The sequence below is a fragment of the Anolis carolinensis genome, unplaced genomic scaffold (assembly GCF_035594765.1).
Source record: "Anolis carolinensis isolate JA03-04 unplaced genomic scaffold, rAnoCar3.1.pri scaffold_10, whole genome shotgun sequence".
In the NCBI taxonomy this organism is placed as follows: domain Eukaryota; kingdom Metazoa; phylum Chordata; class Lepidosauria; order Squamata; family Dactyloidae; genus Anolis; species Anolis carolinensis.
This window is the reverse complement of record NW_026943821.1, coordinates 10,168,089-10,289,984: the sequence shown is the minus strand read 5'-3', so window position 1 is coordinate 10,289,984 and position 121,896 is coordinate 10,168,089. Positions and strand designations below refer to the sequence as shown.

The window sequence follows — 121,896 nt, the reverse complement described above, 5'->3', positions numbered from 1 at the left end:
GACTCATGCAACTGATATGCAACATAGAAGATGACCACAAGATGGTGCCATTGAACTGCTTTTGGAGGCTTTGATGACAAATTAGTGGGATTCTTTCTACAGTTCAGAATCCTGATTTCTTAAGAATTCTGGAAGCTATAGCAACCTTGTCTTAATTTCCACAAAATCTGATGCAGAGTAAGATTGGTAAGGAGCAGAAAATGGACTACGTATATTACTCTCCCTCCATCCCGGCAAACTGAAATGAGAAAATACCCCCTTTGCTTTAGCTTTTTATTGTCTGCTGTGATCTTGCTCAGGAATCAAATCCAAGTAATTTGGGATAAAAAAAAAATCTTTGACAAATATTTTTGAGCTGCTAAATGTAGGTGCCAGCCAGCAGGTGAATCCTTTGGAGAAGCATTTCCTTCTATCATTCAGGTTGGAGGGTGAATACAGGGAAACTATAGACATATGCATACAGTATACAGGGGTGCAAAACATGATGCAAAACTTATGTGCCTTTTCAAGATTTGGACACAAGTAGACTGGCTTGGAGAAGAGTCAGGAACTATCAGCATCTTTGGGCTTCTCGGGTCCAATGGTAGCTTTTGGATGTCCTGAGGTGCCTGGCAGTGAAATACGGAGACTAGGGGTTCCCGCCCAGAGTTAGCGAGGGAGGACCCGGAACTGGAATGGACGGGGGACGTTGCCCAGGCCTGTGCATTGCGGTGTCAGGTCGATCTCTGCAGGAGCAACCAGTGGTTGAAGTGAGAAGTGTTGGAGGATGGTAGTAAGGAAGAGGAAGATCTCCATCCGGGCCAAGCCTGCTCCCAGGCAGATCCGTTTTCCTGCAGGAGAAAGGCAGAGGATGTATGAAAGAATCCATGTAAACAATTTCAAACATTAACAAAATCTGGTTCCAGTATTTAAAAAAACACCAGAATCAAGTCAATTAATAATGAACACTCAGAAACAGGAAAACTCCAAACAGCTAGTTAACACCTCCCAAACAGGATTCCTCCAGGCAATAGAGGCCAGGCTACCTCTATGCAGATTACTGACTTTGCAGCTTCATGGCTAGTCAATGCTATTCAAGCTTCCTAATTGCAACATTCACACTTGTCTTAAATAGACGAGAGTTCTTTCTCCCACCCTGGACATTCCACAGGCGTATATACACTCCATTTGCCTCACTTCCAACAGACCTGTGAAGATGCCAGACACAGATGCAGGTGAAATGTCAGGAGATAATGCTACAGGAACATGTCCATACAGCATGAAAAATTCACAGTAGCCCAATAGTAGTAGTAGTAGTAATACAACAACAACAACAACAACAACAATCATCATCATCATCATCATCATCATCTGCCTTTCCTTCTGGTTCGAGGGGGGTCACAACATAGCTAAAAACACATAATCATTGCAAACATTCTATAAAATACACATATTAAAATGTATTTCTGCAAATAACATATTAAAATACACAGAACAAAGATTAAAACACAACCAAAATGAATGCTAAAAACTGGCTCTATTCATGGTACTGTCCCCAAACCCTTAACTTTCCATACCTGGAGCAAAAGGCATGAATGCGTCAGTATTTTTGAATGTGCTTTTCTCATCCAAGAAATGGTCTGGGTTGAAGGACATTGGATCTTTGAACTGTGTGGGGTCGTAGTGCACCGAACTCAGCAGGGGGATGACATTGGTACCCTGTGGAAAGGAATTATATAATAATAATAATAATAATAATAATAATAATAATAATAATAATAATAACATCATCTCCAGACTGTGTTATCACCCATCAGAGATGGGGGGGGGGGGGGGTGGAGTGGCAATGCTCGCACGGGATAATTTATCTCTGAGGGCGGCTCCCACTCCGAACATTTCTGGTATTGAAAGTGTCGGCCTTGTGTGGGATTCACAGGAGAGTATAGCCTTTCTACTGGTGTACCGTGCGCCTAATGCACCAGTGGACAGCCTATCACAGCTGCTGGAGGTTGTGTCGGAGTGGGCCTGGAGGTTCCCCAGGCTTATCGTTTTGGGGGATTTCAATATGCATGCTGATGCAGGCTCCTTTTCCTCAGCAGCTGAAGACCTGGTATTGACCATGGCGACACTAGGACTCTCACTTTATAATACGGGGCCTACACATCAGGCTGGTCACACACTAGATTTGATCTTCGGAGTTTGAATCCAAGTGACACTAACCTCTGTTCTGGAGATTCCATGGTCGGACCACTGCACCCTAGGAATCTGTATAGAGCATACCACCCCACCCAGTCTGGGCGCCGAACCTATCTGGGTTCGCCCGAAGAGACTTATGGAACCGGTCAGGTTCCTGAATGCTCTGAAGGCCATGGAACCTGTCAGCGACTCACTAGAGGTGCAAGTGGATACATGGAACACCATATTATCCAATGCACTCGATGAGATCGCCCCTAGATGCCCTCTCCGACCCCGCAAGAATCGGTCTCCTTGGTTTACTGAGGAGCTCTGTGTGATGAAACGGGAGAAGAGACGGCTAGAGGTCGTGTGGCGGGAACGCCGTGACGAGGAATCGAAATCAGCTTATAAGAATTTCAGAGAGTCTTATGAGCAGGCTATCACTGAGGCAAAAAATTCTTATTATGCTTCCTTGATAGCGTCTGCGAGCTCACACCCAGCACAATTATTCAAGATTATTAGATTGCTGACAACAATTCCTTCTGTCCAAAACAATAATGAGCTGGCCCCTTCTGCTGAGGTTTTCCAGAGCTATTTCGCAGACAAGGTCTCGCTGCTCTGCCGGGAACTCCCTGCCACGATTGATACAGTAATTGAACTTGAGACCCCATGGCCACTCGCTGGGCCCATCCTGAACCGGTTTACCTCTCTGGATGCGGAGGCTGTCGATAGGATCATGACTGCAATTAGGCCGACCACCTGCTCCCTCAATCAATGTCTCTCCTGGCTAATAAAATCTTGCCTGGAGTGATTACGTGAACCTCTGTTGAATATAATAAATAGCTCCTTTGAGCAAGGAGTTTTTCCAGAGGGTTTAAAAGAGGCGATGGTATCTCCGCTGCTGAAGAAACCAGACTTAGATTGTTCGGTTCCCTCTAGCTACCGCCCAGTCTCAAATCTTCTGTTTCTGGGCAAGGTGGTTGAGAGGGCAGCAGTGGAACAGTTACAGCAGTTCCTCAATGACACAGCCGGACTTGATCCCTTCCAGTCCGGCTTCCGTAGGGGGCACGGGACGGAGACTGTGCTAGTTGCCATCACAGATCAGCTTCACTGCCAAAGGGATCAAGGCGGATCAGCGCTGCTCGTGTTATTGGATCTCACAGCAGCATTTGATACGGTCAATCACAATCTATTGACCCACCACCTAGCCATGACGGGGGTTAGGGGGATTCCCCTTAAATGGTGTCCTCCTTCCTCCAGAATCAGGGACAGCAGGTGGTGAGGGGAGGGATGGTTTCCACGTGGTTTCCGCTAACTTGTGGGGGCCCACAGGGAGCTATTCTCTCTCCTCTATTATTTAACATCTATATGCGACCACTTGCCCGACTGGTGCGGAGCTTTGGGCTCGAGTGCCACCAGTACGCTGATGACACTCAGCTCATTCTGAGGATGGAGGTCCGGCTGGACTCCACACCCAATAGTTTCCATCAGTGCCTTGAGGCCGTTACTGGATGGTTGCGTGCCAGCAGGTTGAGGGTGAATCCAGCAAAGACGGAGATCCTTTGGCTGGGCCGTCCGGGTGGGAGGGAGATCCAGCTGTTTACCCTGGATGGTGAGACACTATGTCCGTTATCTTCGGTAAAAAGTCTTGGTGTCTTATTGGACCCTCTGCTCACAATGGAGGCCCAGGTCTCTGCTGTGAGCAGATCTGCATTTTTCCATCTATGTCAGGCTAGGCGACTGGCTCCCTACCTATCTTAAGAATGACCTGGCTACGGTGATCCAGGTGACGGTCATCTTGAGGCTCGACTACTGTAATGCCCTCTACATTGGCCTTCCTCTGTCAGTGATCCGGAAACTGAAGCTGGTGCCGGGGTGCCGGCGAGGTGGCATATCACCCCAATTCTACAACAGCTTCACTCGCTACCGATTGAGTACTGGATTACTTTCAAGATACTGGTTCTAACCTTTAAGGCCTTACATGGTTTGGGGCCGGCGTACCTGAGGGCCCGCTTATCCCCCTACCAACCCCAGAGATTACTTTGGTCTGCAGACCAAAATTTGCTTGAAGTCCCTAACATACGGACTTATCATTTGTCTTCTACTAGGCAGAGAGCCTTCTCGATTGTAGCCTCTTATTTATGGAATGCCTTGCCAGTTGAAACTCAAACTATCCAAGACCTACTTGCCTTTTGGAAAGCCTGCAAAACCTTTCTCTTCCGACAAGCTTTCGATGGGTGAAAAACCCGAGGCTATGTCTGTTCTTATTGTTATTTTAAAGCTAATTGTATTGTTTTAATCTATTTCTGTAAACCACTCCGAGCCAAATTAGGAGTAGCGGTATACAAGTCTAATAAATAAATAAATAAATAAATAAATAAATAATGGCTCAAGGTGGGAGGAGTGGGAAACACCATTTAAACACATCATCATAAAATATCTCTATCTCTCTAATCTATCTAATCTATCTATTCTAATCTAATTAATCTAAATCTAAATCTAAATCTAAATCTAAATCTAAATCTAAATCTAAATCCATAATAAAAGCTAAAACCCATATGTGTGTATGTGGCACAGGTGTCTGTTCACACAGATAGCCTCCGGCCTCCACAAACAGGCTATATTTCCCAGGTCTGAGAACCCAGCAAGTCACCCTGCCAATGTCCTCCCCAAACACTATGGCCCACCACCCAAGGAATGCTTTCATTTGGGGACCATTTCGTCCTAGATTTTGCTTTTTCCTCCACCACTGGCAGGCATCCCAGGGCTCTCCATTGGTGTGAAATTTGCATGGCCCCGCCTACTGCCCTTTCCTTTCAAATCTGTCTGCATAACAAACAGAGCAGAACTGAGCTGCAACTATATTTACTCGAGGACTTTGGGGGATTGACTGCATATGGTGAAAGTTGTAGTTCACCCCGCATCAAGTCAGACCACTGTGACTCCTACTGGGGAATTTAGAGGAGTTGTAGTTCATCTATACCCAGAACTCTATGAACTCAAAGAATGATGGGTCTGGACCACACTTGCCATGCATCCCCGATATGCCCAGATTTGAATACTGGTGGGTTTGGAGGGGAATTGGCCTGGACATTTGGGAAGAGTAGGTACTGGGATTTATAGTTCACTTGCATTGAATGAGCACTTCGAACCCTACCGATCATGGACCAAGACCACACTTGGCACACAGAGCCCCCCATAACCAATAGAACATATTGGATAACTTTGGGGAAAAGGGAGTTATAGTTCACCTGCATCCAGAGAAACAGTGACCCCCCACCGACAATGAACAAGGGACCACACTTCGCATAGAGAAGCCTCATGTCCAACTGAACATACTGTAGGTGTTTTTGGGAATGGGCCTTTATTTTGGGAGTTGTAGTTCACCTGCATCCAAAGACCATTAAACCCAGCCAATGATGGATCTGGACCAAACTTGGCACACAGACTGAACATTGTCTGCTGTGGATACTGACAGTTGTTTTGGGGCAATTGCCTCAGGACTCTGGGAATTATAGTAGTTCACCCCCATCCAGAGAGCACTACGGCCAGGCGATGACCAGCCAACGACAGATCTGGACCACACTTGGTACATAGCCCCCCAAATGGCCAACTTTTCATACTGGCAGGGTTTGGGGAGGATTGACCCATGATTCTGTGAATTGTACTTCACCCACTCCAAACAGAATACGTAACACTGAAAGACAAATAAAACCATTCTCAAATGACCCGGGCACTGCCGGGTCCCCAAGCTAGTATATAAAAGTGAATGTTTGTATGCGGCTGTGTATGCGGGTATGTACGTATGCGAGTATGTGGCAGCTTTCTGATTGGCCGCCACTTTCACAGGCCACTGTGATCGCCAGGAATGACGGACCTGGCCCAAACTTGATACACTTAACCCCCATGATGCACTTTCCATCCTGGTGCCATTTGGGGGAGGATGGAACGCCGATGATGGGATTTGTAGTACTTTCAATAGCTTCTACTCTCACAGATGACTGCGATGCCCACCAGTGACGGAACTAGACCAAACTTGGCACACAGAACCCCAATGACCCGCTTTACGTCCTGGTGTAGATTGGGGGAGGACATACCTAGGATGATGGGACTTGCAGTACCTTCACTCACTTCCTCAGACCACTGCAATTGACACGAATTACAGAATTGGACCACACTTGGCACACATATCCCAAATGACATGCTTTACATGATGCAGCACTTTGGGGGAGAATGGACCAAGGATTATGGGATTTGCAATATTTTCAAACACATTGTCTCCGACAGATCACTGTTACTCTAACTAATGATGGATCAAGACCAAACTTCACACACATACCCCCCATGACCCACTTTACGACCTGGAGCCATTTTGGGAATGATGGACCAAGAATTATGGGATTTGCAGTACTTTCAAACATTTTGTCTCCGACAGACTGTTACTATAACTAAGAACGGATCAGGATCAACGTTAGCACCCCCACCAATGTCTGATTAACAACAAACTTGACACATACAATCCCCATGAACTGCTCTACATCCTGGCACTGTTTGGAGTGGGATGGACCATGGATGATGGGGCTTGCATATGTGAGTTGTAGTTCACCTCCACCCACTGAACCCCGCTGACCTTGGACCTAGACTAAACTTGGAACACAGGCAAACAATGCCTTTCCCAAATAACCCGGGCACTGCCGGGTCCCCAAGCTAGCATATAATAATAGTCAGTGTTCGTATGCGGTGGACAGCAGTGTATGCGGTGGTGGACAGCGGTGTATGTGGCAGCTTTCTGATTGGCCGCCACTATCATAGGCCACTGTGACCACCAGGAACGACGGACCTGGCCCAAACTTGACACGCTTCACCCCCATGACGCACTTTACGTCCTGGTGCCATTTGCGAGACGATGGACCATGGGTGATGGTATTTATAGTACTTTCAATCGCTACGACTCCCACAGGCCACTGTGACGCCCACCACTGACGGAAATTGACCAAACTTGGAACACAGAACCCCCGTGACCCCCTTTACGTCCTAAGGGAAATTGGGGAGGATGGACCAAGGATGATGGGACTTCCAGTACCTTCACTCACTTCTTGAGACCACTGCTACTGCCATGAATCACAGAACTGAACCAAACTTGACACACTTATCCCAAATGACACACTTTATATGCTGCAGCACTTTGGGAGAGGATGGACCAAGGATTATGGGATTTGCAGTACTTTCAAACACTTTGTCTCCAACAGACCATTTTGACTCTAACTAATGTCAGATCAGGACCACACTTGGCACACATATCTCCCATGATCCACTTTACATCCTCCTGCGGTTTGGGGGACAATGGACCAAGAATGATGGGATTTACAGTACCTTCACTCACTTCCTGAGACCACGTCAACCCACACCAATGACTGATCAAGACCAAACTTGACACACAGACCTCCTATGACCCACTCTACATCCTGGCATTGTTTGGAGCGGTATGGACCATGGATGATGGGACTTGCAATACCTTTACTCACTTCCCCACACTACTGCGTCTCCCACCAAAGACTGATCAAGACCAAACTTTGCACATAGAGCCACCATTATCCATTCTACATCTTGGGCCTGTTTGCAATGGGAGGGGACTTGCATATGGGAGTTGTAGTTCAGTTGAACCCACTGAACCCAGCTGACATTGGATCTAGACTACACTTGGAATAAACGTAAACAATGCCTTTCTCAAATGACCCGGGCACCGCTGGGTCCCCAAGCTAGTATTCAATAAAATATACATATAAGACATCCCATTATTAAATGTCTGTTGTAGTCAATTTGTAAACATTTTGGGGGATGGAACTTCTAGGAATTGGAATTGAAGGATGAGAGGGCTATTACTTAGTACTTGGGAAGGAAATAAAAGAAATAAAAGGCTGTAAGAAATAGCTTACTGAGAAGACATAGATGTTCTTGTGTTTTGAGAACAAATATCTATGATCAAATGTTCAAACTCTACCAAGGACTGATGGTGTCCTGTAATTTTGCCTGGGTGTATTTTTGGACATTGTCCTCATGACATTGTTGAACCATTCCTGTTTCTCAGCAGTTTGTTCATGTAAATATTAACAAAGGCAGATTCCCTGAAATGCAGCCACTGTTTAATGCATAGACTGGTAAAGTCCACGTGTAAGGTTAAAGTCAGATTCGCAAAACTATTTTTGTAGACCTTGACTTATCCATAATCCAAAGATCACCCTTTCTTTGGCAGGGAAGAAAAGGGTGAATTCCTTCTTCTGCAAACCTCAAGGAAAAGCCTTTCTCCATTGCTTTACATCAGTGGTTCCCAACCATTCTTTCACCAGGGACCACTTTGACCAGGGCCCTCTTGACCGGGGACCACTTGACCAGGGACCACTTGAACAGGCACCACTTTGACCAGAGATCGCTTGACCAGGGACCACTTTGACAGGGGACCACTTGAACAGGGATCACTTTGACCAGGGACCACTTGATCGTGGACTATTTTGACCAGGGACACCTTGACTAGGGACCACTTGACCTGGGAACTACTTTGACCAGGAACCACTTGACCGAGGACCACTTTGACCAGGTACCACTTTGACTGCACTCTCCAACATCAAAAGGTTATGAATCGGTTTTTGGTCAACTTTAGATTCTTTTTGACAACCTCCCAACAAAGGATTCCCCCAGGCAGAAAATAGCCAGGCTTTGAAGCTGCAAGGCTATTTAGTGGTAATCAAGCTGGCCAATTACAACATTCACACTTTTCTCCAACAGACAAGAGTTCTTTCTCCCACCCTGACATTATTTCACAGAGATATAAACCCCACTTGCCTAGTTTCCAACAGACCTCACAACCTCTGAGGATGCCTGCCATAGGTGTGGGCAAAACGTTAGGAGAGAATGCTTCTGGAACATGGCCATACAGCCCAGAAAACTCACAGCAACCTAGTGATTCAGGCCATGAAAGCCTTGGATAATTAAAATCCTTTGTTCATTCTCTGTTTTGTATTTTTTAAAATGTATTTTATAGTAATACATTTTAATATGTTTATTTGGAGAATGTTTATGTGTTTTCATTATTTTGTAAGCCGCCTCGAGCCACGAGGAGAGGTAGGTAAGAAATAAAATTATTTTATTAATGATGATGATGATAATAATAATAATAATAATAATAATAATAATAATAATCAGGACTGTCCCTGTCAAATCTGGACTGTTAGAGAGTATGTGAAGCACAGCCACTGGAGGCTGTCAAAGTCATGTCATGAATGACAGCTCTAGGAAGGAGGCGATGTTTGACAGTTTCTCCTTACCTTTGGAAGGAGGAATTCCTTGAACGGGGTGTCCCGGGTCACGGCCCGCGGGAGTCCCATGGGCAAGATGGAGATGAAGCGCTGGATCTCATAGATGACGGCATCCGTGTACGGCATGCTTTTACGGTCAGCGAGACATGGAGTGCGGTTGGTGCCAATCACTCCGTCAATCTCCTGGTGGACACGAACTGGGGGGGGGGGGGAGATAGAGGAGCGGATAGCCTGTGTCTCTTTCAGTGGGGCAAGGCTTATATTTTGCACTGAAAGGGAAACGATTGCCAGGGCCACTGGGAGCAATTGGGACAATTTGGTCATTGAGAGCAGAATGGGGAAAACATGCAAATGATTCGGAGACCAGTCAATGATGGAATGGGAGTGTGAACATCAAGGCAAACTTAAGCGGCTGAGGGGGAAAAGGAAGGGGCCTGAGACTGTTAGGAATTGTGGGAGTTGAAGTCCAAAACACCTGGAGGGCTTAAGTTTGCCCATGCCTGGGCTAGACAGTGGAATGGACTGCTTTGAAGGGTTGAATGGACTCCTCTCCTTTTTGGGAGGTCTTTATATAGAAGATGGATGGGCATATTTCAGTATTTCAGCATGTAGGGGTTGGACTAGATGCCCCTTGCAGCCCTTTTTGACTTCAGTGTAGGGACACATATAAAATTGCAAGAAGACCTGTGACTCCATGGCAGATTGCCTACCTTCCCTACGGAAAAGCCCAGGTTCAGGTCCAAGCATCTAAACTGCTGTCGGTCCATGCTGATCTTGAATTGCCTTGATGTTCACGCTCCCATTCCAAAGTTTGCCCATGCCTGATCTAGACATTGCTCCTGTTGATGCAGTCCAGAATTGCATTGGTTTTGTTGGCTACTGCATTCAATTATTACTTTGTACCCACATCCCATCCATATTCCACATGCTTCCTTAACCCTTACCAGCCACGTCAGGGTATTTCATGAGGATGAGGAAGCTGAACCGGAGGGTCGTACTGGTTGTCTCTGTGCCTCCAAAGAACAGGTTGTGTGTGGTCATCACTAAAGTCTCCATATTAAAGTAGCTCAGCGGGTCTTGCTTTTCCTGAAAGAAAAGCAAATCGGAAAGGGTTGCATGGGAAGCTTTTTTCTTTGGGGATGTGGGGGAACTAGGCTGTGGATCATATCCTCAAAGGTTGTCTGACCTAATGAGTAGAAGAAACCATACCTCCTCCATGCGGATAAGGAAGCAGTCGATGAAATCCCGGGGGGCCTCAGGGTCTAGATCTTTCTGGTGCAAGCGAATGCGCTCAGTGATGAAGTGCCGAAGTTTTTCAAAGTTCTGGAAGATTTTGTGGTGGGGTCCAGGGAGGAGGTCCATCACATGGGGGAAGATGTTGTAGAGCTGGAGAAAGGGTAGTGAAGGTATCATAGCAGTAAAATAATGATAGGTTCCTTTTGGGAAGTAGTGCCATCAATCAGCTCATCCACGCTCACCTAAATCCCTCTCAAGTGTCTCAGGAGCTTGGCTGTTCATTTTTGGATGCGGAAGGACTATAAATCCCAGAACCTCCTGGCCATGCTCACTGGGGCTGGACCTACACTGGTTTCTGAATTCAGTTTCTGAATCAAGGTGATCTGCTTTGAACTGGATTATATGAGTCTACACTGCCATATAATCTAGTTCAAAGCAGATAATCTGGATTCAGAAACGACATTATATGGCAGTGTAGATGGGGTCTGTGAGTCCTGTGCCATTAAGTGCCATGGAAGTGGACAGCCTATAGTCTATGATTCCACTTTAAGGCCATGTCAACATCCTATGAAAGAGTTCTCAGCTAGAGATACTGAGTGTATCAGCAAACTACAGACTCCAAGATTCCATAGGGTGGGACCATGGAGATCAAATAAGATCAAAGTGTGCAGCGTGGAAGATCCCTTGCTCTTGAGTTCATCCATGCGTCCTTTACTTGCCTCACCCCAGAAAGAACTCATGATCTGAAAGTTCTCATTAAAGTGATCCAGGAGCCTAAGGAAGTCGGCATCTTCGTAGTCGAAGCGGTTGCCAAAAACCACAGCACAGATGACGTTGGAAACGGCTCGGCAGACCAGGTTGATGGGGTTGAAGGGTGCTCCTGTGAGGGAGAGATAGAAAAAGTGATGCTTCAGGGGTGCTAAAGTAGTACTTTCTTTAAGCACTACTTGGTGTTTCCAGGACTGAGTAGGGAGTAGTAGTTCAATGTTCAAACCACTACACCATGGGAGTCACCCTCTCTCCTAGTTGAAGGCTCTGTAGTTCTCTGACCCTTCTTGGTATCAGCTGCTCTACCTGTCAGCCCTAAAATTTGCTCTGAAAATGGGACTCACCATCAGTTTTCTGAAACTCCTGAACAAGACACTGGGCCTCTTCTTGTATCCGGGCCTCGATGCTGCTTTTCCCCATCCCAAAATTCTTCAGGGTGTGCAGGGCAAAGCGACGCAAGATCTTCCATTTTTCCCCATTGGAGAAGGCAATGCCTGGAGAAGATGAAAACAGTCCATCAGCCTACCCTGTTTCCCCGAAAATAAGACAGTGTCTTATATTAATTTTTGCTCCCAAATTTGCGCTAGGTCTTATTTTCAGGGGATGTCTTATTTTTCCACAAAGAAGAATTCACATTTATGGTTGAATTTTTTAAAAATGAAAATTTATTATCTACTGTACAGTAGTTGTCATCACAAACCAGCATAACCAAACTGTGAATCCTTTAAAGAATTTCTATATTATATTTTATTGCTATACTGTTTTAAAATTACTGTTTTAAATTTCTGTTTGTATGTAAATTTATGTTGTTGTTGAGCTTGTCCCTGTGTAAGCTGCCCTGAGTCCCTTCTGGGAGATGGAGGTGGGATACAAGAATAAAGTTATTATATTATTATTATTTCTTGTTACTACCTTTATTTCCATGTACAACAATCTATGGTATGTACATTTACCAATCCTGCATGCTTCCAAACAAAAACTTTACTAGTTCTTACTTTTGGGGCAAGCCTTATATTCAGCAATTCAGCAAAACCTCTACTAGGTCTTATTTTCTGGGGATGTCATATTTTCAAGGAAACGCGGTAGTTGGTGTGGCTTGGGGGTGAATGGATGGGTGGGCTTCAGCTGGGCACTTTTCTTTCTGGAATTCACTTATCATAGAATCCTAGAGTTGGAAGAGACTCCAAGGGCCATCCAGTCCAACCTCATTCTGCCATGCAGAAAGACACCACCAAAGGCACCAGACCGATGGCCATCAAAATGTTGAACAGCTCTTCCTGTTAGGAAGTTCTTCCTAATGTTTAGGTGGAATCTCTTTTTTGATAGTTTGCTCCGTGTCCTAGTTTCCAGAGCAGCAGAGAATAACCTTACTCAATATGCCATCCTTTCAAATATGTAAAAAAATCAGGCATTGCTTAGTCCCACATTTTCTTTTGCCCTCTTGTTTTCTACCCCTACGTTCTCCTGTGGAGGAATAAATAATAATAATAATAAAACTTTATTTATACCCCGCCACCATCTCCCCAACGGGGACTCGGGGTGGCTTACATGGGGCCATGCCCAAAACCATACCATATGACAAAATATAAAACAACATATCATAACACAATTTAACAATACAATAAATAATAACATACATTACAATCCAAAAGTCATTCTCTCTCTTCTCGAATGGATGGCTCTCTGGTCACACTAACAGAGCTTCCTTATGGGATGAGAGAGTGCTTTGCTCTTACCATTGCCCTGGGTAAAGCGGTAGAAGACAGGGAAATCCCCGCGATCGCTGAAGTCATCAGCTTGGTCCACCAAGGCCTCCTTCACCGCTAGGTAGCCACACAAGACCACACATGGAAGTGAACCCAAGTGGATGGTGTAGACTGGTCCATATTGCTTGCTGAGCTGCAGAACGTGTGTGTGATAGAGATAATAATAATAATAATAATAATAATAATAATAATAATAATAATAATAATAATAATTAAAGCATAGTTAAGAACATGCTTTGACTGAAGTCAAAAATCAGAAACTCCTGAAAGCACAGCAGACAAAAAACTAGTACAAGAAAACCGCACTACAAACTAGAGCTGACAGCTGGCATAACATTGCATGGAAAGTTCCTTGACAAAATTGAAGGAAAAGCTGATAAGGAGAAGACTTGGCTATGGCTCATGAATGGAACCCTGAAGAAGGAGACAGAAGGCCTGATCCTTGCAGCCCAGGAGCAAGCCATCAGAACAAAGGCAATTAAGGCCAAGATTGAAAAATCAGCTGATGACCCAAAATGCAGACTGTGCAAGGAAACCGACGAAACCATTGATCATATCCTCAGCTGCTGTAAGAGAATCGCACAGACAGACTGCAAACAGAGGCACAACCATGTGGCCCAAATGATCCATTGGAATTTATGCCTCAAGTACCACCTCCCAGCAGTAAAGAACTGGTGAGATCACAAACCTGCAAAAGTATTGGAAAATGAGCACGCAAAGATACTGTGGGACTTCTGAATCCAGACTGACAAAGTTCTGGAACACAACACACCAGACATCACAGTTGTGGAAAGGAAAAAGGTTTGGATCATTGATGTTGCCATCCCAGGTGACAGTCGCATTGACGAAAAACAACAGGAAAAACTCAGCCGCTATCAGACCTCAAGATTGAACTTCAAAGACTCTGGCAGAAACCAGTGCAGGTGGTCCCGGTGGTGATGGGCACATTGGGTGCCGTGCCAAAAGATCTCAGCCGGCATTTGGAAACAATAGACATTGACAAAATTACGATCTGCCAACTGCAAAAGGCCACCCTACTGGGATCTGCGCGCATCATCAGAAAATACATCACACAATCCTAGACACTTGGGAAATGTTCGACTTGTGATTTTGTGATATGAAATCCAGCATGTCTATCTTGTTTGCTGTGTCATACAATAAAATAATAATCTTTATTTATATCCTGCCCCCTCTCCAAACAGATATGTGGGACTCTGATGCTGGAACCCACTGAGCTGTCTACCATGGGAGATTATGGTGTCAAACCCATTGACATGAACAGTGAGGGTTTGGGGTGGGGCATCAGATTTAACTTCCTTGGGATTAAAAACCATGGGAAATTAATGACATTATTCAGAGTGGTTGATGGCTCCCAGTGAAGCCACTGGAACTATATTGCAGATGGAGCTATCCAAGGTACTGAACACCTTGGAGAGCTCTGTTGAAGTCTGTTGAAGTCTGGAAAACTGGGGATGCTCACATATGGAAGATTGTGTGACCAAGGCTGAATGAAGGTGACGGAGATCTATGAGTGGTTCCAAAGATAGATCTACAAAATTCAAAAGCGATACACAGACCTTGTGTGAACCCATTTTACATGTTGTACCATCAATTATTCAAATAGGACAATCCCATGCATTTTACTCAATTGCTGAAGGAACACAAACAATGTTGATGATGACAGATCTGGCAGATTTAAGGAGCAACTGGAGTAGACACAAGGAAGCAAGATATGCTTTTCTACTATAAGCATGGTCTGAGAGCCAAGAAGCAGGGGGCAATATGCCAAATTGTTCTGATAGGATACTTTTGCACCCTCAAACACTTAAGTTAATCTGTTATTAAATATCCCTATATCAGATTTCATGGCCCCAAGTGTAGTTCAATACCATAGTAATTGTTCTCAATCAGAACAAATTGCTTCTTGGGTAATCTTGAATCATCCAACTAAAAGTTCCATCCCACACAAGAACAAGGCCTGAGGATTAAGACTAAGTCTTAATCCACATAGGTTATTAAAGAGCAAGAACAGCCAAGCTAGGGGTGTATATAACTTTGGTAAATGATATCTGACTGCATTAATTCTATACTGCAGAATGAATGCAGCTAGACATCACTTTAAGTACTATGGCTGAATGCTATGGAATTCTTCTTTTTCTTCCTCTTCCAAGTTTCAGATGATTTGAATGCCACTAGTGGGGACATTGTGGTTATTCAGCATTGTACTCACTCAATGCTCAGGAACCCTCTCATTTCTATTGTGTATTTCCATTCTTATTCTTATTTCTATCACTACAATGAAATATCTTCCACCTTTTTTCTAGTCTGGGAATCAAGGAGATTTGCAAGAGTTACATTTTTTTTTAAAAAAAAAAAAGCTAACAATGGCCAATTCTGTAATGTGATTGCATTTGTTGCTGTCAGGTTTAAAATGAAACGTTTCCCCAATTTGTGGGAGGGGAAATTGTGGGAGGAGGCAAAAGTACCCTTGTTAAGGAAAATTACACCATTACCTGCATTTATACTATGGAATGAATGCTCTTGGACCCCTTTAAATACCATAGCTCCATACTATGCGTTCCTGGGAGTTATAGTTTCCCAAGGTCCATATCCTTCTAAGGGTGCACCTGCACTGGAGAATAAATGCAGTAGAGACCCATTTTAAATGCTATTACAGTAGAGTCTCACTTATCCAACACTCGCTTATCCAACGTTCTGGATTATTCAATGCATTTTTGTAGTCAATGTTTTCAATATATCGTGATATTTTGATGCTAAATTCGTAAATACAGTAATTACTACATAGCATTACTGCATATTGAACTACTTTTTCTGTCAAATTTGTTGTATAACATGATGTTTTGGTGCTTAATTTGTAAAATCATAAACTAATTTGATGTTTAATAGGCTTTTCCTTAATGCCTCCTTATTATCCAACATATTCGCTTATCCAACGTTCTGCCGGCCCGTTTATGTTGGATAAGTGAGACTCTACTGTATTATTATTATTGTTGTTGTTGTTGCTGTTGTTTTATTATGACACAGCAAACAAGATAGACATGCTGGATTTCGTATCACAAAATCACAAGTTGAACACTTCCCAAGTGTCTAGGACTGTGTGATGTATTTTTGGATGATGCGTGCAGATCCCAGTAGGGTGGCCTTTTGCAGTTGGCAGATCGTGATTTTGTCAATGTCTATTGTTTCCAAATGCCAGCTGAGATCTTTTGGCACGGCACCCAATGTGCCGATCACCACCGGGACCACCTGTACTGGTTTCTGCCAGAGTCTTTGAAGTTCAATCTTGAGGTTCTGATAGCGGCTGAGTTTTTCCTGTAGTTTTTCGTCAATGCGACTGTCACCTGGGATGGCAACATCAATGATCCAAACCTTTTTCCTTTCCACAACTGTGATGTCTGGTGTGTTGTGTTCCAGTACTTTGTCAGTCTGGATTATTATTATTATTATTATTATTATTATTATTATTATTATTATTATTATTATTTTCTCTTGGTGCATTTACAATACAAAATGATTGCCCTTGCACCCCACTTTTGCCATGGCTCCATGCGATGGAGTCCTCCTGGGAGTTATAGTTTCCTTCTCTGAGTGCATCTGTGAAATGAATGCAGTTGGACCTTAGTTTAAATGCAATGTCTCCATGAGATGGTCTTGGGAACTGCAGTTTCCAAGGTCCATGAACCTTCTCTGGGTTCATTCTCACTGTGAAATGAATGCGGCTGGACCTTACTTTAAATACCATAGCTCCATACTATCTAATCCTGGGAGTTATAGTTTCCCAAGGTCAACATATTTCTCTGTGAGGCAGCCCAGAGAAAGAGATGGGAGGAGTGCATTGATGCTTTCTCCTTCCTTGCTTCTTTCCCGATGGGGCAGTGGAAAGAGAGGCTAGACTGAAAGCTCAGGGAATTGAAGACACGTAGCAGCTGAAATTTCAAAAAAATATTTGGGTGATGAGGAAGCTGAGGAAAAAAAGCTTTTGGCAGGAAGGAGGCCGAGGGAAAAAGGGTATTTATGGTTTTCTAGGAGTTGTGCCTCCGTAACCCACATAAATATGGAGGACTGACTGTACAAAGGATTGGATGCAACTCATCACCTAGATTTGGAAAGCATTTTGCAGCCCATTACTTGCTTCATGCTTAGAATCCAGAGTGTGAGCACCCTCAGTGCAGAAAGGGCCAGGGCAGTACAAATTAAAAATAAATACATAAATAATAATAATAATAGCAATAATAATGTTTACCCGTTCCATCAAAGGGAGAAACATTAAACGTAGTCAAAGGCAATGAGCCTGACACTTATGACACCACCTGGAGCAGGCAGCAAGCAGTTCAGCAAAAGAGGTGTTGAGATGCTAAGCAGAAAGCAGAAGACCTTATTCCTGGGACGGTGGAGGTGATAGTGGTCTCCTCCCTCAACTCCAAGTCAATTTCCTAGATCTCAACATTGGAAAAGGTGACAGAAACTGGGACATTTTAAACATCGCGGGGAAAACAGGATGACAGAGGATTAACTAGGGCTGTGTCTGTCAAATGAGGACATCTTAAGGATATGAGACAGTGTGAGGTCCAAAAGGTGCTCTACGACATGTGACATAGAGTACATAAACCCTTTGTACAGAGATGCATCTGTCCCAGAGGTTCCCTCTCAGCCCTGTCAACTCTGCAGTGACCCTTGGTCTCTTACCTTTTCCAGAGATCGGTGCATTTCTCTGGGGTCTAACTGGAAGAGATTCCCAAAGATGGGCAATGGGGCTGGTCCAGGTGGCAGCTTCCCCTTCTTTCGCTTGCCTCCATTCCAGTACAAAGCCAGGCAGAAAAGGGCAGCCATCAGGAGCAGTGGGGTGGCCCCGCTGAGATCCATGGCTGCAAAGAAGAGTCCAGAGTCGAGGACCAAACTCTTTCACTTTCCCCAGTGGGTTATATGTGCATGTCTCTTTATGTGGTACTTCTCCCTCCCTCCCTCCCTCCCTCCCTCTCTCTTTTTGATTTTGTTCTCAATGTGAGGTCAGTGTGTTTACAGTCCCACATGGATTTCAAAGAAATGCTCTCCTCCCTCAGTGTTTTTTTTTTTTTTTTTTTTGGAGAAAAGATGACACCGAGCCAAAGTGCCTGGCTATCCTTTTTGGTCTGGCTTGCAGAGAAATGATAAATTAGCAGAACACAAACAGAAAGACAGTAAGAGAGAGAGGGAGAGGGAGAGGGAAAGATTTTGGAAGTTAACCTGCTTGTGTTTCTGGAAGAAATGTAGGCAGTCCACTAATTATAAACATTCGACTTACAAATGACTCATAGTTAAGGATGGAAGTGAGAGAAATCTACCCCTTAGACGGGAAATCCACTCCTGAAAGAGTTATTATCGTGCGGAACAGAAGTCTCCACTGAAGCTTAATCACCAATCCTTGTTTCCACAACAAGCCACATTTTTCAAAATCCAATTATCATCGAGAGAAAAGGGGTAGAGACAGCAGAACAAACACCAGAGGGGTCTTAACCCTTCCCTATGCTATCCAAAGCTAAACAATATATATATTTGGCTGGTGTGACACTTAAAATATGTACCTGTTCTGACATATATAAATTTAACTTAAGAACAAACCTACAGAATGTATCTTGTTTGTAACTTGGGGAATGCCAGTATTTATTAGATTTGTGCACAGATTCGTAATGGTCATTTCCTTCCAGCCAACCCATCTTGTTCAGCTTGGTCTGTTAGCCCTAACGGCAAGGGGAGTGTGGGAGCTGCTAGAAGGAAAAGTGCATGGCGGGGGGGGGGGGGGGGAAGCAGTGTGTTGGGAGAGAGCGTGTGCCTTTAAACCCAGGTCTCCTCTGCAGACCGAAGGGAAAGTATCACAGGAAGAGTGGTATCTTAAGCTCCTTTTTTGAAACCCAGGTCTCCTCTGCATACCAAGGGGAAAGGCTCGCAGGAAGATAATGGGCCAGATCTAGCCACATTTTTTGGTAGCAGACCAAAAATGATGGTTCGGTGGCTTGCCCGTTTTTGGGAGCCCCTGGAAACAAATCCAGGAGCCTTCCAAACTTTGGGCAGCAGAAATGAACTGAGGTTCAGCTGAAATGCACAAGCCTATTATTTACATTTTCAGTTAATTTCCACAACCCTGGACTTTGATAAGTGGTTGATTTGTTCATTTCCAATGAGGTTCTATTTGGCAGATATCATTCTGGGCAAACATTACACAATGGTTTTTTAATTAAAAAAACCTAGCTTGCTTTGCTGTTTATATGAGTGGCAGTTTCTGTTGTATTGCATTCATCTTCTCGTTGGGCTGGACATTAGACAACTGTTTGGTCATTGGTTGCATGAAATATTGGGCTGGCTAGGCTAGAGGTGGGGGAAATGTCACCCTCCAGGAGTTGTTAGACTAAAACTCTCATCATTCCTAGCCAGCATGCCCAGTGATGAAACCTGATGGGAACCATAATCCAACAACATTTAAAGAGTTACATATTCCTTATCTTTCAAATGTGTCTTTGGTCTGATGATTTTTCTACATTTTGTACAGTGTTAGAGAATAGCGGAAGGGTGCAAATGAAATATGTTGATGTTTTGGCATCTCATGAAATTAATTTATTTCTGACCTAGCGATCACCCAGAGAAACCTTCATCTGTTTGTATCAGCTCGCTAAGCCAACTCCTTTACACCCTACTGATGCAAAGAGACATAAATCATGGCGGTTCTTGGTTATTAATGATTAAATACTGAACTTTAATGAATCCTTGGTTGAGGAGCATACAGTTTTGAAATACTGGCTGAGGAATGCAGGGTTATGCAATAGTCCAAGGCAACCAGCTTTGCAGATAGATTTGGCCAGATGGCAGGGAGGCTTCTTATCCAAACAATGTTACCAGTCAAGAATTCTGTTCCCTTCTTTCTGAATTCTTCGAAGACTTCTGTTAGGAGCCTTCTGAAACACTGCCAAGCATGTAGCAATCTCTGTTTATGTTCTGGGAAATAAAAAATAGTTATTGAAGTTGCTGAAGCCTGGATCAGTTTTTGATAAATGCTCAGGACAACAGCCAGATGGGCTCAGATGATGAGACAGCCCTACTGTGTAGTCCAATTGTGATGTTCAGTAAACCGCAAGCATCCCCCTTATGGGAAATGGTCACAACGCACTGGGGGCTTTTAGGTTTTGAAGAAGGCAAACCAAAGAAGAAACACCAGGTATATCAAGTGGAATGGGAAAGGTTTCTTATCACTCTTGCAAAATTAGACCTGAGAATGAAAGAGCCTGGAATCTGAACCTAAGCTGAGAAGTTTCTTTTTTGGGTGGGTCAGAATGGAGGCACCTTTTCTAGTGCTTCCATCTCCTGCCTGGTGTTGATCTTCATCAGAGGCAACAAACACAACCAGATAGAGGCACTGTTCTCTAAGACCTAGCCTGCTCACCATAGCGGGCAATTTGCTACAACTTGATGCCAAAAACATTATCCAGTGTCTGTTGAAGATCACGTTGGTCTCGTATGCCTTTCTAAAGTTGTGGTTTGGCAGCTCAGTTGAGAGTGTGGCAGAAGGCCACATGCCTTCAAATTGTTTCTGATTTGCTGTGACTCTGAGGAGAATTTATACCAAGGTTTTCCTAGCAAGATTTATTTCCCCCTTATATTGAAATTTCGAAGCATCACAGGACTTCAAGTTGGCTATGGGCTTGCTTTCCTGTGCTATGGAAATATTACTCAGTGTATGTGAAGAAGATAAGAGTAAGCATTTGCTGATAATGAACTTGAAGGGATGGATGGTATTTGTTCTTGGGGCTGCCTCCTTGGTGCCAGATGGAGCATTGGTTTCTTGAGCAATGAATAGATCATGCCCCCCGCCCCTCCCACAGGAGTTCACTGGCATGACTTTGCACACCCTGCTTAGGACATCTTTGATGATGCAAATGCTGCTTCATTACAAAAAGCAAATATACAATCCTGTACCAGCCTCCACCCTGTACTTTGACATTTGATTTCTTCAGCAGAAAGCAGTTTTCAGCAAAGAGGTAAATCAAACCAGAGAGAATGGCTAATTCTCAGATACAGGTAAACCTCAGTTAATGGAGACAATGTATTCCTAGGCATTGTATCTTTAGCAGAAAATTTGATAAAAATGAGATGGAAACAATTAGTATTGGTCCCTACATTACCAAAAAAGAGAGTAATTTTATTTATACTGTTTCAGCCTCTTTTTATTCAAAGCTAAATATGTGCAAAAGAAATGAAACTATCAGGTCAGGAAAGCCTTGCCTAAATATGGTAAATGAGTCTGAACCTTCCATTTATCACTTGAAACCTTTTCACAAACATCTGTTTTTTTCACATGTTTTCCACTTTGGTTTCTTGAGCTGTCTATCCCTCTGTTTTCACCTGGCATGGGCAACACACTATTGAAAACACACAGTGGTAGAAAAAAATAATATCTGGTTCCTTCTGATACATTTACTTGGTTAGGCAGGCTGAGCATCCCTTATCTGGAATTCCAAAATTGTCCACATGGGTGGCGGAGACAGTGATACTTTTGCTTTTGGATGGTTCAGTGCACACAAACATTGTTTCGTGCACAGAATTATTTAAAATGTTGTACAGTATAGAATCACCTCCAGGCTAGTAAAAGGTTTCCCCTGATGTTAAGTCCAGTCATGTCTGACTCTGGGGGTTGGTGCTTATCTCCATTTCTAAGCCAAAGAGCCGGCGTTGTCCATAGACACTTCCAAGGTCATGGGGCCGGCATGACTGCATGGAGCACCGTTACCTTCCCGCCAGAGCGATATCTATTGATCTACTCACATTGGCATGTTTTCGAACTGCTAAGTTGGCAGAAGCTGGGGCTAACAGCGGCCGCTCACGCCGCTCCCGGGGTTTGAACCTTTGTGGTCTGCAAGTTTAGCAGCTCAGCGCTTTAACACACTTCGCCACCGGGGCTACATGAAACATAAATGAACATTGTGTTTAGACTTGGGTCCCATTGTCAAGATTACGTACATGTATGCAAATGCAGGATTTCCAAAATCCAAAAAAAGAACCAAACCAAAATCCCAAATGCTCGTACTTAGGAAAATGTTTAAACAAAGACTAGGCAGAAAAGTGGGTTGGAAATCAATATAGGGAAATCTGCTTTGCATAGATTTCTGAAAGTGGATTCTACATATTGGTGGCAGCAATGAAGAATATTTGGGGCCAGAAGCCTTCAGCTGAGAATGTGAAAATTGGAGAAGAAGCAGGGCAAAAGGCAGAATGAGAGACAAGCAATGAGGAATAGGCAGTGGTGGGTCCCATGCTCATAGGGTAGTGCCTTCACTCCAGGTTTTGAAGGTTCAAGGACGCATTCATTCAGAGACAGGGGTCAGCACGTTGGAAAGCTTCTTAACGTCTGGATTGAAATATAGAGCAGACTGACTGCAGCCACTAGCTGGTCACAAGTACTGATATGAACCATGCAGTTCCATATCCTCCTTCCTGGCCTTGCAGCTGCCGGAAGGAAGAGGATGAAAGGAGGAGGCAGTTCAGACAACGAAGAGCATCTGGTCTTGGCTCAGAGGGGAGTAGACGAGGGATGCTTTTACAGATGTGTGTACAGGCAGTCCCCAAGTTACGAACAAGATAGGTTCTAGAGATTTGTTCTTAAGCTGAATTTGTATGTAAGTTGGAACAGGTATATTTTAAAGGGTAAATCCAGATATATATAAGCTTTGGATAGCATAAGGAAGGGTGAACACCCCTGTGGTGTTTGTTCTGCTATCTGTGCTTCTGTTCAGAAGATTTCACTTCACTTTCTGTTCCTGTGATCATTGGATCTTGAAAAAAAAGGCTTGTTATAGCAACAAGGATTGGTGAGCAAGTTTCATAGGAGACACTTTTTCCTCATGATAATAACTTTCCGGAGTAAATTTCCCTTCCGAGGGGTAGATTTCTCTCAGTTCCTGTTGTTGAACCTCCATTTTTAACTATGAGTCATTTGTAAGTTGCTTGTTTGTAACTCAGGGACTACATGTATTCTTATTTGCTTCCCTCTGGAGACCAGGCAAGTTACTCTATCATCACTTCAGTTTCTCTCCTGCTCCCTCACCTCACAGGTAAGCAGCATTGAGCAGCTGCCATGCTTCCTAGGAGGGAGGAGATATTTAATGGCATGCAAAAGGGCAAAAAGAAAGCTATATTCTCCAAAGTCACACTTATACATTTGTATGTTATTAAGAGACCATGGGATCAGGTGGTTAGGACAACAATATGCTTGCAGAAAGGAAATTGTTGTAGGACATGAAAAGCCAGGTTGGAGAGGCAAGCATGGAGCCTATAGGGAGAGGAAGAGAGGAAGAAGAATGACTGAGGAACCAGCCATATTTGGAAAGACCCAAACACCCCTACTTGGATAAACCAAAGGAGGCCTCTCTAGTCCTACAGAGATGAAGGGAAAATCCACCAGTAGGTCATGAAGACAAATCCAATTTTCCCATCATGCTCCTCAACTATGGATAAACAGAGGAACATGCTGCTCTTGGGTTTAAAGCCAACCTTAAAAACTGTGGCATAGACACTGAGAACGGGGAATCCCTGGCCCTTGAGCTGTGACCAGCAGTGCTGCAGAATTTGAAGAGGCATGAATGAAGGGCTTAAGGGAGAAACGTGCCAAGAGGAAGGCACATCAGGCCAACCCTGACCGTGACCACCTGCCACCTGGAAACTGATATCTTCACTGCAGAAGAACATGGGGGTCAAGAATAGGTCTCCACAGCCACTTGGAGGGCCATCATCCTTGGATTACGAGGGATTGCCTAAGTAATCTGTTCTTGATGACAACAACATCAAGGAAGAAATTGACCCAAAGTAAGAAGAGAAGGTGGATGTGGACCTGGAAAAGATTGAGGCTATCTTTTATCAGCAGGACTTCTGGAATCAACAAGAGGACAGGGTGGTAGTGATGGAGTGTTGTTGGGAACGAGAGGCGAGATAATATAAGGGAATGGAAAGCAGCCAAAAAAGCAGTGATGCAAGGGGAGCAGCTTCCTAGCTTGAGAAGGAAACCAACTCAGAGATGGAGGAGGAAGCAGAGCTTTTCCTCAGCCTCTGGAGGGAAGCTGAAACGGGAATGAGCAAGCTATCCTTCTCTCCAAGTTGGGGTGGGATTCAACGGGGCAGGAGGCAAAACTTGTAGGGTCGAGGGATGCTCCCCAGCCCAGTGGACTCTGGAGTGATGTCAATGTCCTTCGGATCCATCAGGGGTTTCAGCTTGAAGTTCTGCAAGATGGTGGTGAGGAAGATGAACAGCTCCATGAGGGCAAGGTTTTCACCCAGGCACACACGCTTCCCTGTGAGGAAGGGTGGGAGGAAGAGGGAGGGAAAGAAAGGACAGAAAATATAAGAAAAAAATGGAGATGAGTCCCACATATGAGTTCTTGCACCTTTGTAAAGAAAGAGTTCACTAGATGCCTCTCCCATCCTAGATTTGGAATCCCATGCTTTTATGAACAAGAAAAGATAATCTGCAAAAGACTAAGTTGTACTAGCAAAATGACTCATATGTGAATCTTTTTTCTGCAGATGGCTTATCGTACACTGCTGATGATATCTGGAAGCATCAGTTGCCTTGCATCTGCAGAACAATTTTTTGCACAGAAGTACTAATATTTCAGGTATGGGAGTGGAGTTCCATACGTGGTGCCACTGCAGGTTGATTCGTATTACAAATGGCCTGTTTGCATGCCATAGATTTAGATGCATTTCAAATGGGTTGCACAAGGATGGCCACTGCATATTGATATGCATTGTGTATGTGCATCAATGAACAATGTACATTTAGTTGTGAAATGTTGCAATTCACTGACAGGTGTTGGACATCTGCCATATAACTCTGAGAAAGTAAGGCAATCTTCTGTATCCTTAATATAGGATCTTGGTTTATAAAGCACAATGCTGGTGCATACAGAAGCACTGGAAAACCCGACATGTATCACAACAAAACTGTAGGGAGCAAGAGCAGCTTGCAGATTGAACACCAATGGTACTAGGAATCCACTCCAGGTTTCACAGGAGCTATGATGCTGTAGATAGGATTAAGCACATTAGATAGCTCCTTTAAGCTCAAACCTCGTGACTTGAAGGTTGGGTTGCTGACCTGAAAGCTGCCAGGTTCAAACCCCACCCGGGGAGAGTGCGGATGAGCTCCCTCTATCAGCTCCAGCTCCATGCGGGGACATGAGAGAAGCCTCCCACAAGGATGGTAAAAACATCAAAACATCTGGGCGTCCCCTGGGCAATGTTCTTGCAGACGGCCAATTCTCTCACTTCAGAAGCGACTCAAGTTGCTCCTGACATGAAAAAAAAGCTCAAACTAAATCCTGCAGTGGATTCATTGCCTTCCTGACATGGGAGTCGGCAGGCACAACTTGTGTGATACTTTGTGATCATTATGAAAGGCTCTCTTTCTTTGACACTTTTGACACAGAGGTTGGAAAGCCATCTTTCAAGACTGCTTTATTTGTGTATGTCATGAAAGGAGATTAGACTAGATGGTCCCTGTACTCTCTTCCAAATCACTTTCTCCTCCCAGCAACAACCCTATGAGGTAGGCTAAGTGGGTGTGAATGGGTCAGTATCATGGCTCAGGGTACATTGGAACTTGGCTCCCCCAAATCCCAGTCTAGTGTTCTAACTTTGTACCCCACTGGCTATGAAAATGTTTTTTTTCACCTGCAGAGAAAGCCATGAATGCATCGTTCCTCTTGAACCGCCCGTTCTTATCTAGGAAATGGGTTGGGTCAAAGTTGTTTGGGTTCTTGAACTGTGTCGGGTCAAACTGAGACGTGCAGAGTAAGGGGATGATGTTGAGATCCTGGGGTTGGAGGAAGAGAAACACAACAAGGAGAAGGAAGAAAATATGGGTTACAACAATGGAGTTACTGTTAGACAAGCAGAGAGGGCTTAGATACCCATCACATACATCACATACCTGTCAATTAAGGGTTGCTAGAAAGAGCCAGATGTTACCCCAAGAGGGCTGTGGGAAAGAGCCAGTTGTTACCCCAAGGGGTCACTGGAGGGCTGTGAGAAATAGCCAGCTACTACCCCAGGAAGTCATTGAAGTGTTGCAAGAAAGAGCCAGTTGTTACCCCAAGAGGTCACCAAAGTGTCATGGGAAAGAGCCAGCTGTTACCCCAGGAAGTCACTGGAGGGCTGTAGGAAAGATCCAGTTGTTTGCCCAAAAGGTCACTGGAGGGTCGTGGGAAATAATAAGCTTTTACCCCAAGAAGCGAGTAGAGAGTTACCATGGAGACCTGAATGAGCCAGGTGTGCTCACTACCCAAGGGACAGAGAGAGTACTGCCTTGTGTTTTGATCTGTTGATAGAACCATCACTACAATAATAAAACTAGCAATTATTTTTACTATTACATAAGTACTATTACAAAACACAAATCCAGGCCACGCCAGGTACATAAGCTTGTGTAAAAATAAAGAAGAAGATAGCTTAAGCAGAGTATTTTCCATTTAGATCAGGAGTAAATGATTTTAATTGGTTTGGTGGATAGTTTTTTATCACAAAAAATTTGGTCTGCAATAAACCTAAAAAAAATTGAAAGTGCCAAAAGTAACCTTGTAGGTTTTGTAAAAAATGTATTTTCAATGTTAAAGTCTGTGTGCCTGTGTATGTGTGTCCAGAAATCTATTTAGAGAGTTGGAATCATTGGAGTTGTAATCTTTAGCCTTCTCTGCCAAATTTGAGATGGTGCTTATCAAACTGTAACTGCCATACATTTCACAGCATTTAACCATGGTAGATAAACGGGTTAAACTGCATACATTTTACAGTTTAGATGCACTCTCAGATTATATAGAACAGGGGTGTCAAATTCATTTTCATCAAAGGCCACATCAACCTCATGGTTGCCTTCAAAGGGATATTGAATCTATGGACGAAAAATCTGTGGATACAGCTGGTCAATCATATTTTTTACATAATGGTTGGAGCTCTTTAGTTTTTATCCAGTTTGAGTTCCCAGATGGTATTGAATGACAATTATCATCAAATTTTATGATCCATCATGTAAACTGGGGATAATGGAAGTTGCAACCCAACAGCACTTGTGGCTCTGAGGTTGGGGAAAGGTTAAAATCAGACATTATATCCACAAGCTTTATATCTAAGTTCAGACCCCATGATCCTGTCTAAACACAACAATCTGCAGCCTTCCAGGTTTATTGCAACTCCTGTCTGCTGTAATCTTGGGGTTCAATGTGGAGGAATACAGGAGTTGGAGTCCAGCATCTGGAGGACCACGTAAAATGCTATGGTGGGCTGGATTGGTCATTTTAATAACCTTAGTGGGGCAGAAAGGAAAGAAGTCCCTGAGAGATATTAATCCCACCATCACTGTGTTCAGGAAATAGCCTATGAGAATCTAAATCGATGAAGGGTGATTAATGATTGATGAAAGTACTATATGAATATGATTCCCTGTACAAGGCAGTTCCTCCAATTTTTCAAACCTTGGGGAGAGTATATCCACGGAAGTCAATATCCCGCGTGACCGTATGGGGCACTCCCATCGGGACAATGTCAGCATAGCGCTGGATTTCATGGATGACAGCATCGGTGTAAGGCATCCGGATCCGATCTTCCATGCATGGACTGCGGTTTGGCCCAATGACTCGGTCAATTTCTTCATGGAGTTTCTCTGTGAAGAGGAAAAGATTGGAAAAGTCATGAGTTGTATTCTACAGCCAGGGAACTGGGTGAGAATGGATGGGAAAGCACACATTAAAGGCAGATACTTTTTTGGGTGAAGGAGGAGAGAAGCACTGCAAAAGCCAAGGAGGTTGTCTCTTCAACCCTTTCATTTCAAGCAGAACTTACTATTGCAGATCCAAAATCCATTATATAGCAAGAGCAGACTCTATCATTTTTAGAGTTGTAATTGAGACAGAGATGGGGAAGTTGGTAGCGATAAGAAAGTTGCATTAAAATTAGTGAAAGGATATTATCAAATTGATGTTGAAAAAATTAATTGTATTTTCATTGAAAATCAGACTTTTAAAAACTTATTTAGTTAATTCTAATTTTATAGTGCCTTGCCACAGTAAAAGCTATATCACAATAAGAGTTAAAATCCTTTCTATTACGTTACTTCTTTGCTGAATATGGCAAGAAGGGAATAGCTGCATAAATGTGTGAAAACTCTATTTTTGACCACACAGCCCCAAATTCACCTTAGGGTCACCAAAGGTTGGAAATGTCTTGGAGGCCCACAACAGCAACATAATGTAGTTATGGAGAAACAGTAACATTGAAATGCCAAATTTACAACATGGGGTCCTGTACTGGAGATCCCCATTCCTAATACATGGCTTCTACTTCTACTTATCCATGTTCCTTCACCCTAGTTTGAAGGGAAGATATTCCTCCAAGCTTTCAGCATGTACCTCTCCTGCTCTCAGGACAGAATAATAGAACTGAAGTGTTCAAAGCAACTGCAAAGTCTATCCACTCCAAACCTTGCAACTGAAGGAATAATGCAGCCAAAACACCCCTAGCTGGTCACCTTTCAACCCATCTTCTCAGCTCACCTTCCACTTCAGGGTGCCTCAGGAGGATGCGGAGCCCATATTTCAAGGTTGAGCTGACAGTCTCTGTCCCAGCAAAGAAAAGGTTCACGGTAGTCTTTGACATGGTGTCTTCATTGAAATAGGTGTTGGGGTTGTTCTTTTCCTGAAGGAAGGAGACAACAATGGAAAATAATTTCTAGCCTTTTTGGGACCTCATATATCAATAGATACTTTTTTGGAATATATCACTATACCATTTTTTGTGTGTCAGGAGCAACTTGTTTTTGCCATCCTTGCGGAAGGCTTCCTCTGAAAGAGGGAGCTCATCTGCACTCTCCTCGGGTGGGATTCGAACCTGGCAGCTTTCAGGTCAGCAACCCAACCTTCAAGTCACAAGGCTTTAGTCCACAATGCCATTGGGGGCTCCTATATCACTATACCATAATTGTCCAGGTAGGAACACAGAGGAAGAGATGTAACTTACCTACGGCTGAATCTAATGTTCTCACATTTGTTTGCTGAATCCCCCAAAAGATTGGGGTAAACATCTGCTATGATGACATGAGGAAATTTGGGGTGCAGGTTATGGATCTCACTCTATATATCTGGCACTTTTAAGCCTACTGTTTACTCCAAAAGGCTGCTACAGTATAGAATGAATGAAGTTCGACACCACTTTACCTGTCATGGCTCAGTGCTATAGAATCATGAAAGGCTTTCTCTGCCAAAGAATCCTGGCATCTCACCAATCTACAAATTCTAGGATTCCATAGCATTGATCCATGCAGTTAAAGTGATGTCAAACTGCTTTAATTCTGTGGTGTAGATGCATCTTTGGATATGGAAAAGCTTGGACACAAAGGTAGTCATACAGCAAATATACAACAGTTACATATCAATTAAACTGTTATGACTTTTCTCTAAAGTTGTGGTTCTCAAAGTGTGCTCCGCGGAGCCTTCAGGGCTTCACGAAGCAAACAAAGGGGCTCTAGGCTTCTCTATATTATTCTTTCTTTCTTTCTTTCCTTCCTTTTTTTGCATTGTATGAATTAGTCTACACACACACACTGTCCATTCATCTACCACTGGAACGGCACATGCCTGATATACACAAATTCTATATAACACATAATATAATATATAAGCATTTATGGGAGCTCCATGAGAAACTTTTGCTTCAAAAAGGGCTCAATGGCTGAAAAAGTTTGAGAACCCCTGCTCTAAAGGATTCTGGGCATTGTATTCTACGGCAGATTCTACAGAGATATGATTTGAGATGCTTGGCCAACCTGGCTCCTATTCACAGAGCTATAGTTCCCAAGTTTCTTTTAAGAAAGAGGAAGAGAGGAAAATATACCACAAGAGCAGTTGCCATGCTGAGGCTCTGAGGGTACCTGCTGGATTTTGATGAGGAAGCAGTCAATGAAATCCCGTGGTGAATTGGGGTCCAGCGTCTGCTTGTTCATTTCCAGACGTTCCCCCACAAACTCTGCCAACTTCAGGTAGTTCTTGTAGATCTGCCGATGAGGGCCAGGGATGTGTCTCATGATCTTTGGGAAGGTGAACAGCATCTACAGTGAAGGAGACAAGGTGCAAAATCACAGGCTGTGTCCAATTTGAGATGGATCAGGGTTATTACATCAAAACAAGGTGATCATGATGACAGAAAGCCATTTTTACAGGATGCTTTATGGATGCAGAGTAGTTATGCACCAGTTCTCCGAACCAGTATAGCTGGGCTGCGATAGAGGACTGTCTTAGAAGCTACCAAGTCTCTAAGCATGTGTCAACAACACCTTCCACATTGGGAGAGGTCCATTATAAAGTTAGAAGCAAAGGACTCGGGTAGTAAAGTCTAAACCAGGGGTCCCCAGACCTTTTAAAGAGGGGGCCAGTTCATGGTCCCTCAGATCGTTGGAGGGCCGGATTATAGTTAAAAAAAAACTATAAACAAATTCCTATGCACACTGCACATCTCTCATTTTGAAGTAAAAAAACTAACGGGAACAAAAAACAAACAAACGGGAGGCTCCTTCTTTGGAAGCTTTTAAACAGAGGCTGGATGGCCATCTGTCGGGGGTGCTTTGAATGGGATTTCCTGCTTCTTGGCAGGGGGTTGGACTGGATGGCCCATGGGGTCTCTTCCAACTCTACTATTCTATGATTCTATGATTCTAAATACAGCCTCAGCGTTAATAACAATCATAATCATAATAAAAATAATAAAGAAAGTTGGAAGAGACCCCTTGGGCAATTTAGTCCAACCCCATTTTACCTTTGTGCACCAAAAGCACAAGCAAAGCATCCCTGACAGATGGCCACCCAGCCTCAATGTTGTTAATAATAATAATACATCACACAGCCCTAAACGCTTGGGAACTTGTGATTTTGTGATACGAAATCCAGCATATATATCTTGTTTGCTATGTTATACTGTGTCTTTGTGTCAATAATAATAATAATAATAATAATAATAATAATAATAATAATGATTGAAAGAGACCCCTTGCGGCATTTAGTCCAACCCCCTTCTGACTTTTTGCACCAAAAGCACTAGCAAAGCACCCCCCCCCTTGATAATTAATTATTAATTAAATAATAATTCAAATACTATTATAAACAAGAAAAACTCTGGAAGGCACGCACTGGGCGAGGGAGGGGGCGGGGGCCGGATAAACGGCTTTGATGGGCCGCATGTGGCCCCGGGGCCTTAGTTTGGGGACCCCTGGTCTAAACAAAAGAATATCTGCTGAGACGTTCTCCCACTTCTAGAAGATTTTAGAACAGCTAAACAGCTATCTACCTTATGCCTTTTGTAACAAGATCAAAATATTCTCACTATAAGGTTAAGCTCACATCCTTGTCTATTGGGATGTCAGACTAGGATGAAGAATACAATTAGGTTTCTTGTCCAAGAAAAAGCTCTTCTATGCCTTCCTAAAGATGGTCAACCAAGAAGGTACACCATAACCTCCAAGTATGGCCTTACCTGCCCCCAGGTTGAGCTCATCAGCTTCCAGTTGTTGTTGATGAGGTCAAGCAAGGTCAGGAACTTTTTGTCGGTGTATTCAAACCGATCTCCGAAAACTAGAGTGCAGATGATGTTGGAACCAGCGCAGCTCAAGCAGAAAGTGGGATCAAAGGGTTTTCCTGTGAATAAGGAATTGGGAAGGTAGACTTTAAACACATGCACACACCACTATTTTGATAGAGTTCTCTTATACACTTCCTTAATGGGTTATTGGATGTATTTTTTATTCTATGGTAACTACAGGTATGACTGTGTCAGTTTGGTGGCCCAGATCTAGCATTGTCATTCTAACTACACATTGTAGCAGCCAGGATAATGTAAGTCCAGCTTACTATATAATAGCTGCGGAGCAAGAAATCAGTCAATAAACAATTTCAAAATTCCTACTATTTTATAATATGAGGTTTAGACATGTCACAATTCTCAAAACTGGTGTTTAAACTGTCTTCAGTAGTAAGTGAGCAGTATATTGTGTTTTCTGCCCTGAGATCCTTCATAAACTGCAACTACCAAAATCCAACACTTTGGAAAGTCTAGTCGAATAAAACAGGTTCGGGTTAACATAATCAGCATGCTTCTCTTTAATACTAACTGACCTCATTCTTTATTAAGAAAACTTTTCCCTAGCCTAATTTATTTCGAGGAATAGTTAACCTGTAAAATAACTTTGTTTCATCAGGTGGGTTTGAAAAAAAACAAACACACACACACACAGAAAATAGATAAAACTTTGTTGGTGGTCAACAAAGGAGATTCTACACCATCCATTGGAGCCCTAAATTTTACCAAATTGCTCATTGGGAAGACACTAGTCTAAGATTACATAGAAGACTGGGTGGAATAAATCACTCTCCCTCCTTCTGCCAGGAGAAAAAAAAACCCACCTTCCGTTTTGTGGAATTCAGCTATCAGGAATTGGGCCTCCTCCTTGATTCGCTCTTCAATAGATCGCTTTCCCATCCCAAAGCTCTTGAAAGTGGTGATAGCAAACCTGCGTAACTGCCTCCAACACTCTCCAGTGCCGTACACGATTCCTGCACAGAAAGACAGGGGGAGTCAGAGGATTACAAGCTATCTATACATAGCTTGTAATTGTTGCCTAATGAGGTTTAGGACCTCATCACATGGATGAGGTCCAGCGTTGCAATTTGTGAGCCACCGTGGCAAATCATGGGTGGCAGTGGGGCAATCCCAGTGCTCGCGGTAGCATCATTGTTCCTAATGGAACACGGGGAGGCTACCGTGTTGGTGACACAGTTCCCTATCACACTGCTGTCCCAATTCACCCACAGAGACCCACTAGACGTCAGCTTACCTAATCTGTGAGTAAACCAGGACAGAAGCATCCTAGGATGCTTATTTTTTTCACTTGTGATGAGGTTGTAATTGTGGCGGGATAATTAATACCTTTCCATTGGGGAACACGTAAATGCTCTCCTCTGCTGTGAAAGAACTACTGCATTCATGATTCAACTAAGCTTTATTTTTTGGTCCAGTGATGTGTACCAGTTTCACTATCAAATATTTTGAGAACCACAGAGACAGTATATAAAGCTGGGAGTCCTGACTTGTGGTAGCCTTGCGTTGTCATCCCTAAAGATTCTCCACTGGGACAATGATTGGCTTATGCACAGAGATGTTGAATTTTGTCACCATTTAATAGGTATGGTCCTAAAATGATGGCTGCACACATATGCAATCTCTCTGCCACCTCTCTTGAGCAGCTCTTAGCCACTTGGTCCAAATTAAGTCAGATTGGATGAAATATCTACCCACTGTTGACCTCAGAACTGACTCTGAAATAAATACCTATCCCTGCACCTCCTGTCAATGCAAAGTTTCATTCCTGGGAACACATGGAAAACATACACCTTTTGACTATGAAAAGTATTCCTTTTCCTCAGAATAGCAGCCAATGCTGTCAACAACATGGCCATCTATGGGCTTTGGAGTAAGCGTTTTAGGATCAAATGGCTTACGTTGACCCTGATTCTTACCATTTCCTTTGCTCCACATCTGGACAGCAGGGAAGTCACCGCGACCACTGAACTCTTCTGCTTTGTCTATCAAAGCTTCTTTGAGCACCTGGTAGCCAGAGAGGACCACACAGGGCCGAGAGCCCAAGTAGAAGGTGTACATCGGACCATAGGTCTTACTGAGCTAGGAAGAAAGGAGAAAACTGACACAGAATGTGTGGCTCCAGCTGGGATTGTGTGTACACACCATTAGAGCTTTCGTGGAGTGTCTGAATTTTGGCAAGAGTCTTCTCTGGAATGAGAAGGAATCTCAGGACTAGAACTGTGCTTGAAAGGTGAGTGTATATCTATTTTCCTTGGTAGATTGGTCATACTGTATGAATGGCTTACTCTGTACAACTGTGACTGATGTTTAATGAATCATACTTAATGGTCTCACCAGGGGTGGCTCCCATGACATCAATCTTATAACATCACCAGTCCCACCACTACCATGATGATATCACAAGGATCATTCTTGGGTTTCAGATTTCATTATTTACAATCTTAGTGACTGAGATAGCCTTAAACTGACAACATTATGTGTTGGATATGGCTTCAAGTTGCCTATTGATTTATAGTGACCACATGCATTTCATAGGACTTTTTAAGGCAAGGAATATTCAGGAGTGGGTTTGCCCCTTCATTCCTCTGAAATATAGCCCATAGCACCTGATATGCATTGGCAGTTTCCCACCAAGCTGACCCTGCTTAACTTCCAAGATCAATTGGAATTTGGCATCTTTAGGGTATCAGATCTGACCATGGTGGTCCACGCCTTAGTTACCTCTAGACTGGATTATTGCAATGCGCTCTACGTGGGGCTGCCTTTGAAGACGGCCCGGAAATTACAATTAGTACAACGTTCAGCAGCCAGGTTCCTAACTGGAGCAAACTACAGGGCACGTTCAACGCCTCTGTTTAAAGAGCTCCACTGGTTGCCGTTTATTTTCCGAGCCCAATTCAAGGTGCAGGTTATCACCTACAAAGCCCTAAACGGTTTGGGACCCACCTACCTTAGAGACTGCATCTCACCCTATGAACCCGCACGATCTCTTCGCTCGTCGGGGGAGGCCCTCCTCTCGCTTCCACCACCTTCGCAGTCGCGGTTGGTGGGGAAGAGGGAGAGGGCCTTCTCCCATCTCCACGACGGCCCCCCGGCTTTGGAACTCACTCCCTAGGGAGATCAGGCAGGCCCCTACCCTCCTCTCTTTTCGGAAGAGCCTGAAAACCTGGCTCTTCCAGAAGGCCTTTGCTGATTGACCTTTGTAAGTCCGACCTATTTGCCCATTGAGTATAGATCCGTAGGTATGCCTTCTCAGTATTACACTTAGCACTTTAATGACTACGCCAGCTCCCTGATGACCTCTACATATTTTGCACCTTGGCCCAGATTCGTAAATTCAATTCATGTTTTTTAATATCTATCTATATATACTGAGTCCCAAGCTGGTCGTATACCATTCAAGGGATAAATATCTAATACTAACACATAGTTCTGCAATGCGAAACTGATGTTCTGTTTCATCTGGGCCTCATTCCGTCGATCTATCCTTCCCTTGTTTTCATTTCCCATGGTCAGGGCACTGGGGACCGGTGTCTTTGGTAGGTCATCTAGTCCCCCAGATTGGTTTGACTGAAGCATGTTTCCTTGGTTTACTTCTGGAGCTGGACCCAGGTTGGACAGTGTTAGTGACTCTTCCATCTTAAGCTCAGGGTTGGACTTGAGTTTAACTTTCCTGGCTTTCTTAACTTTAGTTGGTTTAACAGCAGTAATTTGCCTTTTCTTCCTGTCCATGAGTTTAAATAACTTTTGGAAGTTCATGCTGGATCTTTTGGTTGCAGAGATGGCAATCTTTTTCTCATCCTTAGTTTTGCTCATTCTCTTTATCTTGTATGCTGACTTTTTATGACTGTTTTTATCAATATTGTTGTTATCGTTGATTGTTTGTTTTATTGCACTGTTTGCTTTTATATTGTTGTAAGCAGCCCCGAGTCCCTCCGGGGAGATGGGGCGGGGTATAAGAATAAAGTTATTATTATTATTATTATTATTATTATTATTATTATTATTATTATTATTATTTAGGCCTGGCAACTGTGCTCCTCTGAATAAGTATTTCCAAGGAAATGTTAAAAAGGGTTGCCATAAGTCAGAGTTGACTTGAAAACTAATTTGTTTTCAATTTATTTTATTTCTGAAGGCTCATTTAGTGAAGTGCAAACAGTTTTTGCACTTTGAATTCTGTTCGCAATAACCCAAGTGAGGCCCCATGAAGTCTGAAAATGCATTATATGGTCAGTGTGGACTCATATAATGCAGTGAGATGAGAAAGTGGGGGGCTTAGCCTATCTAATTTCAGCCCTTTTCTACTTGCAGGCCTGATCTATACTACAGCATTAGTACAGTTTGATACCACTTTAACTTCCCTGGCTCAATGCTATGGAAGCCTCTGTGTGCATGTCAAAGGGTGTCTGTGAGTTTTCCGGGCTGTTTGGCAATGTTTCAGAAGTATTTTATCCTGATGTTTTACCCACATTTATGAGGATGCCTGCCATAGATGTGGGCGAAAGGAGATAATGCTTCTGGAACACGGCCATACAGCCCGGAAAACCCACAGAGACTCAGTGATTCCGGCCATGATAGCCTTCAACAACAATATGGCTACTTAATTAGCTTTAGCTATGGATTTACAGCATTGGCAGGTGGCTGTACTAGATTATCCTTGTGAACCCTGATATGTCCATGATTATGGGATCTCATGGTCACAAGATGGCCTGTTGTATGTGAGCCACATTTTCCCTTGGTCCACATTGCCATTGATCAGCCTTTGAAAGGGACATCTTTTTCCACCCTGCTGAACCCAAAACCATGCTATTCTTTGCCTACCAAAACAACTGACCACCTGGTCCCAAACTTGCAGTAGTGGCAACTGCCTTACCTCTCTCAGAGACTTGATGAGCTCTTTAATGTCCACTTGGTGAATGTTGCCAATGAAAGGGAGCGGAGTGGGTCCCGGAGGAAGGGTCCGATACTTCTTTTTGGAGGAGAAATTGAGAAAGAGAAGGCATGATACTGCCATGGCCAAAAGAATGGTGATAGCTCCACTGAAGTCCATCTTGGTGCCAGAGAAAAACTCCATCCTCGGTTCTTGTCGGTATCTCGTAGTCTTCAAATGGTACTAGTTGCTGGATATATATATATGGGGAGGAAACATTTTAAAATACGTTTCCAGGTCTTCTTGCATCACTCCTTACTTGACAAACAGTGTGTGTCCTCTCTTGTCATTCATCAACCACAGCTGGTGGCTGAGCTGCCAACCTAGATGTAATGTCTGCCCTTGACAGGAGAATTGTCTTAACACAAAATGTATCAATATATTGTATACACCTGATACACATGCCCTAATGATTATTTATACAATATTTGTAATAATTTTGTTTGTATGGACAACAGAGTCTGTGTATACTGAACCACCAGAAAGCAACTCTCAGCTATCCATGTGGTCAATTTTGGACTTTGGAATATTTCAGAATTTTGGATAAGGGATGCCTTGCATCATATTTACACAGGTGTGGGTTAACGTTATGTTTGCATGTGCCTCTTTTTGCCATTAATTGCTGAAGCCCTCCTCCCTCCTGCTTAGCCATTGTCTTTATTTGACAGGGATATTAGATACGTTTGATATGTTTTAATTGTTTGAAAGACTATTTTAACGGATACGTATTTTTTTTACAGTTTTATAATATTGTGTTTTATTGTGTTTTATAATATTATAATATTGTGTTTTATAATATTGTGTTTTAAGAGGAGGGGTCTAGAGCGCGTGTAGCACTCGAAGTGGAACGAATCAGACCGAACACGGCTGCACCTCTTTCTGAAGGCGTATGCCGCGGCAATAGATGCTGCAAAGAATGCCTTCTTTGCAGCTAATATTGCGTCCGTGAAGAACCGTCCGGCGGAGCTGTTCGAGTTGTCAGAGGTTTGTTAAATCCCACCACTCAAGATGGGATCCCTGACAGCTCAGCAGCTCGCTGTGAAGCATTTGCTCGGTTCTTCGCGGATAAAGTCGCTCTGATCCGCTCTGGCTTCGATGCCATATTAACGGCAGTCTCCGGGGATGTAACACGAGCACCTTCTTGTCCTATTTTGATGGATTCATTTCAATTAATTGAGCTCGAGGATGCGGGCAAGGTGCTTGGAGAGGTGAGGGCCACTACCTGCATCCTAGACCCCTGCCCATCCTGGCTGGTGAGAGAAGCCAGAGGGGGATTGGCCGAGTGGGTGAAGGTGGTGGTGAATGCCTCCCTTAGGGACGGCATTGTTCCAGCGGGCTTCAAATTGGCTGTGATAAAACCGCTGTTGAAAAAGCCATCACTGGACCCCACTCAATTGGATAACTATCGGCCGATTTCCAATCTCCCCTTTTTGGGCAAGGTCGTGGAATGGGTGGTGGCAGCGCAACTCCAGGCATTCTTGGTAGATGCTGATATTCTAGATCCGGCACAGTCTGGCTTCAGGCCGGGGCATGGCACCGAGACAGCCCTGGTCGCCTTAGTCGATGATCTTCTCCGGGAACTGGACAAGATGAGTGTGTCCTTGCTGGTTTTGCTGGACCTCTCAGCGGCCTTCGATACCGTTGACCATGGTATCCTTCTGGGACGACTCGCCGGGTTGGGCATTGGAGGCACTGTTCTGCAGTGGCTCCGGTCCTTCCTGGAGGGACGATCCCAGATGGTGTCACTGGGGGACACCTGCTCGGCTCCACAGCCATTGTCCTGTGGGGTCCCGCAGGGGTCGATATTGTCCCCCATGTTGTTTAACATCTACATGAAGCCGCTGAGAGAGATCATCCGGAGTTTCGGGGTCCGGTGTCATCTGTACGCAGATGATGTCCAGCTCTGTCACTCCTTCCCACCTGTCACTAAGGAGGCTGTCCAGGTCCTGAACCGGTGTCTGGCCGCTGTGTCGGACTGGATGGGGGCCAATAAATTGAAACTGAATCCAGACAAGACAGAGGTCCTCCTGGTTAGTCGCAAGGCTGAACAGGTAATAGGGTTACAGCCTGTGTTGGACGGGGTCGAACTCCCCCTAAAGATGCAGGTTCGCAGTCTGGGGGTTCTCCTGGACTCATCGCTGAGCCTGGAGCCTCAGGTTTCAGCGGTGGCCGGGAGAGCCTTCGCACAACTCCGCCTCGTGCGCCAGCTGCGCCCGTTCCTTGGGAGGTCTGACTTGGCCACGGTGGTCCACGCTCTGGTCACATCCCGGCTGGATTACTGCAACGCACTCTACGTGGGGCTGCCTTTGAAGACGGCCCGGAAGCTCCAGCTGGTGCAGCGGGCGGCAGCCAGGTTAATAACGGGAGTGGCTTACAGGGAGCGTACAACCCCCCTGTTAAGCCAGCTCCGCTGGCTGCCGATATGCTACCGAGCCCAATTCAAAGTGCTGGTTTTGACCTACAAAGCCCTAAAGGGTTCTGGTCCTGCCTATCTATCCGAACGTATCTCCTCTTATGAGCCCGTTAGAACCTTAAGATCTTCCGGGGAGGCCCTGCTCTCGATCCCACCTGCTTCGCAGGCGTGGCTGGTGGGGACGAGGGACAGGGCCTTCTCGGTGGTGGCTCCCCGGCTGTGGAACTCCCTCCCCAGCGATATCCGGCAAACCCCATCCCTCCTGGGATTTAGAAGAAAACTAAAAACTTGGCTCTGCGCCCATGCATTCAGCGAATAAGCTCACTGGCTGTTGTAATCGGGTTGCAAATCGGTAATTGTAGCAGTAGTGAATGACCGAGGATGGTGCAATATCGCTGCCTTGCAGCGTTTTAATTTTTATATACTTTTTATCACGTTTTTATCATGTTTTAATTGCTTTGTTTTATAGTATATTTGTTGCTGGCCCTCGTGGCAGAATGTAAGCCGCTCTGAGTCCCCTCGGGGAGAAGGGCGGGGTATAAATGCATGTAATAATAAATAAATAAATAATAAATTTATTGATATTGTTATTGTCTGAATCTGAATTATTGTCATAGTTTGTAAGCTGCCCTGAGTCCCCCTTCGGGGATGAAAAGGGCCGGGTATAAGTACAGTAAATAATAATAATAATAATAATAATAATAATAATAATAATAATAATAATCGTGATTCATTGTCTGCCAGGTCATTTTTCCAATAGCTTTTAAATTGTCCCAGTTTTCTGGGACACCTTAAAAGCTTGTTTTCTGCTGCCCTGGAGACTAGGACGTGGAACAATGGCTTCAAACTGCAGGAAAGGAGATTCCACCTGAAAATTAGGAAGAACTTCCTCACTGTGAGAGTTGTTCAGTGGTGGAACTCTGCCTCAGAGTGTGATTGAGTCTCCTTCTTTGGAGGTTTTTAAACAGAGATGTGTGGCTGTCTGTCATGAGAGCTTTGATTGTGTGTTCCTGCATGGCAGAATGGGGTTGGATGGCCCTTGAAATCTCTTCCAAGTCTATAATTCTAAGAACCACAGTTTTCCATAGGCTTGAGCGTGGGAACCTATCTCTTTGGGGAATTGGTGGTAACAGAGGATATGGTATAAAGCAAGTTGGATGTTTTCTTATGACGTCACCTCTTCCCAACCTCTCTCCCTGCTGCAAAACCCAGCTGTACAACCTTTTCCCAAAAATTATGGATAAGATCCCCGGGATGCAACACAATATGGCAAAGAGTAGCTTGAAGATTGTGGACTTCATTAAGGAGAGGATCAAGATTCAGCTGGCTTCCTTTGATGCTTCTTATCCTGAGAATTACATTGTTTCTTGGTAATGACTCATTCTTCCAATTCATAAGGCATAAGGGTCTGCCATGCATGCTTGTTAAAGTCCCCTTCATTTCAAAAGTGTTGAGAAGCAGCAGCTTGTTTCCTGTACAAATTGGTGTTGCCAGATCAAGACAACCCTAGACCACAGAATTTTAGGATTTTGAAATAGGTCTTTAGACGTGTGGAAAAATCTAAACTTGTCTCTTTTAGGAAGAGTAGCCACAATTAAGATGATCATTTTGCCTAAGATCCTCTACCTCTTTCAAAACATACCCATAATAAGGAATAACAACATATTTAAAGAATGGCAACGGGACATTTCTAGATTTATATGGAACAACAAGAGACCCAGGATTAAACACAGTACGATGATTACCCCTAAAACTAAAGGAGGTGTAGGGCTCCCAGACTTAAGACTGTATCACGAGGCCTGTGTTTTAGACTGGATAAAAGATTGGACAAATCTCCAAAAAATAAAAATTTTAACTTTGGAAGGCCATGATCTACGTAGAGGATGGCACGGATATCTGTGGTACAACAAAGTGAATGTGAAAAAGAATTTCCGAAACCACTTTGTGAGGTCCTCCCTGATAAAAGTCTGGGACAAATATAAAAGCTATCTATACACAAAAACACCACTGTGGCTTTCCCCTTTAGAAGCCAATCAGAGAAGGCTGCTAGGGTGGACAGAGTGGCCGACTTACAAGGAGATCCTAAAGAAAGACAGTCTAATTCAAAAATCCCCTCAAATTAAGGAGTTGAGTGAAATACAACAAATTAATAAAAATGTTTCATGGTTCCAATATTTGCAAATTAAAGAAGCTTTTAAAAATGATATAAAGATAGGCTTTACAATGGATAATGGTTTTTGGGATATTGCGACCCAAAGAAAGAACAAAGTAGTATCAATAATATATAAAAAATTATTAGAATGGGAAACGGCAGACGCAGAGATTACTAACTCAATGACAAAATGGGCCCAAAACATAGGTAGATCAATAAAATTACATGAATGGGAAGAAATCTGGACAAAAAAAATGAAATACACATATGCAACAGATCTTAAAGAAAATTGGTTAAAAGTAATTCACAGATGGTATCTGACTCCAAAAAAAATAGGTCTAATGTGGAAAAATGCAAATAATATCTGCTGGAGATGTAAAGAACAAGTCGGTTCCTATTTCCATATGTGGTGGAATTGCAAAAAAGTAACTAGTTATTGGAAGGCAATACAAAAAGAATGTAATAAAATCTTAAAATTAAATTTGGAGCTGAAGCCAGAAATCTTCCTATTAGGCCTTGTAGATCCAAAAGAAAAATTGGACACAAACAAAGATAAACTTTTCACTTATTTTATAACTGCAGCGAGAATCATAATCGCCAAATATTGGAAATCAGATTCTCCACCTACAAAAGATCTGTGGATAGATAAAATCATAGAGATAAAAGACATGGACAGATTAACATTTTTAGTTAAAGAAATAGATATATAAAGTTAGATAATAGAATGAAGAAAACTGACTGGACGGATCTAGAAGAGTATCTAAAGGAAAACTATACGTAAGAGAAACCAGAAAACTGGAAGAAAGAAGAAAGGAAGTCAACCACCCCCCCCCCCCCCTAATACACCCCAACCATTAGTTTACCCCTCCTCTCCCTCCTTTCCTTCAAACTACATACCGTAGGGATCTACCCTCTTCCCTCTCACCCAGCACCCTTTCCCCCCCCTTCCCTAGTCGTAGGTTAACCTCCCTCCCTCGGACGATCCTTTCCCAACTTTCCTATAGGGCCTCCTATGTAACTTAAAAGCATCAATAAAAAGTATTACAAAAGATTGTGGACTTCATTAAGGAGAGGATCAAGATTCAGCTGGCTTCCTTTGATGCTTCTTATCCTGAGAATTACATTGTTTCTTGGTAATGCGTAATATGCCACGCTGAAGAATATCACCAGAACTGGCCCTGTAATATTACCAAGACCTATTTCAAAATCCTAAAATTCTGTGGTCTAGGGTTGTCTTGATCTGGCAACACCAGTTTGTACAGGAAACAAGCTGCTGCTTCTCAACACTTTTGAAATGAAGGGGACTTTAACAAGCATGCATGGCAGACCCTTATGCCTTATGAATTCATAAGGCATAAGGGTCTGCCATGCATGCTTGTTAAAGTCCCCTTCATTTCAAAAGTGTTGAGAAGCAGCAGCTTGTTTCCTGTACAAATTGGTGTTGCCAGATCAAGACAACCCTAGACCACAGAATTTTAGGATTTTGAAATAGGTCTTGGTAATATTACAGGGCCAGTTCTGGTGATATTCTTCAGCGTGGCATATTACGCATAAACCACAGCTGAACAAACTATGGCATTCAAGTAAAAATGCACAAATGTGGAAAGCAGACATGTGTGCACACATTCTTTCCAAGGCTGGTCTCGCACTCTGAGATCCCTCTCCCTCTCCTTGAAGATCAGAGAAGACTGGCCAGGCCTTGAAACCTGACAGCAGTATACTGTATAACCCTTGCATCCACAGCAGATACTGAACTTACCATAAAAACAGGAAACTGTAGATAATAGAAGTGTGAAGATGTTTAGTCTATTTTAATTTTGGCTACGGCCAAGTCATGTAGGCCTGGTCACTCCTAGAGAGGTATCCTTCTTGGGAATTTGTTAGGTCTCCATCTCCCTTTAAAGCATGACTGTGCTTATGTGTGACTTAGTTTTAACTACTGGAAGACTTTGGAGGCCTTACGTAGGAGGTAGAACATGAAACTATATAGCAGGAGGCCCATTGGAAAAATGAATATCCCAATCCTTCATGTGGTTTTGCCTTTTGTTAATAAGAAAGGTTAGAACAATCTGCCACCTGATGACTGAAGATAGTATTGCAGGTAACAAAATAGTGTAATTAAATATAACAACAACAAAATATATGTATACAATACATTACATTAAAATACACAGAACAAACATTCAAATACAGTAATCACAACACCTGAATTTAAAACTTACTGGGTAGGCCTGTATCTTTACATGTATTTTTTAGTAGATTAATTAATTTTGGGTGTACATCAACCTTTGTTGGTATGTACATTAGTATGTACATCAACCTTTGTTAGTCTGGAGCTGTGTCAGATACACAAACATGATCTATAAGAATTGATTCACGAAGAATCTGATACTATGAACATGTGTGATTTCCTTCTAAGCTGCTGTCGGACAGGTAACTTCTGCTGTTTTTTCTAGCAAAAGTTAATAATTTTCCCATTTTTAAATTTACTTTTGTAACAGCAAGAAAAAGAAATAAAGAAAACAACAATATTTATACATATACACATAAACATAGACATACTTTAACAACACTACATGAGTAACCACACAATTTCTTCTACGAGCATACATCTCTACTCAGACTACATACAATTTCAAAATACATTCATAAATAAGTTTTAAAAAGTTGTTAAATCTTAACTCGCTCATTCTCCACAAAAGCATTGGCTCCTACCTTTTCTGGTTTTGTTCGCCTCCAGCCCTTGGTCACTTTTTTTCTCCCTTCTCTCTTACTCCTCTTCTCCCAGGGAACCTATGTCTATCCCTTGCTCAACTCTGTCCATCATGACAAGCAGTATCATGCCAACCCAAAAGAGTTTGACCCTGGGAGATTCCTTGACAGCAATGGTTGCCTTAAGAAAGTGGAGGCTTTTATGCCTTTCTCAGCAGGTGCGTAGAGCAGTGATGGTGACGTGGGTGTGAATGACATGGCACGGTGGAGTATGTTGTTTCAGGCGAGGGTGGGAGAAGGCTCGACTTGCCAACGTCTTGGCAGTGGCACCTTAGTTGTGGAATGCCCTCTTCCTAGAAGTTTGATTAACATCAACATTGATTTATTTTTGGTGCCAAGTCAAGACATAGCTTTTAATTAATGCCTTAAAGATTTCATTAATTTCACCCATGATTCTACATTGCGATTGACATTGTGTAACATTATACTTATAGTAGGGCCAGGTATCTGTTGGCTTAGGATCCATGGATTCAACTTGGCTTAGATTCAAAGCAGAAATGGTGTCAATTCCTGGCAAGGCCTGTAGTCGGGGGGGGGGGGGGGGGGGGGTTAGGGGTTCAACCCCCCCCCCCCGAAAATTTTCAGATTAAAAAAAAATCCTGGTTTACTCATGAATTTTAACTGGTTAACCAAATCCCCATGCTAAGTCTATGAGACTCAAAAAAATTAAGAGTCCCTCCAGGCACTATCTCAAGCAGATATTGACAGGTCTGTAGCGGGAGGGGGAGGGGTTAAGGAGTTCAACCCCCCCCCCCCCCCGCCCACGAAATTTTCAAAACCCCTCCCGAAATTTTTTTTCTGGCTACGGCACCAGGTGTGCATTTATTTGGACTCCAGCACCTCTGGCAGCTGCCTGTTTCTGCCTTGTGAAGGAATGTGAAGAAACAACCACTGTCTTGAAGGTAGAATTGGAAACCTGGCAAGCTCCTTGGAGATGGGATGCTTGAAGACCAGGCCAGGGCTTGTGGCTACCACTGCTGCTCTATTTCATTTTATTAAATGCCCTACTTCAGTATCTGCATTGTTATTTGCATAGCATCATGGAACCAAACCTGCATGTATAGCAATGATCTACTCTATGTAACTGTGTACTGAAAGTGCTAATCAAACCTCCCCGTGGATTGTGAACATGTGTGTGGGAGCACCAGCAAGAGTTGTTCAATGCACATCAAGTACGCCTTACCTGATCATTGCATTTGGTGCACACCAACATTGGTGCAATGGTCACTTTGCTGGCTCCCTTATGATCTAACATCATCAGGGATTCTGGGGGGTTGTAGCAGAAAAACCACACTATGTGGTGTGTAATGTGGGGTAGGTTCGTGAAGTGACTTATAGTTTTCCAATCACAACCTCCCTGGAACCGCTGCACCCTGGACAAGCAAGTGCCACAGAGGCAAGAAAAACCTATCAGAGTCCATTCACAGCAAAAACATTTTAGTCAGTTAATCAGCTTGTCAGCTGAGTACAACTACAACATCTGATCTTCTCCACAACTGTTGAGTAAAGTCACAGATTCAGATTTTCATATAAAAAATAGCAGGAAGCTTTAATTTTCACTGTTACACTATTTACAGCTGTACAATCAGGATACACAGATCCACAATTAGTTTTGTACTTGTAAATGATTCTCTGAGAGAGATATTCATGATGAGATTCACACAGGAAGAGGAAGATTGAGCATTTCATCTCCCTTTTATAACCACCTGCTGACTTGTCACCAGTAAGGGACAAACAACTGATGTAACCGTAATCCCTTGTCATAAACCTCACATGATTATGACTCAGCATTACTACACGCCCTTTAGGTATTTCATTGTGACTTTCTCAGTCATTCCCCAGGTGTTATCACATGTCCATCAAAACCGTATTTTCACATAGATTCAACGCTGAGGCATTTCTATCTAGCAGTGTGCTCTTCCAAGATGAAACTCTATAGACCAGCTTCCATATGGTTATCTCTTCCTGACATTCTCTGATCTTAACCAAGAACTCCAACAGAGGTGACCAGTTTGACTATGAGTTCTCTTTTCCATTCATTTCCACCTGGATCAACAGCTTTTTGATTTCTCTTTGGCAGGAAAACGTGCTCGCATTGCTGAAGGACTGGCCCGCACGGAGCTCTTCCTCGTCTTCACCACCATTCTCCAGAGGTTCACCCTCATGTCACCTGTGGCACCTGAGAAGATCAATATTGCTCCAGCTGTCCATGCCATCGTCAGCCTCACCCAACAATATCAGCTTTCCGTGGTCCCACACCAGTAGTGATCTTCCTGTTCTTGTGGCTACCAGAAAAATCCAATTTGTCTCCCAGAATGTATAGATTGACTCTAGTTTTAATTTTTAAACAAACTGTAAGATACAATTAGTTATACCAATAAAGCAACTTTGATTGTATTATTCATTATTTTTGAAAGATTATTAATGTCTTTGTCCTGAAGTAAATAATGATAGGTGAATACATTGCATATAACTTGTTAGTTTCAAGATCATGTTTTGGTTTTGTAGCCAATTGTCATGTCTGTATGTTTGAGGAAGTCTATATCTGGTTTTGAACCATGAGTATTCCACTTAAAATGTACATGGCTACTTCCAGTAGAGATCCCACTCTATTCTGCTTTGGTCAGACCTAACCTGGAATACTGTTTCCAGTTCTGGGACACCAAGGCTCAAGAAGGAGATGGACAAGCTGGAATGTATCTAGAGAAGGGCAGCTCAAATGATCAAAGGTTTGGGAGCCAAGCCCTATGAAGAGCACCTTTGGGAGCTGGGGATGTTTAGCTTGGAGAAAAGCCATGTTTAAATATTTGAAAATATAACATATCGAGGGGAGGGAAAGTTTGTTTTCTACTTCTTTGGAAACTATTATCACATTGAGAAATTTCCCAGTCGTATGACACATCAGCCTCTATTCAAACATGGAGAGGCACTGAGCTTATCACATGAGTTAAACTACTTCTGGTAGTCATGTAATAATAATAATAATAATAATAATAATAATAATAATAATAATAATAATAATAATTTTATTCTTGTACCCCGCCTCTATCTCCCCACAGGGACTCATGGCGGCTTACAAATGCAAAACAAGTATACATACAAACACATCAAATACCAAAAACGCACAAATGAAAAATTAAAACATACGATTAAAATCAAACCATTAATAAGACAAAGTTAAAACACAGCAATAAAACATAAGGATGGGCTGATCAAAGTATAGCTCTCTTTATGTATAGCCCTCTGTGGTTGAAAAGAGGCTGAAATGTCCTGAAAGGAGGGAACTCTGCACATGGGCTATTTAAAAAAAAAAGAAAGGGAGAAACATGGTAACAAAATTAAAGGATGAGAATGGTCAAATTAAAACCAAGGAAGAAGACTTGAGGGAAATAATGGCAAGTTATTATGAAAAGTTGTATGCAAACAAAGAAACAGAAAGGTCAGAGGGAGTTGTAAGAAAATTAGACCCACAGGACCAAATAGGACTAAATAAAACTATTACTAGTAAGGAAATTGAAGAAGTTATTAATAATCTTAAACCAAACTCTTCCCCCGGACCTGATGGTTTTACCTCTAACTTTTATAAAATATTTCAATCAGAAATTATTCGAAATTTAGAAATCTTATTTAATGAGATACTAAAGAATAGAACAATCCCTGAAACATGGAAAAGATCCGAAATAATCACAATCTTAAAACCCAATAAAGATGAGTCCGATCCCAACTCTTACAGGCCAATCACCCTATGCAACGTTGATTACAAAATTTTTACAAAACTCCTCGCTAATCGATTAACAGACATAATCCCAAAATTAATAGGGGAAGACCAATACGGTTTTATTAAAAATAGAAGACTCGCACACCCAATTAGAAATATACTCAATTTAATCAATCAAGCTACTAGAGAAAAAGGAAAACTGTTGTTATTAAAATTGGATGTCTACAAAGCATTCGACACAGTCAACCATCATTATCTTGAGCAAGTCTATGAAGAATATAATCTGGGGAGAGAGTTCTGTGAAGTAATTAAGGAACTTTACAAAGATAACCAAGCACAATTACTTATAAATGGAACCAGGACAAGAATAATCAAGATTAATAGTGGAACTAAACAAGGCTGTCCACTCTCCCCCATTCTATTTGCTTTGGCAATAGAACCTTTAGCAAATTTTATTAGGGAGGATGACATAATTAAAGGTTTCAAAATTGCAAGGGAATTAATCAAAATTAATTTATTTGCGGATGATGCCATGGTTTTAATGGGATCACCAATGGAATCTATAAAAGAAGTTATTCAGACCGTAAAAAAATTTGAGAATCTGTCAGGGTTGGCCATTAATATTCAAAAATCAGAAATTTTACATAAAAATCTATCTTGAAAAGAGTTAAAAGAAATACAGACCATATCTGGGATAAGATTAGGAGAAAAGAAGTTAAAATATTTAGGCGTTTATATTCCCAAAAATTTAAACAATATAATTCAATTAAATTATAACCATTTATGGAAAAAAGTAAACAATCAAATTCGTAATTGGAATAATCGGAACTGGGATATGTCAAACAAAATTAAGATAGTCAAAATGATGGTTCTCCCCAAATTTCTATTCCTATTTCAAGCCCTTCCATATAGTATCCCCAGTAAAATAATTAAGAAATGGGACAACTCAATAAAAACCTGGATAACAGGTAGAAATAAAAATAGAATTCCCAATTCAGTATTCTATTCTTCAGAACAGAACGGAGGATGGGGGGCACCCAGTCTACAAGACTATTATGAAGCCTGCCAATTAACAAGATTGTTAGAATTAGATTTTGATGACTCAAGAAGATGGGTCAGAATCGAAAAAACAATAAACGGATGGCACAATTGCCTATGTTTAAAAGGATGGGTAGATAATAAAATTCTAAAAGAAATTAAAGGAGGGCCAATGATCTCATCCATGGAGTGCTGGAAAAAATGGCAAGGTAAACTGCCAATAAATAAAGTAGATATACTCCCAATAGAGTTTTTAAATAATAAAAAGGAACAGATATTTGGTAAAGCGATAACAAAATGGAATGAAATTGATAAAAGACCTCTTAAACCCAGATGGGACAATTAAGGATTGGGAAATGATAAAAGACATTTGTGGGCAAAGTAACTGGCTTCTTTGGAGTGGACTGAAACAAAGGATTATGAATTGGAAGAAAAAGGAAGGTCCAGAAACAGATTTTGACCAAATTTTAAAATGGAAATTAGAAAAGGAAAAAGGCCTGATGGGTTTTATTTATAAGATATTAACGGAAAAACAATATAAATTGAAATAAACATTGGCCGAGATATGGAAAGAGGACATGAATATTAACGACTCTGACATCGAATACTGGATCAATTCAATTAAAAAAATCAAGCAGATAAGGATAAGAGAAACCCAAAGGAAAATACTGACTAAATGGTATAGAACCCCAATCCAATTAGCTTATATAACTAAATCAACCGCAAAATTGTGTTGGCACGGATGTGGGAAAACTGGATCTTATATTCATATGTGGTGGGAATGTGATGAAGTACAAAAATTTTATAACAAGGTAAAGAAAGAAATTGATGATTTAACAGGACATAAATTGATTTTGAAAAATAAAGAATTCTTCATCCAGAAATTAGATAAGAACAAAATTACTAAGGACTGGGGGGAAATTATAAAATATATGTTAGTTGCCGCTCAAGCAACAGTTGCCTTGGGTTGGAAAGAGCAAACAAAGTGGGAAGTTAAAAAATGGTATGAATACCTAGCTGATTTTATGCTTCAGGATTATATCCTTGAAAGGAGAACTAAATATATATCAGGCCGAATCAAAAAGAATTGGGAGCTGAAATGGGGAAGATTGATAGATAAAGTCAAAGGACAAAGAAAATATAAAGAATTGAATCATTCTCTACTTACGATTGATCAATTAAAATAATATCTGAATGGAAGAAAGTACTGTTCCCAGAGGGAGGGGGAGGGGGGAGGGGCGAAAAACTACTGGACATAAATGGGAGATAAAAGTGGAACTAACAAGTGTAATGTTACCGAGAATATGTGATTGGATGTGTATGTTGATGGATTTTGTTGTTGTTTCGCTGGTATCTACAATAAAAAACATATTTTTTTAAAAAAAGTTAAAACGCAGCAATAAAACATAAGGATGGGCTGATCAAAGTATAGCTCTCTGTATGTATAGCCCTCTGTGGTTGAAAAGAGGTTGAAATGTCCTGAAAGGAGGGAACTCTGCACATGGGCCAGCAACCATGTTCAGAGCTGCCACCTCTTATCACACTTTACTCATATCTTTACACCAGAAAAGCAGATGTGATGGGAACCATAAAGGTTTCCCATCCTACTTAATTGCCCAACGGTCGGCAGTCTCTTGTATGCTCTGCAGTTCTATGGACATCAAAAAGCTCCCAAGGAAAACAATTGTTTTAATCTAGAGCCCCCAGATGGACTAAGTGACTTGAAGGTTGGGTTGCTGACCTGAAAGCTGCCAGGTTCGAATCCCACCCGGGGAGAGTGCGGATGAGCTCCCTCTATCAGCTCCAGCTCCATGCGGGGACATGAGAGAAGCCTCCCACAAGGATGGTAAAAACATCAAAACATCTGGGCGTCCCCTGGGCAACGTCCTTGCAGACGGCCAATTCTCTAACTCCAGAAGCGACTCCAGTTGCTCGTAACACACAAAAAAACCTGGATAACTGCCTCTTGTATCCTCTGGGGTTCGTTGTGGTGAATGTAAGACAAATGTATTACCAGCTCTCAAGTTTCCACATGTGAGAGTGAGAGTGATGGAGAGACAGAATGGGAAATGGGACTGCTGACAATGTAAGAGGGACTATTATCTACTTTAAAGTGAGGTTCATGCTTTCCAATCTCATTGTGATGAGAAGGTAGGTAATGGGTTCAAATTAGAGGAAAAGAGATTCCAGCTAAACTTTTGGAAGCACTTCATTGATCAGAGCTGTTCAACAGTGGAATATGCTGCCCGGGAGTCCAGTGGAGTCTCATTTTCAGGAGGGTTTTAAGCAGAGGCTGGATGGCCATATGTTAGGAGTACTTTGATTGGCAGAAGGGGATTGAACTAGATGGCCCTTGGGATCTTTTCCAACTACAATTCTATTTGGGGCCCTACGTGTCGCCCTACATGCCGCTCCCTCAGAGTGACACTTCCCCATCACATGTCGGAAGCATCTCCCTCATGGCAAGGATCTGTGTTGACTCCATCGGAACGAGTACAACATGAGCAGGCTTCTGTGTTGGGAGGGAAGTGTCTTACGATGCTTCCACTCCACTTTTGGGCAGGGTCTCAGCCATAAATCCAGCAACGTCTTGGAATGGGCAGCGTGCCCATTCGTCGCTGGACTGGTGGGGAAGCATCCTAGCAGGGCCGGCCCCACTATAGAGGCCACGTGAGGCCTCCGCCTCGGGCGCAGGTCCGGGGGGGGCGCCGTCAGGCTGGGCGGGAGGCGGGGCACCGCCCTGACGGTGCGCCACCCCCCGCCCAGTGCGCCCTGGCCTGGCTGGCCTTGCCCGGCTGGCTGCCGGCTGGGTAAGGCCAGCCAGGCCACAAGGCTTGCCTGGCCAGCTGCCACAAGGCCAGGGTGCACTGGGCGCGAGGCGGGGCACCTCCCACCGCTGCGTGGGAGGCGGGGCCAGGGCGAATAGCGTGGGAGGCGGGGCCAGAGTTGTCCCCGCCTCCCACGGTATTCGCCCTGGCCCGTCTGGCCTTTTCTAGCTGGCCAGACTGCAACATGAGCAGGGCCAGGGCACGCTGGGTGGGGGGGCGGGGCCAGAGTTGGCCCCGCCTCCCACGCTACACCCGCTCGCCCGTCTGGCCTGTTCTAGCTGGCCAGACTGCAGCGGAGGTCCCTCCAGGCCGCGATTGTGGCCTGGAGGGACCTCCGCTGCAGTCTGGCCAGCTAGAAAAGGCCAGACGAGCGAGTGGGAGTAGCGTGGGAGGCGGGGCCAACTCTGGCCCCGCCCCCCCACCCAGCGTGCCCTGGCCCCGCCTCCCACGCAGCGTGGGAGGGGGGGCCAGGGCACGCTGGGCGGGGGGCAGGGCCAACTCTGGCCCCGCCTCCCGCACTATTCGCCCTGGCCCCGCCTCCCACGCTGCGTGGGAGGCGGGGCCAGGGCACGCTGGGTGGGGCCAGGGCGCAGGAGGCGGGGCCGGTGGCGGGGGCGCTTTTCAGCACCCCCGCTTAACACTGCATCCTAGGCAACTTTCCAAGCCCTGTCTGATGAGGTGGTTAGATTTGCATCATGTACACAAGTGCAGATGCAGACTGCAGCCAGGAAATCAGAAGATGTTTCCTTCTTGGGAGGAGAGCAATGGCCAACCTTGACAAAATAGTGAAGAGCAGAGACATCACACTGGCAACGAAGGTCCACATAGTGAAAGCAATGGTATTCCCCATAGTAACCTATGGTTGCAAGAGCTGGACCATAAGGAAGGCTGAGCGAAGGAAGATAGACGCTTTTGAACCCTGGCGCTGGAGGAAAATCCCGAGAGTGCCTTGGACCGCAAGAAGATCCAACCAGTCCATCCTCCAGGAAATAATGCCCGGCTGCTCACTGGAGGGAAGTATATTAGAGGCAAAGTTGAAGTATTTTGGCCACATCATGAGAAGACAGGAAAGCTTGGAGAAGATCATGATGCTGGGGAAAATGGAAGGAAAAAGGAAGAGAGGCCGACCAAGGGCAAGATGGATGGACGGTATCCTTGAAGTGACTGGCCTAACCTTGAAGGAACTGGGGCAACGACAGCTGACAGGGAGCTCTGGCGTGGACTGGTCCATGAGGTCACGAAGAGTTGGAGACGACTATGTGACTGAGAGAGAGACACACACAAGTGTAGGTTAACTACACAATTACACTTACTCTTTCTGATCAGTCCAGAGGTTGGTATATTTACTTCCATCCATAGCAACCAATGCCTGCCCCAACCTACTATAAGTTGGGGTTTTATGTAATTTCTGGTCTGTATGGCTATGTTCTAGCAGCATTTACAGAGGATCGGAAACTGCCAGCCACAAATGTAGGTGAAACATTAGGAGAAAATGCGCCTTTGACACTACTATAAGTTGCTGTAGCTTCCCTCCTTCCCTCATAATTCTTCCCATCCCCCCCAAACTGTTTTAATTTTACAGGGATGTTCCTCGTTTATTCTGCCACTTTATTTTCCCAATTGATTTTAAAATGTCTGTTTCTCTTCCACACTCTCACTTTTCATGCTTGTCCTCAACTTTCTTCCATCACTACAAAATGATTTCAAAATTCAAAAGTAGTTGGCACTCAGGGAACCTCGCAGAGAGTAGAGAAAAGCAGTCTCTCCTATCAGTTTCTTCTCATTTATAATGTTTGTCATCTGGACCACAATCTGATGTTGCTTAATCTTATGGGTCCTGGTTAAATGTTGATGGGTATAAGACCATGTTCTCTACACTCCCCTTTACAACGTGCCCTGCCTTAGTTACACTAGGCATTAGTTGTAATAGGATATGCTTTGTTTTTCAAAAGGGACTCTATAAGATTATATTTAACTCACAAAGGTCAGGGACAAATCTTTCTTTATATTGACCAGATAATCAGAAGCCTTCATTTGGTTTTGAAAGGAGAAGAACCAGCAGCAGACATCTCCCAAAAGAAGTTACAGGAATAACCCATGCAAAAAGGAGTTCAGACCTGGGATTATAAATCCAGATGTTAGCCTTGCAATCTTTTCAAATGTCAAGGTAGATCTGTTGCTGAAAAGGTAACCCTCCAAACATTACCATGGTCACTATATTTCTCCTGGTGTTTCTCTGTGTTGGTTGCATCCTTCTCTTGTCATGGAAGAGCAGAAGAGAAACAACTATCCTGCCCCTTGGGCCCACCCCACTTCCTATCCTGGGGAATTTTCTACAACTGGACCAAGATGATCTGTTGAAGTCCCTGATCAAGGTAGGTCTTGATTCTCCCATCTTTCTCCTCTTGGATTAAGAGATACTGGTGGACTAAAGCCAATTCTTCTTTGAGACTAAAGGGAAGAGGGCAGGTGAAAGCACACTATAAAAGAATGACTGAGCAGAGCTGAGAGGAGAGGCTAGTCCTTCAGGAATGGGGGAATCTTTTTAAATCCCACCTCTGCCACCAATTATAAAAAAGGCACTGACACCAAATATATCGGACACCTCTCCACTCTACACACTCTCACGCAGGCACACATATGTGAGAGGCGAGGATATACCGTTTGATTTTAGATTTTCTTTTAAAATGGTAGCTGCCACCAACCTAAAATGTCTTTAGGATTTTTGTTATTAAATGTGTCTGAGGCAACCTTCTCCCATTCCCTGCCCACACTGTTTCTACCCCAGGCTCCCAAACTGATGTCCACTATGAGGCTTTTCTGGGGTATTTTATTGTTGTATTGCTGGAACTTTTATAAAGGCTTCTCGATGGAAATATACACTGTGGATGCTTTTGAAAATTGAAAATAGAATAAAAATTTATTTTCTTAAAAACTTCAGAGAGGTTCATAAGCGTAGTCAGTAACAGACGTTCTTTAGCTTAACTTAGTTGTATGTTTCAGATTACTTCACTTAGTTTCAAACAGTTTCAACCAACCAATCTATCTATTGCTCGCAAAAACCTTTGCTCTGTTTGCTGAGAATAGTCACGAGTTCCCCTGGGTTGTTAATTAACTCTAACCTAGAGTCCTTCTATTAACCAGCCCAGTAGTGAGAGTCAATCCCTTGAGTTATCTTCCCCTCAAGAAATCCAAACTGCCTGACCTAGCCTGTCAGTTTCACAGTTTTTCAGTTCTCTCTCTCACACACACTCCAAACTGCTCTTTCCTCTCCAAGCCCCTAAACTGAACTGCTCTCTTCAAACCCCAAAACAGAACTGCTTGGAGCTCTTTTTTCCCTCTGCACTCTAAGACTTGGCTCCTCCCATCTGCTCTGGTTGGCCAATCCTAGGAGTCTCTCTCTTAAGCTCCTCCCCCTTTCTAACCATACTCAAGATGGCTGCCTGGCATTCCTCAACAAAATGGAGGCTTGCCTCACTCACTGTTACCCAGGCTTCATTCCAGGCCTAAAGGTTCACTACATACACCCAAGGAGCCCAGACACCTATCTCACACCATATCATTATTGGCATGAGCCTTCACGTCATTTCCAATTTATGGTGAACATAAAGTGAACCTATCATTGACTTTTCTTCTTATCATTATTATAGTTGGCCTTCCTTCTCTACAGGTTCCGCACCCACAGATTCAACCAGCCACGTTTTGAAAATATTTAGGAAAATATTCCAGAAACAAACCTTGATTTTGCTTCATGCGGAAGTCTACACAGATGTATAAGCATATTTTACAGAACACCAACACTCATTTGAGTTGTTTGCCATTTTTTTAAAAAATGTGCCATTTTATATGCTATTGTGTATAATGGGATTTGAGCACTCATGGGTGTTAGTATCCACCCAAATCCTAGTGGAGATCAAGGACCTACAATATTATATATTTATATAGTGCCATCCTTGTACTTGGAGGAAGAACAATGTAATACTCAGGAAGAAAAAATGAAATGTGAGGTATATACCTCACAACCTCTGAGGATGCCTGTCGTAGATGTGGGTGAAACGTCATGAGAGAATGCTTCTGGAACATGGCCATACAGCCCAGAAAACACACAACAACCCCGTGATTCCGGCCATGAAAGCCTTCGACAACACATTCTGAAGAATGGGTCATCAACCATAGTAGTAACCATCTGTGATGCCTCATGGGCCTTGTAGTCCTGCTCCCAGTGCCATCGTGGCTAATGAAGACGAAAACATGGGGTTTTCGCCGGCTCAGCAAGAGCCGGAATCTTTCCAGATGCCTGATGTTGATGTTTTTGCCCAAGAACCCATTAAAACAGACCTTGAGCAGCTCTCACCCTCTTTTGCTAGGAGACAGTCCTATGCTGCAGACAGGGGAGTGAAGGAACAGGTTCGCAGGAGTTTGAGAATTGCAGCTAAACAAGACACTGATTAGCCATGCTTCCCCTGGGAAAATCTAGGGAGTCTCACATCTGGAGAAAGCTGGGTTTCGTTTCCTGTTCTCTAGGGAAAGAGAACGCTGGACACCTGCTTGGCAGGAAAACGATATAGGTGCCTGGCACGGTAGGTTCCGTGCGGAGTCAACGGAGCAGCTTGAGGAGTGATTTCATGTTTCCAGCCTAGTGTGGACTTCGCAAAGTCCACAAACCCAGTTACCTTGCTTTGCCTATCCAAGTATTCAAGAATTGCCTTGCCTTGTTCCTAGCCACGGATCTTGCTTCAAGAATCAAGTTTTATTCTCGACCTTGTTGTGGTTTTTACCTTGGACCTTGAAAGACCCTGGACGCTTCCCCACACTATTGCCTGGCAATAGTGTGTGTTTCGGTTTCTTGGATTCAACTTTGAACTCTAATATAAAATATTGGACTTTACATTTCTGTACTAAATTTGACCTTTCCTGAAAGGACTGTTGCTGGACTATATTTTCTACTTGTTTTTATTATTCTTACATATTTCTTTAATAAAGATATTAGATAGATATTGGCCTCCGTGTCCGGTTCTTGGTGCTCCGTTGCCACGGGCGTGACACCATCAGGCTGTGACTCACATACACAATCTGTCAAAAGCACAACCACATTCACAACTGCCTTGTTCACCACACAAACATATAAATATGTGAATGATAGTAGTCAGTTTGCATGAACAATGTGAGCTAGGCCATTTTACTTCTGAATTTAGTTCTCCTTATCTCCAAATGACTTTTGGGGCAGGTGTCTTCTTCTGAGCTTGAAGTATCCCATAGGAGACCTCTGTCTTTCTCTTGGCAGGTTAGCAAGGTTTATGGGCCAGTGTTCACTGTGTACCTGGGACTGCAGAAGATTGTGGTTTTGTGTGGTTATGAAGCTGTGAAGGAGGCCTTGGTGGAGCACGCAGAAGCATTTGCTGGACGTGGGCAAGTCCCGGTCTTATCCAGGTTTCTCAAAGAGCATGGTGAGAACATACCATACCCTCCAACTGTCCCAATTTGGAAAGAAGGATCTCAATTAATCCTCTGCCGTCCCACTTTCTCTAAGGATCCCCGGTGGTACAGTGGGTTAAACCGCTGAGCTGCTGAACTTGCTGACCGAAAAGTTGGCAGTTCGAATCTAGGGAGTGAGGTGAGCTCCTGCTGTTAGCCCCAGCTTCGGCTAACCTAGCAGTTTGAAAACATGCAAATGTGAGTAGAGCTATAGGTACTGCTCCGGTACCGCTCCCCAACCGTGCATGCTTGGAGGGGGAGGGGGAGGAAGGAGAAGGAGGGAAGTGCGGAGCCCCTCAGTAGGCTTCCCCGGGCCCCAAGGGCTCTGCAAAGCACTCTTTAAGAACTGCTGGTGTAAATTGTGCTCACAACTTGTAACCTACTTTGATGCTTTGAAATTATAGGTATTGAAGAGATAATATGCACAGGAAAACTGGTCCCCCCTCCCCCAAATTCTGCTTATATGATGATGATGATGATGATTTTTATTATTATTATTATTAATTCATTATTATTATTAATTATTATTATTAGTGATTCCTTGCTATTCCACTTTTCTCCCATGGGTGGGATTCAAAGTGGTGTACAAAGTTTAAACACAGAATATGGCACACAGAATACATAATCAACCAAAACATCATATACTCATTTAAAAATAACCCAATTTAAATGCACCATATAAAACAGTTAATACAGCAGGTACCATTAAAAGTTTCCCTAACCTCCGGCCACCAAGGTTATTTGTAAAGCTAAAATTATACAGCTCATAAGACATCAATTTCAAGGTCATATCACAGTTGACAGGGCCAACAAAGTATGCAATGCAATGATGAAGTTTTACCAGCGGTTATCTGGCAGTGCCTATTATCATTTGACTTGACTTGAATAGCACAAGACTTGAATAGCAATTTATAGTTGGCCATTCCAACGTTGAACTCTGGGTCACTATAAGTGGCCCGTAAATGGAGTATTGTTACTAGTTTTATTTTTCATTGTTGGATTGTATGTTGTGCATTTATGTTTATTACTTGCATTGTTTTTAAATTGTTGCATGTTTCTGTTTTTATTATGTGTATTGTACTGTATTGTGTTGTTTTTATCATGTTGGAAACTGCCCCGAGTCCCCTGAGGAGATAGGGCGGTATATAAATCAGGTTTTTATTATTTTTATTATTTTTATTATTATTATTATTATTATTATTATTATTGATACAACAACATAGTATGACACAGCAAACGAGATCTATATGCTGGATTTCGTATCACAAAATCACAGGTTGAATACTTCCCAAGTGTCTAGGACTGTGTGATGTATTTTTGGATGATGCGCGCAGATCCCAGTAGGGTGGCCTTTTGCAGTTGGCAGATCGTAATTTTGTCAATGTCTATTGTTTCCAAATGCCGGCTGAGATCTTTTGGTACAGCACCCAGTGTGCCCATCACCACCGGGACCACCTGTACTGTTTTCTGCCAGAGTCTTTGAAGTTCAGTCCTGATAGCAGCTGAGTTATTAGTGTTATTAGAGTTATTATTATTATTATTATTATTATTATTATTATTATTATTATTATTTGTCTGGGAAGTCCTGGCTCCACAGAAAAGTTTTAATTTGTGAACAAAAGGCCAGTAAGGAGGGGGCCAATTGTACCTCTCTAGGAAAGGAGTTCCAGAGCCGTGGGGTCACCACCGAAAAGCCCCTCTCTTGTTCCCACCAAACACACCTGTGATGATCGTGGGACTGAAAGAAGGGCCTCTCCTGATGATCTCAGGGCTCAAGTGGATTGGTAGGAGGAGATATGGTCCGTCAAGTAGGCTGGGCCCGAACCGATTAGGGCTTTGTAAACTAAAGCCAGCACCTTGAATTGCACCTGGAAACAACCTGCTTCAGGGACGGAGTAGTTCTCAAACCAGCAAACAATGTAGTGAACCCTTTGGATTCCTTTCCTCTTTTGTTAGAGACCCTTCAAGGACCTTCTATCTTCTTTTGTCCAGGGATTGTGTTTTCCAATGGGGAACGATGGAAACAACTCCGCCGGTTCACTGTTACCACTTTGAGGAACTTTGGCATGGGGAAGGGACGCATGGAGGAGAAAATCCAGGTGGAAACTTTGTGTCTAGTGGAGGAGTTCAACAAAACTGAAGGTAGGCCTTCAACTTTTTCTGCCCTGTGGCTTCATAGAACCCAACCTGTAGCATCCAACATACATTAGTCACCATTATTCAAGTTATACCACGTCTTAAGCAAAGCAAGCTAGCATAGCAGTTATTTAGCTTCCAGGTTGGGCAAAGACTACCATCAGCTATCTCCCCAGACATTGCTCTAGGTATATACTATGGAATGAATGCAATTTACATCACTTTAACTGCTGTGGCTCAGTGCTAAGAAATCATGGGAACTGAAGTTTTGCAAGACTCTGGAATATCATGATTTTGTAATGGTATCATTTGGAAGTATTTTCCATAAGAAGTAAATGAACGAAAGATAGCAATTCTAAATAAAAGTGGTACCGAGGAAGCAACACGAGAAAAGTATCAGGAATGTTTAGTGGAAACTGCTGTTTCAAATGGATATAAATTATTATTATTATTATTTGAAACGCAACAAGATGAGTCCACAGCAGACACTCTGCTGGCTGTTGTATTGGATCACATGTCGGACACTTCCCAAGTTTTCTAGGACTGTGTGATGTATCGGCAAATAATGGGTGCAGATCCCAGCAAGGTGGCCTTCTGCAGCTGGCAAGTGGTAATTTGGTCAGCGGCATTTGTGTTTAAGTGCAGGCAAGGGTCTTTAGGCATTGCACCCAGTGTGCCGATCACCACTGGGACCACCTGGACTGATGTGTGCCAGAGTCTTTGTAATTTGATCTTTATATCCTCATATTGTGTCAGCTTTTCCAGTTGTTTCTCTTCAATCCTGCTGTCACCTGGGATTCCAACATCGACAATCCATATTTTGTTTTTTAACACGATCGTGAGGTCAAGAGTATTGTGCTACAAAACCCTGTCTGTTTGAATTCGGAATCCCAGAGTAGCTTGACAAGTTCATTATCATCATCATCATCATCATCATCATCATCATCATCATCGACACAAAAACACAGCAAACAAGATACACACACACACACACACACACACACACACACACCATTTATTTATTTATTTATTTATTTATTTATTTATTTATTTCCGTCCTGAAGGAGACTCAAAGCGGCTAAATCTGATGTAAATATCTACAGTACAGATACACATTCTGTGTCCTATGATCTTTCCCCTTGCAACCTCTTTTTCTACCAGGAAACCCTTTTAACCCAATGTTGCTTCTCAATTGGGCTGTTGCCAATATTATCTCCTCCATCTTGTTTGGGAAACGCTTTGAATACAGCGACGCGCAATTCTTCAGGCTGAGAAACCTGATGGCTAATGTTTAACAACTCCCCCAATACCATGGCAAAGGTAACAAGAACACACTCCATTTTTCTCTACGCTGTTCGACCCTGGCCTCACAACAAAATTAGAAAGACATGAGTATTGTTGACTATAGTTGTTCCTAGGATGCAGGTAACTCCGTAACTTGTATTTAGTGTGCTAGAATAGATATGAAATGTGTGGTATGTTAACTGCCTGTGAGCATGTGCAAAGTACACTGTTGTAGAGGTCAAGGGGCACAGCTTCCAATAAATTTGAGCCAGGGAACCTGTCCCTTTGAGAAATCCGTGGTAACAGGGGATACGGTATAAAGCAAGTCTAATGGCTTCTTATGACCCCACCCAATCTCTCGCCCTGCTGCAAAACCTAGTTGTACAGCCTCTTCCCAGAAATTATGGATAAGATCCCCGGGATGCACCGCAAGATGGCAAAGATTGGCTTAAAGATTGTGGACATCATTAAGGAGAGGATCGAGACTCAGCTGGCCTCCTTTGATGCTTCTGATCCTCAGAATTACATTGAGTGTTTCTTAGTGAAGATGGAACAGGTAATGACTCATTCTATCAATTCATGATCTTAGGGATCTGGCATGCATGCTTTTGAAACCCTTCTTCATTCAAGGGTTTTCAGGTTGGGACAAACCCAGCTTTGAGATTTTAGATCTGAAAGCTGAGATCAAGAGCAGTGATTCTCAACCTTTTTAATGCCACGACCCATTAATACAGTTCCTCATGTTGTGGTGACCCCCAACCATAACATTATTTTCATTGCTACTTCACAACTGTAACTTTTCTGTTATGAATCGTAATGTAAATATCTGATATGCGGGATGTATTTGCATTCATGGGACCAAATTTGGCACAGATACCCGATACACCCAAATTTGAATACTGGTGGGGTTGGAGGGGGGATTTTGTCATTTGGGAATTATAGTTGCTGGGATTTATAGTTCACCTACAATCAAAGAGCCCTTTGAACCCCAGCCACAATAGAATTGGGCCGATCTTCCCACACAGAACTCCCATGACCAACAAAAAATACCGGAAGGGTTTTGTGGGCGTTGAGTTTTGGAGTTGTAGTTCACTTACACCCAGAGAGCACTGTGGACTTCAAACAATGATGGATCTGGACCAAACTTAACACGAATACTCAATATGCTCAAATGTGCACTAGTGGAGTTTGCGGAAAATATACCTTGACATTTGGGAGTTGTAGTGGCTGGGATTTATCGTTCACCTACAATCAAAGAGCACCCTAAACACAGCCCACAAAGGATCTGCACCAAAGTTGGCACACTACCTACATGGCCAACACTGAATACTGGTGGGGTTGGGGGGAGGCTGTTTTTGAATTCTGGGAGTTGTAGTTTACCAACGCTCAGAGAACATTCTGTACCAAACTGGTGATGGAACTAGTAAACTTGCCACACATACCCAACATGTCAAATGTTAAATCCTTTGGGGGTTTTGAGGGGACTGTCCTCAGAGGTTGGGAGTTATAGTTCACCCATATCAACAGGATTTCCTGTCTGTTTCCAAAAAGAAAGAGAAGGACAGGTAGAGAGATCTTTGGCCTTCTCTGCCAAAGGGGTTCCTAACACCATCAGAAATATGTGTTTTCTTATGGTATTTGGTGACCCCTCTGAAACCCTCCTTGAAATCTCCCCCCCCCCCCGCGGGGGTCCTGACCCCCAGGTCTAGAGGCTAGCCCTTGGGGTAGCTCTTGGTGATAATATCAGTATATATGTTGCTGTAAGCACCAACCACAGTTACAAAGGATATAGCTAATAATGAGGGAAGCATGCACATACTCTTTCCAAGATAGATTAGAGCAGTGGTTCTCAACCTGTGGGTCCCCAGGTGTTTTGGCTTACAACTCCCAGAAATCCCAGCCAGTTTACCAGCTGTTAGGATTTCTGGGAGTTGAAGGCCAAAACATCTGGGGACCCACAGGTTGAGAACCACTGGATTAGAGACTGCCAAGCACTGAGACGTCACAACCATAAAAAGTATGACCCCTGTATCCACAGGGGATATGTTTCTGAGCATTCAATGGGAACAGAAAACCATGGATGATAGCAAACCCTGTGAAAATAAATTTCACCCACTGAAAGCTACTATAGAGCATAACTGCACAACAGACAGCCCGTGGGCTGCATATGATCCCCCAAAGGGTTTTGGGTGTCCCAAAGAAGCTACCACTCTCACTAGTTCCCCTGCCGCCAGTGGTCGGAGTTGTAATTTATAAGGTCTTTCGCCATCTCTGATAAAGACACTCCCATAACTCCTTATCTGACAGCTCGAAGCAAAATAAGGGGAGGTGACCCAACCTGAACGCTCATCCTGGTTTGCCTCTCCCCCGCCCCACTCCAGTCCTATGGTTTAAACCAGGGGTCCTCAAACTTTTAAAGCAGAGGGCCGGTCCACAATCCTTCAGACTGTGGAAGGGCCGAATTATCATTTGGAAGAGAAAAAACCCAAAAAATTCCTATGCACACTGCACATGTCTTATTTGTAGTGCAAAACAACAACAACAATGAAAGAACAATACAATATTTAAAAATGAAAACAATTGTATTGTAACCAACATAAACCTATCAGGATTTCATTGGAAAGTGTGGGCCTGCTTCTGGCCAATGAGATAGTCAAGTTAATTAGGATTGTTGTTGTTGTGTGCCTTCAAGTCATTTCAGATTTGGGCGCGCCTAAGTCTAAAATTATTTATTTATTCATTTACTACATTTATTTATTACATTTATAGCCCGCCCTTCTCACCCCAAAGGGGACTCAGAGCAGCTGTATGTACATGCAATATATTATATTATTAGCATAGCACAATATTAGCATTATATATTACTATATTGAACTATACCACTATACTGTAATATTATATGTAATATATATCATATAATTAATATTATTATATGGTATTATAAGTATTATATTGTATAACATTATAATATTATTATCAATATTATATGTATATACAATATATTATATTATTTAAAATGATATAAAATATTATATTATAAAACTGAGGGCGGGGGCCAGGTAAATGACCTTGGAGGGCCACATCCGGCCCCCGGGCCTTAGTTTGGGGACCCCTGGTTTAAACTCATAAATGATACTACTTTAACTGCCATGGCTCAATGATGATTCTGTAGCATTGAGCCATGACAGTTAAAGTACTGGGTTGCTGTGAGTCTTTCAGGCTGTATGGCCATGTTCCAGAAGCTTTACTGACGTTTCGCCCGCATCTGTGGCAGGCATCCTCAAAGATTGTGAGATAACCTCACAACCTCTGAGGATGCCTCATACCTCACAATCTCTGAGGATGCCTGCCATAGATGCAGGTGAGACATCAGGACAGAAATCTTCTGAAACATGGCCATACAGCCCGAAAGACTCACAGCAACCCAGTGATTCTGGCCATGAAAGCCTTCGACAGTACAGTTATAGTACTGTCAAACTGCATCCATTCTACAGTGTAGATGTACCTTAGTGCAAATTAACTACAACTTGGAAAGGTTACATTTTAAGGAGTACAATTTCATGAATCCTCAGTTGGCTGGGGTCTTCATTCCCAAGCTTTGTATATATGTACTATTTATATGTCTTTGGGCTTTGCATTTGGTGTTTACTGAGTGAAAGAGAGATGCCTCAGATGAATTCTTCACTGAAGATGGCTTCTTGTTGAGTTCCTTTATAAGATTTATGAGTGGTGGTGTTTGTTTTTATTATCTATATGTTGCAGTATCTTCTGGACAAGGTCTAGCAAGGTCAAATATTGGGGCCACATTAGTTAACCAGAGACCTTGGAAGGTTATCTCCGCAATTTTGGGGGGTCTGCTTCTGGTCCTTTGTAGACTCTGCAGTGGTTTGGATCCTTACACTTCAAAATACACAGTTGTCACCTTGTATGGAACAGATTTTTATATAGTTTTTTTTTTAGAATCCCTATAATACAGTATGATCCCTGTGTCTATGGCACAAGTACCTACAGTTTCACTTATCCAGGTCTGACAAAATATGTCATCTTTAGGCATTTTCTGTCTTGTGTGATAAAACCCTTAACCAGGACTAGGAGAAGCACCAGAAATGAACGTGAAGCCTGACAGTTCCCATTTCACCTTGATTCTTGGTAGGAAAAGCACAACCCAAATTCAGAATTTTCCATCAAGAATTTGACCTTATTCCATAAGGAATTTACTTATTGCTGGGATTGACACAAGCAGTATCACCCTGATATATGGTTTTCTCTTCCTGCTGAAGTACCCCCACGTTCAAGGTAAGGACCTCTATCAGCTCTGTTTGAGGGACCTTGGAAGTCAAGATCAGACTGATGAGGGATTTTGATATTCTGAGTGCTTTATTTTTGTGGAAGGTGTTTCCAGAATGCAAGAGAAGATGGGTGAAGAGGGTGATTGTACATTGACTGGTGCCTTGGTTGTCAGGTTTCCAAAACAGCGATATGAGTCAGTCAAAATCCACAACATTCACAAAGATAATCATGAAGCAGCTATTCAAATTTTCATTAGTCTAAATATTAAATGCTATAATCATTTGTTTCTCTAAACTTAACATATTGTACACATTCATAAATTTCTCAGTGTGCACATTTTGGTCTGAATAAGGGGCTCACACCCCCAAATATTTTATTTTATTTATTTATTTATGTCATTTCTATCCTGCCTTTCTCACCCGATTGGACTCAAGGCGGCTTACAAATCTGGCAACATTCAATGCCAATAAACAACAATACAATAAAATAAAACATAGAGGCATTAAACAATTAAAAACAATATACAAAACTTAAAACATGTTAAAAGCCTGTAGTTTATTCTACTTTGGTTCTGAATAAAAATGTCAAGAAATAACTGAAAATATGGTAACCTGATTTTGGCATCCAAATTGCTTTCTCACCTTCTCAAGAAAAAGTCCACAAGGAAATCGATCGTGTGGTGGGGCAAGGGCGGATGCCAACGGTCAAGGACAGGAATCAAATGCCATATACTACGGCTGTATTGAATGAGATTCAGAGGTTGGCTGATGTGGTGCCCATGAATCTGCCACACTTTGTAACTCAAGACACCCACTTCAGAGGTTATGTGATCCCTAAGGTAAGATTCCGAGAAAGAGTCCCACCAGGAATGGTGGCTAAAGGATCCAGCCCTTTTCACCTTCCTCTCTGTATGTACTTTCAAATCTAATAATCTGGCCTTCCACAGTCTGATGGTTTTCTCAACCTCCTCTTCCACTAGTACTTTTCCTTATGACCACTGTACCCTTTGCTTTCTTTCCCCTCTTCTTTGAAAGTTTATCCATATTTATTCATTTGCTGGAAGACTTTGGAGGCCTTGTGGAGCAACTGGTTGGTAGCCAGCTGCAATAAATCACTACTGAACGAGAGGTCATGAGATCAAACCCTGTGTCGGAATGAGCTCCCAACCATTTAATAGCCTAGTTTGCTGTTGACCTAAACAGCTTGAAAGACAGTTGCATCTGTTGAGTAGAAAATTTAGGTACCGTTCTATGTGGGCAGGCTAATTTAACTAATTTACAACACTATAAAAACTTCCAGCACTGTGCAGAAAGGAATGAGGAAGAACTCCATCAAGGGACTCGGTATCACAAGTGGACGATGAAGCAGCAGATCCCCCTGTGGCTGGAATCGAGCATACCCTCATGAAGCCGGAAGCTGGAAAATGTTAAATTGCCTCTGTGTCTGTCTATATGTCATATGTTTAATGGCATGGAATGTTTGCCATGTACATGTGCCTTGTGATCTGCCCTGAGTCCCCTTCGGGGTGAGAAGGGCGGAATATAAATACTGCAAATAAATAAATAAGTGGCACTGGAACTGCTTGGAGGCCCTTTGAAAAATTAATATTCCTGTCTTTCATGTAGTTTTGCCTTTGGTTATTAAGAAACATTAGAACAATTTGCTACTTGGTGGCTGATGAGAGCGGGTTACAAAAGAGCATAAATAAATAAATAGTTTTGGATCTGAGATAGATGTACTTACAGAGCTCTGGGTATGTACATCAAGCTTTGTGGATTTCGAGCTGTGATGATGACAAATAAATTGCTTGCAAACTGATTAATCTTGACACTATTAATACAGTATATGAATTTTATTTCTCAGTTGTGCTCAACAGCTAACTGACACAGTGTTTTTTGGCAAGAATGGATACATCTTAATGTGTTGAATCTCCACTTCCACAAAAGCTTGGAAGCATGGTCTCACAGCTTTTCGGCTTTTCTTCATCTCAAATGTTGGTCACTTATTTGCTCCCCTCTTACTTCGTCTCTCCCAGGGAACCTATATCTATCCCTTGCTCAACTCTGTGCATTATGACAAGCATCATCATGCCAACCCAGAAGAGTTTGACCCTGGGAGATTCCTTGACAGCAACGGTTGCCTTAAGAAAGTGGAGGCTTTTATGCCTTTCTCAACAGGTGCGTATTAGAGCAGTGGTGGTGAAGTGGGTGTGAATGACATGGCACGGTGGAGTATGTTGTTTCAGGCCAGGGTGGGAGATGGCTTGATTTGCCAACGTCTTGACTACTGCACCCTAATTGGAAATCTGATTGATTTCAAAGTCAATTTCTTTTTTGTGCCAAGTTAAGACATAGCTCTTAAGTGCTTTATTATGTTCGTTTTTCAGGTATTAATGTTTGGCAATCTTTTGTTGTTTAACCCCTTGAGTCCCTTTTGGGAGATAGGACGATATAGAAATAAAGATTATTATTATTATTATTATCATTATTATTATTATTATCATTATTTTATTATATGACACAGCAAACAAGATAGCCATGCTGGATTTCATATCACAAAATCACAAGTCACCCTAATACGCAAAGATACTGTGGGACTTCCGAATCCAGACTGACAAAGTTCTGGAACACAACACACCAGACATCACAGTTGTGGAAAAGAAAAAGGTTTGGATCATTGATGTTGCCATCCCAGGTGACAGTCGCATTGACGAAAAACAACAGGAAAAACTCAGCCGCTATCAGGACCTCAAGATTGAACTTCAAAGACTCTGGCAGAAACCAGTGCAGGTGGTCCCAGTGGTGATGGGCACATTGGGTGCCGTGCCAAAAGATCTCAGCCGGCATTTGGAAACAATAGACATTGACAAAATCACAATCTGCCAACTGCAAAAGGCCACCCTACTGGGATCTGCACACATCATCCGAAAATACATCACACAGTCCTAGACACTTGGGAAGTGTTCGACTTGTGATTTTGTGATATGAAATCCAGCATATCTATCTTGTTTTCTGTGTCATAAAATAATAATAATAATAATAATAATAATAATAATAATAATAATAATTATTATTATTATTATTATTATTATTATTATTATAGTAGAGTCTCACTTATCCAACATAAGCGGGCCGGCAGAACATTGGATAAGCGAAAATGTTGGATAATAAGGAGGGATTAAGGAAAAGCCTATTAAACGTCAAATTACATTATGATTTTACAAATTAAGCACCAAAAACATCATGTTTTAAAATAAATCGACAGAAAAAGTAGTCCAAAGCATGGTAACGTTATGTAGTAATTACTAAATTTATGAATTTAGCACCAAAACATTGCAATATATTGAAAATATTGACTACAAAAACTTTGACTACTACCACAAATAAAGATAGAATGGCATAAAATGAACATACAGTAGCAACATTGTCAGAAATTAAATGAAAAGTTCAATCGTTGCTGCCTAGAGGAACAGCTGTGGATCGGGGCAGGAGGCAAATTGCATTGGATAATCCAGAACGTTGGATAAGTGAATGTTGGATAAGTGAGACTCTACTGCATTATTGCCTTTAGGGTTTAATTAACTTCAGCCATTATTGATTATACATTGTGATCTACATTGTGTAACAGTAGGGCCAAAATAGTTATGGGCTTAGGATGCATAGATTCAACCCATCATGGATTCAAAGCAAAGGTGATGTCAATTTTTGGCTACCAGGTATGTATTTTTGGTGGGTTATAGTTGAAAACATGGTATTTCCATGCACCACTGGATGTACTCCAAGATAAAACCCACCAGACCAGCTCTATGTGGTTGCATCTTCCTGACATTTTCTGATCTTAACTGAGAGGAGACTGTTTTGATCAAACAACCATAATTTTTCTGTTTCATCCATTTCTACCTGGCTCTACAGTTTTTACTTTTTTTGGCAGGGAAACGTGCTTGCCTTGGTGAGGGACTGGCCCGCATGATACTCTTCCTCTTCTTCACCACCATTCTCCAGAAGTTCACCCTCACATCACCTGAACCACCTGAGAAGATCAGCATTGCTCCTGCTTTCCACAACCTCACCCGCATACCCCCACAATATAAGCTTTCTATGGTCCCACGCCAGTTGTGATCTTCCTGTTCTTGTGACCACCAGAAGAATCTAATCTGTCTCCCAGGATCTCTAGATTTACCCTGGCTTTAACTTGTATGGGTTCTATCTTGCCCTTTAATTCTTTCAGATGCTTGATAGATTAATGACATTATCCAAAGTGCCAGAACCTTTGGTTAGAATCAAAGATTCATAGAATTAGAAGCAAACGCCTTGGCCATTCAGTCCAACACTATTCTAACATGTAAGAATGCATTATCCAAACACTCCTAACAGATGTCTCACCCAGCCTCTGTTTAAAAACCTTACAGTGTGCTGTAAGACAGCATATGTCACTGTCAAGCAGTTTGGGACCTGCTTATCTTCACAATCACATCCTCCCCTACGAACCCACACGGGCTCTAAGATCTGCTGGGGAGGCCTCCTCTCGCTTCCACCTCCATCTCAAGCATGGAGAGGGCCTTCTCGGTGGTGGCGCCTCAGCTCTGGAACTCTCTCCCCGGGAGATTAGACTGGCACCCACCTTCACCTTCTGTAAAGACCTAAAACCGTGGATAGTCTGGTGTGCCTTCGAGTAAATAGTCTCACTAGATACTCAGCCCCAATTACACCTCACTAACAATTACTGCACTTTGTCACCGTCCCTTGTCCTATAGGTGTTTTTTTATTGATACTGCTTTTCCACCATATTTATGACTGCATGACACCATCAAATAAGCCCTACCCAGAGTTCTATACACAAATTCCTACTCTCTGAATTTCCAGTAATTATTACTGTTCAGGTTCTAAATTGCTGTCGATGTTGTTTTATGTAGCTATAATGTTTTCATTTTGTTGATTGTGTTTTAACCCATGTTGATCGGGTTTGTCTTCATGTGAGCCGCCCCGAGTCCCTTCGGGAGATGGAGGCGGGATACAAAAATAAAGTTGTTGTTGTTGTTATTTTATTATGACACAGCAAGCAAGATAGATATGCTGGATTTCATGTCAAAAAATCACAAGTTGAACACTTCCCAAGTGTGATGTATTTTTGGATGATGCGCGCAGATCCCAGTAGGGTGGCCTTTTGCAGTTGGCCGATTGTAATTTTGTTAATGCCTATTGTTTCCAAATGCCGGCTGAGATTTTTTGATACGGCACCCAGTGTGCCCATCTCCACCGGGACCACCTGCATTGGTTTCTGCCAGAGTCTTTGAAGTTCAATCTTGAGGTCCTGATAGCGGCCGAGTTTTTCCTGTTGTTGTTGTTGTTATCATTATTATAATATTCTTGTTATCATAATGTTCTTTCTAATGTTTAGGTGGAATCTCTTTTCCTAGTTTGAATCCATGACTCCATTTTCCTAATCTTTGGAACAACAGAAAATAAATTGGCTTCAGCTTTGTGGAAAGAATCAGAGAAACATTTGGCTGTGTCCCTGTAGCCGGATGCAGAATGATTACATCATCTGTTGAGATGCCCAGAGCAGTGGTTCTCAAACTGTGAGGCCCCAGGTGTTTTGGCCTACAAATCCCAGAAATCCCAGCCAGTTTATCAGCTGTTAGGAGTTTTGGGAGTTGAAGGCCAAAACATGTGGGGATCCATGGGTTGAGAAACACTGGCCTAGAGGATCTTAGTGGACCTCAGATGATTTCATGCCTGGTTACAGGCACATAGCCAGATGCATTTCTAACCCCCTTTCTCCACAAAGCACAAAATGCTGTGACTCTTCCACTACAAGTTTTAAGGGTTGGAGAACTGCCACTTCTGGCTGTATCCCCATGGCAAGATATACAATTATTACATCAAACATTGAGATCCCTGTAGGATCCTGGTGGACATCAGGAGGCAATTTTATTCCTGCTTATAGGGAATGTAAGCTGTTGCTTCTCTGATTCCCTCTCTATTAGGCACAGAACATCTGGGGTGTAATGAACTATATAAAACACACGATATAGATCCTGAGTAGGTGGTAATATATCCGTTCACGCCGTTTACAACTGGTTCCCGGGTTTTATCCCAGTTTCGGTAACCTTTCTTCTGGTATGCGGCAAATGTTTTATTATTTCTTTATTGATGGCTCTGCATCAGGTATTATGTTTGCAGTATCAATATGATGCTGTGGATTTTGTGTGGCTCGCACTCAGGATCTACATCAGCATTGACTCTGTTTCCTTGGCTTTACTATTGATCCAAAACCTGTGGAGTCCTGAGGAATCATTCCAGAACTGCAGAGACTCTGAATCGGTTTGCCTTTAAGCCAATCTAATCCTTTTAGGACTGCAGAGACTTATATCATTTTGTTTGATTTATAATACTGAGTTAGATACTTTTGGGTTATATACCATAGGACTGAGCATTGATTCTGTGAATGTAATATGTATATGATGCTCTAATATACATATTGTGTACTACTTATGTCTTGAACCATTATTGTGTTTTATATAGTTCATTACATTGTTTAGAATAGACATCTGTGTTTATCCAATAGTACAGAACATCTGGGGCCCAAAAACCTCTGGCTATGTCCCTTTAGCAAGATAACCAATGATTACATCTCCTGCTTTTTAAAAAATTTGTGTCAAAAGCATTGCATAATAAATAAGTTTAAAAATGGTAAAATAAAGGAAATCACAAACAGCTAAATAGTTTTAGACCAAAAGTGGGCAACAGCAACCACATTGTCCGTGGCTTTGAACAACTCCTCCTCCGGTCATGAGGCAGGACATTGTGGGCAAGCATACATCTGCGGAGTTGTTTGTTCTGCTCCATAGTCACACAAGGTGGAGGATTCCTCCAGGTAGTGCCACCTTGCCAGGTTGTCTTTTGATCTGCCTACTCCGCTTCTGAGTCTGTTCAGGGACTTCCAAGTTGCCCATTCTTGGTTTGCCCCTGGGGAAAGACCCTCATGGGGGGCCATCCAGTTGGGATTGCCTGGTTTAGCTGCCCAGAGGGAACCCTTGCTGTTGCTGGAGGAACATCAAGAGGAGTGGTGGTTCTCATGAAGCCCTTCCTTGATTTGAGTCTGGTGGGAGGAGGCTGATAGTCATGCAATGGGTGGTTTTCACAATGTTGGACCTCATTTCTCTCACCGTAAGCAGCAACTTCCCGTCATACGTCAGGAGGGGCAATGCCAGCTAGCTTATAGAGTTTATCAACAGGTGTAGGTTTAAGGCATCCTGTCATTATTCTCCTGCTGAGATCTCTGGAGGCTCCTGGTAGACCTCAGTAGATGATGTAAGCACATTCAGAACTACTGCACTACACTGAGGTGTGCTGGCTACCAGTAATATGTGAATTTCACAAGCTTTTGTGGATTAGAGCACCATCCCCTAACACCTCACATGGTTGGCACTTTGCTTAAATCTTGGGGCGCTTCTTTTTTCCAAAATAAATAAATATTTTTTTTTCCAGTGTCCCATCACAATGCTTGTAAAGTAACGGTATAATTGCTGTACAAGTTTGGAGAAGTAACTTGTGATGTTAGTTGTTGATCACTGACCTATTACTCCCTGTGATTTTCTGGAGAGTGATAATAGAATGCCACAAACTTGAAAAATTCTGCTGAAATCTCGAAACTACAATTTGTTATATCGATAAAGTAACATCAATTATATTTATTCATTACCTTTGAAATATGAATTATGCCCTCTTTGCTCTTAAATAATTACATTTCAAGTAATTACTTAAGGGCAATGAGTGCATAATTTTAAATGGATGTTTAAATGGCTGTTTTTAATTAATGTTTTAATTTGTTTTAATTGTAATTATTTTAAATATTATGTTTCTTGGCATCTAATGGTTGCTGATTGTGAGGCCGCCCTGAGTCCCCCCCCCCTGGTGAGAAGGACGGGATATAAATGTCTGAAATAAATAAATAAATAAATAAATAAATGGTTTCTTTGTTTTGGTTTTTGTAGCCAATGGTTATGTGTGCTTGAGGAATTTGAAATATTTGTACTTAAACATGTTAAACTGCCCAAGGCTTGGGCATCATCCTATTTAAAATGTACATTGCTGCTCCTGTAAACTTCCAGCAGAAATAATCCACTTCTTATTTGATGGATTTAGGAATCTGAGGAATGTAAAACATTTTGGGGATAAGAAATCAGAATGCTGGGATCACACAAGTCACATTTTCCCACCATCTTTTCTCTACAATGGGCTTAATGAAGCCTGTGTAGAAGGTAATTCCTCATTTGGAGAGCTTTGAATATAGTCCCTGCCCTCTCTAGTTACTATGGACTTTGGCACCCATTGACTGAGGAGAATGCGGTGATGGGGTTTATAGTCCAACCCATCAAGAGTCTTTGGTTTACTCCAGAAACTTGGGAAACAAGTCAACTGGACAGGTCCTGTCCTTTGTTAATTCAAGTCCAGCCAGCCAACAGTCACATCTTCATAGTTGAGTCTGAAAAATGCTTAGCTTTCTCTTCACATTTTGCGTGACTTTAGCATTGTGTTATTGGATTTTACAAATTACGAATGGAGTTCAAAGTCCAAAAGAGATTGTGCTCAGTCAACCCTACAGATAGGAGCCTCCGATGGCCTAGGGCAGGGGTCCCCAAACTAAGGCCCGGGGGCCGGATGCGGCCCTCCAAGGCCATTTACCTGGCCCCCGCCCTCAGTTGTAGACTTAGGCTTGCCCAAAGTCTGAAATGACTTGAAGGCACAATACCAACAATCCTACTTGATTATCTCATTGGCCAGAAGCAGCAGGCCCACACTTCCCACTGCAATCCTGATAAGTTTACAGTATGTTGGTTAAAATTATTTTTATTTTTAAATATTGTATTGTTCTTTCCTTTACCAATATTGTAAATGAAATATTGTAAATGAATGATATGGTAATAGTGTAATATATTGTGTATACATATAATCTTGCTAATAATATTATAATGTAATACAATATAATATTTATTTATTTATTTATTTATTACAGTGTTTCTGCCCCACCCTTCTCACCCAATAAGGAACCCAAGGTGGCTAATAATAATAATACAATATAATAATATTAATTATATATTATATATTAAATGTAATATTGCTAATAATATTATGGTATAATGGTATAGTACAATATAGTAATATATAATGCTAATATTGTGCTATGCTAATATAATATATTGTATGTACATACAACTTGCAAGCCACTCTGAGTCCCCCTCGGGATGAGAGAGGGTGGGGTATAAATGTAGTAAATAAATAAATAAGTAATTGTTGCTGGGTTGTGTTTTTTTTTTTGCACTACAAATAAGACATGTGCGGTGAGCATAGGAATCTGTTTGTCTTTTTTTTTCAAATGATAATTTGGCCCCTCAACAATCTGAGGGGCCATGAATCGGCCCTCCACTTAAAAAGTTTGAGGACCCCTGGCCTAGGGGATAAAAGCCTCGTGACTTGAAGGTTGAGTTGCTGACTTGAAGGCTGCCAGGTTCGAATCCCACCCTCTTTCAGCTCCAGCTCCATGCGGGGACATGAGAGAAGCCTCCCACAAGGATGGTAAAACATCAAAACATCCGGGCGTCCCCTGGGCAACGTCCTTGCAGACAGCCAATTCTCTCACTCAGAAGCAACTCTGGTTGCTCCTGACATGAAAAAAGCAAAAACAAAACCCCTACAGATGGGAGAGAGGAGTGAGAGTCAAAACCTGTGCTTCCCAGGAGGATCATGGCTAAGCAGACGTCTGAAGGCCCTCTCTGATGTTGCTTGGCCTATGTGGCACGGTTCTCAGCTGGGAAAATTTGGAGAGTATGGTTATCTCATCTTGGTTTCACTGGCAAACAGGGTAAACACCCACCCTAGGACACTGTGACTTTGTTTGCAATTCTGTAATCCTGACCCTGAACTGATATGTCCTTTGCAGAATCAAATCTGTGGACTCAGTGATTACTACCTGTCAGCAGCTTCCCAACTTTAAAGCCTGAGCAGAGCCCTTTCAAGCCCTGTCAAGAGAGCCTTGGGACTGAACCAAAGTCTTTTGCTTTTAGGACTTGCATCCTACCATCGAATCTGGATCTTTCCCAGGAAGGGCTTTAAGTAGATCAGTGGTTCCCAACCTTTGGGCCTCCAGGTGTTTTGGACTTCAGTTCCCACAGTTCCTAACTGCTGGTAAGCTGGCTGGGATTTCTGGGAGTTGAAATTCAAAACACCTGGAGGTCCAAAGGTTGGGAACCACTGAAGTAGATGGAGAAGGATTGTGTAGTCGAGAGACAGACAGGCGAACAGTTGGGCATAGAGAAAGAGATATGTGCAAACTTTTCTCTGTTAAAAGACTTCAAAGAGAATTACTACAAAATAGTTGGGATGACAGAAACATTGACTGGGTAGTAGCCACAGTCCCCAAGAACGAAAACAACAGCTACTCTTCCAAATTGGAGGGCCCCTCAATCTGTTTCCACTGGTTCACTTTACTGTGATTTGATATCGGTGAGAAAACCAGTTCTGTTATATATGTGCTTAAGAACCATGGGAAGTTCTTAGAATGTGGTTTTATATAGTGGCACATTTTGAAATCACCTTTGTGAGCAGTTTGGATGAAGCAAGGCATACAAAAGATCTGAGCATACTGATGGATGTAAAATTTGATGAATTGTTGGTGAGGCAAACTTAGAAAACGGGGTCAGTGGAATGGAGCATTCCAACTAAGATCCTGAACTGGAAACATTCTGTTCTCTGATGCTTGTGACAGCAACCAAAACCAAGAGCAGACCTATCAGCATCGGCGTGGGACCATCTTGACTTGGTATTTCATGGGTAACCTGCTGAGGCCACTCACAGTTGGTTCAAGGCTGATCTCACTATGAGGAACTGGTGAGATGAGGGTGAAGGACTGCAGGATAGTGGTGAAAAAGAGGAAGAGCTCCATGCGGGCCAGTCCCTCACCCAGGCAGGCCCGCTTTCCTGCCAAGAGAAGGCAAAAATAGTAAAACCAGATGGAAATGGGTGGAGGAGTAGACTGACAAACAGAGTCCTTGGCATCACTCAGAAAGTCTTACCTTCTTACTAAGGCCTTGTACGATCTGGTGTAGCAATCTCTGCAACTTCCCTCACAGAAGTGAACAACATTGAAATCTTATCTGTGGAACTTGATAGTTGCATCATATCATCACTCTATAAACCACCTGGGGCTGATTTCTATTTTACGCCCCCAACCAATTGCCACAGTCATGAAGCCCACTTTGTTGTGGGAGATTTCAACAGCCATAGCTGTGTCTGGGGCTATGACGAAGATGATAGAAATGGCGAAGCAGTTCTAACGTGGGCCGACAACAGTAGAATGAGCCTCCTCCATGACAGTAAATTACCACCATCTTTCAATAGCGGCCGATGGAAGCGTGGTTATAACCCTGATCTGATTTTTGTAAAGGAAAGCATAAGCCACCAAAAGGGTATTAAACCCAATACCTAACACACAACACAGACCAATATGCTGCGTAGCATATGCAGCTGTAAGACCAAAAAGTGTCCCATTCCATATAACTTCAATAAAGCTAACTGGACAAAGTTTACAGAGACCTTGGAAGCTGCTATTTCTGATATAAACCTTCTATAGAAAATTATGACCTGTTTGTAGAAGCTGTGAAAAGATTCTCAAGGCTCTCAATCCCTAGAGGCTGTCGCACAAGCTACCTACCAGGCCTAAACAAAGAATCGCTAAATCAGCTACAGGAATATCTCAGACTATTTCAAGAGAATCCATACAGTGATGGGACTATAGCAGCAGGCCAAAAACTATCTACAGCCTTAGCTAATGCTAAGAAAGACCGTTGGATAGAGCTACTTGAGAACCTTGACATGTCCAAGAGTAGCCGAAAAGCCTGGCAACTGCTGAGACGCCTGGATAGTGATCCTGTGGTCAACCATGGACACGCAAACGTGACACCAGACCAGATAGCTCACCAGGTAATTCAGAATGGGAAAACCAACCACAGTAGAATAAAGATGAAAATCAACAGGGTGCCAGAACTTGAAACCCACCAGTTGTCTTCTCCTCTAAACCTGAAAGAACTCAGAGAAGTCATCAAGCGATGTAAGCCTGGTAAAGCACCTGGCCTAGATGACTTAATGATGGAGCAAATCAAACACTTGGGCCCCAAAGCTGAAAACTGGCTTTTGAAATTCTACAATCAATGCTTGGCACACAAACAGATTCCCAGAGCATGGAGGAAAACTAAGATCATTGCCATTTTAAAACCTGGTAAAGATGCCTCCAATGCCAGGAACTATCGACCAATCTCCCTCTTATGTCATCTATATAAAGTCTATGAGAGGGTGCTATTAAATCGACTAGGACCTGTTATCGAACCCAAGCTTATTCCACAACAAGCAGGTTTCAGACCAGGGAAAAACTGTACAGGTCAAATTCTTCATCTGACTGAACATATCGAGGAAGGCTATGAGAAAGGCTGCATTACGGGAACAGTCTTTGTGGACCTTACGGCAGCCTATGACACGGTGCAACATAGAAAAATGCTGCATAAAGTCTACCATATCACCCGGGACTTTGACTTTACAAAAACTGTCCAAACCCTCCTAGAAAACCGCAGCTTCTATGTGGAGTTTCAGGGCCAGAAAAGCAGATGGAGGAGGCAAAAGAATGGTTTACCCCAGCAGTGGCTTGAACAGAGCTGAGGGAAGTTACATCTTTGACTGAAATACATAGGATCCCCAGACAGATAGGCCAGCAAAACTAAGCAAAGAGAAGGGGAGGGGTCCAAAATCCAGAATCATCCTGGTCATTTATGCCGGCATAAGTAGGGATCACATCAATATTTGTCAGATGTTGCGAAAGAAAGTATTCCTTGCGTATCAGCTTCCCTTAGCTGCACAATGACAATTGGATAGAGGACACACCCAACTTCTTCCAATCCAAATGATGGATTGTGGGCATTCCCATAACAGCTTTTACATTCCAGATATAAGAACAATAGACCCATTTTCACAGGGATTAGGATCCCCATGAAAGTGGAAAATCAGTGAATTAAAAAAACAACAACAAAACAAACAAGAACACATCTCTAGGATTCTGGATGTTGACTACAGAATTGTATTGGAGGACCTATAAATGCTTAAAAAACTAATTTTCCCTAGGAATGCCTAAATCCTCCACACTTTTATAGTCAACTTCTGACTTTCTGATCTTATCTATTTTCTTCCAGCCAGGTTGGAAGATGACAGATCTAAGTGGCCAAGAAAAGAGGGCCATGTTGCTGTAGTCCTGAGCTTTTTAAGAGGAATTGCAGAAGTCACCTAGTGAGGTCCTTCACAGCACACAGAAAAAGCTTTAGATTCTTGTAAAACCAGCTCATCCAGCAACTGTTGGAAACCACAGTTATGATGACCGTTTAACAGGATAGCAACTTTGCCTTGCTTCACCATGTACTCCCAAACTTACCTACTGAGAAAGGCATAAAAGCTTCTAATTTCTTAAAGCAACCATGGCTGTCCAGGAATCTCCCAGGGTCAAATTCTTCTGGGTTGGCGTGATGCTGTTGGTCATAATGTACAGTGTTGAGCAGGGCATAGACATAGGTCCCCTGGAAGAGGAGGAGAGGGAAGGGAGAAAAGAAGTGACCAATCGTTGGAGATGAGCACAACCAGAAAAAGCATGTGGCAATGCTTCTGAGCTTTTGTGGAGGTTGCACGGGTATCAAAGGAGCCACTGCCCCTCTTTTGTCCCTTCTCCAGCTCTGATAAAACCTGCTTCACAATTTTTGGCTTACCTTGGGGATGACATATCCCCTGAACTGGGTGTCTTGAGTAACTGCATGGGGCAGACTCATGGGTAGCACATCGCCGAACCTCTGGATCTCATGCAGCACAGCCTCAGTGTATGGCATTTTATTCCTGTCCTGAGCATTTGGGTTCCGATCTTGCCCAATTACTCGGTCAATTTCCTCATGGACTTTTTCTGCAGGTAGGAATGACAACCATTAAGCATCTTCCCAAAGCCAATAGAGAATATGGTTTCAGTTTTCTCCAGATGCCCCTTTGCTTGAATTTAATGGACTGTGTAAGGTACAGTCAAGCCTGGACAACTTATTTTATGTGTGGAAATGAGGATGCTGCATCTCTTGAGCCTCTTCACTTTTGGGATCCACCAAGCAGAAAATAACAGCCAGATGAGCAAAGATCTGAAGGGCTGAAGAACAGGTAGCACACATTTGTTCTCAGACAATTGCATCGAGTTCTCAGATCTCAAAGCCTGGTCCTGAATCTCCAGCTAGATCTCTCCTCTCCAGTCCTCAAGGTGAAAGGGAGGAATTTTAGGGTGAAAGTATAATCTTGAAAGATGTGTGTGTATAAGAGTATAAGGTAAAAGTTTTCCCCTGACATTAAGCCTAGTCATGTCCGACTCTGGGGGTTGGTGCTCATCTCCATTTCTAAGCCGAAGAGTCAGTGTTGTTCGTAGACACCTCCAAGGTCATATGGCGTGACATGGAGCGCTGTTACCTTTCTGTTGGAGCGGTACCTATTGTCCTATTCACATTTGCATGTTTTCGAACTGCTAGGTTGGCAGAAGCTGGGGCTAATAGCGGGATCTCACTCCGTTCCCTGGATTTGAACCTCCGACCTTTCGGTTGGCAAGTTCAACAGCTCAGTGGTTTAACCCGCTGCGCTATCGAGGGCTTATCCCCCCCCCCCCCACACACACACACTATTTGTTAGACTTTCTTGTGGCATCCTATCAAGCAGATACCAATACGTAAGCCAAACTGACACATATTTATGTTTATGATAATGGCACTGTAGCCATAAGTGCAAACGCCCCTGATAATTTATCTTAGCAGCCAGCTACCACATTGAGTGATGGAGATCTCTTCTGCTGGCAATTGCAGCACAGTAGGATGGTGTTTCTAGCCTGCTTCTACTAGCAATTTGTGATACAACTATCAGAAGAAAATGTTTATATGACGGATTGGTGATGGCGGGGGGCTGGAAAGGTTAATCCTGCTGTGTCTGGCCACCAACAGAACAGACCTCCATTGCTTGGTATTGCTGTGGATTATTAAGGCAGGTTTTGGGAATCAAGTAAGGAGGGGTAAATTCATCCAACTGAGGTTGCTATTGATCCTCCTTCTCCCCATACCTTGTATCTGTGGATGCTTCAACAGCAGGAGGAAACCATATCTCAGGGTGGTACTGATTGTCTCTGTCCCAGCAAAGAATAAATTGAAGGTATTCATAACCAAATTCTCCATGGTAAATTCAGTATTTGGGTCATGTTTTTCCTATGAAGAATCAAGACAAAAGTGAAAGAGGAAGAGTTTGCATGTTGCTTGTAGTTGATGACAGAAAGAAAAATCCTGAGTAGTCATTCTGTGACGCCGGATTATTATCAACGGCATAACTGGAGCAAGTGTAAGTGAGGAATGGCTTAGATCAGTGGTTTCCAAACTTATTTGGCCTGCCGCCCCCTTTCCAGAAAAAATATGACTCAGCGCCCCCTGGAAAGGGGGGTGTGGCTTAGAGGGGTGGGTGTGGCTTCTGCTCAAGAGGGCGGGGCTGAGCCTCTCTCCTAGTCGAAGATGCAGGGCTGGGAGGGGGAGGGGGAGGGGGAGGGGGAGGTGGGCGGGGCTAGAAATAGGCGACCAGGATTGGGATGGGTGGAGTTATGAGCTCTGAGGCAGGGCTGAGCTTCTATCCCTGTAGTGTGGCACCTGCCAGGACACAGGAGGCGGGGCTAGAGGAGGGGGCGGGGCCTCTTCCCAAGTGCCTGACAGGGCTGAACCTCTATCCCTCCCCTGTGTTATAACAAGCGCCTCAGGGGAGGTATACAGAGGCTCAGCCCTGTCTCGCGCTCTTGGGAAGAGGCCCGCCCCCACCCCTAGCCCTGGCCTTTAGTCCTAAAAGGCCTCTCAGGAGAGGTATAGAGGCTCAGCCCTGTCTCGGGCTCTTGGAAGGAGGCCCTGCCCCCTTCCCTAGCTCCGCCTTCTGTTTCCCAACAAGCGCCTCAGGAGAGGTATAGATTCTCAGCCCTGTCTTGGGCTCTTGGGAAGAAGTCACGCCCACTCCTCTAGCTCCACACCCTGTGTCCTAACAGGTGCTCAGCCCTGTCTCTGGCACTTGGAAAGAGGCCCCGCCCCTTCTCTGCTCTCGCCCCCATGTCCTAATAGGTGCCATCACCGCCCCCCTGGATTGCTCCAGTGCCCACCAGGGGGCGGTAGCGCCCACTTTGGGAATCACTGGCTTAGATGGACAGACAATAAAACTGCCAATTAGCAAGAATCCTATCAATGCAAAATTTTAATCTTCTGACAGAAGGATAGCAAGGAGGCAGTTTTGGGTGACTGGCAATAGGAGGTAGTTGTGCTATGTAAAGAGGTATACAATACCTCCTTGTGCAAGTTTTTCCTTGTTTTTCACACAGCAGAGCCCCCCTCCAACCCCCATGACTAAAATGGCCACTGGAACATCCCATGGAAAAGCTTCTGAAACATCTGGAAAGCAGCCAGATGTTCTCCCCTTCATTGTCATTACTTCCAATGATGTGAGAAAACTGGTTTTCTCCATATAAAACAGTCTGTCCACCATTACCTGCTCCATCTTTGCTAAGAAGCAGTCAATGAAATTCTGGGGGGCTGAGGGATCTAGCGAGACTTGCTGCATCTTGATCCTCTCCATAATGAAGCCAATAATCTCCTGGGAGCACTTGCTTCCTGTGTGGTGAGGTCCGGGCAGCTTCTCCAAGAACTCTGGGAACATGTTGTACAGCTGTATTTTTTTGCGGGTATGGGAATAGGAGGGAAGAGAAATGCAGTTCTGTGAGCACACTGGCCTTTCTTGGCTAGGTGTATCGTCAAAGTCTCCAAATGGCCAGGAAACTGTATCTTTTGTCCTCAAAAGTAGTGTACTTTGCATGCATTCCAGGGCTGCTTTGCTACAATCAATGAAGTCATGACGGTCTCTTACAAACTTGGGCCAGAATTCAGTCAGAGACTTATGTCATTGTAAGTGGACCTACATTCACAGGAAATAAATATGAGCAGTATCTAATATTCAGGTGGACTGTTGTAATATTATGATTTGGGGAGCTAGCAAAATGATTAATGTGCATTAGGATTGATGCAAAACAGGACAAGATGCAATTCAGGACCAATGCTCTTCAGGACACTTGCTAGCAAGTGTCAATATGTATTAGTAGAGCATATAATGCCTTGGGATACTCTTGCAATTCATTCATATAGACCAAAAATTCAGGGTTCTAACAGCACAAGGCCCTCCAATTCAATTTCAGAGGCAACTGGATTTGGTGCAAAACAGAGGAACAACTTTGGAAAGAGTCTGATAGTGCTGAACTGGATCTGTCACACCTTCACTATTTTAGATTTCAATTGCCGGAAGTACTATCCAGCCTGGCTAACAGTCAAGGATCCTTGGGAGTTAAAATTCCAAACATCTGGAAAACCAGTGGTTGAGGTCAATGCATATTTCAATATAAGGCTGTGCAATGAAGCTAGATTCAAGGACAGAGAGAATGTTTCTCTCACCATGGCTTGTGAGGAGTTGGCGACCCGGAACCGTTTTGTTATTAGCTTGTTCAACCGGATGAATTTTTTGTCATGATACTCAAACCGATTTCCAAAGACAATGGAGCAGATGACATTGGAGACGGCATGGCTGAGGATGGAGATGGGGTCAAAGGGCATCCCTAAGAAGCAAGAAGATAAGAGGAAAGGCTTGTCAACTTTCATGGGTCATTCCTAGGGGTCCCCAAAGACATCTGGAAAAGAATACTGGAGGAGAAGGGAAGTTTGTACCCAAACAAACCATGCATTTTGTGGAATTCTTGCACCAAGCACTGGGCCTCCTCCTGGATTCGTTCCTCAATGGATCGCTTCCCCATCCCAAAGTTCCTCAAGGTGCTAAGAGAGAACCGACGGAGCTTCCTCCATCGCTCCCCATTAGAAAACACAACCCCTGGAAAAGAGAACATGAAATGATTATTTGGAAAAGGGGACTTCAAGAAAAGGGAGGGATAGATCAATTATGAACATTGTTGAGCATAGATTCAATGAATTGGGAACAAACCCCACTTGATGCATCATGTGTGTGTGCCTTTAAGTCACCTGTTGATCTATGGCAACTCCATGAATTTCATAGTGGTTTCTTAATCAAGTAACACTCAAGTGGTAATTTTGTCAATGTTTTATCTTGGAAACTAATTAAAACCAGTCCTGGTTAGTACTTGGGTGAAAGCCCACCAGTGAATACTAAGTGATCTAGAGGACATTTCAGGCTAAGCTGGCACCTTTCAATCTTAGGACAGCCCCCTCCCCACAACACAGACACACTATATCTCAGTTTCTCACCATGTTTGTTGAAATCCTTGGAGAAGGCTGGCACCTGCCCACGTCCACTGAACTCCTCCGCCTGGTCCACTAAGGCCTCCTTCACTGCTTTGTAGCCACACAAGATGACAATTGGATGCATTCCCAGGTATATGGTAAATACTGGACCATACACTTCACTCATCTGCCAAGAAAAACTCATAAAGTCCTCCCTAAGTTAAGAATGGGGAACAGGGATGTTGAGCCCCTTCCCCACTTTTATGCTTCCTTCATGTTAAAGATGAAGCCTAATCATTCATTGTATTTTCTTTGAAGGGTGAATGTGTCTACACTGAGCCCCTCAGTTTAGAGGCAGACTCATGTTTCCCAACTGTCTTAGTATGGCAGGGACAGTTTTCTGTCCTCCTACTTTCCCCATCATTTTACAATGTTCTAATTTCTCTATCCTTTGATTTCCCCTATTTTTCCTAAGTTTTCCTCGGTTTCTTGCAAACTGAGTTGGAAGCACCAAAATAGTTTTCACTCAGTTGATTCAGAAGATAAGAGGAGTGGTGATGAAATCTTGCCCTTCCCAATAGGCTCAGGAAAAAGTAAACCATGGTCGATTTTCCTAGCTTGTTTGTTCTTCCTTCTTTGCTATCACATCCATACTTTGATGTTGCTTGCTAAAATGTGACCTAATTTTCATCTGTATGATGTTCGAGGGCATGCCGTCTACCTCTGAAGGTCAGTTGATGGGGAACAACAAGAGAGAAAGTCAGGTGCATTTGCTTGATTTACTGGACTAAATATTGGAAAATTATTTTCAAAGTTGGAAAAGTTATTTGGAAATGAGTTTTCATTTAAGCCAAAGATCCTACCGAACACAAGAAGTATGTATACTTTCAGAATGGTGGGAGAAGCCATCCCAATGATGGGATGACTTCGAGTGATGAGAGATGCCATGATGTTCTTTTAACTACTCTAGGCCATTCTGGTTGTTGTTCCAAGTCACAAAGCTGTGTTACAAAATTACTGCATGTCAATGACAACACAAGCATGTTAAAAAGTACAGCCAAATTATGCTAACATAATGCTCCATTAGAACCAGAAGGGTGTAGTGGTATGACTGCTGACCTGGAACTCCAGAAAACTAGGATTCAAATTCCTACTCCTGTCATGAAAACAGACTGGCCAACCAAGTAAGTTTTTCCAAACTTTATTAGGGTTCCCTTTTTCTGTCTTGTTACTGATGAGAGCCTGGTCCTGTTCAAACACACGTCCTAACACTGGGCGAGTGAATGAAGGGTATGACTGGTGGGTGAGACTTCAATTGTCCTCAAATCTGCCCCCTGAATAATCTGCCGAGTAAAGCCCCTGAGTTGGAATTTGTTTTCATTGTATACTAGTCACCATCGTGTAATAGTTGCCAAAGAAATTCTGCCAAAGAGGGGAAAGTGTGACTATTATGTGGTGAAATATGATATCTTTCTGAGATGGATTTATGTGGGTCTGGGGACAGCACATACATGTTTCATTTAGGTCCACATGTAAAGATGGTCTTATCCATTCCATTGCTGGCCTATTGCCTTATGATCTTCATCAGCCACAGAGCTCTCTATGTTTGACCATCTGCAGAGATCATCATGGGGTGCTTATGGGATCAGCAAAAAAAAGGGTAGAGTGATGCCCTCCTTCTGGCCGATCATGTGGGCACTCTCTTTTGACATGACTACAATGATCAGGTTCTCAGATGGAGCTCCGTGGCTGGTTAAGTGTGGCAGTGGTGGCAACATGGGAGATAATGATCACCAAATGATGGGGTGATGAGGACAATCGATTAAGCCAAAATGGACCTGATCCAGCTGTCCAGGTGGCAACAATGCTGGAAGATATTCTGTGTGTTCCTGAAAACTCTGGAGTATCCCCCAGCTTTGCTTAGTGTGGAGCAAAGTTGAGATTAGAGCAAAAAAACCTCCCAACCTCTGAATACTTATTGTACACCATCACCATGAAGATTGTCAATATTAGATTTAGAACAAGGTCTTTCTCATATGTAATTTTATTTTATTGTTATATTACTAGGTTTGGTTTTCATGTAGTCCCTTCAGGGAGATGGGGTGGGATATAACAATAAAGTAGTAGTAGTAGTAGTAGTTGTTATTATTATTATTATTATTATTATTATTATTATTATTATTATTATATTGTATGACACAGCAAACAAGATAGATATGCTGGATTTCGTATCACAAAATCACAAGTCGAACACTTCCCAAGTGTCTAGGACTATATGATGTATTTTCGGATGATGCGCGCAGATCCCAGTCGGGTGGCCTTTTGCAGTTGGCAGATAGTGATTTTGTCAATGTCTATTGTTTCCAAATGCTGGCTGAGATCTTTTGGCATGGCACCCAATGTGCCCATCACCACCGGGACTACCTGTACTGGTTTCTGCCAGAGTCTTTGAAGTTCAATCTTGAGGTCCTGATAGCGGCTGAGTTATTATTATTATTATTATTATTATTATTATTATTATTATTATTATTATTTTATTGTATGACACAGCAAACAAGATAGACATGCTGGATTTCATATCACAAAATCACAAGTCGAACACTTCCTAAGTGTCTAGGACTGTGTGATGTTTATTATTATTATTATTATTATTATTATTATTATTATTATTATTATTATTATTATTTCTACTACTACTACTACTACTAAGACAAGTCTTAGGTCTACTTCCAAGTATTCCAAAGAAGAAAGATAAGTGAATTGAGACTCACCTTAACCAGGGACTTCATCATATCCTTTCGGTCCAGTTGGAAAAAATTTCCCAAGATGGGGAGTGGAGTGGGCCCAGGGGGCAGGTGCCCTTTGCCCCTTTGCCGCTTCCATGTCAGGGCAATAAGGAGACAGCAGACACAAAGGGGCAGCAGCAGAAACCCTGAAACCATCTCCATGTGGGCACAGTTCTCTGGATTCTTACGAAGGGCTCAAAAACTGTGCTGGATTTATAATAGATGGAGGGAGGGGTTTCACTCAATTCGGTGCTTATCGCTGCCCATTCCACCCATGACTTTCCAGTCCAACTATGATGAAGCCACCACATTTAGGAGGAATAAGTTAATTTCCTATCTTATTATGTGGCAAAACATAGCTATACAAAGTTCAATCACTTGAATAAATTTGATATTAACCAAACATTTAAGACACTGATAAGGAGGGTAGAGGAGATAGTCATTCCATGCAGGAAAAGAATGGAAAATGCAGCAAAATGTTGCAATGCATACCATTACATGAAGTTTCCTTTACTTTTTCATTGTCTATACTGGCCAATATATTCCAGGGATATTCCAGGATGACAAACTTACCTATGATAGCCAATAAACGCTCAAGAAATCTCAGGGACATGCTGATAAATTCGGATTTTACAACTCCTAGTATTACCAAGAAATCTAATCTCAGAGGTCACTCAAGCTGTATTACCTAGTATTACCAAGAAATCTAATCTCAGAGGTCACTCAAGCTGTGGACATTGCAACAGTTGCACAACAATCACTCAGAATCAAACAATTTTTACATCCCACCTTGAAATTTATCATACACTTACGAAGCTTCACCACATGCAACACTGACAAGGTAGTTTATGTAAGTCCCTGTGAACTTCTATAGGTAGGTATGAGTCATGACCACCAGAACCTTAAAAATCAGAATTCTTGAGCATCGGTCTCGCATCAAAAATAAAGCTTCAGACTCTACCCTTTCCTCGCATTTTATTGAGAAGTCTCATTCCTGTACCAGCTTTAGGTTTTGTGCTTTAGAAAAGATTATTATGAAACCTCATGGAGACACCAAAAGGCTTTTACTACAGAGAGAAGCCTTTTGGATATCTAAGTTACACACAGTGCATCCATATGGTTTAAATGATAGATTAGATCTTACCTGTTTTTTGTATTTAGTCAATGACTCTTAAAAGGGAGTAGCCTCTAGGAGTTAACTGCTTGCAAGTGGAAGTCAGCAGCACCACTGCCCACAATTCAAAGTTTGCAGCAGAGCCATTGACTCCCAAAGAGGAAGTAAATGTTTTCTCTTGTTTAATTGTTGTAAAAAGATTATTATTAATTGTTTATTGTTACTGGGTGCTGGTTTAGCATATCTATTATGTTGTCTCTTTAAATATAGCCTATAAATCTTCTGAAGATACTAGTTCAAGCAACCTGAAGAAGGGATACTTTTCCTGAAACAAGGATAAAAGCTCCGGGGACCCCTTGTTGTTTCCTGATTACGTTCCTGATCATCACAGACTTCTAAAGACTTTTTGAACTCACATGGGACTATGCTGGATTAATTTAAAGTTATGACTACGAAGCCACGGAGGAGCCTATTGATAGCGGAGACCCCTGCTTTTAAGCTCATCTGACCTATTGCAGGGAGTTCCACGGATCCGGATCGCCAGCAGAGTGGAAAAGTGTTCTGACCGCAACAAATTATTATTAAATTCTTTTCAGTACTTTCCCCCAGCCCTAACATTGTAACAAATCCCTAAATAAAAGTATCCTTTCTTTTAACTTGAAATTCTCTCAAGTGGTTATTTTGTATCCCTTTTCTGACTCCTCTGCAAAAAAAAAAACAACCTCTCTCCTTTCCTCCAGCCGCCATTCAAACTCTGGCGGGGAGCCTCCCGGGCTCTCCCTGCTATTGAGTAACATGGCGGACGGAACAATTTGACCCATAACTTCATCGATTGCTCTTTCCCAGCCGCAGCCGCTCCTCGGCTTTCACGGCTGGCGGGTTGCCTCTGCAAGAACATGGGTTTTTTCCCAGGGCTGCTGATAGTGGACTGCCATCCCCCCTGGGAGAGAAATGTAGTTTCTTCAAGGACCAGCTGTGACCTCCATGGCGGCAAGGGCTCCTGGACGAACTTCTTCTGTCCATTCATTCATTCATTTTTATGAATGACCAGATTCTTCATTCATATACTTACCTACAGTTCCATGGATTGCCGGGCTCCCAAGGACAGAAATCAACTTGAATTCTTTCACTTTATTATTTTTATGAACTTCCAGGTGCCTGAGCTGCTTATGAACTTTTCATGAACTATGAACCACATGTCTATGAACCCTATTGTCTATGAACTCTGTACATGAACTTTGATTATATTGCTGTTACCCACACACACATTGAATTCCCCAAATACTCTACATGAACTTCCCCTCAGTGAATGTATGGCATATCTTAGATATTATTTTAATTGTTACTTTAGATATCATTCCCTGGTATATTTTAATCAATGAAGGCATAGCCTGAACTCTAGTTAACCCCGAAAATTCCCGCCTTCCCTCACCCTGTATTCTGGGCTTCACACTCAAAAGAGGATAAACTGTCACCATAAAATTTAATCTATTTTGCATCTGCATGGCCCATAGCGAGAGATTGAGCCACCCCAGATCAGAGCAGTCCCCCGGGTGATTAAATCTCCGCTATTGCTGTTTTTAAATTGCTTAGATTTTAGCTGTTTTTATAAGCCACTCTGAGCCCTGGGGGAGTGTTTTTAAGATTTTTTTATTTTTTAAAAGATATTTTAAAGATGTTTTTAAATTGTTAGATTTTAGCCTTTCTTGTAAGCCGCCCCGAGCCCTAGGGGAGTGGCAGCATATAAGTTTAAATAAATAAATAAATAAATAAATAAATAAATATGGTAATGTTAACCACTAACTCACCTGGACCCCTGGGGAGCCATAGGAATGCCCCCCGCTGGTCCTGCCACCATAACCCCATATTATCAATGTTTGCTGTCACCTCCGCCACACCTTAGGTGTTCATGAACTGTGTACGTGCGTAAAACCCCGGACATTCCAAATGGCTCTATTCAAACAGCAATAATCTTAGATTATCTTAGAAGGCGCTAGCCTCAGGTAGTCACTTTGCATAAGATATCTCCAATGATTCATTTACCAAAATCCATTGTCTAGCTGACTCCTGCCTCCCTCAACTTGATTGGCCCTGACAGAGACGAAGGTTGTTCCTCATTGGCCAAGGCACAGGGCGGGAAATCAAGCTCCCTCCTAGTGCGGCGCTCTCGACCTATCAGCAGCCAGATGGGCAGAGGGACAGGGCGGGAAATTCAAACAGACTTCAAACTTGGAAATGTATAAAATGGCTTTATTTTCACTGTAATGTTACATCTTGCATGTCAAACTATCGCGGCTTGATGTCCTTTTCAGCTGAATCGCTTTAATAAAACGCTTTGACGGTTTTTTCCTTCAACTTGGCAGAGTCTTTTCTTTTCGGTCTCAGGTAAATTATATTCCGGGTTATTTTCTACTTTTCGTTCGGCTCCCCAAGGTTCGTTCCCTCATCTGAGAGACGGATCTCCCTCACAGGGTTGATCCCTACTAAATCGCGGTCGATAACACTATGAGTTATTTTGAAAAACATTCAAACATGAATATAATGTTTGTTATATCTCTGTAAAACATTCCTAAATGAGATTGCTTTGTTTCCCATGTTCTTTATTGATAATAGTTAGTTTATATATATTATTCTATCTTGAATTACAAGTGAGACTAAAGCAACAGGACAACTCTGTGTTTATACTAGATTTATAGATATCTGTTTAGTGAGTTATTATCGCCATATCATCAGTATGGCTGACTGGCTTGGAACATTAAGTTTTGATACGACACTCATCACAAAACTAATCAAGGATAGATCTTTACAAGATACCGATATCCAAGCCCAGTCCTTACAGACCCAGGATATACTAATAGAGTATGAAAAAATAAAAAAAAATCAATAAGACTAGATCTATATGTTTCCACACTATCAGATTATATTAAGAATAACATGATTCCGAGAGGACTCAGAATACACAAACTCCCAGGGATGTTCCTAGATGATTATACCTTTTTGAAGAATTGGGCTACTATTATACGTTTTTATACATCTTTACACGGGGAATTAAAAAATAAGTCAATTGCCAATTGACCTGGGAAGTGTAGGGCAAAAACACACTTTAGAAATGATTAAATATCTGGAACCCACAGGACATGCTTGCATCATGTGATGGACTCCATAGGTAGCCACTTCTTAAATGTGTAGAAATGCTGATTTTATTTTGTGTGACAAAGTCCTTAGTTCTAAGTCTAGGGGTGAGACTGAAGTGGACAGTCCGGTATCCAGAGCCCATAATGTAGAGATGAGGATAAAGAGAAGTTGGCACTAGTGCCACTTGGCGTGGGGTGTTTTCTTGCTTCCAAAGCCAAGCAGGTTAACTAGAGGTCATTTACCTGAACCTCCACTTTTTGTGGTCTCAGTTTCGGATAACAGTTTGAGTGTTGGACTATAACTCTGGAGATCAGAGTTCAATTCCCCACTCAGTCATAGAAATCCATTGGGTAATCTTGGGTGAGCCACAGTGTTTCAAGCACAGAAAACTCCATGATAGTTTTGCTTTAGGTTCACCATAAGTCAGAAATGACTTGAGGGGCAAACAACGATAACAACAATATGGCAGTGCAAGTTTTTACAGATTTCCTTTTTATTTTCATGAATCCATGGCTAAACACTGGGATCTCTTAAAAATAATTTATACTGGTCCCATAAATACATGTCCCATTGATACGGGGGACATACTGGGATCATGTGAATTGTAGTCTTACTCTTCTCTGCTTAAGAGTGCTTCTGCTTTCCCAAACAAGAAATGGCAGGATTCTTTCACTTTTAGCCAAGGGAGTTAAAATGGTGTCAGCTAATTCAACGAATCCATGGCTAAACACAGGAGCACCCTAAGTGTTTTCAACATGTCTAACCAATGTGGAAACACATGGCCATTACAGCATCAAAACCATATTCCCATTGTGATAAATACATTTCTTAGACATTATCATTTAAACAACCATATCAAGTATTTTTAAATTGTCTCTTAGCAAAACATCATTGATTTCAAGGCATAGGATGACCCAGAGGTATTTTTAATGCGTAAAACAATGCCAGAAGTGTGTGAATGGTTTTCAAGTTAAATAGGGTGAGTGGGTTGTGAATACCAAAGTTGTGAATAAACCTTTCTGTCCTGAACCTCAGGATGGAAAATGGTAAGATTAGTGAGGCATCGGACACAGCTGGTAGACAGGAGGGATTTTTGCAAAGCCACTTAGTTGGGGGGAAATATCAATGTCCTTTGGGTCCAAAGAGAATTTCATTGAGAAGTTTTGCAGGATGGTCGTGAAATACAAGAAGAGCTCCATGTGGGCCATAGGCTCTCCTATGCAGGCACGTTTTCCTGGAGAGAGAATAAAAGCCAGACAAAGACAAGTAATTCAGAAAAAATGGCTACAGAGTTTGGTTCCTGTTGTGCTTATACAAGGAGGGCCTCAAAAGCTATAAAGACTGGTATTTTATATGGCAATTAAAGATTCCTAAATAGAATTAAAGAACAATAACTGCTCTGTATTTAGTAAATCTGCGTGTTCAGGAGTATGACATCATTGCCACAATGCTTCTCCTGCAACCAGACTTAAAAGCAAACAGAACAGGGCAACAAGGTCCTACCTGTGGAGAATGGCAGAAAGGCATCAATCTACTTAAAGCATCCTTCTTCATCTAAGAAGTACTCAGGATCGAATATTTTAGGGTCACTGAAATATTTGGGGTCATGCAAATGTTAGTGTCCTGAAAAAACAGAAGACAGAGGACATTGATGGAGAAAGGTGATGAAGATCTCACACACGTATCCCCATTGTCTCCTTCCCTCCCACTTCATACAAACCACTCATTCCTACCTTGGGAAGGAGGTAACCCCGGAACTCTATGTCTTTGGTGACCTTATGAGGCAATCTTGCAGGGAGGACATCTACCACCCTTTGGATCTCATGGACGACAGCATTTGTGTAGGGCATGTTCACCCTGTCCTTGACAGTAGGGATACGGTTGTGACCAACAACACAGACAATTTCTTGGTGGACCTTCTCTGTAAAGATATTGAAAAATATTTTCCAGAGAGCAACCAGAGCATGTTGAATTATTATTGCAATTTAGACATCAAAAGCTGACAGGGTCCAGTTGGGTCAATTCATTGATTGTTATTTGTCTTTTTTAAAGGGAACCTTATTAGCTGTGAGATCTTGAATTTGGCTACTTTCATACCTTCCACTTCTGGGTATTTCAACATCAAGAGGAATGTGGATCTCAGGGTGGAGCTCACAGTCTCTGTCCCAGCAAAGAATAAGTTGAGAACTGTGAGGATCAAATTTGTCATCGTGAATTCTGTGGAAGGGTTTCCTTTTTCCTTGAGAGGAACAAAGAAAGAGTATTTTATTATGATTGGGTTGAAATTACAGAAACATTAGGAAGTTCCTAACCATAAGAGATGTTCAACAGTGGAACTTGCTGCCTTGGAGTGAGGTAGGGTTTCCTTCTCTGAAGTCTTTTTAGCAGAGGGCCTATGGCCATCTAATGAGGGTTCTTTGTGCTTTTCCTGTACGGCAGCGGGTTGGAGTGGATGACCCACGTGGTCTCTTCAAACTCTATCATTCTATGGAGCTGAAGTCCAAAAAACTTGATGTCAAAAGTTGAAAGCCACTGTGCAAAATGAGCCGTCAGATCATTCTACATCTCTTGTGAAAGTGACAAACCTTTCAAAAAATACTATTTTTATCCTAGAAGAGCACATCAGAAGTCAACCAGCATGACTCTATAGTTAGCTTCCACTAAGAGTACCTAGAGAAGTGTTTTCTCTTGGACTGTCTAGCTTCTCCAGTATTACTTTGTGGAGGTTGATAACAGAGTTGCACTGAAATTCTAGAGATTCCTAGAGAGAATATATTAATCAAATCTGCAGAGGGACAATATTGTACTTCGGCAATTTGTATCAACTGGGGATTTTTCACTTTTTTCTTCATCCTTCCCATTTCCCAGAACTCAAAGAACAGAATAACCCTGAATGCTCCTTCCTTGAGTGACAGAAAATACCTTCTCCATCTCGATGAGGAAGCAATCAATAAAATCTCTTGGGTTATTGGGATCTAAGGTCTCTTGATTGATTTTGATTCTTTCATCAATGAAGACTTTCACCTCCTCCAAGAAGTTGTAGAGACGGTTGTGTTCCCCGGGAAGGTGCTGCATGATGCCAGAATACATATCGTACAGCTAGAATGAAGGAAACAGTTACTGTTCTTTTTGTTCATCAGCCACATAAGATTGATCGTCTTTCATGTTCAGATGTAAAACTCTTGCTTGCTCCTAGATGCAAAACCAAGAATTTCCTTTTAAAAATTATATATATACCCCTGGTGACACAGTGTGTTACAGCGCTGAGCTGCTAAACTTGCGGACCAAAAGGTCCCAAGTTCAAATCCCAGGAGCGGAATGAGCGCCTGCTGTTAGCCACAGCTCCTGCCAACATAGCAGTTCGAAAACATGCAAATGTGAGTAGATCAATAGGTACCGCTCCCGCGGGAAGGTAATGGCACTCCATGCAGTCATGCTGGCCACATGACCTTGGAGATGTCTATAGACTACGCCGGCTCTTCGGCTTAGAAATGGAGATGAGCACCAACCCTCAGAGTCGGTCACGACTAGACTTAGCGTCAGGGGAAACCTTTACCTTTACCTATATATATATATGACTACTAGCTATCTTCTACAGTGTGACTAAATATCTACTACAAAAAACAGCACAAAAATATAAATCACCCAAAATTTGAGTTAGGCTATTGGTTCAAAACATTCTGCAAATGGGGGTGGGTGAACAAGTGAGGGACGGCGGGCAAGCGGGCAAGACAGCAAGCGGGGGGGGGGGGGGTGATGGGCAGCATGGCAGGAGGGCGGAGGGGGGAGTGGGTGGGGAGGCGGGTGGGGCAAGCGAGCGGGGAGTGGGATGGTGAAGTTATTTATCCAACAGGCAGGAATGAATTTCACCAGGTAAAATCTTCAATTTCTTCTTTCAAAACAGCAGTTTGATTTTTTGTTTTGTTTTTGCTGTGGATATCACCGTGACCACACTGGGATGAGTCCCCTTTCTGTATCCTATCTAGCCTCCAACTGCTGAGTCAAAACAAGTGTCTTGGCAAAACATCAGATGCAAAAATAATGCCTCTGCTTCCCCTTTGCCTGGAGGAATGTCTCCACTGGTCCCAAAATCAGAACCAAGCAGAGTGTCTCATTATGGGACATTTTGCTCTAGTATTTGAAATGAATAATTCTTTCTTTAATTTGGGCCTTTTTATCTGTGCCCAAGGAGTGCTCATCTCAAAAAGGGCTTTGCTGAGGATAACCATAATGGAGAGAAAAGTCTTGTCTTCATACTCAAAACGTCTGCCAAAGACAGTGGAGCAAATAATATGGAAGCTGTGCAGCTTAGAAGGAAGGTGGGATCCAAAGGTAGACTAGGAAAAGCACAATGAGGGGAGTCATTAGTGGTTGCCACTCTTGCTGAAGCCTGGCTAGGAAAGTCACCAATATTCTTTTCTCAACTCAGTAGAAAGCTCTACACCAGGGGTCCCCAAATTAAGGCCCGGGGGCCGGATGTGGCCCATCAAAGCCATTTATCTGGCCCCCATGGCACAAGGGCAGAAGGGGGTTGGGCTAAATGACCCAAGGGGTCTCTTCTTCTCTTACAACCATTATTATTATTATTATTATTATTATTATTATTATTATTATTATTATTATTATTTGAAACACAACAAGATGAGTCCACAGCAGACACTCTGCTGGCTGTTGTCTTGGATCACATGTCGGACACTTCCCAAGTGTCTAGGACTGTGTGATGTATCAGCAAATAATGCGCACAGATCCCAATAAGGTGGCCTTCTGCAGCTGGCAGGTGGTCATTTTGTCAGCACCGATTGTGTTTAAGTGCAGGCCAAGGTCATGAGGCACTGCACCCAGTCTGCCAATCACCACTGGGACCATCTTGACTGGCTTGTGTCAGAGTTTTTGCAATTCGATCTTTAAATCCTCATATTGTGTCAGCTTTTCCAGTTGTTTCTCATCAATCCTGCTGGCACCTGATATTGCAGTATCGACAATCCATACTTTGTTTTTTAACACGATTGTGAGGTCAGGAATATTGTGTTCCAAAACCCTGTATTATTATTATTATTATTATTATTATTATTATTATTATTATTATTATTATTATTATTATTAACAACATTGTGGCTGGGTAGCCATCTGTCAGGGATGTTTTGCTTGTGCTTTGGGTGCACAAAGGCAGAAGGGGATTGGACTCAATGTCCCAAAGGGTCTCTTCCAACTCTCTTTTTTATTATTGTTATTATTAATAATTATTGCTCGGTGGCCAACTATAGTCCGGCCCTCCAACGGTCTGAAGGATCATGAACTGGCCCCCTGTTTAAAAAGTTTGGGGAGCCCTGCTCTACACCAACCTTTGTATTTTCTGAACTTCTCTAGCAAGTATTGTGTTTCTTCTTGGATTCGCTCTTCAATGGAACATTTTCCCATCCCCAAATTCTTCAATGTGGTGACAGAGAAGTGTCGGAGCTTCTTCCAGCGCTCTCCATTGGCCAAAGCCATTCCTGGGGAATTTGGGGATGGGGAAATTCCTGGGGGTAGAGTTATTGGAATTCACTGTGAAGGTTACGATCCTCCTCCTCGGGTGAGCTCCTCCCCAGATGGAAGAGCACTGACAGAGATGACATAGTGTCCCTCTCACCACAACAAAGTCCCCTAATTTTTAGTTCCAATTAGTGCAGAACTGCTTCATCAATGAATTATATGATTATTCAACATTTGATATTTGATTCAATAGGCCTGTTCTAGGTGGAACTAACCAACAGGTTCAGGTCAAAGTTTCTTATTTTTTTCAGTAATAGTGTTCCATCACCTTTTGACTAGTAACCTGGTAGTGATATAGATTCCAACATGTGGCTAAATGTTCTGGGGGAAGTATCACCGGCAGAGGTAATCCTCCTCCTCCTCCTCCCCCTCCCCAAAATCAGCAGGGGCCCAGATACAATGTGAATACTGGGCCATATTTGTTACTCAGCTGCAAGAGACAAAGAAAAAAAATGCTGATTGAGAGGTGGAAAATCTCAGTAATCACACATAGTGATAATCACACTCTTTATTTTAAACTTTATAATATCAAACAGAGTTTAAATAAACAATTAGGGGAAGAGAGCAATCCAGTGAAAGGTTTTTTTAAAAAAATCCCTCCGTTATGTGCTGAACCCCATATGAACACATGCAAATCTGCTTGCATTTATATTAAGATATTTGCACGCGCACATGTACGGTCCAGTGCATAACGGAGTGATTTTTTAAAAAGCCAAAAAACCCGCCCTCCATCTTGTTCTGATACAGAGGAAGCCTGTGAAGATGGTGGGGAAAAAAATCCCAGGACCCACATGTTCTCAGGTCTCAGGTTTTTTTGTCCTCCATTTAAAACCTGCATTTCATGTTGTTTGGAAGTGCCCTGAGAAGTAGCAGCTACGTTATCAAATAAACTAGGTGTCTGAAGGTAAATTCCATGTGATTACTCCTTCCCTCTCTCATCATCCATTCTTAACATTCCTTTAACCAAATATTCATTCCAAGTATTTTTTGAAAAGCCTTTTAATAGATAATCATTGATTTTAATGTGAATTGGTGCTTTGGATAACAGAACCAGCCAGAGTGTTTTTCTTGATTATTTTGGAAAAATTCACCTGAACAATTAAAATTGGGGAATTGTAGAGCTGGAAGATACTCCAATCCAACCAGTTCTGATAAATGGCCATCCAGACTCTGTTTAAAAGGCCATACTCCAACACAGAGACCATCTGGTCATGCCTGGCAGGTCAATTGAGTCCACAATTCCATTTACTATAGTGAATAGCCAGCAATAGAACAAGATATGGCATAATCCGGAGGTTTTTTTAAATGTTTAAACAATGCCAGAAGTGTGTGAATGGTTCTCAAGGAAAATGGGGGGCCTGGAAGGGTTGTGTGTGCACTACTAGAAAAGATGAAAAATTAGGTTAGCAGAATTAGCGAGGCACCAAACACAGCTGGTAGAAAGGAGGGATTCTTGCAAAGCCACTTAGTTGGGGAGAGATGTCAATGTCCTTTGGATCCAGAGAGGATTTCACTGCGAAGTTTTGCAGGATGGTCGTGAAATACAAGAAGAGCTCCATGCGAGCCATAGGTTCCCCTACGCAGGCACGTTTACCTGGGGACAGAACGAAAGTCAGACAAAGGCCTGCAGGTTGGGAAAATGGCTACGAAGCTTGGTCCCTGTTGTATTCTGTATGGCAATTAAATATCCACAACAAGACTTACAGAACTATATCTGCTCTGCATTTAGCAATATTACACATTCAGGAGCATGGAATTATTACCGTAATTATACATGTCTCTCCTCCAACCTACCTTAAAAGCAAACAGAACAGGGAAACAAAGTCCTACCTTCCATTCCATGCACTTTATTACCTTTAGTAGCTCCCATCCCTAGTCACCGAAGAATATGCACTTTCAGGTTTCCATTTCTCCTTAAAAAGGCCCATGTTCAGGGCCGGCCCTAGGTAATTTTCAAGTGTAAGCAAGCAGTATTTTTGGCACACCCCCCCTTCATATGTGTTTGTGTGTGTGTGTATGTGTATATATATCTTATATATACATACACATACACACAATGTGGAGAATATGTGGCAAGGTAGATAGATAGGTAGGGAGCCACGGCAGAGGAACTTTCCTGGGAGCAACAAACGATTCCCCCAGGCAGGAAGCAGCCAAGCTTTGAAGCTGAAAGGCTATTAAATGTGTAGTTTGTGTATCACTTGAGCTGCCCCTGCCCTTGTCCTATGGTGCTTGACTACTGATTGGGATTACTGTTTATGTTTTAAGTTTTAAGTTATTTTAATTTTTGCAAAATGTGTTATTATACTGTGATTTTATTGTGTTACTGTTTTTATTGATGTAATGCTGTTTTGGGCTTATAGAATCATAGAATAGTAGAGTTGGAAGAGACCTCATGGGCCATCTAGTCCAACTCCCCGCTAAGAAGCAGGAAATCGCATTCAAAGCACCCCGACAGATGGCCATCCAGCCTCTGCTTAAAAGCCTCCAAAGAAGAAGCCTCCACCACAGTCTGGGGGAGAGAGTTCCACTGTCGAACAGCTCTCACAGTGAGGAAGTTCTTCCTGATGTTCAGGTGGAATCTCCTTTCCTGTAGTTTGAAGCCATTGTTCCACATCCTAGTCTGCAGGGCAGCAGAAAACAAGCTTGCTCCCTCCTCCCTATGACTTCCCTTCACATATTTGTACATGGCTATCATGTCTCCTCTCAGCCTTCTCTTCTGCAGGCTAAACATGCCCAGCTCTTTAAGCCGCTCCTCATAGGGCTTGTTCTCCAGACCCTTAATCATTTTAGTTGCCCTCCTATGGACGCTACTCTGGCTTGTCCCAGTGTAAGCCACCCCAAGTCCTTTGGGAGATGGAGCAGGGTATAAATAAATAAATAAATAAATAAATAAATAAATAAATTATTATTACCTGCGGAAAATGGCACAAAGGCATCAATCTTCTTAAAGTGTCCTTCTTCATCTAAGAAGTGCTCAGGGTTGAATATTTCAGGGTCACTGAAATATTGGGGGTCATGCAAAGCGGAGCCTAGTAAGGTAATGATGTTAGTGTCCTGAAAAAACAAAACAAAAGAGAAGTTAATTGGCTTACAAAGGAAGGTGATGAAAATCTCACACATATATTCCCATTGCCTTCATACCTCCCACTTCATACAAACCAATCACACCTACCTTGGGAAGAAGATAACCCCGGAACTCGATGTCTTCAGTTACCTTGTGTGGCAATCCTACAGGAAGGATATCTACCAGCCTTTGGATCTCATGGATAACCGCATTAGTGTAGGGCATGTTCACCCTGTCCTTGACAGCAGGGATACGGTTGCGACCAACAACACAGTCGATTTCTTGGTGGACCTTCTCTGTAAAGATATCGAAAAATATGTTTTAGAGAGCAACCAGTGAAAGAGATTACTGTATGTGCAAGCCAGGGAATGGCATTATATCATTGGGAATTTGCCTTGGGATGTGGGATCTGAAGACACAGGAACAAAAGCTGATCCAAAGCTTTGAGCCTGCACATTTCTTCAGGCTCAAAGGGACACAGAAAACTATCCTATACAGGTGTTTCTGCTTTTCTTCAACTGGCTCTTTTGACTATTCAAAATGAATAGCCTGAACATTATTTTGACACAGGATCTTCCCTTTTGATGGTTTTGTGACCATGTTCTCTCCCCGTCCTGTCCCCCCCCCCCCCCCCCCCATCTGCCTCTCGGCTGACTTTACAAGATAATTTTGGTACCCTTTTTGTTGATTCTATGTCATCTTTTTCATTTAGTTTGCATCCAGTCATTCATGGCGCATCGTAGAAACTGTGGTTAGTGTGTTTCTGACACAGTACCGTATAATATTGTGCCTATAATACAGTACACATACACATGCTTATACTATGTGTTCTTATAATATACACTATAATATATAAAAACTATAATACAATATAATACATCTCTAGGTCTCCAGTGCAACTCTACGGCCACCTTTTGCCAGAAGCTGGCCACACAGTTGCACTAGAGGACCTAGAGATTCTGAGAGTGAACGCTTTAATCAAATCCATGATTAATCAAATTCATAAAAATAAGAACTTAAATGTGAACAATTGACTGCATAATACAATATTACAGTGTGTGATAAGTGTAAGAATGGATTCTGCTTTCCAACGCTTTTCACTTTTTGATAATGTTCTGGTCCCTAACTTGTCAAATAAGTGAGGGGTACCTGTATGGTCCATCTAGGCTAGTAATGTCAACTGTAATAACCAGGCATGGTTTTCCAAGATTTTAGTCAGGATTATTCCCTTACCCCTAAATTCTGATCCCTGGTGTTCTTCCTCCAATGATTTAAAAGACACAATTCTCCTTAGTTCTCTAATGCCAGACCATAGTCTGTGTTTAGAATTACATGACCAGGGAGGAGATCCTGGTGACTTTAATGCATGAGTTTGAGGGCAGGTTTGTGTTTCTTATTTTTTTTATACAGTTCTTAATGGACTCATGTATTTCTATGCATGTTAAACTTTTGTTACAATTAGACATCAACAGCTGGAAGGGTTCAGTTAGGTCAAGACATGGTTTGTTCTTTGTCTATTTTTTAGGAAACCTTGAATTTGGCCACCTTCTTACCTTCCACTTCTGGATATTTCAGCATCAAGAGAAATAAGTATCTCAGGGTAGAACTGATAGTCTCTGTCCCAGCAAAGAACAAGTTGAGAACTGTGATGATCAAATTAGTCATTGTGAATTCTGTGGAAGGGTCTCCCTTTTCCTTGAGAGGAACAAAGAAATGATGTTCAATTAGTGAATGTATAGCAGAGGACTTTATTATAGTTGGAGACATAACTATCTTATCAGGGATATGAAGTACAAAAGACCTGGAGGTTGAAAGGTTGAGAAATACTGCCCTAAATGAGTCTTCAAATCAAGTCTCTATACAAAGTATACAGTAAGATTTTCATTTTCTTTGGGGTTAAGGGTTCAGGACTCTTGCAAAAAATAGAAAACCCCACATTAAAAAATACTATTTAAAAAAATTGAAAGAACATCTCTTTAGGAATCTTTAGGTCATCCAGCACAAAGCTACAATTTGGTTGCACCTACAAAGAAAAGTGTTTTCTCTTGGACTCTTTAGGTTCTCCAGTATTACTGGACAACTGGGTCCCAGATGAACCCAGTTGTCCATGATATGCTGGTCAACTTTCAGTGGAAGTTGATAACAGAGTTGCACTGGAAAATCTAGAGATTCCTAGGGAGAACACATTGATCAAATCTGAGAAGGGACAGTGTTGTACAATTTGTATCAACAGGGCCGGGCTGTGGCGCAGGCTGGTTAGCAGCCAGCTGCAATAAATCACTCTGACCAAGAGGTCATAAGTTCGAGGCCAGCCCATGTCTGGGTGAGCACCCGACAATTAAAAATAAAATATAGCCCCTGCTCATTGCTGACGTAAGCAACCTGAAAGATAGTTGCATCTATCAAGTAGGAAATTTAGGTGCCACTTATATGTGGGGAGGCTAATTTACGACACCATAAAAATCATCCAGCTGTCGTTGGAATGAGGAAGTGCCGTCGTAGTAGATGATGAAGCAGCTGCTCCCCCTGTGGCCGGAATCAAGCATATCCTCAGGAAGTTGGAAGCTGGAGAAGGTTTAAATTGCCTCTGCGTCTGTCTCTGTTCTATGTTATATGGTATTGAATGTTTGCCTTATATGTGTACAATGTGATCCGTCCTGAGTCCCCTTCAGGGTGAGAAGGGTGGAATATAAATACTGTAAATAAATAAATAAATAAACTGGGGATTTTGCACTTTCCTTTTCATCATTCTCCCCAGTTTCCAGAACTCAAAGAAACCACGACTCCTTCTTCCTTGAGTGACAGAAAATACCTTCTCCATCTCAATGAGGAAGCAATCAATAAAATCTCTTGGGTTCTTGGGATCTAAGGTCTCTTGATTGATTTTGATTCTCTCAGCAATGAAGGTATTCAGTTCCTCCAGGAGGTTGTAGAGACGCTTGTGTCCTCCAGGCAAGTGTTGCATGATGCCAGAATACATCTCATACATCTAGAATGAAGAGCAACAGTTACTGTTATTTTTGTCCATCAGGCATATAAGAATGATACTTAAACATTTAGATAAACAAGTGCAAGAAATAATAAAGATTAGCAATACTCCCAACGAAAGAGTTCATTTCCCTGTCCACTTGGCCTGTAAATCCCTTGCTTGTTTTGTTACTGCATGCAAAAACAATTTTTTAAACAATTATTTGCATTGAAAGGGAAAAATCATAACATAACAATAATTAGCAATCATATTATACAGTTATATATATTCAAAACGACTAATACTACTTCGGGAGGACTAAATAAATACTTGGTAGGATTTCTACCACTTTTGTGTGTGGTCAAAAGCTTTAATGCACAAAAGGCATTTTTTTCATTCTTTTTTTTTTTTTGCAAAACGCCTCACAGAATAACTATTTTGTTGAGAGAACACCTCACAGTTGTCTGATAGATAACACAACTGTTTTCATCTTGTATGAGAATATTTGTGAACATTGTTCTCATCCCTATTTCGTTTATTATCCTTTGAAGGAGAAGAGCTTCACAGTGTTGGACAATTTGCTGTAGTATTTCCAAGGAATAGTTCTTTCTTTAAGCTGGGGCTTCTTACCTGTGCCCAAGGGGTACTCATCTCATAAAAGGCTTTGTTTATTACATCCAACAGGTAGAGAAAAGTCTTGTCTTCATACTCAAAACGACTGCCAAAGACAATGGAGCAAATAATATTGGAAGTTGTGCAGCTTAGAAGGAAGGTGGGATCAAAGGGCAGACCTGAAAAAGCACAAAAGGGAGAGTCATTATTGATTTCCTTCCTTCCTTGATCCTGCCTGGAAAAGCCATCAATATTATTTCCTCAGCTGAATGGAAACAGCTTGCCAAGATCCACACCAACCATGGGTTTTTCTGAATTTCTCCAGCAGATACTGTGATTCTTCCTGGATTCGTTCTTCAATGGAACATTTCCCCATCCCGAAATTCTTCAGTGTGATGAGAGAGAAGTGACGCAACTTCTTCCAGCGCTCTCCATTGGAGAAAGCAAATCCTGGAGGAAGAGTTATTAGAGTTCACTGTGAAGGCTACACTCCTGCACCAAAAACAAGCTTCTCTCTAAGTGGAAGTGCAAAGCAGTGTTGACCAAGATGTGTTAGTGGTCCTTTCACTGAGTTCCTACAACAAAGCTCCTAATTGTTATCTCTGCACTGATGAGATGCACCTCCATGTTGATCCAACATTTGTTTCAATTGATCCATTCTAGTTGGGGAGAATGCAGTCATCATCATCATCATCATCATCATCATCATCATCTAGGCGATTTACAAGATAAAATTGTAAAGGATAAAAATACATACATACAAATATTGATAAAATTAACATAGATTAAAAGCTCTAGTAAAGAGCCAGGACTTGAGTGCTAGGGTAAAAGGCCCTAACTCACGCATGGCTCTCATATAGGGCGGCAAGGCATTCCATAAGGCAGGGGCAGAAATAGGAAAAGCTCTGCGTCTGGTCCTTTCCAAGTGAACTTCTCTAGAACCCGTTGCGAATCCAAAACGACGCCCAGGCTCTTAACGGTAGGCGAAGGAGATAGGGCAGCACCATCGAAGGTGGGTAGCAAATGGGTCAGACCAGTCGAGCGGCCATGCCAGAGAATCTCAGTCTTCGCCGGGTTCACCTTCAGTCTACTAGCACGTAGCCAGTTCGACAGAGCCTCCAGACATAAGGTGAAATTGTCTGGTATTGATGTTGCTCCAGGCTCCAAGCGTAGAAGGAGTTGGGTGTCGTCCGCATATTGATAGCAATCTAGGCCGAAACTCTGAGCCAAACTAGCAAGGGGTCTAACGTAGATGTTGAAGTCATGCTGGCTACATGACCTTGGAGGTGTCTACGGACAACGCCGGCTTTTCAGCTTAGAAATGGAGATGAGCACCAACCCCCAGAGTCGGACACGACTGGACTTAACGTCAGGGGAAACCTTTACCTTTAGTTGGGGAGAACCGATATTTTTGGTAATTATTTACTTCCGCCCTAGGACTCACTGTGATAGCATTCCCGAGCCACTTCATACCCAGCATACATGTGTGTGGATCATAGAGGCCTAATGCAGGCTAATGATACCATTATACTTCCAGAAGATCCCAGAAGATTCAAGCAGAAGATGTCCTTGGTCTTCATGTGGTTCTGGAAACATAGCCAGATATTTCTCTGATATTGCCTTTCCCTCTTTCCATCTTATGGGAAAGGGGATTGTCGCAACAGAATGGTGAATCCTGGAGTAGTGACAGGGACTTGTATCCATACAATGGAAGATCTTGGCCTTTATTGGGAAGCCATTCTTGATCCAATACACTCACCAAAACCTCTGCAGGTCTGGTCAAGGGTAGCCATCTCTCCCCTGCCGGAGAACTGTTCACCGCAGTCCACCAGGGCTTCCTTTAGTACGTCATGCCCACAAAGAACTACAACCCGGCGGGGGCCCAGGTACAATGTGTATACTGGACCATATTTGTCCCTCAGCTGCAAGAGAAGGGGGACAACAGAAAATGCTAAATTGGAGGTGGAGCAGAAATAAGCAAAAATTCATACAAATCACATACAGCATGGACTAACTGGATGGAGAGAACCAGGGGTGTAAATACAGGTGTAAGTACAGGGGTGTGAGTACAGTACCTTGTGTGACTGTGGAACTGAACAAACAACTCCTCATATGTTTGCTTGCCCACAATGCCCTGCCTCATGCACAGAGGAGAAATTGTTTAAAGCTACAGACAATGCGATTGCTGTTGCCCGCTTTTGGTCCAAAACTATTTAGCTGTTTGTGATTCCTTTATTTTATCACTTTTAAATTTATTTATTATGCAATGCTTTTGACACGAAATAAAAAAGTACAGGATATAACTATCTGCATACAGAACAAGTGTACAGTACCTTTGGATGCTACATGCTAGGGAACAAATAAGGAAAGGGGGAGAGAAGAATTGTCTTCAAGCCTTAGCTTTGAGCTTCCTAGATGAACCCAGTTGTCCATGAGATGCTGGACCAGGTGGACCATACTATCAAGATGCAAACTGACATGTGGGAATTCTCAGAAACTGAGCATGCAGACCCCTCCAATCCCATTTTCCCTCATGATAGAACACACAACTCACCGTTAGGAGGGACTTGAGGGTATCCTTGGGGTTCAGTTGCAGTAAGTTGCCGAAGAAGGGCAAGGGCATTGGCCCGGGTGGAAACCTTCCCTCTTTGTGCTTCCACTTCCATGCAGCAACGAATATCAGGCAAATTCCCAACAAGATAGTCAGCACACCTTGGAGCTCCATACTGAATAAGTTGTTCATTCAACTAGATGCCTGTCTTGACACATACATGTAATCTCTCCTTACAAGTGAAACCAGTCAGCTTGACCTCTTGTGTATGAGAAAAACTAGTTTTTTTGGCATGTTTACCCTTGGGGTGGCAGGATAAAGCTCTTCTCTAAGTTTAAAATGAGGGTTGCAGAATCAAAAGAATTTTTTTTCTGCCTAGGGTCAAAACACCCTGCAAGCTACAGATCCTGTCTGTACTTGAAAGTTAATAGGACATCCTATGGAATTCATGAGGTCACTGTAAATCAACAGAAGACTTGAAGTCACAGTCTCTGTCTCTGTCTGTCTGTCTGTCTGTCTTTCTCTCTCTCACACACATACTACAGAAACACATACTAACCTAAATAGGGCCAGGCATGGTGGGTATTTGAAAGGGAGAACCAAAAAAATCTAGGTGCAGTAGGTTATATTCAAAGGAAGTCAGCGGCAAAACCTCCTCTGAGTATTCCTTGCCTAAGGAAACCCTGTGAAACTCATGGAAGTGCCACAGGCAACTTGAAGGCGCATGGACACAGAAACAAGATCTGAACTTGGCCTCTTTCTTTACAATATTTGGATCTTCTGGTTCCCATACTGACCTTACATTTTCTCTTGTATATTTCAGTTGTGCAGGAAAAGGGGTGAGATGGCTGGCCCAAACGCTGGTGCCACAGCCTCACCCTGCAGCCAACTTAACTGTGATGGGTGGAAGAGAGAAACAGAGACATAGAAACAAAGAGTGTCTGAAGAAGCAGGAAAGGAAGTGAAGAAAGAGACGGGGAACTTCCTCAGAGTGCTGCCAAAGAGATGGCAGCTCTGACTGGCTGGGTCCCGGGCCCCACCTCTCCTTACCCACCATTCGCCCTTCCCCTCTGCCTTTTCCTTGCTTCCCTCTCTTTTATTGTTCCTTCAAGGCTTCTCTTTCTCTCCGCCTTCATCTTGCTGCCCCACATTCTTTCTTAAGCTTCTTTACTGCAGTATTATCTCTTTCCCAAATTCCTCTTCTCTTTTCCACTCATCTTCTGCTTTTTGCTCCTACTCCCCCTTCCCCTGCAACTACACAGACACACACTCTTCATACAAACACATACTAACTAACCACTCCGCTCCCAGATTCGAACCTGCGACCTTTTGGTCTGCAAGTTCAGCAGGTCAAAAGGGTATTTTTAGAAGGTTTGTAGTTGCCCACTTCCATAGGGGTCTGATCTTGATAGGACTTGGATGTGGGTAGAAATAGGAAGGCCTGGGAGAAAAAAACCCAGAAATAGTCGTCGTCCCCCCCCCAATCATTTGAAAAAAAGGTATATAGAAACAAAAGTCCCAGATAGCTTTCATTAAGGTCTTCATATTATATAGTTTGAATACCATTGTGGTCGAACCAGGCCGGCCATCTGCATTCAGTCTAATTTGACCTGCAGCAGAGAGTTCCACCGATCGGAAGGAACCATGCTGGGACCAATCTGGCCATGTGTGTGTGTTCCAGCAGCAGCTTAAGATGTGTCTTTTGCCTCTTCCCTATCCCCTTCTCACCCTTAACTATGTAACTAATCTATATATATATAAAAGAGTGATGGCATCAGGGCAGCGGACAAAACAACAAAACTACAGGCCCCCCAACCTTGAAATTTGACAACACAACCCATCATTCACGGCTCTAGGTTGATACAACAAAAAGAAAAGAAAAATAAAGTCCTAATTACAGGGAGAGGAATAATAGATTTTATCCAATTGCTGCCAGTTTGAAGGCTAAGCTCCACCCACTTGGTCTCCTAGCAACCTACTCAGCCCAGGGGACAGGCACAGTTAGGCCTCACTTAGGCCTCTTCCACAGATTATCAGATTTTAACTGGATTATATGGCAGTGTAGACTCAAGGCCCTTCCAAACAGCTATATAACCCATTTAGAATCTTATATTATCTGCTTTGAACTGGATTATCTTGACTCCACACTGCCATATAATCCACTTCAGTGTGCATACTAAACATAAAGACAACCATACAACAGACATTCAATACCATCACTACCTCAACAATTTCTCACCACCAGACAATGCCACAGCAACGCGTGGCTGGGCACAGCTAGCCCCTAATAAAAAAAGTATATTTTCGTTCCAACTTCTTCCCAAGTGGTTATTTTGTATCCTTTCCTTGACTTCCTCAGACAACCCACCCCTCTCCTGAATAATAGTAGAATTTGGGATTGTCTACTGATAGGACAGAATCCAGGACAGGCAAAGGACAGAATGGTGTGTAGCACACAAATTAAGCTGGAACAAATTAATGGAAGACTGAGCCATCAGTGGGGATGAATCATAAAGTTTATATGGACTATTTGCATTCAGAAGGAACATATATTTGGGTACCACATGGTACACAGCAAATAAGGAAAGTGGGAGAGAAGAATTCCCTCTAAGCCAAGCTTTGGGCTTTCCAGAAGAACCGAGTTGTCCATGAGATGCTGCACCAGGTTGAACCTTGGACTTTGCTCAAAGTGTTCTCATAGTGAAGGCATACTATTAAGATTCAAAATGGTAAAAGGATGGGAACTCTCAGAAAATAAACATGCAGATCCTCCAATCCCACTTTTTCTCATGGCAGAGATGACAAAACTCACCTCCAGGAAGGACTTGGGAATATCCTTGGGGTTCAGTTGCAATAGGTTGCCAAAGAAGGGCAGGGGCATTGGCCCAGGTGGAAACCTCCCCTCCATGTGCCTCCACTTCCATGCAGAGATGAGGACCAGGAAAATGCCCAATGAGATGCTCAGCACCCATTCGAGCTCCATGGTGAATAGGCTGAAGTGAGCATTCAACTAGATGCCAATCTTGACACATGTCTCTTCCTTTCAACCGAAACAAGTCAGCTTGGCCTCTTATATTTAGGTCTAAACACCCCAAAGGCTCCAGATCCTGTCTGATCCTGAAAGTTAATAGGAAATCCAATGGAATCCATGAGGTCACCAGAAGTAAACAAGACACCTGAAGGTTTAGTCACACATACACACTCCTAATACAAATACATTCTCACCTAAGTATGGTCAGGCATGGTTAGTAAACAATCAGAAGTAAATATTTTTGCAACTTTTCTACCACAACAATGAATATATACAAAGAACATAAGACTATTATATACACAGGGATTGATTGTAGCCAAGAGAGAGTGTATATAACAGTCTTATGTTCTCTGTATATGTTCATCGTTGTTGTATATAAGTTGCAAAAAATATTTACTTATGTGATTGTTTACGTCTTTGTAGTGGATTTGTGTCTTTGTGATTTTGGGAATCCATTTTCTCTTTAGTTTCAGGCATGGTTAGTACCTGGATGAGGGAATTATCTAAACTAGGTGCAGTATGTATAATCAAGAGGAAGTCAATGGCAAAACCACTTCTAAGTTGTCCTTGCCTAAGAAAATCCTGTGAAATTCATGGGAGCACTGTGAGTCAACAAACAAATAGAAGTATACACATGCACACACAAACAAGATCGGAACTCGGCCCCTTACTACCAAATTTGGGAGAACAGTACTTTTAGAGAATGGGGGAAGTAGGCTCTGTTCCAGAGGAATGAACTGGCCAAACAATAAAAAATAGCACAAAAGAAAGCTCTTACAAAGTTCATATTAAAACCTACAATGCAGAACAGAAGCCATCAGACACTATAGCTTACCAGTGTTTTTCACTTACTTTTATGGATTCACTCCTGTTGACCTATTATTACCTTGAGAAGTTGAGGGCTAAAATGATTAAGTTATTTATTTATTATATTTATTAGCGACATTTATATCCCACCCTTCTCATCCCGAAGGGGACTCAGGGTGGCTTACAAGTTATACACTATATTATATTATTAGCATAGTACAATATAAGCAATATATATTACTATATTGTACTATACCACTGTATTGTAATATTATTAGTAATATTACATGTAATATAAATATACAATTATAATAGTGTATTATTATTATATTGTATTACATTATAATATTATTATCAATATTATTTGTATATACAATATGTTATATTATCAGTATAGAATAATATGAGTATTATATATTACAGTAGAGTCTCACTTATCCAACATTCGCTTATCCAGTGTTCTGGATTATCCAACGCAGCCTGCCTCCCGCCCGGATCGACAGCTGTTTCTCTAAGCAGCAAGGACAGAACTTTTTACGCATTTAATTTCCGACAATGTTGTTGCTGTAAGTTTATTTTATGCAATTCTATCTTTATTTGTAGTCAGTTTGTTAGTAGCCACTGTTTTTGTAGTCAATGTTTTCAATACATTGCGATGTTTTGGTGTTAAATTTGTAAATACAATAATTACTACATAACGTTACCATGTATTGAACTGCTTTTTCTGTCGATTTGTTGAAAAACATGATGTTTTGGTGCTTAATTTGTAAAATCATAATATAATTTGACGTATAATAGGCTTTTCCTTAACCCCTCCATATTATCCAACATTTTCGCTTATCCAATGTTCTGCCGGCCTGTTTTATGTTGGATAAGTGAGATTCTACTGTATTATATTGTTATATCGACACAGGAGAAATGGTGGACACCACTCTTGCTAAAATGATGTGACAAGTAAGTGTGATTACTGAAGCTGAATACCTAAAAGGCTACTTTTCAGAAGGTGACATATCAGAAATATTTCCATTAAGTCTTGGAAAGATTTGGATGCCACCTTTATTACAGCGTGTAAAAATCAGTTGGGGGTGTGTGTGAACAAGAAAATTGCAAAGCACCAAGCTGATTGGCTGGGCCACTCCAGGGAGCCTGCTGAGCCTGGGAGTTTTGGATACAGTTACAGGTTTCTGCTGGGGCTCAGTTTTGGAAAAGAGCTTAGCAAGAGAGGCTTTGCTCCTAGTCTGTTGGAGGAAGACATTTTGTATGGACCTCTAAAAGACTATTTGAATTCTTTCTTTAAAAGGACATTGTGTGAGTCAGTGCAGCTGCTCATATGAATGTATATATTTTGCTCTGCATTTTGAAGAGTAAAGTTCCTGTTATTTACTGTTCATCTGCGTGGCACATCTTTTCTCTGGCAAGACAGTGTGTGGACTGGTTAAGCGTGAAGTACTTATGATTTTCATTTTGTCACAACTTTTACATCCAACAACTATAAATAAATAAATAAAACTTTATTTAGATACCGCTTTGTCTCCTCGAGAGGACTCAGGGTGTTTTCCAACATGAGTGCAAAACAAACAACTGTTAAGACAACATTCAGTAACCTAACACAGCAACATAAACAACATCAGAACAAGACAAAACAATTCAGTTAAAAATAAACATCACAATCGAGGGACCGGGAATCATTAGTCAGGGCGAAGTTGACATGGTCCATTTTTGGGGACAGATAAAAGCTTATACAACATATTGCAGGGCCAAGAAGTGAGCAGTGTCTGCTTTGTTGAATAATGGAACTAATCTTATTCTAAAACCTGCCAAAACCACCAGGTTTTTAATTCCTTATGGAAGGTGGTTAACTACATTATGCAATGAGATCCATTCACTTGCCAATCAGGGCAGAAACTGGACAATGTTTTCATCTCCTCTTGTCAGCAAAGACATGATAAAGAATTTGTATGGGGCTTTGCTTCTGATTGTTGCTTTGCTTGCTAGCATCATCTTTCTTGCACCAATATCAGTAGCTGCACGGACCTCCTTCATCCCATGCTGCTGCCTGCTTTTAAATGTGCCTTGCCAGAAATTGCTTGGATTTACATTAAGACTACATTGTCTTACTGGACAATTATGTAACTTTAGGTTAGAAATCTGTATACGCAATACAGAACACCAGCCCTTCTTGGCAAAAATATGCTGGTTCAGCTGATCTCAGCCAGCCATGGACAGAATAGGAAGAACTTACTAGAACAGATGCCTCTCATCAGAGAATGGCCATCCACTGGCTCAGTCACATTCTCAAACAGCATTCTTTTTCACTTCTAAACAGGGACCCCTGACCTGCTTTGAAGGTGTACAAGGCCCAACCATAGCAGGTGGGGTGATTTGAATTTTACTTGCTTGCTTTACAAAACAGTGTGCGCATAGACTAAATTTCATTCAAATAAATAACAACAATAATGGTAGTGACAATCTCATGGAATTATAAGATGGTAAGCGATTAGAACATAATATGCCATCCATTACTAGGGTTGAGAAAAAGAAAGTTTGGATTATAGGTGTAGATAGCAAAATCTTAGAGTGAGAAAGATGATGGAATATTGTGGCCTCCAGTTTAGCAAGTTGATATTGTACTGAAGGGGCAAAGATGTAAAAATACCCCTCTTAATCCAAAGTCAAAAGTAGGAGGCCCCTTTTCTGTGGAGAGGGCGAGGAAGGACACCATGAAAGTTGGATCTTCAAACTGCAAAAGAACTATTTATTGCGAGCTTAGCAATGTGACAAATACATGCATACATGCAATCAAAGGGTTTGTCCACTTTCAAAATAGTTGCAAGGGTTTTTAATCACTTCTGCAGACATTAGTAAGCATATCCTTATTGGCTTACAAAGATCATTTACCCCATTCATCTAATGTTGGCTACATCACAAGCATTTGAACCATCATGCAATTCCATTGGTTTTCTATGCTGTAACAACATGTGACTCTTTAGACAATAGTGCTTTCATGTTATTGACCCCGATCTCAGTACCTCCTTATCTTCTCCTTGTTACAAGTATAGGTTCAAAACTGTATGGGAACCGGTTCTGACTTGATGTATTGTTATTATTTGAAAGTAACTTCTTTTTGTCTGGAACAACTCTTTTTCCAAACATCAGCATTTTCTCTCAAGCGCAGGCCTTTTGCAACTTAGGTCAACCAAAACACATGGGACTTGTAGTCATTACAAGTATCTTTGAAAATTCTTTTTTTAAACCCACGTCCCTCTCAGTACTTTTGGTCGTCCTGGTGCTTTGGATTTCAGCTCCTAACTCCTGGCTTTTGACCAAGCTGGTTGGGGCTACTGGGACTTGAAGTTCAAACCAGAACCAAAGTTTGGTAGGCATTACCCCAAAGGCCCTAGGTCCCATCTGATAGAAGCTAATCTGCATCAGGTCAGGCCACTACTTGGATGGGAGGCTGGCAAAGACTACCAGGTGCTGTGGGCTCTATTTCAGAGGAAGACGCTGGGGAAACCTCTGTATCATCCCATGTCTAATGATGTTTGGTTTTCTCTCAAGTCTAATGATGTTTGGTTTTCTCTCTGTCCCACCAGCCTCCCAGGATTATGTTGTGAGGATGTGGTAGAACCTTCTTGGTGGTTGCACCTAGGTTATGCCCTCATGTGATTCCCATTTTCCTTTGTCTTCTTTCCTTTCAACCTTTTACTTTCTTCTCTTCGTCCTTCTTCTCCTTCCTTCTTATTATAATAAAAACAACAATATGTCCTTCGGAAAGCATCTTCATGAAAATGGCAATCTCCCATTCTCTCAATCATTTCAAAGGACTCCCCCTTTGTCTCCTTCTACCGCTTCATTTCTTATCGTTCATTTTGAGGACTCTTCCCGCATAGTTTTTCATTCCTTTATTTTTTTACTTTTATCTTTTTTTTCTGAAGTGCATTTTGAATAATCATAGAAGTATTTATGTTTAAAAGGAGTATCCTTGTCCTACTCTTTTTGGAACCATTGTGCCAAACAAAATCCATGCCAACTCAGCCATTAAGAGCCAAATTCTGAAGTCATGTTTCAACCTGGATACAAGTCACATTGATACAGGAGTCACATTGGAATAATCTGAACTGTAGTTTTACAAAGTTTTTAGATATCTCTGCCAAAGACTCCCCTGGAAACAGCTTCCAGAATTCCCTAGCATTGAGCCATGACAATTAAAGTGTTATCAACCAACTCAACTAATCCATGGCTAAACAATAGGACTCCTTAAACGTTTTTAATATTTCTAGGCAGGGTGCATACACATACCAATAACAATGTCAAAGGCAGACTTTGTTTATGATAAAATATGTTTTATTCTACATTATCACCAAAACAATTGTGTAATGTACTACCTACTAGAAAAATTGTGAATGGATCCTTCATGTCCTAATCCTCAAGATGGCAAATGCAAGATTAGCGAGGGATCAAACAAAGCTGATAGACAGGAGGAATGTTTAAAAAGCCATTTAGTTGGGGAGAGATGTCAATATCCGTTGGAGCAAGAGAGGATTTCAGTGAGAAGCTTTGCAGGATGTTGGTGAAATACAAAAAGAGCTCCATCCGGGCCATAGATTCTCCTACGCAGGCACGCTTTCCTGGTGACATGACAAAAATCAGACAAAGGCTAACAGGTCAGTAAAATGGTACAGTATGAACTGGAAAACATCAACAGCTATGGATCAAGACTCTTCAGCCTATACTTCTGTCAAGGATTCTTCATGTAGAGTTACAGAATCATGATTGCTCCATTTTTAATAACACTACATAGTCACAAGAATAGCATGATGGCCACAATATTACACCTCAATCACCATTTACAAAAAAGGACCTCCCATTGAACTGCTTAGTTTTGAAAGAATTCTGCAGTTAGACTTCAGAGCCAGCCTCTTGAGTCGTAAAAAAACAGAACATGGCAATGAGCCCTACCTGAGGAGAATGGCACAAAGGCATCGTTCTTCTTAAAGCCTCCTTCTTGATCCAGGAAGTGCTCAGGGTTGAATGTCTCAGGATCACAGAAATATTTGGGGTCATGCAAAGCAGAGCCTAGTAAGGTAATGATGTTAGTGTCCTGATAAAACAAGGCAGAGAAGTGAATTGTCAATGAAGGAGCGATGGAGGAATGTGATGAAGATCTCACAGGTGTATCCCCATTGTCTCCTTCCCTCCCACTTCATACAAACCACTTGAGTCTACCTTGGGAAGAAGGTAGCCCCGGAACTCAGTGTCTTCCATCACCTTATGAGGCAATCCTGCAGGGAGGATATCTACTAGCCTTTGGATCTCATGGATGACAGCATTTGTGTAGGGCATGTTCATTCTATCCTTGACAGCAGGGGTACGATTGCGACCAACAACACTATCAATCTCTTGGTGGACTTTCTCTGTAAAGATTTTGGGAAACCATATCAAGCAGAGTAATCAGTCAGAGAAATTATATCATTGGAAGATTGTGTTGGGTGTTGGTTCTTCAGTCTATAAAGTTTTGAACATAGTAGGCTGAATGCATTTATCCGGGTCTCTTGCTATCACTAATGCCTCATATTTCTGGTCATGTTAAAATATTATTGCAACATCAAAAAGCAGGCAGGATTTGGTTTGAGTTAAATTTGTATTACCCTTGGATTTGCCCACCTTCATACCTTCCACTTTTGGGTATTTCATCAATAAGAGGAGTGCATATTTCAGGGTGGAGCTGACAGTCTCTGTCCCAGCTGTGAACAAGTTGAGAACTGTGAGGACCAAGTTGGTCACTGTGAATTCAGTAGAAGGATTTCTTTTTTCCTTTGAGAGAATAAAGGAAGAGGTGATCTATTAGCAAATGCATTTCAGAGGATATTATTACTTATCTTACCTAGTCCAAACCTAGAATCCAGTTTATGACCTAACAGGAGCATATGTATTTTTTTTAATGTTGTGCAAGAAGGTATGTCAGTACCTCAGAAATCAGCAGAAATCTCTACTCATTCTTCTAAACCAAGCATCCCCAAACTGCAGTCCCATAACTCTTTGAACCTCTAACTCCCAGAAGCCCCAGCCAGCTTGTTCAATTGTCAGGAATTGTGGGAGTCGGATGCGCAAACAGCTGGAGGACCACAGTTTGAGGATACCTGCTTTAAACCAGTGGTTCCCAACCGTAGGTCCTCCCAAGTGTTTTGGAATTCAACACAAGAAGCTCCAACCAGCTTGACCAATATCAAGACTTCTAGGAGCTGAAGTCCAATACACCTGGAGGACAAAAGGTTGGTAAGCACTGCCCTAAATGATGGTTAGGAACATTCTAAGTTGCTCCTTAAACTATATAGTAAGTCCTGGGTTTAAGAGTGCTGCAACCCCATGAAAGTAAAAGACCCACAAATCCAAAAGAACTTTATTAAAAAAACACACCAAGAAAACACATCTCTAGGGATTTCTAGATCTTCCAGCATGCTTCCTTGGTCAACTTCCACCTACCAATGCCTAGAGAAGAGTTCACTCTAGGAATCTCTAGGTCCTCCACCACAACTCTAAGATCACCTTGGATCTGAATTACACAGAAATGCCTAGAGACTCCCAAAGAAAATATATTATTTAAACTTGTGGAAGCCAATTGCACACTGAAAATCTGTAGCATTTGGGTGTTTTCTGTTTTCCTCTTCATCCTCCCCAGTTTCCAGAACTCAAATAATAGAGCCAATTGACTTCCACTTTAACACTGGACTTTTCTTTCTTGAGTGACAGATAATACCTTATTCATCTCAATGAGGAAGCAATCAATAAAGTCTCTTGGGTTTTTGGGATCTAAGGTCTCTTGGTTGAGTTTGATTCTTTCACCAATCAAGGCTTTCAGCTCCTGTAGGAGGTTGTAGATATGACTGTCTCCCCCAGGCAAGTACTGCATGATGCCAAAATACATATCATACAGCTAGAAAGAAGAGAACAAGATTTTTTGTCATCCAATAACAGCACAAAAATGTCAATCTCATTAATTTTGGTAAAAATAATACAAAAAAGAAAACATCAGAAAATAATCTTTTCTTTTTCCTATCAGGATGCCAGTCCCTTGCTTATTTTGTTCTTATATGGACTCGGGCTGTGGCGCAGGCTGGAGAGCAGCTGCAATGAATCACTGCAATGAATCACTCTGACCAGGAGGTCATGAGTTCGAGGCCCACTCGGGGCCTATGTTTGTCTTGTCTTTGTTCTATGTTAAAAGGCATTGAATGTTTGCCTATATGTGTAATGTGATCCGCCCTGAGTCCCCTTCGGGGTGAGAAGGGCGTAATATAAATGCTGTAAATAAATAAATAATAAATAAATATGCAAGAACCAAGACTCTGAAAAGGTTTCTCCACATTGGGTAAGATTAAGAGAACAGTATTTTTGTATACATTCAGGGTTTTTTGGGGGGTGGGGCATTTAAACGCTCTGGAAGACCATGGAAGAATAAAGCTAGAGGAGCAGAAAGTAGTTAATAGGTCAGATTTGGAAGTGGCCAGGAATGGGGCAGGGGTTATTATCTGGGAAAGAGGGTCAAGGGAGGGTTGCCTGGAAGGAAATTAATAGAGTCTCTCAGAGGACAAACAACACTCTGTCCCCAGAACTGTTTGGACAATTTCGGGATACTTCCTGCAGCCTGTTGCGAACCAACAAGGTGGCAGTGGAAGTCTCAGACTCTTTACTAAATAGAGGCAGATGGACTTCTAAGCGAGCGGTCCAGATATCTCTCTCGCAAATTTTTTCCTTGAGCCGGTCGGAAGTGAAGATCAAGACCATTGACTGGCTTCGCAGAGACTATCAATCCTGGAACCGCTCCGTATGTCTTCTCATTGGGCTGGAGGATAGAATGTTGCTGGAAGAATTGTTTTTGTACGGGCCTAAACTCCAACAATGGGGTATCATTCTGAAGAGGGTAATAGTAGACCCATTGATTCGCCCTCTAGACATCGGACTGCCTTGCAAAATACAAGAGTCCCCAACATCAAGCTATGTCTGTTCTACCCCCCAGCCCTGCCATCAGTCATTAGTTGTGTCTAGTCCCCCTCCCACGTTAGATGATGTTATCATATTAGATGACTCCTCTTCTCTCATACCAGCGGAGATAAGCCTCTCTTTTAAACAATCAAGTACACTTGGAGGCCTTTCCTCCCAGGACAGCTGACTATCCCCCTCAAATGGCAATCTCAATCAACCAATCTCTCAGGAGGAAGAGGGTTCTCACGGGTGGGGCCCCATTGAGGTGGTGTGGGGGAGAAGGAAGAACGGTCACCAACGACCCAGGGAGAAGCGCAACAGAGTTATTGCGACCCTGGAGAGGAATAGGTGTGGTAGTCTTCAGGACAGACCCCTCAGCCTTAAGGTCCTGCTTCTGAATGCCAGATCCGTCAATGGTAAGACAGCTATCATCCAGGATTTAATCCTGGATGAGGGGGCGGATCTGGCATGTATTACCGAGACATGGTTGGATGAACTGGGTGGGGTAAATCTCACCCAGATGTGTCGGGGTTCATCAGCAGGCCAGGGTTGAGGGGCGGGGAGGAGGAGTCGCGGTGATCTTCCGGCAGTCCATCGCCCTGATCAGGTGCGCCGTTCCGCAATCTACGAGGTTTGAATGTGTCCTGCTGAAGGTGGGAGCCCGAGACAGCTTGGGGATTCTGTTGGTGTACCGTCCACCCCGCGACCCAGCAGTCTCCCTATCTGAGCTAGCAGAAGTGGTTTCTAATGCGGCCTTGGTCTCCCAACAACTTATTGTTTTGGGAGACTTTAACATCCATGCCGAGACCACATTAACAGGTGCAGCTCAGGATTTCATGGTTGCCATGACGACCATGGGGCTGACTCAAGTTATATCTAGGCCCACACATCAGGCGGGACACACGTTGGACCTCGTCTTCATTGTGGACGGTGGGACAGTCAGAGTGGAAGAACAAAATATCCTTCCATTGTCATGGTCTGACCATCATCTGATCTGTCTAAGTTTCGCCGTGTCTTCTAACCTCCGCAGGGGTGGTGGACCCACTAAGATGGTCCGCCCCAGGAGACTGATGGATCCAGATGGACTCCTGAGGTCTCTTGGGGATCTTCCTGTTCTGGAGACTGGCGATCCTGTCGATGTCCTGGCTGATCGCTATAATAGTGAGCTGGCAAGGGCATTGGACACGATCGCTCCCAAACGTCCCCTCTCGCTGCGTAGAGTCACGTCTACTCCTTGGTTCACTGAGGAGCTGGCCGTGATGAAGCATGCGAGGAGGGGACTAGAGTGCATCTGGAGGAAGTCTCAGGATGTGTCCGACCAAGCACGGGCTAAAGCCGCTATTAAGGCTTACTCCGTGGCTCTGCGGGCAGCCAGGAAAGCTTTCACGACTGCCCGCATAGCATCTGCGGCCAATAGGCCATCGGAGTTGTTCCGAGTTGTTGGGGAGCTCCTGCGGCCCCCTGAGACCCAGGAGCTTCCCGATGACTTGGCAACTCAGTGCAGCGAGTTCACACACCATTTCGCAGGCAAAGTTGCTCAGATACGTCGTGAGTTGGACTCCAGCTTAACTGTGGTTTCAGCGGAGGTAACCGAGGCACCTGTCGGTTCGATCTTATGGGATTCTTTCCGGCTTGTTCTTCCTGATGACGTGGAGGGGATTCTTGGATCTGTAAGGGCGACCACTTGCGCTCTGGATCCTTGTCCTTCTTGGCTGGTTAAACTGGCCAAAGATGGGTTGTTGGAGTGGTTTGTGGCTATAATAAATGCCTCCTTGGGTCAGGGATCATTTCCATCCTGTTTTAAACAAGCGGTGGTAAAACCGCTACTAAAAAAAACCTCGTTAGACCCATTGGTTTGTGACAATTACAGACCAATCTCCAACCTCCCATTCTTGGGCAAGGTGCTGGAGCGGGTGGTTGCCACGCAGCTCCAGGGGTTTCTCGATGACACCGATTTTCTGGATTGCTCGCAGTCTGGCTTCAGGCCTGGGCACAGTACTGAGACGGCTTTGGTCGCCTTGGTGGATGACCTCCGCAGGGAGCTGGACAGGGGGAGTGTGACCCTGCTGGTTCTCCTGGATATCTCAGCGGCTTTCGATACCATCGACCATGGTATCCTTCTGGGGCGGCTCTCTGGGATGGGGCTCGGTGGCACAGTTTTGCAGTGGCTCCAGTCCTTCCTGGAGGGCCGTTCCCAGATGGTGAAGCTGGGGGACACCTGCTCGGACCCCTGGCCATTGACCTGTGGGGTTCCACAGGGGTCTATCTTATCCCCCATGCTATTTAACATCTACATGAAACCGCTGGGAGAGGTCATCCGGAGTTTTGGAGGGCGTTGCCATCTCTACGCAGATGACACGCAAATCCACTACTCATTTCCATCTGATTCCAAGGAAGCCCCTCGCATGCTTAACCAGTGCCTGGCCGCTGTGGCGGACTGGATGAGGAGGAACAAGCTGAGAATCAATCCCGACAAGACAGAGGCCCTCCTGGTCAGTCGTGCGGCAGATCGGGGTATTGGGTGGCAACCTGTGCTGGACGGGGTTGCACTCCCCCTGAAATCACAGGTCCGCAGTTTGGGGGTCCTCCTGGACTCAGCGTTGACGCTTGAGGCGCAGGTGTCGGCGGTGGCCGGGAGGGCCTTTGCACAACTCAAACTTGTGCGCCAACTGCGACCATACCTCGTGAAGTCTGACATGACCACGGTGGTCCATGCCTTAGTTACCTCTAGACTGGACTACTGTAATGCACTCTACATGGGGCTTCCCTTGAAGACGGCCCGGAAATTACAATTGGTCCAACGCTCGGCTGCCAGATTAATAACAGGGGCAAATTACAGGGAGAGATCCACTCCCTTGTTTAAGGAGCTCCACTGGCTGCCGTTCATCTTCCGGTCCCAATTCAAGGTGCAGATCATCATCTATAAAGCCCTAAACGGTTTGGGACCCACCTACCTCCGTGACCGTATCTCTTTCCATAAACCTGCCCGTTCTTTGCGATCATCCGGGGAGGCCCTGTTATCACCATTGCCTATATCCTAGGCCCGCCTTGTAAGCACAAGGGAGAGGGCCTTTTCTGCTGTGGCCCCCCGATTGTGGAACTCACTACCTACTGAAATTAGGCAAGCTCCCACGCTGTTAGCTTTTAGGAAAGACTTGAAAACATGGCTCTTCCGCTGTGCTTTCGGTGAGTAATTTCTGTTATATATCTCCGTATTACTCCCCTCCGAACATCTATCCTCTAGATTACCCCTTCCAAATGTCCCTGCCCTTAGTGAAGTACTCCTCTGTCCCTCTCACTCCGGGTTTTATCTCTGTGTTCACGCGGCCTGCCCTTGCTTTATTGATTTTTGATTTCTTGATGTTCTGTTTATTATTATTTATTGTATTTTGAATGGTGCTATGATATGTTGTTTTTATATTTTATTATGTTGTATTGCTCTGGGAATGGCCCCATGTTAGCCGCCCCGAGTCCCCATTGGGGAGATGGTGGCGGGGTATAAATAAAGTTTTATTATTATTATTATATTATTTTACAGTCTTTTGAACTGGAAATTCTTCTGTGCAAAAATAATTATGGCTGTGATCTTGAACTGCAAAAACAGAAATTCAGTGCATAGTATGGCATCGTGATCTCAGAGAAAAACTAAGTTTAACCCTTGGACAGGATGTTAAAGGAATTCCTGGTGGATGGGAGTTTCTAAAAAGCAAGGGAAATTCCTCCGCCTCTCTCTCCCCACATGCCATTTTAGCGTGCCAGGAGAACTTTAAAAGCAGGTTCTGTGCTTGGCTTTTAGGTCGTTTGGACACCTCCAGTAAAACCGAGACAGGTTCCGAGATATGGGCCTGTCTGGATGGGCCTGAATTAGACCACAAGCTGCATCAATAGGAGTAGAGTGTACAGATGAAGGTGTTTAGGCCCCCTGTTGTGCTGCTGTTTTGATTGACAGAGAATTACAGTTTTCTTTTTTAACTCCTTCAATTCCACCCTTCCCTTTTGCCTAGACCTTCTTTGACTTTTTCAGCAAAATTCCATCTTCTTCCAAGAGACATAACAGCCACACTCTATTTTGTTTTGGTCAGTCTCACCAGAAAGAGTGTGTCCAGCTCTGGGCACCATAATTCAAGAAGGATATTGACAAGCTGGAACGTGTCCAGAGATGGGCCAAAATGGTAAAGGTTTCGGAAGTCATGCCCTATGAGAAGTGTCTTAGGCAGCTGAATATGTTTACCCTGGAGAAGAGAAGGCTGAGAGGAGACATGATAGCCATGTTTAAATATTTGAAAGGATGTCACATTGAGGAGGGGGCAAGCTTGTTTTATGCTGCTCTAAAGTCTGGGACACTAAGCCATGCATTTAAACCAGGGGTCCCCAAACTTTTTAAACGGGGGGCCAGTTCACAATCCTTCGGACCGTTGGAGGGCCGGACTATAGTTGGCCACCGAGCAATTAATAATAATAATAATAATAATAATAATAATAATAATAATAATAATAATGAGGATTGGCAGAGACCCTTTGGCCATTGAGTCCAATCCCTTTCTGTCTTTGTGCACCAAAAGCACAAGCACAGCACCCCTAACAGATGGCCACCCAGCCTCAATGTTAATAATAATAATAATAATGATAATAATAATACAGGGTTTTGGAACACAATACTCCTGACCTCACAATAGTGTTAAAAAACAAAGTATGGATTGTCGATGTTGCAATCCCAGGTGACAGCAGGATTAAGGAAAAACAACTGGAAAAGCTGACACAATATGAGGATTTAAAGATCGAATTACAAAGACTCTGGCACAAGCCAGGCAAGGTGGTCCCAATGGTGATCGGCACACTGGGTGCAGTGCCTAAAGACCTTGGCCTGCACTTAAACACAATCGGCGCTGACATAATAATAATAATAATAATAATAATAATAATAATAATAATAATAATAATAATAATACACGATATGAGGATTTAAAGATCGAATTACAAAGACTCTGGCAC

The 121,896-nt window shown here is 42.7% G+C and overlaps 6 protein-coding genes and 1 long non-coding RNA gene across 13 annotated transcripts in view; 2 read left to right on the top strand and 5 right to left on the bottom strand.

Annotated features, from left to right (window-relative positions):
- Positions 1–259: 259 nt before the first annotated feature.
- On the bottom strand, positions 260–18,201 carry LOC100567926 (cytochrome P450 2F5). Of its 2 annotated transcripts, XM_003222893.4 has the most exons (9): positions 17,945–18,197; positions 13,208–13,370; positions 11,816–11,965; positions 11,423–11,583; positions 10,677–10,853; positions 10,412–10,553; positions 9,477–9,664; positions 1,557–1,698; positions 260–830 (listed from the first exon to the last, which is right to left on the bottom strand). In XM_003222893.4, exons 1-9 carry the CDS (start codon positions 18,119–18,121, stop codon positions 649–651), a joined length of 1,482 nt encoding a protein of 493 aa, XP_003222941.1. In that variant the 5' UTR covers positions 18,122–18,197; the 3' UTR covers positions 260–648. The 2 variants fall into 2 exon arrangements, with proteins under 2 accessions (XP_003222941.1, XP_008112045.1); XM_008113838.3 differs by lacking the exon at positions 1,557–1,698 and having other exon boundaries at positions 17,945–18,201.
- Positions 18,202–24,120: 5,919 nt separating this feature from the next.
- LOC100556256 (cytochrome P450 2F3) lies at positions 24,121–44,292 on the bottom strand. The gene is made up of 10 exons (XM_062962752.1): positions 44,126–44,292; positions 36,789–37,035; positions 33,829–33,991; positions 32,716–32,865; positions 31,790–31,950; positions 30,195–30,371; positions 28,822–28,963; positions 27,745–27,932; positions 25,949–26,090; positions 24,121–24,567 (listed from the first exon to the last, which is right to left on the bottom strand). The coding sequence occupies exons 2-10, from the start codon at positions 36,987–36,989 to the stop codon at positions 24,386–24,388; spliced, it is 1,506 nt and encodes a 501-aa protein (XP_062818822.1). The 5' UTR covers positions 36,990–37,035; positions 44,126–44,292; the 3' UTR covers positions 24,121–24,385.
- Positions 44,293–45,276: 984 nt separating this feature from the next.
- Positions 45,277–46,584, top strand: LOC134293848 (uncharacterized). The gene is made up of 2 exons (XR_010000812.1): positions 45,277–46,185; positions 46,263–46,584. It is a non-coding gene; the product is annotated as an uncharacterized LOC134293848 (long non-coding RNA).
- A 6,814-nt stretch (positions 46,585–53,398) lies between these two features.
- On the top strand, positions 53,399–70,564 carry LOC100568118 (cytochrome P450 2C44). The gene is made up of 7 exons (XM_062962502.1): positions 53,399–54,141; positions 57,051–57,213; positions 59,234–59,450; positions 61,049–61,217; positions 65,562–65,822; positions 66,987–67,128; positions 68,882–70,564. Exons 1-7 carry the CDS (start codon positions 53,974–53,976, stop codon positions 69,067–69,069), a joined length of 1,308 nt encoding a protein of 435 aa, XP_062818572.1. The 5' UTR covers positions 53,399–53,973; the 3' UTR covers positions 69,070–70,564.
- A 4,939-nt stretch (positions 70,565–75,503) lies between these two features.
- On the bottom strand, positions 75,504–86,389 carry LOC100551744 (cytochrome P450 2C44). Its single transcript, XM_003222894.4, has 9 exons — positions 86,090–86,389; positions 83,343–83,505; positions 82,801–82,950; positions 82,521–82,681; positions 81,568–81,744; positions 80,120–80,261; positions 78,753–78,940; positions 78,425–78,566; positions 75,504–75,930 (listed from the first exon to the last, which is right to left on the bottom strand). The coding sequence occupies exons 1-9, from the start codon at positions 86,264–86,266 to the stop codon at positions 75,743–75,745; spliced, it is 1,488 nt and encodes a 495-aa protein (XP_003222942.1). The 5' UTR covers positions 86,267–86,389; the 3' UTR covers positions 75,504–75,742.
- A 9,989-nt stretch (positions 86,390–96,378) lies between these two features.
- On the bottom strand, positions 96,379–108,111 carry LOC100551747 (cytochrome P450 2G1-like). Of its 4 annotated transcripts, none has more exons than XM_062962301.1 (10): positions 105,881–107,312; positions 105,087–105,291; positions 104,292–104,454; positions 102,833–102,982; positions 102,551–102,711; positions 101,765–101,941; positions 100,506–100,647; positions 99,061–99,248; positions 98,801–98,942; positions 96,379–97,479 (listed from the first exon to the last, which is right to left on the bottom strand). In XM_062962301.1, exons 2-10 carry the CDS (start codon positions 105,273–105,275, stop codon positions 97,298–97,300), a joined length of 1,494 nt encoding a protein of 497 aa, XP_062818371.1. In that variant the 5' UTR covers positions 105,276–105,291; positions 105,881–107,312; the 3' UTR covers positions 96,379–97,297. The 4 variants fall into 4 exon arrangements, with proteins under 4 accessions (XP_062818371.1, XP_062818370.1, XP_062818373.1 ...); XM_062962300.1 differs by having other exon boundaries at positions 105,087–105,287; positions 105,881–106,443; XM_062962303.1 differs by lacking the exons at positions 105,087–105,291; positions 105,881–107,312 and adding an exon at positions 107,896–108,111.
- Positions 108,112–113,251: 5,140 nt separating this feature from the next.
- The window catches only part of LOC100551943 (cytochrome P450 2G1), a 22,151-nt gene continuing 13,506 nt past the window's right edge, over positions 113,252–121,896 (bottom strand). For all 3 annotated transcript variants that reach the window (XM_008113839.3, XM_016994808.2, XM_062962123.1), the window contains 5 exons: positions 115,679–115,855; positions 114,594–114,735; positions 114,148–114,335; positions 113,881–114,022; positions 113,252–113,549 (listed from right to left, as the gene is read on the bottom strand). In XM_008113839.3, the coding sequence (XP_008112046.1) occupies positions 113,368–113,549; positions 113,881–114,022; positions 114,148–114,335; positions 114,594–114,735; positions 115,679–115,855 (831 nt within the window). In that variant the 3' untranslated portion in view covers positions 113,252–113,367. The remainder of the gene's footprint in view (positions 113,550–113,880; positions 114,023–114,147; positions 114,336–114,593; positions 114,736–115,678; positions 115,856–121,896) is intronic.

Bases quoted from the DNA above. Each gene is read 5' to 3' on its own strand.
- LOC100567926 (XM_003222893.4), bottom strand. From the start codon at position 18,121: ATGGATCTCAGCGGGGCCACCCCACTGCTCCTGATGGCTGCCCTTTTC. The intron at 10,554-10,676 runs GTATGGTTTCTT...CTTTTCTTTCAG, and splicing joins TCCTTATCCGCATGGAGGAG to GAAAAGCAAGACCCGCTGAG. The intron at 9,665-10,411 runs GTAAGGGTTAAG...CCCCCCCCCCAG, and splicing joins GAAATACCCTGACGTGGCTG to TTCGTGTCCACCAGGAGATT.
- LOC100556256 (XM_062962752.1), bottom strand. From the start codon at position 36,989: ATGGAGTTTTTCTCTGGCACCAAGATGGACTTCAGTGGAGCTATCACC. The intron at 32,866-33,828 runs GTAAGAATCAGG...CTTTCTGTGCAG, and splicing joins GATGTGGAGCAAAGGAAATG to GAATCGTGTACGGCACTGGA. The intron at 28,964-30,194 runs GTACCCTCAGAG...TCCTTCCTTCAG, and splicing joins TCCTCATCAAAATCCAGCAG to GAAAAGAACAACCCCAACAC.
- LOC100568118 (XM_062962502.1), top strand. From the start codon at position 53,974: ATGGTCACTATATTTCTCCTGGTGTTTCTCTGTGTTGGTTGCATCCTT. The intron at 59,451-61,048 runs GTCACCATTATT...CTAGTTGTACAG, and splicing joins GTAGCATCCAACATACATTA to CCTCTTCCCAGAAATTATGG. The intron at 65,823-66,986 runs GTGGCTAAAGGA...CGTCTCTCCCAG, and splicing joins AAAGAGTCCCACCAGGAATG to GGAACCTATATCTATCCCTT.
- LOC100551744 (XM_003222894.4), bottom strand. From the start codon at position 86,266: ATGGAGATGGTTTCAGGGTTTCTGCTGCTGCCCCTTTGTGTCTGCTGT. The intron at 78,941-80,119 runs GTATGGGGAGAA...TCCTACCTGCAG, and splicing joins GAAGCATCCACAGATACAAG to AAAAAGTCCATGAGGAAATT. The intron at 78,567-78,752 runs GTAAGCCAAAAA...CTCCTCTTCCAG, and splicing joins GGGGATATGTCATCCCCAAG to GGGACCTATGTCTATGCCCT.
- LOC100551747 (XM_062962301.1), bottom strand. From the start codon at position 105,275: ATGAACAACTTATTCAGTATGGAGCTCCAAGGTGTGCTGACTATCTTG. The intron at 102,983-104,291 runs GTGAGTGTATTG...CTCTTCCTCCAG, and splicing joins CCAGACCTGCAGAGGTTTTG to GATTTGCTTTCTCCAATGGA. The intron at 101,942-102,550 runs GTAAGAAGCCCC...TCTTCATTCTAG, and splicing joins TGAGTACCCCTTGGGCACAG to ATGTATGAGATGTATTCTGG.